This window comes from Carcharhinus amblyrhynchos, chromosome 35 (assembly GCF_965287045.1).
Source record: "Carcharhinus amblyrhynchos chromosome 35, sCarAmb.v2.hapA, whole genome shotgun sequence".
Lineage (NCBI taxonomy): Eukaryota > Metazoa > Chordata > Chondrichthyes > Carcharhiniformes > Carcharhinidae > Carcharhinus > Carcharhinus amblyrhynchos.
The window spans coordinates 5,648,662-5,767,141 of record NC_137358.1 but is presented as its reverse complement, the minus strand read 5'-3'; the positions used below and the strand labels follow the sequence as shown (position 1 = coordinate 5,767,141).

The 118,480-nt window shown below is 45.8% G+C and overlaps 5 protein-coding genes across 5 annotated transcripts in view; 1 reads left to right on the top strand and 4 right to left on the bottom strand.

The window, feature by feature from the left end:
* LOC145361521 (uncharacterized) overlaps positions 1-11,659 on the bottom strand; it is a 17,122-nt gene extending 5,463 nt beyond the window's left edge. The window contains exons 1-2 of the mRNA XM_080217335.1: positions 11,541-11,659; positions 6,027-6,565 (exon numbers count right to left, since the gene is read on the bottom strand). Of these exons, the coding sequence (XP_080073461.1) occupies positions 6,027-6,565; positions 11,541-11,659 (658 nt within the window). The remainder of the gene's footprint in view (positions 1-6,026; positions 6,566-11,540) is intronic.
* Positions 11,660-15,626: 3,967 nt separating this feature from the next.
* Positions 15,627-42,155, top strand: ruvbl2 (RuvB-like AAA ATPase 2). The gene is made up of 15 exons (XM_080217722.1): positions 15,627-15,676; positions 17,976-18,030; positions 18,534-18,589; positions 19,975-20,116; positions 22,015-22,144; positions 24,223-24,289; positions 25,630-25,736; positions 29,376-29,469; positions 30,425-30,548; positions 31,064-31,158; positions 31,320-31,438; positions 33,126-33,245; positions 38,198-38,327; positions 40,180-40,294; positions 41,988-42,155. The coding sequence occupies exons 1-15, from the start codon at positions 15,668-15,670 to the stop codon at positions 42,011-42,013; spliced, it is 1,389 nt and encodes a 462-aa protein (XP_080073848.1). The 5' UTR covers positions 15,627-15,667; the 3' UTR covers positions 42,014-42,155.
* A 731-nt stretch (positions 42,156-42,886) lies between these two features.
* LOC145361766 (lutropin subunit beta-like) lies at positions 42,887-51,310 on the bottom strand. The gene is made up of 3 exons (XM_080217724.1): positions 51,277-51,310; positions 45,564-45,726; positions 42,887-43,120 (listed from the first exon to the last, which is right to left on the bottom strand). The coding sequence occupies exons 2-3, from the start codon at positions 45,723-45,725 to the stop codon at positions 42,890-42,892; spliced, it is 393 nt and encodes a 130-aa protein (XP_080073850.1). The 5' UTR covers position 45,726; positions 51,277-51,310; the 3' UTR covers positions 42,887-42,889.
* Positions 51,311-56,672: 5,362 nt separating this feature from the next.
* saxo3 (stabilizer of axonemal microtubules 3) lies at positions 56,673-63,561 on the bottom strand. Its single transcript, XM_080217723.1, has 5 exons — positions 63,345-63,561; positions 62,457-62,657; positions 61,590-61,751; positions 60,217-60,344; positions 56,673-57,467 (listed from the first exon to the last, which is right to left on the bottom strand). The coding sequence occupies exons 1-5, from the start codon at positions 63,441-63,443 to the stop codon at positions 57,059-57,061; spliced, it is 999 nt and encodes a 332-aa protein (XP_080073849.1). The 5' UTR covers positions 63,444-63,561; the 3' UTR covers positions 56,673-57,058.
* Positions 63,562-70,220: 6,659 nt separating this feature from the next.
* Positions 70,221-98,244, bottom strand: snrnp70 (small nuclear ribonucleoprotein 70 (U1)). Its single transcript, XM_080217655.1, has 9 exons — positions 97,929-98,244; positions 93,861-93,923; positions 92,783-92,837; positions 92,125-92,189; positions 86,336-86,398; positions 85,276-85,357; positions 74,506-74,607; positions 72,786-72,873; positions 70,221-71,543 (listed from the first exon to the last, which is right to left on the bottom strand). The coding sequence occupies exons 1-9, from the start codon at positions 98,073-98,075 to the stop codon at positions 70,799-70,801; spliced, it is 1,410 nt and encodes a 469-aa protein (XP_080073781.1). The 5' UTR covers positions 98,076-98,244; the 3' UTR covers positions 70,221-70,798.
* Between the last annotated feature and the right edge of the window lie 20,236 nt (positions 98,245-118,480).

Here is a 118,480-nt window from a genome sequence, read left to right as displayed (position 1 = left end):
TGCCGCCTACATCTCTGGTCCAAAAACTTTAAATTTGCATCTCCCGGTCCTGATTCCGCCTAATTTTAGTTGCCCAAATCGCATTGTGGGTAGCACGGTGCCACAGTGGTTGGTGCTGCTGCCTCACAGGGGCCGGGGTCAATACTGGCCTAGGGTATCTGTGTGGAGTTTGCACGTTCTCCCCGTGTCTGTGTGGGTTTCCTCCGGGTGCTCCGGTTACCTCCCATTGTCTGAAACATGCGGGTTAGGTGGATTGGCCGTGCTAAATTGCCCCTTAGTGTCCAAAGATCTGCAGGTTAGGTGGATTGGCCAAGGTAAATTGCCTCTTAGTGTCCAAAGCCATTCTGGTTAGTATGGATTGACCATACTAAATTGCTCCTTAGTGTCCAAAGATATGCAGGTTAGGTGGATTGGCCATGCTAAATTGCCCCTTAGTGTCCAAAGATGAACAGGTTAGGTGGATTGGCCATGCTAAATTGCCCCTTAGTGTCCAAAGATGTGTGGGTTAGTTGGATTGACCATGCTAAATTGCCCCTTAGTGTCCAAAGATGTGCACGTTAGGTGGATTGGCCATGCTAAATTGCCCCTTAGTGTCCAAAGATGAACAGGTTAGGTGGATTGGCCATGCTAAATTGCCCCTTAGTGTCCAAAGATGTGCACGTTAGGTGGATTGGCCATGCTAAATTGCCCCTTAGTGTCCAAAGATGAACAGGTTAGTTGGATTGGCCATGCTAAATTGCCCCTTAGTGTCAGGGAGACCAATTAGGATAAATGCATGGGGTTATGGGGATACGACCTGGGTGGGATTTGTGGTCGGTGCCAACTCAATGGGCTGGATGGCCTCCTCCTGCACTGTAGGGATTCTATGATTCACTCCCTATGGCCACATTCCCACTCTCTGGCAAACAGAGTTTCTCCTGAATTCTGTAGGAACGTTGGCCTCTCATCCCTTCGATCCTGTTGCACGTACCACAGGATCGGGTTGGGGGTCTCAAATCCATCCTGCCACCTGCCACCACCCCCCTCGCCACCCAGCCTTGACCACCTTGTCTATTAAAAATCTATCCAAGTCTGCTTTGGGTAAATTCAATGACCCAACCTCCCCCTGCTCTTTGGGGAAGAGAGCTCCACAGAGCCTTTGAAAGAAAATAAATCCTCCTCACCTCTGTTTAACCATAGAATCCCAACAGTGCAGAAGGAGGCCCTTCGGCCCATCATGCCTGACCGACGAAATTCCCACCCAGGCCTTAACCTCATAACCTACATATTTATTCTAGTCAGTCCACCTGATGTGAAGGGCAATTTAGCACGGCCAATCCACCTAACCAGCACGTCTTTAGGGCTGCGGGAGGAAACCGGAGCACCCGGAGAAACCCCACGCAGACACGGGGAGAAGGTGCTGACTCTACTCAGACAGTGACCCGAAGCCGGGAATCGAACCCAGGCCCCTGGCGCTGTGAGACAGCAGCGCTAACCACTGTGCCACCGTGCGACCTTTGGTCGATAATTAATTTGAACTCCTCATTGAATTTACTAGTGACTTTCTTACATCGTTCTCACACTAACCAGCTGAAATCTCAACAGTGCCCGATTTACCTCTGTCCTGTGATATCTGGAGGCCTAAAGCCTGATCCCTTCACAGGCTTTCTGAATGTTACCCCTCACGATGAACCCAACTGACTCTCAACTGCCGCTCGCTCACTATGACGTGACAATGCTCCCCATTCCCCGCACACACCCCACCTCCGCATCACAGGAGTATCTTTGTGACGCAACAGGGCGACATCCTCCAATTTAACATCAGAGGCTCTACTTTCTCGGGAAGATAAGGAAATTCGGCATGTCCGCTACGACACTCATCAACTTTTAAAGATGCACCATAGAAAGCATCTCCCCTGAATGTATCACAGCTTGGTGTGGCTCCCGCTCTGAAACTCTATAAAGGGTTGTGAACGGAGCCCATTCCATCAAACAAACCAGCCTCGCATCCATTGTCTCCGTCTACACTTCCCACTGCCTCAGAAAAACAGCCAGCGTAATCAAGGACCTCACGCATCCTGAACGATCTCTCTTCCATCAAGAAAAAGATACCAAAGACTAAGGTCATGTACCAACTGACTCAAGAACAGCTTCTTCCCTGCTGCCATCAGATTTGAATGGACCTACCTCACATTAAGTTGATCTTTCTCTACACCCTAGCTATGACTGTAACATTATATCCTGCACTCTCTCCTTTCCTTCTCTATGAACGGCCTGCTTTGTCTGTATAGCGCGCAAGAAACAATACTTTTCACTGGATCCCAATACATGTGACAACAATAAATCAAGTCAAATTTTTTAATTCATTTGTGGGGTATGGGCATCGCTGGTTGGCCAGCATTTATTGCCCATCCCTAGTTGCCCCTTGGGAAGGTGGTGGTGAGCTGCCTTCTTGAATCGCTATAGGCTGCGTCCTGTGGGTTGACCCACAGTGCCGTTAGGGAGGGAATTCCAGGATTTTGACCCAGCGACTGCGAAGGAACGGCCGATATATTTCCAAGTCAAGGTGGTGAATGGCTTGGAGGCGATGGTGTTCCCATTTGTCTGCTGCCCTTGTTCTTCTAGATGGGAGTGGCCTGGAAGGTGCTGTCTAAGGACCTTTGGTGAGTTGTATCTTGTAGATAGTACACACTGCTGCTACTGAGCGTCGGTGGTGGACCGAATGGGTGTTTAGAGATGTGGTGCCAATCACATCAAAAATAGTCCAGGGTGATTGTGAGAATTTGGGAGGAAGCAGGGAAAGGGTGAACTGGGTTTAAAATCAACCAAAACTTATCTCATCGAGTCAAAGTATTATCAACCTTCTGGTGAGTGGCTGGCTTGTAATCCTGCTCAAACTCATCCTGGGATTTCCCAGGCTCAGCCTGTCCACACAGGCCATCCTGGAATTATGGGACAAAAGACATCCCCCTCATGGCGACAAGCAGTCAAAATAATGTGGAGATGCCGGTGTTGGACTGGGGTGGGCACAGTGAGAAATCTCACAACACCAGGTTAAGGTCTAACAGGTTTATTTGGTATCACGAGCTTGCGGAGTGCTGCTCCTTCATCACGTGGGTGAGCGCTCTGAAAGCTCGTAATTCCAAATAAACCTGTCAAACTAAGGGAGAATCATTAACCCAATGAGGCTCTGCTCCTGTATCTTATGGCGTTAATGGGTAACAGAACGTCTCGTCCTTTATTCTGTGGAATTCAAAGAACAAAGGGCAAAGAAAATTGCAGCACAGGAACAGGCCCTTCGGCCCACCAAGCCTGCACCGACCAAGCTGCCTGACTGAACTAAAACCTCCTTACCCTTCATGGGACAATATCCCCCCATTAAAGAGCTTCACAACCACAGAAAACAGTTAAGGCTAAAACATTGCGTGATTTTAGGAAGAAATTAGATCTAGCTCTTGGTGTTAAAAGGGTCAAAGATATGGTGGGGAGGGGGGAAATCGGGATATTGAATTTGATGATCAGACATGGCCATAATGAATGGTGGTGCAGGCTTGAAGGGCCAAATGGCCTCCTGTTTCTAATTTCTATGTTTCTAACTGCATGTATTTACCTCGTTATTCCTCCTAACCTGCACATCTTTGGACACTTAGGGTCTATTTAACACAGCCAATCCACCTAACCTGCTCAATTTTGGACACTAAGGAACAATTTAGCGTGGCCAATCCACCTAACCTCCACATCTTCGGTGGAGCAAGCTCGAAAGGCTGAATGGCCTACACCTGCTTCTACTTTCGATGTTTCTATGTCTCGAAAAGATTAACAGGTTTGGCAGCATCTGTGGAGAGAGAGAAAGAGGGAGAGAAACAGAGTTAACAGGTGAGATTCTCTGGCCTACAAGCCTTGTGTTTCTCAGGAGTGGGAAGCCCCTCACTAGCAACAGGATCTTCCGATCCCACCACTGTCGGTGGGAAAACCGTGATGGGGGTGCGCTGCGGCTGAATGAGAAAATCCTCCCCCCCAACCCCAGCCAGCATGAAGAGTCAGGAAATTTGGACCACGTTTTGAGTCAAAGATGATTCTTTTTCGGAACCTAAAGAGAAAGAAGAAACTTTGTTCTTCTCTCTCTCTCCCTCTCTGTCTCTTTCTCTCTCTCTCTTTCCCTCTCTCTCTCCACAGATGTTGCCCAGACCTGCGAGTTAACCCAACGTTTTCTGTTGTTATTTGTGAGAGAATGCCCCTCGCGTCTGGCTCAGTTCCTGTATCACACAGAATTTATACTCCAGTCCTGATGTCATAGTCCGTCTGGCTTTGTGGTAGCACTCTTAGTTCTGAGTTGGTCAAGATGCAGGTTCAATTCCTGCTCCAGAGACTTGGCCACAAACTCTCGGCCGACCTTCACTCTGTAGGGCCAGAAATGCTTTGAATGTGACATTAAATTGAGGCCCTATTTTCTCTCCCAGATGATTGTAAGAGTATTATCTGAAATAAGTCCTCCCCAGTGTCCTGGCTAATATTCATAGATTTTAGAATCATAGAATTCCTTCAGTGCAGAAGGAGGTTATTCAAGTCTGCACTGGTAACAATCCCACCCAGGCCCTATCCCTGTAACCCTATGTATTTACCCTGCTAATCCCCCTGACAGTAAGGGGCGATTTAGCAGGGCCAATCCACTAACTCGCACATCTTTGGAGTGTGGGAGGAAATCATAGCACTGGAGGAAACCCACAGACACGGGAGAATGGGCAACCTCCACACAGACAGTGACCCAAGGCTGAATTGAACCCAGGTCTCTGGCACTGTGCTAACCACTGTGTCGCCCCCAGTGTCTTGTCATAGAGGTTTACACATGGAAGCAGGCCCTTCGGCCTACCTTGTCCCAGTTTTTACCATTAAGCTAGTCCCAGTTACTCACATTGGCCCATACCTCTCTATACCCATCTTACCCAAATGCTTTTTAAAAGGCAAAATTGTACCTGTCTCTGCTACTACCTCTTGCAGCTCGTTCCAGACTCTCACCACCCTCTGCCCCTTTGGATCCTTTTGTATCTCTTCCCTTTCACCTTAAACCTATGCTCTCTAGCTTAAGACTCCCCTACCTTTGGGAAAAGATATTGACTATCCAACTGATCTATGTCCCTCATTACTTTATAGACCTCTCTAAGATCACCCCAAGCCTCCTACACTCCAGAGAAAAATGTCCCAGTCTACCCAACCTCTCCTTATAACTCAAACCATCAAGTCCCAACACTATCCTAGTAAATCTTTTCTGCACTCTATCTAGTTTAATAATATTTTTTCTATAACAGGGTGACCAGAACTCTACACAATTTTCCAAGTGTGGCCTTACTAATGTCTTGTACAACCTCAACAAGATGTCCCAATTCCTGTATTCAATGTTTTGATCAATGAAACCAAGCATGCTGAATGCCTTCTTCACCACTCTGTCCACCTGTGACTCCACTTTCAAGGAGCTATGAACCTGTACCCCTAGATCTCTTTGTTCTGTAACTCTCCCCAACGCCCTACCATTAACTGAGTAAGTCCTGCCCTGGTTCGATCAACCAAAATGCATCACCTCACATTTATCTAAATTAAACTCCATTCATCTGCCCACTAGTCCAATTGATCAAGATCCCGTTGCAATCCAAGATAACCTTCTTCACTGTCCACTATGCCACCAATCTTGGTGTCATCTGCAAACTTACTAACCATGCCTCCTATATTCTCATCCAAATCATTAATACAAACGACAAATGACAGTGGGCCCAGCACCGACCCCTGAGGCACATCGCTGGTCACGGGCCTCCAGTTTGAAAGCGTGCCAAATGCCGCCTTCAGTGCCCTGTCCGACTATGACTCCACTTTCAAGGAGCTACGAACCTTGTCTAAGATGTCTTGATATGTTGTGTTAACTATAAAAATTCCCCTGTTCTCTCTTCATGATGCTGAGAGTTTCCAGCATTTTCTGTTTCTGTGACTTGAAAAATTGCAATTTCTTTCAACTTAACTTGAAACAATGGCCGTCAAACCAAAATGGTTTCTTTTACCTGAGATGGCAGAGTTTTCGCAAGAAGCTTGGGTGGTACTTTCCAGCGTTTCTGTCACCGCAGGTGAGGGGACTCCAGGTTTCCGCGATGGGGCAGCGGATGATCGAGTGTGTTCAGGCCCATGAGGGGAAGTAGTAGGCCGCGGCTCTGCGGTTGGACTGGGCGACCGCGTGGAATTCTCCGTTCCGATCGCAGACGTTTGGGTTTGCCCCACCGAGGGGGTAGTGTAGACTCCGCCATCGAGTGTCGTCTCACTTTGAGCGTTCGAGGAGCCATTGAGAGGGACAGTGGCGTTGGTGGGGCCAGTCTCTGTGGGGCCTGGCGTCATGCTTTTGTTGGCCGGGGGTTTGATGGAGGCTCTCAAAGTGGAATGGACGGTGGTGGTGTTGATGGTGAAGAACATGGTTAGGGTGGAGTAATCAGCCGACTGGGCCATGGGTGCAGAGTGAAGATTACACAGCAATGTAACGGTGAGCAAATACCCCAGAGGACTCATTACGCTGCTGCTATTCTTCAGTGCCAGCCCTCTGAATCCTTGCCTTCAGAGATTAAGATAGAGAAAACAGAAAGTAATAATCTGCTTGATTATCTTGATAGAACACTCCACATTGCAATTTTTATCTTGAGTAGATTTGACTTATTGTTGTCACATATATTGGGATACACAGTATTGGGCGGCACAGTGAACATAAGAACATAAGAAATAGGAGCAGGAGTAGGCCATCTAGCCCCTCGAGCCTGCCCCGCCATTCAATAAGATCATGGCTGATCTGAAGTGGATCAGTTCCACTTTCCAGCTTTCTCCCCATAACCCTTAATTCCCCTGTCTATCAGAAATCTCTCTAGCCGTGACTTAAATATATTCAACAAGGTAGCCTCCACCACTTCAACGGGCAGAGATTTCCAGAGATTCACCACCCTTTGAGTGAAGAAGTTCCTCCTCAACTCCGATCTAAACTGCCTCCCCCCCCCCTTTATCTTGAGGCTGTGCCCCCTAGTCCTGCTGTCCTTTCTAAGCGGGAAGAATCTCTCTACCTCTACCCTATCCATCCCCTTCATTATCTTGTACGTCTCTATAAGATCCCCTTATGTTACCACCAGTGGTTAGCACTGCTGCCTCACAAATAGGGCCTAGGTGGGATTGTTATAGGTGCAGACTTGATGGGCCAAATGGCTTCCTTCTGCACTGTAAGAATTCTATGATTCTGTGACTCACAGCGCTAGGAAGCCAGGTTCGATTATGGCCTCAGGCCACTGTCTGTGTGGAGTTTGTACGTTCTCCCCGTGTCTGGGTGGATTTCCTCCAAGTGTTCCGGTTTCCTCCCACAGTCTCAAGTTATGCGGATTAGGTTGATTGGCCATGCTAAATTGCCCCTTCGCATCAGGGAGATTAGCAGGGTAAATGTGTAGAGTTACGGCTGTGGGGCTTAGGTGGGATTGTGGTCGGTACAGACTTGATGGACCGAATGGCCTCCTTTTGCACTGTGGCGGTTCTATGACTCTATGGTACAGTGAAAAGCACGGTGACACAGTGGTTAGCACTGCTGCCTCACAGAGACCCGGATTCAATTCACGGTTTGGGTCACTGTCTACACGTTCTCCCTGTGCCTGCGTGGGTTTCCTCTGGGTGCTCCAGTTTCCTCCTACAGTCCCAAAGATATACTGGTTAGGATGCATTGGCCATGCTAAATTCTCCCTCAGTGTATCCGAACAGGTGCCAGAGTGTGGCAACAGGGGGATTTTCACAGTAACTTCATTGTCATGTCAACCTACTTGTGACACAAATAAACTAAACTTAAATTTCTTGAGCACTATACAAACAAAACATACCAGTCATAGAGTACATAAACAAGTAGGAAAAGAGAGGGTGCAGAATGTACCTCGTATCTGAATAATTGATGAACAATGGCCCCGGGACACTGGCGAGAACTTGTTCCAAATGGATGAGGTTGGATCTTTGACATTGACCTTTCTGAACAGAGAGGTTACAGTCTCCCAGTGAGGCAAGGGGCGCTGCCATTTTGAAATCACTGGTCATCTCCACTTCCACCAATCTCATGGGCAGTGAGTTCGAGGTCAGTAACGCTCACTGAATAGAAGGCTCACATTGCCCACCCTACTGATCCCTCACCTCAACTACAACACTTGCTCCAAACCTTAAATCTGTGTCCCCCTCCCTTCCTTGTTGTGAATCACAGATTATCTACAGTCCATTTGGCCCATCGAGTCAGCACCGACTCTCTGACAGGGTGTCCTTGTTTTTATTCATTCATGGCACCTGGGCATCGCTCTCTGAGCCAGCATTTATTGCCCATCCCTAGTTGCCCTTGAGTTGAGTGGGAGAGGGCAGTTGAGAGTCAACCACATTGCTCTGGCTCTGGAGTCACATGTAGGCCAGACCGGGTAAGGATGGCAGATTTCCTTCCCTAAAGGGATATCAGTGGACCCGGATTTGTTAGTTTCCTGGTCATCATTACGGAGACTGGCTTTTTCCTTCCAGACCTATTCTTTTTACTTTATTCTTTTGTGGGACATGGGCGTCACTGGCTGGCCAGCATTTATCGCCCATTCCTCGTTGCCTGGGGGCAGTTGAGAGTCAGCCACATTGCTGTGGCTCTGGAGTCACATGTAAGCCAGATTGGGTAAGTGTAATGACTTACAATCAAGCCATTGAGTTTGGCCTATTGGAATATGAACTCCCTGATTAAGGAGTCAATTGATGGGCCAATTTCCTTTTCCTTATATTTAACCAGGAGTGTCAGTTCCTCTGCACTCCCGAAGATAGACTGCAATCAGCCAGCAGTCTGTGTACCGCTGTTGAAATTGTAAATAAAGAAATTCTGGTGAGGGGACTTCTGCCTCCAAAGACTTTATTACAGGTAAGGATGACAGATTTCCTTCCCTAAAGGGACATTAGTGAACCAGATGGGATTTTCTGACAACTGACAATGGTTTCATGGTAATTAATAGATTCGTAATTCCAAATTTTTTTTTTGAAATTCAAATTGCATCATCTGCTGTGATGGGATTCGAACCTGCATCCCCAGGATGTTGGCTGGGTTTCTGGGTTAATAGTCTAGCGATAATACCACTAGGCCAACACCTCCCCTGCCCTCTTCTGCCAGCCAATCCCCGTAGCTTAAACTAGAAGTGGAAGGAGGCCATTCAGCCCTTCAAGCTTGCTCTGCCATTCATTATGATCATGGCTGATCATCAAATTCAATATCCTGACACCCCCCCCATATCCTTTGAATTCTTTAGCCCCCAAGAGCTTTATAATTTCTTTTTTTTATTCATTCATGGGACATGGTCATGACTGGCTGGCCTGCATTTATGGCCTAACTCAGGAGGATGATTGAGAGTCAACCACATTGCTGTGGCTCTGGAGTCACATGTAGGCCAGACCGGGTAAGGATGGCAGATTCTCTTCCCTAAAGGACATTCGTGAACCAGATGGGTTTTTTCCGACAATGGTTTCACAGTCATCAGTAGATTCTTAATTCCAGATCATTTTTATTCAATTTAAATTCCACCATCTGCCGTGGTGGGATTTGAACCCCGGTCCCCAGAACATTTGTTGCGTTTCTGGATTAATAGTCTAGCAATAATACCACTAGGCCATTGGCTCCCCCCTTTGATAGAAGTACAGAAACTAGACTAACCCCAGTGGAACCAGCTTTTTTTTTTGTCAACCTGACTTAAACACAGTATCTTGTACACTTCTATTAAAAAGGAAATTTAACATATCAGCTGCGACTCTCTTCAACTTTTACATATGCACCATAGAAAGCATTCTCTCCGGTTGTATCACAGCTTGGTATGGGCTCCTGCTCTGCCCGAGACCGCAAGAAACTACAAAATGCTGTGAATGAAGCCCAATCCATCACACAAACCAGCCTCCCATCCATTGACTCCGTCTAACTTCCGTCTAACTCGGCAAAGCAGCCAGCATAATTAAGGACCCCACGCACCCCGGACATTCTCTCTTCCACCTTCTTCCGTCGGGAAAACGATACAAAAGTCTGAGGTCACGTACCAGTCGATTCAAGAGCAGCTTCTTCCCTGCTGCTGTCAGACTTTTGAATGGACCTACCCCGCATTAAGTCAATCTTTCTCTCCACCCTCGCTATGACTATAACACCACATTCTGCACTCTCTCCTTTCCTTCTCAATGAATGGTATGCTCTGTCTGTATAAAGCGCGCAAGAAACAATACTTCTCACTGTATGTTAATACATGTAACAATAATAAATCAAATCAAAACCCACTCAACTTTCTTTATGTTGAGGAGAATTTCCCAGTCTCCAACCAGACCTGTGTACCTGTGTCGATCCTACAATAAATGACCTTGATTCCTTAGACAAAGGTTTACTTACTCTGTGGGGTGTCGGAATCGCCCTCGCTGTGAAAGGCCAGGTATCGTTTGGCGGCAGGGCTGTGGGGGTCAGGGTGGGAGGGTGGAATTACACTCGGGCAGTGGACACTCTCCGCTTTTACAGGTAGGTGTAAGAGGCGCCTCCCTCGTATTCCGAGCAAACATGACATCACCTAAAAGCTGACATCTCCCTTGCTGGATGATAATGAGGTAGGGGAGGGAATGAAGGCGGGAACCAAGAACACAGACATGCAAAAACATGGAACAAACTCACCAGAGTGAGTGAATCAAGCATCGAGGGGCTTTCAGAGAGATTGATCACTCCTTAATCCCAACTTTCATTTGATTTATTATTGTATTAGCGTACAGTGAAAAGTATCGTTTCTTGAGCACTATACAGACAAAGCATACCATTCATAGAGAAGGAAATCATAGAACCCCTACAATGCAGAAGGAGGCCATTCAGCCCATCAAGTCTGCACCGACCACAAACCCGTCCAAGCCCTATCCCCATAAACTCATGCATTTACCCTGCTAATCCCCCTAACAGTAAGGGACAATTTAGCATGGCCAAACCTGCACATCTTTGGACTGTGTGAGGAAACCGGAGCACCCGGAGAAAGGCCACACAGACACGGGGAGAACATCAAACTCCACATAGGCAGTGACTCAAGCCAGGAATCGAACCCGGGCCCGAGGCACTGTGAGGCAGCAGTGCTAACCACTGTGCCAAAGTGCCACCCAATCTTGAGTTTAAGATTAAGTTGATCTTTCTCTACACCCAAAGTATGACTGTAACACTACATCCTGCACCCTCTTGTCTCCTTCTCTATGAACGGTATGTTTTGCCTGTATAGCGTGCAAGAAACGATACTTTTCACTGTATGCTAATACATGTGACAATAATAAATCTAACTCTTTGAAACATGTTGAGTAAGGAGTGGTCAAACTCTCTAAAAGCCCCCGATGCTCGATTCACTCACTCTGGTGGGGTTTTTTTCCATGTTTTTGCATGTCTCTGTTCTTGGTTCCCGCCTTCATTCCCTCCCCTATCTCAATATCATCCATCAAGGGAGATGTGAGCTTTTAGATGATGTCATGCTTGCTCAGAATATGAGGGAGGTGCCTCTTACACCTACCAGGTGTCCACTGTCTGAGTGTTATCCATCCCCCCACTGGAAACACAGAAGGTGGCAGAGAAGGGAGTAAGGACCACGAGAGACTTCCTGCTGATGTTGTTGACGTTGTACAAGCACATTTTACATTGAATCCCTTTGGACTAAAAGTGGTTTTCGCTTCATTAATTCCTGCTACAATTCGATCAAAGTCCCAGCGTTCCAAAGCTATGGCAGTATCAGATACCCTCTTGGCTCTTTGAGCCCATTCAATCTGCCAAACTTTTAACATCTCCATTTAAAATAGGATTTTAATTTATATCATGGAATCATAGAATCCCGGCAAAAGAGGCCATTCCGCCCATCAAGCCTACACCGACTCACCGACATCTTAGCCACACCCACACTCTATCCCCTTAACCCCCTTATTGGTCTGGGGATACGATTTCATTACATTCCAACAGCAATTTATATATGGGTGGCTCAGTGGTACAATGGTTAGCACTACTGCCTCACAACACCAGAGACCTGGGTTCAATTCCCACCTTGGGTGACTGTCAGCGTGGAGTTTGCACGTTCTCCCTGTGTCTGCGTGGGTTTCCTCTGGATGCACTGGTTTCCTCCCACAGTCCAAAGATGTGCATGTTAGGTGGATTGGCCATGCTAAATTGCCCCTTAGTGTCCAAAGATGTGTAGATGAGGTGGATTGGCCATGCTAAATTACACCTTAGTGTCCAGAGACATCCCAGTTAGATGGATTGGACATGCTAAGTTGCCCCTTACTATCCAAAGATGTGTACTTTAGGCAGATTAGCCATGCTAATTTGTCCCATAGTGTTTAAGATGTGCTGGTTAGGTGGATTGGCCATGCTAAGTTGCCCCTTAGTGTCCAAAGATGTGTAGATTAGGTGGATTGGCCTTGCTAAATTGCCCCTCAGTGTCCAGAGATGTGCAAGTTTGTTGGATTGGCCATGCTAAATTGCCCTTACTGTCCAGAGATGTGCAGGTTAGGTGAATTGGCCATGATTAATGGGTGGAGTTATGGAGATAGAGTAAGGGGAGTGAGCCTAGGTAGATTGCTCTTTTGGAGAGCCGGTGCAGACTTGATGGGCTGAATGGCCGTTTTCTGCACTGTCGGGATTTATACCTCTTTACTTCAACCCCATTGACTCATCGGAAAGACACTGGGAGGCACCAGTCTCTACCCGACGTGACCCCCTTCTTGATTGCTTGGTGAGAAAGGTAAGACTCCATTTGATGTCCACCAGCATCCCCATGACAACCCAGGGATTTCCACGAAAATACTAGAGGAAGACTACCAATCCGCAGGCGTGCCTTGCGGAGAAGCTGTAGGAGGCGACCGGAAGGGATCATTAACTGGCCTGCCGTTTCTTTATCCGTAACAAATTCCAACACCGAGGCACAACAGTCACCATGGCAACACTACCCTCCCCGGAGACGCCTGATGAAGACTTGTTTGTGCAGTTAGGCCATGTGACTAATCTGCTGTCTTGGCTTTTGGCTCCATTAACTATTTGAGACCTAGATTTGTCCCATTCACAGTTACTCCATGGCAGGAATTTATCAATCTCTTGTTTGAGATTAAAATTTTAATAGATTAAAGGCGTCCTGGCCTCAAGGGAATGTATATAATGACATTTCAAGTAATTGCTTATAGAACCTGGTGCAATGACAATAATCTCTCCCTCAGTGACAGTAAAACAAAGGAGATAGTCATCGACTTCAGGAAGCCGAGTGGAGGACATGCAAATATCCATCAACAGTGACGAATTGGAGATGGTCGAGAGCTTCAAGTTTCTAGGTGTCCAGATCACTAACAACCTGTCCTGGTCCCCCCATGCTGACACTTTAGTTAAGAAAGCTCACCAACACCTCTACTTTCTCAGGAGGCCAAGGAATTTTGGTATGTCCACTCCGACTCTCATCAATTTTTATAGCTGCACCATAGAAAGCATACTTTCCAGATGTATCACAGCTTGGTATGGCTCCTGTTCTGACCAAGGCTGCAAGAAACTATAAAGCGTTGTGAATGCAGCCCAATCCATCACACAAACCAGCCTCCCATCCATTGACTCTGTCTGCACTTCCCACTGCCTTGGCAAAGCAGCCAGCATAATTAAGGAACCCACGCATACTCTTTCACCTTCTTCCATTAGGAAAAGATACAAAAGTCTGAGGTCATGTACCAACCAACTCAAGAACAACTTCTTCCCTGCTGCCGTCAGACTTTTGAATGGGCCTACCTCATATTAAGCTGATCCTTCTCTTCACCCTAGCTATGACTGTAACACTACACTCTACATTCTCTCCTTTCTTTTTCCCCATGTACTCTATGAACAGTATGCTTTGTCTGTATAGTGCACAAGAAGCGACGCTTTTCACTGTATCTCAATACGTGACAATAATAAATCAATCAAATTAAATCGAACCTGAATATTGTTGAAAAGAAACACATGTTGCTGAAGCTTTTTTTGGTTTTGCACTCATCAGGACGAAGGGGGGAGGGGGTGGCCTGGTGGTATTGTCACTCAACTATTAATCCAGAAACTCAGCTAATGTTCTGGGGAGCCGGGTTCGAATCCCACCACAGCAGATGGTAGAATTTGAACTCAATAAAAAATATCTGGAAATAAGAATCTACTGACGACCATTGTCAATTGTCAGAAAAACCCATCTGGTTCACTAGTGACCCTTTAGGGAAGGAATTCTGCCGTCCTTACCCGCTCTAGCCGACATGTGACTCCAGAACCACAGCAACATGGTTGACTCTCATCTGCCCCCTGAAATGATCTAGCTAGACACTCAGTTCAAGATCAAATAGGGCTGGGTAATAAATGCTGGCCCTGCCAGCGACACCCATGTCCTACAAATAAATAAAAATAATGTGGATATATAATAGATATATATAAACAGATATGTATAACTATAGTCATACTTCATATATATACTTATATATGATAGATGTATAATTTATTGTACATTTAACACAATGAAACATCTTATGATATGTATGTATGACAATGTAGATGTGGATACTTAATTATCATACATTTCTACAGTTAAAAATGTGTATCATACACATATGTATTCATGGATATATATCATATATACATATATGTCATCATGGATACGTATATTATATAGGTATATCTATATAAATGTCTCACTAATATTTATTATACATTTGTAAAGTTATGCTAATATATTTGTATATCTAAAAACATATTTCTGCATGATATACATGTATAACCATATAAAAAGTATCAGAAATATTTATCCTCTATTTATATAGTTATACAGATATATTTATATATCTACAAACATATATGTGTATGATACACATGTATAACTATATAGATGTCTGATTAATATTTATTATACATTTGTATAGTTATACTCATATATTTATGGATAATATATTTATAGGTCTATAAATATATATGTGTATGTATAATACACAATATAGCTGGTGGAACTGGGGTACACGTTAGCACAATGGTTAGCACTGCTGCATCAGAGTTCCAGGGGTCTGGGTTCGATTCCTGGCTTGGGTCACTGTGTGTATGGAGTTTGCACATTCTCCCCATATCTGCATGGGTTTCCTCCAGGTGCTTCGGTTTCCTCCCACAATCCAAAGAAGTGCGGGTTAGGTTGATTGGCCATATTAACGTTGCCCCTTGGTGTCCAAAGATGCATAGGTTAGAGGGATTAGCGGGTAAATATGTAGGGATACAGGGATAGGGCCCGGGTGGGATTGTGGTTGGTGCAGACTCGATGGGCCGAATGGTCTCTTACTGCATTGTTGGTTTCTATGATTCTATGAACTATGTAAATGTATCATAAATATTTATCCATATATATTTATCTATCTAGGGGGATTTTTCACAGTAACTTCATTGCAGTGTTAATATAAGCCTTACTTGTGACACTAATAAATAAACTTTACTACTTTAATTATATATTTTGATCAAGTTGTTGTTGTTTTTGAGGGAAGAGTGGATGGGGCTGGGGGGAACTGACCGCGCCGGAACGTTTGTTCGAGGTGCCGGTTTCTGGTCGGAGCGGAGGGCGGATGCAACCGGAAGTTGTGTTAGTCGTTAGAGACCGGCGGCGGCAGCAGCAGCAGCAGCATGGCAACGGTGAGAGCGGCAGCGGCGGCGGGAGAGGGGGGTAGACAGCGAGCGAGCGGCGGGAGAGGGGGAGGTGGGGGAGTAGAGAGCGAGCGGCGGGCGGGGGAATAATCACATCAATCCATCAGCGTTCAGTCTGTGATAGGAATTGGGCGCGGGGCGGCAGAAGGTTCCAGATCCCGGGAGGATCCATTATCTCCCCCCCTCCTTCCCCAGGGGGAGCAATCCGCCCCCTCCCTTTCCCTCTATCTGCCCCTCTCCCCCTCTATCTGCCCCCCACCATTGCTGCATGTACAGCGTTGTTGCCGTTCCCTTGGTTCAATATCCGAATACCCTCCCCGCCTCCCCCTCGATCTTTGTTTTGACTCGTGCCTCTCCTCCCCAACCCCCCCCCCCCCACCCCGGGGGTGGTCAGAGGTGGGGGGGGGGGGAGAAGTCCGCTCCCTCGTCCCCCTCTACCTGCCCCGCCTCCCCCTTTGCTGCGAGTACAGGGTTTTTGCGGCCTCCGTGGTTGTACACACCTCCCCGCACCCCCACTGATCTTTGTTTGTCTCATGCCTATCCACCCTCCCCTTCCCCCACCACTTGCTGAGTGGCCGAGTGTCTTATTTCGCCACCCCTGTTGCGGTTCCTCAAGTTTAAAGTTCATTTATCTGTTAGTGTCACAAGTAAGCCTTACATTAACACTGCAGTGAAGTTGCTGTGAAATTCCCCTTGCCGCCACACTCTGCCACCTGTGAGGGTCGATGCTCCGTGACCAGCACGTCTTTCGGGCTGTGGAAGGAAACCGGAGCACCTGGAGGAAACCCACGCAGACGTGGGGAGAATGTGCAGGCTCCGCACAGACTGTGTCCCAAGTTGGGTATTGAACCCAGGTCCCTCGTGAGGCAGCAGCGCTAACCATTGTGCTATCACTGCTGTATCAGCACAGAATAAATGCTCAGATCAAGCTTGGACCATGTGTTTTCAGCTTCAGGATGAGAGAGAGCTCTTCCTCACACCAACACACTGCTTGTGTTTTCTCCTGAGCCACCTTGAGGGTGTTCACTTGCTTTAGTGATGTCTGTTAACTGTCTTGTCCGTGGTGCAGTCTGGGAGAAGCAGGGTTACAGGAATCAGCCACAGTGAAACAAAATAAACGGTCTTGCTTCAATCTGACAACGCCAACCAACACATTTCAAATCAATGAATTCAGTTTAAAATTTCACTTATTTAACAATGTCACGAGTAGGCTTACATTAACATTGCAGTGAAGTTATTGTGAAAGTCCCCTACCCACCACACTCTGGCGCCTGTTCGGGGACGCTGAGGAAGAATTTAGCATGCTAATGCACCTAACCAGCATGCCTATTGGACTGTGGGAGGAAACCGGAGCACCCGGAGGAAACCCACGCAGATACAGGGAGAACAGACAGTGACCCAAGCCTGGAATTCAACCCAGGTCCCTGGCGCTTTGAGGCAGCAGCACTAACCACTGCCCTTCATTTCTGCCTGAAAGAGCCCCCATATTCACCTTGGATGCAGCATGACAGAGAGTGTCAGTCCATTTTCATTGGGGAGTGGATGCAGTGACAAGGATGTCATTCCCATATTCACTGGGAGGGTGCAGTGTGGCAGGGAATGTCAGTCCCACTTAAACAATGTGGCCATGGCAGTTGCAAAGTAACAAATGAAGAACAATGTTGCTGCTACTACAGACACTGATATTGTATTAGGTGAAACAAGAGAAACTATAGCTGGTGCCCAGTTGTAGGAGACAGAGACTGTTGGTAAGATAATACTGAAATCTAAACTTCAAGGAATGTATGTTCATCAATAGAGTTGCTTTATATTTCAGTTTATTTCACAAAGCGCTTGTTGAAGTTAGAACACAACTGAAGTATATTTTGTGCAATAGTTAAAACTCATGGCTCTTTTTTAATGAAACCCATGCAGACATGGGGATAATGTGCACACTCCACACAGGTAGTGACCCAAGCTGGGATTTGAACCCGGATCTTACACGCTGTGAGGCAGTAGTGCTAACCATTGTGCCACCATGGCTTAGGTCGCTGGCTGTAGAGTTTGCATGTTCTGTTGGTGTCTTTGTGCGTTTGTTCCACAATCTAAAGATGTCGGTTAGGCGGATTGGCCATGCTAAATTGTTCACTTGTGTCAGGGGATTAGCAGGATAAATATGTGGGGTTATGGGAATAGAGACTGAGTGGATTGTTGTCAATGCAGTCTCGATGGGCCAAATGTCCTCTTTCTGCACTGTGGGATTCTATGATTGTCTGCATATATTACATGAACCTGTATTGTTTTTCAGACGACAGCAACGAAGGTTCCTGAAGTGAGGGATGTCACCCGGATAGAGAGAATTGGTAGGCTCTTTTTTTTCTTACCTCTGTAGCTGGGTTGCAGATGCCCGCCCTCCGCCCATTCCGCTAAAGTACTCACCTCAGTGGCTTTACTTTGCGTCTTGAACCTAGATAATGAATATCAGCAAGCTATGCATTCATCACACCTGACAGTAATCGATAGCTTTCTGGACAAAGGCCTCTGCCCAGTTTTTACCCTTGCTGAAATGTTGAGCCCAAATGTAACTCCTCCTCTCTGTCTCTCTCTCTTCCCCCCGACCCCCCCAACTGGAATCAGCATGAAATTCCAATCTGGGATCATCTTATCTCTGGTTCGCTATTATCAGGTAGCGCTTTTGCCCCGAGACACTCTTGATCTGTCTCCAGTCCATTTTGGAAGCATGTCTCCTGTGTGTCTTGTGATCAAGATCCCCTTTGAAAAGAAGTTTGTGAATATAAAGTTGCTGTCGGCACTAGGAGTTTAACACAATGATTTGAAGTAACTTGTATCCTTGCACTTTCCACAGGTGCTCATTCGCACATCCGTGGCTTGGGACTCGATGATGCCTTGGAACCCCGACAGGTACAGTACAGAGGCATTAAGTAGTGGAATTGGGACTGGAGGGAATTGCATTGTTTATTGCAGTCCTCAGACTAGAGCACCACTAGCATGTTTCCCCTGCAGGTTTCTTCCCTGATGGTTCAGGTAGTGTATTGTTCCATCAGTGATGGCGCTCTTTACTATTCCAAATGGCCGTTTGAACAGTGTGTATATTAAGCAGCCTGCTTAATTTGCAAGCTCCTCAAACCCTGATCTTGACTCAAGTTTACTTTCTGATAGAGATCACTGACTAGCCATCAAGAACAAGAGGTCATCTCTTATATTTGATTTGATTTATTATTGTCACATGTATTGGGATACAGTGAAAAGTATTGTCTCTTGCACTTTTCCAAACAAAACCTACCGTTCATAGAGTAAGAGAGGGTGCAGAATATACTGTTACAGTCATAACTAGGGTGCAGAGAAAGATCAGCTTAATGTATTTGATTTATTAGTGTCACGTGAATTGGGATGCAGTGAAAAGTATTGTTTCTTGAGCGTTATGCAGACAGCATACCGTTCATAGAGTACATGGGGGAGAAGGAGAGGAGAGGGTGCAGAATGTAGTGTCACAGTTAAAGATAAAGTGTAGAGAAAGATCAGCTTAATATGTGATGTGTCCATTCCAAAGTGATGGCAGCAGGGAAGAAGCTGAACTTGAGACAATTGGTATTGTTTTCAGACTTTTGTATCTTTTTCCTGACGGAAGAGCCATAGAATAGAACCATAGAATTCTACAGTGCTGGAGGAGGCCATTCAAAGTAAAGTTTATTTATTAGTCACAAGTAGGCTTACATTAACACTGCAATGAAGTTGCTGCAAAATTCCCCTAGTCGCCACACTTTGGCGCCTGTTCAGATCAATGCGCCTAACTGCACGTCTTTCAGACTGTAGGAAGAAACCGGGGCACACAGAGGAAACCCATGCAGATGCAGGGAGAACGTGTAGACTTCACACAGACAGTGACCCAAGCTGGGAATCGAACCCAGTTCTCTGACGCTGTGAAGCAACAGTGCTAACTACTGTGCCATCCATTGAATCTGCACCGACAGCAATCCCATCCAGGCCCTATCCCCGTAATCCCACATATTTACCCTCCTAATCCCCCTGACACTAATGGTCAATTTAGCATGGCCAATCAATCTAACCCACACATCTTTGGAGAAGGTGGAAGAGAGTATGTCCGGGGTGCGTGAGGTCATCAATTACGGCTGACTACTTTCCCAAGGCACCAGGAAGTGTAGACAGAGTCAGTGGCTGGGAGGCTGGTCTGCATAATGGACTGGGCAGTATTAATGGTGCTGCATCAGATTTGACTATTTTGTGAATGTCTCGTCATTGAAGTGTTGATTGTTCTCTCTCATCAGGTCTCCCAGGGGATGGTGGGACAGCTGAGTGCTCGTCGTGCTGCTGGGGTCATTCTCGAGATGATTAAGGAGGGAAAGATCGCGGGCAGAGCAGTCCTGATTGCTGGCCAGCCTGGAACAGGAAAGACTGCCATTGCGATGGGTATGAGATCTTTTTCTAACTATTCATGGAGTGCAGAAAGCAACTTTAATTTGTTTTTGCAGTGGCTCAGAGATGCTTGCATCAGATACAATCTCAGAAACATCTCAAAACACTTCATATATGATAAATCCCATTAAAATACAATACTCGATGTAACTACCTCTTGAATAATGCCTAAATTTTTACCCAGCAGATCACTTACCACGCTGTATGAAGAAGGTGTTCCTGATCCTTTGCTAGTTTTATGCTCGTATCCCACTGTTATGCTTAAATTAATGCTTAGGATTAATCATAAAATCCCGACATTGCAGAAGGAGACCATTCAGCCCATTGAATCTGCACCAAACACAATCCCACCCAGGCCCTATCCCCATAACCCCATGTATTTACCCTGTCAATACCCCTGACACTAAGGGACACTTTACAATGGGGAGGCAATGGCCTTGTGGTAATATCACTAAAATATTAATCCAGAAAGTCACCTAATGTTCTGGAGACCCAGATTCAGATCCCACCACAGTATATGGTGGCAATTGAATTCAATTAAAAAAAAACCTGAAATTAAGAATCTACTGCTGACCATGAAACCATTGTCAATTGTCAGAAAAATCCATCTGGTTCACTAATGTCCTTTAGTGAAGGAAATCTGCCGTCCTTACCTGGCCTGGCCTACATGTGACTCCAGAGCCACAACAATGTGGTTGACTCTCAACTGCCTGCTGAACAAGGGCAACTCGGGATGGGCAATAAATGCTGGTGATGCCTGTGTCCCAGGAATGAATTTTTTAAAAATCCACCTAAGCAGCATGTCTTTGGAACGTGGCAGGAAATTGGAGCATCCAAAGGAAAGCCCACGCAGGCCCTGGGAAAATGTGCAAACTCCACACAGTCACCCAAGGCCAGAATTGAACCAGGGTCCCTGGCGCTGTGAGGGAGCGGGTGCCAACCACCGTGTCGCCTCGTTTCTTTTCACTTTGTGTCTTGCATAACTCTGTAATATCCATCTGAAGAGTTAATGTTTATTTATTATTTGATTTGATTTATTATTGTCACACGTATTAGCATACAGTGAAAAGTATTGTTTCTTGTGCACTGTACAGCCAAAGCACACTGTTCATAGAGAAGGAAACAAGAGAGTGCAGAATGTAGTGTTACCGTCATAGCTAGGGTGTAGAGAAAGATCAACTTAATGTGAGGTAGGTCCATTCAAAAATCTGATGACAGCAGGAAAGAAGCTGTTCTTGAGTCAGTTGGTACGTGACCTCAGACTCTTGTATCTTTTCCCGTATAGAAGAAGGTGGAAGAGAGAATGTCCAATGTGCACGGGGTTCTTAATTATGCTGGCTGCTTTGCTGAGGCAGCGGGAAGTGTGGACAGAGTCAATGGATGGGAGGCTGGTTTGCATGATGGATTGGGCTACTTTCACAACCTTTTGTAGTTCCTTGTGGCTTTGGGCAGAGCAGAAGCCATACCAAGCTGTGATACAATGCTTTCAGTGGTGCATCTGTGAAAGTTGTTGAGAGTCGTAGCTGACATGCCAAATTTCCTTAGTCTTCTGAGAAAGTGACAAGTAAAGCTTATATTAACACTGCAATAAAATTATTGCAAAATTCCCCTAGCCACCACTGTCAGGTGCCTATTCAGGTCAATGTACTTAACCAGCACATAATTGGACTGTAGGAGGAAACTGGAGCAGCCGGAGGAAATCCATGCAGACACAGGGAGAACGTGCAAACGCCACACAGACAGTGACCCAAACCAGGAATCGAACCTGGCCCCTAGCACTATGAGGCAGCAGTGCTAACCTCTGTGCTACTGTGCCACCCCTAGCTGACCTGTGTGATCAGCCTGCAGTGTGTTTTCTGTTTATAATTGAAAACGTATTCTTGTTCCTGCAGGGATGGCTCAAGCTCTAGGGCAGGACACTCCATTCACAGCTATCGCCGGCAGTGAAATCTTCTCCCTGGAAATGAGCAAAACAGAAGCACTAACTCAGGCTTTCCGCCGATCCATTGGTGTCCGCATCAAGTAAGCATGGCCGAGTTTTTTTGTGTTTGTTTGATATAATATTATGCTAGCTTGTCTCCACTGCAGTGTTTATTATCTCACTATTTTAGCAATGGCACCCAGGTCTGAGTTAATCTGAACTTTCCTCATTTGCCACCGCTCCCCCCGGGTGGTAAATGTGGTGCCCTACGCTTTCCTCCTGTTCTCTGACCCCTTCGCAGTCTTAATACATTCAGGCGTGAATAGTGCTGGACGATTAAACAACTCGCTGGGGGACGAGGAGGTTCCACAAATACCCCATCTCCAACTCGCTAGAAGTGCCACGTCTGGTGACTCATCTCAGACCTCTCCCCAGCGTCACAGATCACAGAAACCCAATGTTTAGAAGGAGGCCATTTAACCCATTAAATCTGCACCAACAACAATCCCATTCCGGGCCCCACCCCTTTTCATTTACCCTGCTAATCCCTCTATCCTACTCATCTCAGGACTCTGAGGGGACATTTGGCATGACCAATCAACCTAACCTGCACACCTTTGGACTGTTGAAGGAAACCAGATAACCCGGAGGAAACCCATGCAGACATGGGGAGAACATGCAGACTCCACACAGACAGTGACCCAACTGGGAATCAAACCCGTGTGTCTGATGCCGTGAGGCAGCAGTGCTAACCGTGCTGCCCAGATGCCAATCTTCTACTGCATTCACCAATTTCCTGGAAAACCCCAAGCTTGGCATCATTCAGTAACCGCTCATCCTTTTAGTTTTGCCAACCTTGATCTGCGCTATGTTTCTCGAGAGAAAAGTTGATGTTTCAAGACTTCTCTGTGATATAACATTTCTCTACTTTGTAACATGTCTGCAGATGCATATCAATCAGCTGATTTGTTGGAGGGATAGTAGGAAGGGCAAAAGGCATATTGACATTCAGGAGTCTGACATTTGATCTTGTTAATATTCTTATCCATCTGGCTGTGAACTGGGACTAATGTTTAATCATTATATTCCCACGATAATGCTGAGGCTTAGTAAGTGGGAGCCTTTGTCACAAAATTTGGACAGTGCTGCAGTCCTCTCTTTGTGACAAGAACTTCTGCTCCACCAGTCTCAAACCTGGCATCAAAAGGAAAATTTGCCTTGTAATATCTTGGGAAAGTGGTGCATCTGTAAGACTGTTGTATTTTTATTTTTAAGCCCTCACCCATCCTTTAGAATGCACATTAATATAAGAGGAAGATAATTTGCTGCAGGAACAGATGTTTTTTAAGTCTAAAGTTTTATTTATTACCATCACAAGTAAGCTTGCATTAATACGGCAATGAAGTTACTGTGAAAATCCCCTAGTCGCCACACACTGGCACTTGTTCGGGTACACTGAGAGAGAATTTAGCACGGTCGATGCACCTAACCAGCAAGTCTTTCAGACTGTGGGAGGAAACAAGTATCTGGAGGAAATCCCACGCAGACACGGGGGAGAATGTGCAGACTCCGCACAGACGGTTACCCAAGCCGGGAATCGAACCCGGGTCACTGGCGTTGTGAGGCAGCAGTGCTAACCACTGTGCCGCCCTTTTGGAGTAAATAGATCAGGACTGGAATTTCTAAGCACGTTGATGATGCTGTAGACACATGGCACAGAGATCGGAAGCTTATAAACTTGTAGAAATGTGCAGCTTCAATAATCATAAAATCCCTACTACAGTGCAGAAGGAGGCCTTTTGGCCCATTGAGTCTGCACCGACCATAATCCCACCCAGGCCCTATTCCCATAACCCTACATAGTTACTCTGCTAATCCCCTGTCATTAGGATCAATTTGGCACGGCCAATCAACCTAACCCGCACATCTTTGGACTGTGGGAGGAAACCAGAGCACTCGGAGGAAACCCACGCAGACACAGGGAGAACATGCAGACTCAGCACAGACAGTGACCCAAGACTGGAATTGAACCCGGTCCCTGGTGCTGGTGACACAGTGATGCTGACCACTGTGCCACCCTGGTGGCAAGTGGCACAATCTGACAGGAGGCTTTAATCCAGGGAAAATCAATGTACTTATTTAAGATTTATTTAGTCAAAATGTTCTTTCCTTTAAACAGAGAGGAGACTGAAATAATCGAGGGAGAAGTTGTGGAAATTCAGATCGACAGACCAGCCACTGGCACGGTAAGTTCAGAGGAATGAATGAGAGTCAGAGAATCATCTTTGTAGTTTTGTTCTTGAACTGAAATTCTTTATTGAAAGCACATTTCTTATTTCCACCTCGATCTTAACTGGGGAAACAATACTCCCAAGGATGCAATTAGCCTTCATGTCTTGGAAGAAGAAAAGGCAAAATCGCTCGTGGTTCCCAGTCCCAATTGCCATCACAGTGACTGCTGGTGGAATGAATGGTGATGCCTCCTATGGTTCAATAGCTGGTGCTGTTCATACAGGATAATTATTTTGGGGAGACTCTGGAAAGTGGCTGGCAACACTCGTCCCCTGCCCAGCAAAGATTTTGCATCTTCGAGGAAGAAAGGATGCAAGTTATAACCATCACTGAATCCCCCACAGTCAATATCCAAGGGATGACCATTGACCAGAAACTGAACTGGGCTCGCTATGTATAAACTGTGGCTGTAAGAGCAGATCAGAGGCTAGGAATCCCGTGGCAAGTAACTCACCTCCTGACTCCCCAACATCTGCCCGCGATCTACAAGACTCAAGTCAGGAATGTGATAGAATACTCTCCACTTGCCTAGATGGGTGCAGCTCCAACAACACTCCAGAAGCTCAACACTATCCAGGGCAAAGCAGTCTACCTGATTGGCACCCCTTCCACAAACATTCACTCCCTCCACCACAGTGTGTTCCATCTACAAGATGAACTGCAACAACTCATCAAGGCTCCTTAGGCAGCACCTTAAAAATGTTTAAAGTTTATTTGTTAGCCACAAGTAAGATTTACATTAACACTACAATGAAGTTACTGTGAAATTCCTCTAGCCGCCACACTCCAGCGTCTGTTCAGGTCAATGCATCTAACCAGCACGTCTTTCAGATTAGGAGGAAACCGAAGCACCCGGAAGAAACACACGCAGTTCTAAGTGAATCTATAATACAATTTAGTACAGTGATTGTCACTTGTATTAACATACAGTGAAAAGTATTGTTTCTTGCATGCTTTATGGACAAAGCATCCGGTCATAGAGAAAGAAACAGAGTGCAAACTGTAATGTTACAGCCATGGCTAGGGTGTACAAGCTAGAGTGATCAATCGCATTCGTGACTCGGTGAGAAATGGAGGTCACACCAGTGAGTTGAGGGTACTGTCCTGCGTTGAGGCTAAGGCACGTAGTTGGGACAAGAGTATCCTATGTTTTCCAGTTGTCAAATCGTCTTAACTCTGACCTGAAAGTTTCTATTAATGCTATCCATCAGTGAAGAGTTTCCCATTCCCCAACACCATCATCATCCAGCTAGATCAGCAGTGAGCGTAATTATTTATATTTTCTTTTTCATAGGGCGCAAAGGTTGGAAAGCTGACCCTGAAAACGACAGAGATGGAAACAATCTATGATCTGGGGACGAAAATGATCGAGTGTTTGACGAAAGAGAAGGTGCAAGCTGGGTGGGTAGCTACCAGCGTTTAACTGTCAAGAGAATGAATGTGCGTATTAACCACATCCGCCTACTCAGTTACTCTCTTCTAGAATCCCTGCAGTGCAGAAGGAAGCCATTCAGCCTATCGAGTCTGCACCGACTCTCCGACACGGCATCTTACCCAGGCCCACCTCCCTGGCCTATCCCTGTAATCCCACACATTTACCCCACTAATTCCTCTAACCTACAAATCTTTGGACTCTAAGGGGCAATTTAACATGGCCAATCCACCTAACCCACGCGTCTTTTGGACTGTGGGAGGAAACCCACGCCAACACAGGGAGGATGTGCAAACTTCGCACAGTGACCCAGGCCTGGAATTGAACCGGGTTCCGTGGTCCTTTGAAACAGCAGTGCTAAGTGCTACCCGCTTTTAAACCAGATCCTATAGTCCACAATTTCTCCTCCAACTCCCAATCCAAGCAACAGCGGTACTTAAAATCGAAAATGGGCAACATTACCTTCGCAGTTACGATAATGATTTGATTTGAAATTCCTGCCTTTCTGAGCTACGTAAATGAGTTGCCGCATGTCAGTAAGAACATAAGAAATAGGAGCAGGAGTAGGCCATCTAGCCCCTCGAGCCTGCCCCGCCATTCAATAAGATCATGGCTGATCTGAAGTGGCTCAGTTCCACTTTCCTGCTTTCTCCCCATAACCCTCAGTAGGGAAGTTCATGAAGGTGGGACAGTGCAATTTTGTGCATTTCCCTAAGCCCCTTCTCAAGAATAGGCACCCTCTGGTTTCTGCTTGACGATTGCCCCAAGAGCTGTGTTTTAAGCACATTGAGCTCATTTTTAAGCCAAAGACCTCCGTTTTCAGGTTTTGCCAGCTTGTGCACAGTGAGGTTGGGTGTGCCCCTGCTGCAGGTATTATAAATATCAATTGACCTCTGAGGAGAAAGGGGAGCAAAATTCAACCCAGGCTTCCCGCCTGATCCCTTTCCTTTGAGGAGCCATTCACTGACTGGAGTGGCACAGTGGTTAGCAGTGCTCCCTCACAGCTCCAGGGACCCGGGTTCAATTCGCAGCATGGGTCACTGTTTGTGTGGAGTTTGCACATTCTCCCGGTGTCTGTATGGGTTTCCTCTGGTTTCCACCCAGTCCAAAGATGTGCAGGTTAGGTGGATTGGCCATCCTAAATTGTCCCCTTAGTGTCGAGGGACCAGCTCGGGTAAATGTATGGGGTTAAGGCCTGGGTGGGATTGTAGTCAGTACAGCCTCGATGTACTGAATGGCCGCCTTCTGCACTACAGGGATTTATGATTCCATGACCCCCTTTTCCCCCATTAAAAAGTTTTGTAGGTTTGCAATGAAGGTAGAGCTCAGCTTTACAGTCCTCCCAGGTTGCATACCTTGCCAACACACTAGTTAATGACCCCACTTTCCCTTCTCTGCATCACCCTCAAGTACCAGCACCACTTTTGGGTGTTGGTGAGTGGGCTCGGCTTGGCCACAATGCCCAGTGCAAACAGCTTGCTGATGTCCAATGACTGGACATGAAGTCAGCTCTGATGAATGGTCATTCAGACTCCAAACAATGGCTCTATTCTCTCTCCACAGATGCTGTCAGACCTGCTGAGATTTTCCAGCATTTTCTGTCTGAGATTGAAGACCCTAGTTGCAGAAGCGCCAACCTTCCCGATGCTGGGTCCCTTGATCAGACACTCAGTGCTTTTGCCCCACAAGTCCAGGGGTTTTCTTATCATGTAGCCCACATTAAACGCACACACACAGACACACACTCACGTACCAGAGCAGCAGGAGGGTGAGGTCCTTAGTGGACATTAATAAAACCATAAGATATAGGAGCAGAATTAGGCCATTTGGCCCATTGAGTCTGCTCTGCCAGTCCATCATGGCTGAAACATTTCTCAATCCTATTCCCCCGCCTTTTCCCCATAACCTTTGATCCCCTTACCAATCAAGAACCTATCTATCTCTGTTGTAAATATACTCAATGACCTGGCCTCCACAGCCCTCTGTGGCAATGAGTTCTACAGATTCACCACACTCTGGCTGAAGCAATTCCTCCTCATCTCTGTTCTAAAGGGTCGGATTTCTGTTCTGAGGCTTGTCCTCAGATCCTTGTCTCTCCTAATGATCGTAGAATCCTGACAGTGCAGAAGGAGGCCATTCAGCCCATCGAGCCTGCACTGACAACAATCCTACCCAGGTTCTATTCCCATAACCCCACATATTTACCCTCCTAGTCCCTCTGACACTAAGGGGCAATTTAGCATGGCTAATGCATCAAACTCGTACATCTTTGGAGTGCGGAAGGAAACCAGAGCATCCAGAGGAAACCCATGTAGACACAAGGAGAACATGCAGGCTCTGCACAGACAGTTACCCGAGGTGGGATTCGAAGCTGGCGCTATGAAGTGGCAGTGCTAACCACTGTGCCACCCATAATGGAAGCAAATTTTCTACAACTACTCTATCCAAGTTCTGTATCCTCTAAGTTTCAAATAGATCCTTCTAAACACCATTGAGTGTGGACCCAGAGTGTTCAAATGCTTAAATTACCCACTTAAGGGCCTCCCAGTTAGATCCTTCCCATCACAGATTTAAATTGGGATAGTGGCAGGGAGAGGTCAGGGTCCCATACCTCCCACCCTCCTGCCTGCTTCAGTGTTTTTTAGTTTTATTTATCAGTGTCACAAATAGGCTTATATTAACACTGCAATGAAGTTACTGTGAAAATCCCCTAGTCACCACACTCCAGCGCCTGTTTGGGCACACTGAGGGAGAAATTAGCATGGCCGATGCACCCTAACCAGCACATCTTTGGACTGTGGGAGGAAACCGGAGCACCCAGAGGAAACCCACGCAGACACAGGGACAGGGTGCAGACTCCTTACAGACAGTGACCTGAGGCTGGAATCGAACCTGAGTCCCTAGCGCAGTGAGCAGCAGTGCTAACCACCGTGCCTCCCTCCATTATATCACTCCGTTAGTATTTGCCAGAGCAGATAAAAATTTTTGGTTCCATCCAATACGGGAAGCTGTTTTATTCAAATTGAATAGAACATGATGCTGATCCACACATTGTTACAACCTGAATTAATCATTGTTTTCACCTTCTGTCTGGCCAATTACTTGTATTTTGATTGCACTAATGTGTCAAGTGGCAGATTTACCTGGGAATACTCAGTAACTTTGACATTTTAAGTGACAGTGATTTAATTGTGCTGCCCAAAACTGCACATAACTGGCACCAGTGGCCCTAAGTCCGTTTGCCTATGGCATTGGTGATCAGTAACACACACCACTCAGAATGCCCAGTCAATCAAATGTCAGTCACTGTCTGTGTGGAGTTTGCACGTTCTCCCTGTGTCTGCGTGGGTTTCCTCTGGGTGCTCCGGTTTCCTCCCACAGTCCAAAGATGTGCAGGTTAGGTGGATTGGCCATGCTAAGTTGCCCCTTAGTGCCCCAGGATGCCTAGGTTAGAGGATTAGTGGGATAAATATGTGGGGCTACGGGATAAGGCCTGGTCTGCATCATCAAGTCCAGTGCAGACTCAATGGCCGAAAGGCCTCCTTCTGCACTTTTGGGGAACCTATGATGATGATAATTTTGATTTCCTTGCTTTTCCTTTTTTGCAGAGATGTGATCACCATTGACAAGGCGACAGGGAAGATTAGCAAGCTTGGACGGTCCTTCACCCGAGCTCGTGATTACGATGCCATGGGGGCCCAGGTATGTCTTGTTCCGTGAGCGTTGATGTAATTTCTGGTTAGGATGTCTGCCACTTTAGCCGGCACAGAACTGAGAGGCTCCTGATTGAAAATAAAAGTGTGCAGCCTGCGAGTGTTAACTATTAGTTAAGGTTTTCAGCATGGAAAGGAGTTGGAATGGGGAAGGTGGGAGGTCACTGGTGCCCATTGTATACCATTTGTGATTTCGATCAAAGCACTTCAAGCTCTTCCCCTTGAAGAGCAGGAGGCTGAGTCGCCTCTATCTAAACTCTGTATTTTGGAAATACCAGCATTGGACTGGGGTGGGCGCAGTAAGAAGTCTCAGAACACCAGGTTAAAGTCCAACAGGTTTATTTGGAATCACGAGCTTTTGCAGCACTGTTCCTTCATCAGTTGAGTGTCATCGCCCACCTGATGAAGGAGCAGCGCCCCAAAACATCGTGATTCCAGATAAACCTGTTGGACTTTAACCTCGTGTTGAGACTACTTACCAGACCATGTGCGTGCGCATCACAAACTTTGAAGTTAGAGTTTTAAACTTTATTTATTAGTGTCACAAGTTAGCTCGTATTAACACTGCGATGAAATTACGGTGAAAACATTTGCCACACTCCGACACCTTTCGGGTCCACAGAGAGAATTTGGCATGGCCGATACACCTAACCAGCACGTCTTTCAGACTGTGGGAGGAAACCCACACAGAAATGGAGAGAATGGGCAAACTCTGCACAGACAGTGACCCAAGCAAGGAATTGAACCTGGATCCCTGATGCTGTGAGGCAACAGTGCTAACCAATTTTACTATGATACTGTCTATAGTTGATAATGTTCTTGCAATTGCTGTTTTAGGCTCACTTAGATAGCTGGTTCAAGTGAAACTGTGCCCCAGGAAATCAGGAGGGGGAAAAAGTAGTGGAATGAAAAGAGTAACCTTGTGTAAACATTCCTTGCTGCAGACAAAATTTGTGCAGTGCCCAGATGGAGAGCTTCAGAAACGAAAGGAGGTGGTTCACACGGTGACGTTGCATGAGATCGATGTGATCAACAGTCGGACTCAGGGATTCCTGGCTCTGTTCTCAGGTAAGATGGACAGGCCTTTTGGCCCAGTGAAGCCAAGAGTCACTGGCAGCAATCACAGATTATGAAAGGTTGGACTTTTTTTTAATATTCATTTGTGGGCATTGTTGGCTGGGCAGTATTTATTGCCCATCGAACCCAGCTCCACAGATCTTGCCTGGGGTGTCTGGATTACTAATCCAGTTACGATACGCTATACCACCACCTCTCTAATCTCTATACATTAAGGAGTTCCCCATCCCCTCCTCTTTGCCCCATCTCCCACCCCTCCATTTTCTCTTTTCTGTTTTTGACCCTCAATTTCTCCTTCAATCTTGTGGCCATTGCAAACTCTGAATGAGGACTCCAAGATCTGCTGGCATCGTTGACTTGAGATGTATCCAAATTGTTGGAGCACAGGTTTCAGCTTCGTACATGGCCATGCAGATTCGTGATTGGCAGCCCTGTCGGTCACTAAAGCACAAAGCCCAATCTACAAGAGTGAAACTTGCCTCAGTGTTCTTGTGTTGCCTTTGCAGGTGACACTGGGGAAATCAAATCCGAAGTTCGTGAGCAAATCAATGCTAAGGTGGCTGAATGGAGGGAAGAGGGAAAAGCTGAGATAATCCCTGGAGTAAGTATGCTGGGATTTAGTTGGGAGATCAAAACCACTCCTGTTGTTTTATTCCTACCAGTGTCCACTACAGTAAAGAAATGTTCCTCATGGAGCACATTGCGTATGAAATAATACTGGACGTAGAGTATGCTTACTTGTCTTGTGCTGAACCTTTCCAGGTGCTGTTTATAGATGAAGTCCACATGCTGGACATTGAGTGCTTCTCCTTCCTAAACCGGGGTTTAGAGAGCGACATGGCCCCAGTGCTGATCATGGCAACAAATCGTGGGATCACCAGGTATGGCTGGCTACTCTCTGCAAATGAGGACTGCCCAAATCATTTTGAGAGGTTCGCTAACGTCCCTTTAGGGAAGGAAATCTGCCATCCTTACCCGGTCTGGCCTACATGTGACTCCAGAGCCACAGTGGTTGACTCTCCACTGTTACATGGGTAAGATGGGTATAGAGGGATATGAGCCAAATGTGGGCAATTGGGACTAACTTAATGGTTAAAAAAAAAGGGCAGCATGGACAAGTTGGGCCAAAGGGCCAGTTCCACGCTGTAAACCTCTATGACACTCTGAAATGGCCCAACAAGGCATGGCACAGGCAGCATGGTGACACAGTTGTTAGCACTGCTGCTTCACAGCTCCAGGGACCTGGGTTCGATTCCCACCTTGGGTCATTCTGTGGAGTCTGTACATTCTCCTCGTGTTTCCTCTGGGTGCTCCGGTTTCCTCCCACAGTCCAAAGATGTGCAGGTTAGGTTGATTGGCCATGCTAAAATTTCCCCTTAGTGTCCTGAGATGCGTAGGTTAGAGGGATTAGTGGGTAAAATGTGTAGAGATATGGGGGTAGGGCCTGGGTGGGATTGGCCGGTGCAGATTTGATGGGCCGAATGGCCTCTTTCTGCACTGTAGGGTTCTATGATTCTACGAAGCCACTCAGTTGTATCAATCACTAGCCCATTGCCACCTCAAGGGCACCGAGGGATGGGGAATAAATGCTAGCCAGCCCGCATCCCATAAATGAATAAAATGGATCCTTGGGACCATCAGTAAAACTGGGTCAAGTTCCTATTAACCATAAGATTGTCACAGACCTTGGTGTTCCATTAAGGATTCCTGCACCTATTACCAATATTTATTTGAGTTGTCTTCACTCTGGAGGTGTTTTGTTGTGAAAGTCATGGTAGGCCATCCGACTTTGAAATCTGTGGCAACACGAGCACTTGGTGTTCATAAGGCCATAGTCCAGCATGTTTGGCACATACAGGAGAGGAGAGAGTGGTAGCAACACGCCAAGGCTCTTTCCAAACCTGCGACCTCGACCACCTGGAAGGACAATGGCAGCAGATACATGGGAACATTCACCACCTGCAAGTTCCCCTCTTGAGTCACTGACCTGGTAACATATAGGCTGTTCCTTCACTGTCGCTGAGGCAAAATCCTGGAGAGCACAGTGGCAAGAATCTGGGTTCGATCCCCAGCTTGGGTCACTGTCTGTGTGGAGTTTGCACGTTCTCACCGTGTCTGCATAGGTTTCCTCTGGGTACTCCAGCTTCCTCCCACAGTCTAAAGATGTGAGGCTTAGGTTGATTGGTCATGCTATATTGCCCCCTTGGTGTCAGAGAATTAGCAGGGTAAATATTTGGGGTTATGGGAATAGGGCCTGGGTGGGATTGTGGTTGGTGGAATGGGCTGAACGGCCTTCTTCTGCACTGTAGCAGTTCTATGGTTCTATGACTAATAAGTAAATTTTAACAGCATTGCGGATGTGCCTCAGTGACTGCAGCAGTTCAAGAAAGGCTCACCCACCACTTTCTCAAGGGCCAGTAAATGCTGGCTTAGCCAGTGGCACCCACATCCTGTTAAATAATAAAAAAGAAATGCCATGCTCAATGATTCTGAGCTGGGAGTCCTTAATGTAATGAAATGCAGAAAGAAGCAGCATGTGCGTTCCGCTTAATGTCTTCTGTTTTTCAGGATCCGTGGTACAAACTACAAAAGTCCTCATGGAATTCCAATTGACTTACTGGATCGATTGGTAATCATCTCAACCTCACCCTACAATGAGAAGGAGACAAAACAGATTCTAAAGATCAGGTGAGGCATTCAGTCTGTCAGTCTCCAAAAGAAACAGATGAGGGTCTCTTGGTACGAAGCAGCAGTGAACCGCCCAAGGGTGACCATTTCTGAAGAGGTGTGGGATTTATTATTGTCACAACTATTGGGATACAATGAAAACTATTGTTTCTTGCGCTGTAGAATCATAGAATCCCTACCGTGCTGAAGGAGGCCATTCGACCCATCGAGCCTACACCATCCACAATCCCACCCAGTCCCTATTCCTATAACCCCATGCCTTTACACAAGCTACTTCCCCTGTCACTAAGAGGCATTTTAGCATGGCCAATCCACCTGACCTGCACATCTTTGGACTGGGGATTTAAACGGAAGCACCCGGAGGAAACCCACGCAAACAGAGAATGTGCAAACTCCACACAAACAGTGAAGCAAGCTGGGAATCGAACCCAGGTGCCTGCCAGGCAGCAGTACTAACCACTGTGCCACTATGCTGCCCCTATACAGACAAAGCCTACCGCACATAGAGAAGGAAAGGAGAGGGTGCAAAATGTACTGTTTGATTTGCTTTGATTGTAATGTCACATGTATTAATGTACAGTGAAAAGCATTGTTGCTTGCGTGCTATACAGACAAAACATACTGTTCATCGAGAAGGAATGGAGAGTGCAGAATATCGTGTTACAGTCATAGCTAGCTTAATGCAAGGTAGGTCCATTCAAAAGTCTGATGAGGGAAGAAGTCTAAAAAGAGGGAGGGGAATTCAGTTGCTTAATTACTCTGCATTCCACGCTATGGCATCTCCTAGTAGCTCTGATCAAAAATGCTGCAACTGGCCTCTGTCCCTGGGTTAAGGAGAGGTAATTTGGGTCAGATACTGGGGAGTGTTGCACACACTGCTCAAACTGTACCTCTGCAAGAGACAATCAGGAGAGTGGAGGAAATCTGTTCCACAAGTCATTCATGTGGGAGTGGACTGGTTTGTTGGACAAGTGTAGAAAGAAAGAAAAGAAAGGGCTGTATTAAGGCTGTCAGGCTCCGCTAGATTCTTTTTTCTTTAAACTTAGATGTAGAATTTACTTTAAATCAATGGTGAGCAAGTTTTCAGTAGATGTAATTAGGTGTTTTAATACCTTGTAACAATTATTATTTGCTATACAGTAATTAGTGGTTAGCACTGATGCCTCACAGCGCCAGGGACACGGATTCGATTCCCGGCTTACTTCACTGTCTGTGCAGAGTTTGCACATTTTCCCTGTGTTTGCATGGGTTTCCTCCAGGTGTTCCTGTTCCCTCCCCCAGTCCAAAGACATGCTGGTTAAGTGAATTGACCATGCTAAATTCACCCTCGGTGTTCCCAAACAGGTGCCAGAGCGTGGCGACTAGGGGAATTTCACAGTAACTTCATTGCAGTGTTAATGGAAGCCTTACTTATGATTAATAAATAAACTTTACTTTTGCTTTATAATATGTAAACATGTGTTTCATTTATATTGGCAATTAACAAATTTATCAAAATGGCGTATAATCGGGGATTATCCCAAAGGCAAATTGATCTGACCACATTCCTTAGTGATTCACTTAACTTCACTACGAGGCCATAAAATACTAATGGCTCTAGTAGGCCCAGTTTAAGCAGTCGGATGTGAGACTGTTTTGATGAAGCTGCTTCGTGAGGCTGCTGTCAAAGTGAGAGACATCAGATAAAGATGTCTGACTAAGGGAAAGATTGAGGTAAAGGACTCAAAGACAATTCACAAGACTTAATGGTGATATATTGGTGTCCCATGAGGTACCGAGATCACACAGCACAGGGATGTTGAGTATTTCATTCTACTGGATCAGTAGGTAATGTGTAACCCTTTTGACTGGATTGTGTCCAGCTAACTATGAGCTACAGAATTGTATAAACCATGATGGTTTTCTTTGTCCGGTGGAGTAATGTTTCGACCGTTTGCCCCAAGCACTCTCCCCTTGCTGGCAGGTAAAAATAAAGGCAATCTGTCGGTTAAGTATCTTATGCGTTTGTGTTAAAAGTCAAATTCAGAAGTCGAGATTTCAACACAAGTCAATCATAGATGCTCTAGAGTGGCAGCTCGCTGTGAGGGTTGATGGAGTCGAGTTGACATTAACACTTCGGTGATATGATTGTTTGGCCTGATGCTACCCTTGTTTTCACATTGACTCGCTTTCTCTGAACGGGATTAGGCTTTCAGACGCGCCAGCTCCGTCCTGTACAGTGATTATAATTCCCTCCATCATAATTCGCAATATCAGTTGTCTGTTTGTATTACACTTTGTCCTTGACTGTTGCATAGCCCGTCTCCTCTCCGTGTAGCCTGGTAACCCAGTGAAGGTCAGTTACTTATCATTGCATGACGGCAGGTGCTGCAGTTTGTATGTATCCACAGTCCAAAGATGTGCTGGATGGGTGGATTAGAATACAGAAAAACTATAGCACTAACAGCCCTTCGGCCCACAAATTGCACCAAACATATCTCTACCTACTAGGCTTACCTATAACCCTCAATCTTACTAAGTCCCATGTATTTATCCAGAATTCTTTTAAAAGACCCTATCAAATCTGCCTCCACCACCGCCGGCATTCCACGCACCCACCACCCTCTGAGTGAAAAACTTACCCCTGACATCTCCTCCGTACCAATTCCCCAGCCTAAACCTGTGTCCTCTTGTGGCAGCCATTTCAGCCATGTGAAAAAGCCTCTGAGAATCCACCCAATCAATACCTCTCAACACCTTATACACCTCTATCAGGTCACCTCTCATCCTTCATCTCTCCAAGAAGAAAAGACTGAGCTCTCTCAATCTATCCTCATAAAGCATGCCACCCAATACAGGCAACATCCGTATAAATCTCCTCTTTCAATGGCTTCCACATCCTTCCTGTAATGAAGCAACCAGAACTGAGCACAGTACTCCAAGTGGGGTCTGACCAGGGTCTCATACAGCTGCAGCATTATCTCCCGACTCCTAAACTCAATTCCTCGATTGATGAAGTCCAGTACACCATATGCCTTCTTAACCACATCCTCTACCTGCGAAGCTGATTTGAGAGTCCTATGAACCCAGACCCCTAGATCCTTCTGATCTTCTACACTGCTAAGAGTCTTACCCTTAATATTATATTCGTTCATCCCATTTGACCTGCCAAAATGAACCACCACACACTTATCCGGGTTGAACTCCATCTGCCACTTCTTCGCCCAATCTTGCGTCCTAGCAATGTCTCGTTGCAACTTCTGACATCCCTCCACACTATCCACAACACCTCCAACCTTTATGTCATCGGCAAATTTACCAACCCATCCCTCCACTTCCGCATCCAGGTCATTTATAAAAATCACAAGGGTCCCAGAACAGATCCCTGGCGCACTCCACTGGTGATTGACCTCAATGCAGAAAAAGACCCATTTACAACCACTCTTTGCCTTCTGTGGGCAAGCCAGTTCTGGATCCACAAAGCAATGTCCCCTTGGATCCCATGCCCCCTCACATTCTCAATAAGCCTTACATGGGGGACCTTATCGAACGCATTGCTGAAGTCCAAATAAACCACATCTACCGCTCTTCCTTCGGCTAAACTGCCCGTTATTGTCCCAAGATGTGCTGGTTAGGTGGATTGGCCATACTAAATTTCCCCTTAGTGTCGGGGGATTAGCAGGGTAAATATGAGGGGTTACGGGAATAGGGCTTGGGTGAGATTGTGGTCAGTGCAGGTTCGCTGGGCCGAATGCTCTCCTTCTGCACTGTAGGGATTCTATGACCTATGATGTGTCTGCTTATTTGAGGTACGGTAAACTGACAGCTAAGGAAGTTTTTTTTTCTGAACAGAAACACATTTGATCTAATTCAGCCCATAAAGGAAATTGAATTGTCATAGAGTCATCATGTTTTACAGCACAAAAAAAACCCCTCAGCCCATTGTTTGCTGGCTATGAGACTGGAAGATACAGGAGTAGAAGTAGGCCATTCGGTCCATCACATCTGGTCTGCCATTCAATCATGGCTGATAAATTTCTCAACACCATTCTCCCACTTTTTCCCCATAACCCATGATCCCTTTACCAATAAAGAGCCTCTCTATCTGTCTTAAATACACTCAGTGACTCGGCCTCCACAGCCTTCTGCGGCAACGAATTCCATACTCTGGAACCACACTCTGGCTGAAGAAATTCCTTCTCATCTCGGTTCTAAATAGTCATCCCTTTACTCTGAGGCTGTACCCCCGGATCCTAATCTTTCCCACTAATGGAAATATCTTCCCCATGTCCACGCTATCCAATATTCTATAAGCTTCAGTGAGATCCCCCTTATCCACCTAAACTCCATCGAGTACAGACCCAGAGTCCTCAAACACTCCTCATATGTTAAAGTTTTCCTTCCCGGGATCATTCCCATGAATTTCCTAAATCCTCTCAATGCCAGGGACCCAAGTTCGATTCCTAGCTTGTGTCACTTTCTATGTGGAGTTTGCGTGTTCTCCCCATGTCTGCGTGGACTTCCCCTGGGTGCTCTGGTTTCCTCCCACAGTCCGAAGATGTGCAGGTTAGGTGGATTGGCTATGCAAAATTGCCCCTTAGTGTCAGGGGACTAGCTAGGGACTGGCACATCCTTCCTTAGATATGGGGCCCAAAATTACTTACAGTAATACTGTTTTCCACCAGTTGGTCTGTAACCTTGTATGCTGTGGTGTTTCAAGCGCTCGTCTAAGTGCTTCTTAAATGTTGTGAGGGGGCCCGCCTCTACCACCCTTTCAGGCAGCGAGTTTCAGATTCCCGCCACCCTCTGCGGAAAAGGCTTTTCCTCAAATCCCCTCTAAATCTCCTGCCCTTTACCTTAAATGAACCTTGGTTTTAAAACAAAAATAAAGTGGTAGATTGGGTTAAGTTTAGAAGTGGTAGCTTTTCATTAGTGCGATGGGACTGGTGTTAAGTTTTGCTCCCAATGGACAGGTGCGAAGAGGAGGATGTGGAAATGAGTGAGGATGCGTACACAGTCCTGACACGGATCGGCTTGGAAACATCACTCCGGTATTCCATCCAGCTGATCACCGCTGCTAACCTCGTCTGCAAGAAACGGAAGGTAAACAGTGAGCAGGCATGCTGTCTGAAAGCTCATTCTCCCCTCTTTTTAAAAAGAAAAATAATTATTTCTTTGTGTCCTCTTGTGTTCACTGAGATGAGAAGTGTTGGTGCTGGAGAATGAAGCGCTTTTCATGTTTTTGCCAGCTGGTATCAGTATCCAGTGTTCCTGGGTTGGGTAGCAATGATGAGATTACGGCAGCACGGTGGCCCAGTGGTTAACACTGCTGCCTCACAGCACCAAGGACCCGAGTTCAATTCCCAGCTTGGGTCACGGTGTGGAGTCTGCACGTTCTCCCCATGTCTGCATGGATTTCCCCTGGGTGCTCCAGTTTTCTCCCACAGTCGAAAGATGTGCAGTTAGATGGATTGGCCATGCTAAATCACCCCTTAGTGTCAGGGGGACTAGCTAGGATAATTGTATGGGGATAGGGCCTGGGTGGGATTGTGGCTGGTGCAGACTTGATGGGCCGAATGGCCACCCCCTGCGCTGTAGGGGTTCTATGACCCTAGATGCCGAGGAAAACAGCTCCCATTCTCCTGCCGATAACCTACCTAGGCCCCAAGAGCAGCAAGGAGAACTGCTATACTGTGACCATCCTTCCATATGATAAGAACATAAGAAAAAGGAGCAGGTGTAGGCCATCTAGCCTTTTGAGCCTGCCCCACCATTCAGTAAGATCATGGCTGATCTGAAGTGGATCAGTTCCACTTACCTGCTTGCTCCCCATAACCCTTAATTCCCTTATCAATCAGGAATCTATCTACCCATGACTTAAACATATTCAATGAGGTAGCCTCCACCACGTCAATGGGCGGAGAATTCCAGAGATTCCCCACCTTCAGAGAGATTTGGCACAATATTCTTTTTGACCTAAGATATGTAGGTTAGGGAGAGTAGTGGAGTTATGTAGATAGACCTGGCCTGGGTAAGGTGCTCTGTTGGAGAGTCAGTGCGGACTCAATGGGCCAAACGGCCTCCTTCATCTCTGAAAGGATTCTTTGTTGCCTTGCTGCCAAACCAGAGCCAAATTAGGTGCTGGAAGATTGCAAAATTCCCTCTCATGTAGGCTGTGTGGCCAACAGAGTGTAGACTTCAATCTCATCCATGTATCTAGACTCCATGAGAAGTCTCACAACACCAGGTTAAAGTCCAATAGGCTTATTTAGTAGTACGAGCTTTCGAAGCGTTGCTCCTTCTTCAAGTAAATGATGCCTTCACTCACCTGAAGAAGGAGCAGCACTCTGAAAGCTCATGCTACCAAAGAAGACTTTAACCTGGTGTTGTAAGATTTCTTATTGTGCCTACCCCAGTCCAACACCAGCATCTCCACATCATGTCTAGACTCTATGTCAGACATATAAAGGTCAGAGCTCTGTTTCTCTCCACAGATACTGTCAGACCTACTGAGATTTTCCAGCATTTTCTGTTTGTGGATCAATCTCTGTCTCACTTGCTGCGTGATATGAAATTGTAGAATCCCTCTCGTACAGAAAGAGGCCATTTGGCCCTTTGGGCCTGCACCGACAACAATCCCCTTCAGGCCCTATTTCCACAATCCACGTATCTACTCTGCTAATCCTCCTGATACTAAGGGGCAATTTACCATGGCCAATACCCCTAACCTGCACATCTTTGGACTGTGGGAGGAAACCGGAACTCCCAAAGGAAACCCACACAGACACAAGGAGGACGTACAAACTCCGCAGTCACCTGAGCCTGGGTCCCTGGCACCGTGAGGCAGCAACACTAACCACTGTACCACCACGTCTGTTCCTCCTTACACTCTTCACACTTTCCTCTCATTTTAATGCCAGTAGCGATTGATTTCCTCATTTTATCTTTGCACCAGGGGACAGAGGTACAAGTGGATGACATTAAGCGGGTTTACTCCCTCTTCCTGGACGAGTCGCGCTCTACACAGTACATGAAGGAGTATCAGGATGCCTTCATGTTCAACGAAATAAGTAAGTTCAGGCAAATTATTAATCGGTGAAAATCCTGGTTCCAGCAAGTTTGCCAGAGGCTGTGAGGACATTAGCAGTTTCCTCCACTGAAATCTGGATGTATGCAATATGATTTGATTTATTATTGCCACACGTATTAATATACAGTGATAAGTATTGTTTCTTTCGTGCTATACAGACAAAGCATACAGTTCATAGAGAAGGAAAGCAGAGAATGCAGAATGTACTGTTACAGTCATAGGTAGGGTGTAGAGACAGATCAACTTAATGCAAGGTAAGTCCAGTCAAAAGTCTGATGGTAGCAAGGAAGAAGCTGTTCTTGAGTCGGTTGGCACGTGACCTCAGATTTTTGTCTCTTTTTCCTGCGGAAGAAGGTGGGAAAGGGAATGTCCGGGGTGCGTGGGATCTTTAATTATGCCGGCTGCTTTGCTGAGGCAGCAGGAAGTATAGACAGAGTCAATATTTTTCCCATTAGGGAGGCTGGTTTGCATGATGAATTGGGGTACATTCATGATCTTTTGTAGTTCCTTGCAGTCTTGAGCAGAGCAGGAGCCATACCAAGCTGTGATACAACCAGAAAGAATGCTTTCTGTGGTGCATTTGTGAAGGTTGGAGAGAGTCGTAGCTGACATATCAAATTTCTTAGAATGAGAAAGTAGAGGCATTGGTGGGATTTCTTAACTATAGTGTTGGCATGGGGGGACCAGGACAGGTTATTGGTGATCTGGACACCTGTGATCTAGTACTGTACAGGTGTAATACAGTAGCAATAATGCCAAGCACAGCATTGACATGGACTTGTTTGCCCCTTGTCCAATCATCCTTAATTTGGTTAAGCGTTCTTCCTCTTGGCCCTGTGTTCGGAGAAGAATGCCAATTATAATTTATCTTAGAACTGTTTATTTAAAGTTTATTTATTAGTGTCACAAGCAGGCTTACAGGTTTGTAGTCTAGATGTGCTCTGCTCAGCTAGCTAGGCAGGAATGCTGGGAGTTGTAGTTCACAGCCCTTGAACCTTGATGGGTGTCTCAGCCCAATGTATTTTGGAAGGTTTAAGTTTATTTATTATTGTCACAAATAAGCTTACATTAACACTGCAATAAAGTTACAGTGAAAACCCTCTAGTCGCCACACTCCAGCGCCTGTTCGGATACACTGAGGGAGAATTTAGCACGGCCAATGCACCCTAACCAGCACGTCTTTCAGGCTGTAAGCAGAAACCATGTACTCTTGTGTTTGTTCCTGGCCGTGGGAATATTGGTGAAGGTGGCACATGATGCCCAAAGCACGGACTTCGGAGCAGGGCATGAAATCACACCCAAATCTGACACCCTCACGTGGAGATTCCCATGGACTCATAGAAAAGTTACGGCGCAGAAGCAGGCCGTTGGCCTATTTCATCCACAGCCAGCCTGGGACACTCAAGTGTCCTTGCTGCCCTCCTGCACCCAGCCCATAGACCTGCAGTTTACAGTACTTAAGGTTGCCAATCCAGGCACTTTGTAAAAGGGTTTAGGGTCTCTGCCACCAACACCGACTCGGGCAGTGAATTCCAGACGTCTGTCTGCCCATGTCCACCCGCCTGCTTGTTCTCACCCACACTTCCTGGCAGTGGTAACCGGACAGAGTACGGAACTAGTCATCGTTTTAGGCATTTACACTTAACTGCACTCTCCTTTTAATGTTTTTGCAGAAAGTGAATTGATGGAAACCAATTAAAGCCTTGATGACCTGAATGCTTCTGATTAAGAGTTACGCAGGTGTTTGTTACGATGGCGACCTGATCGTTCTGTTGGTTTGATGAATATTTTTCCCCATAGTGTTTTTTTGTACAATAAATTCTGGAAAATTTTGAGTTTTACTTTGAAGTTTGCTGTGGGGTTTGCTTGTGGTGGTCTGTGCAATGTTAATCACTGCATCCCTGTGAAGAGCCCTGCACCAAGGGACTGAAACATAACCCTGTTCTGGACACCCAAGTGCCTGATCTCAGTTACTCCTCCTCTCCATCTGACTCGCTGCCGTGCAGTTACATGAAACCAACAACCCTTAAGTTTATTTATTATTGTGTCACAAGTAGGCTTACATTAACACTGCAATGAAGTTACTGTGAAAATCCCCTAGTCGCCACACTCCGGCACCTGTTCGGGTACACTGAGGGAGAATTTAGCACCAATTAGCCAATCCACCAAACCAGCACGTTTTTGGGCTGTGGGAGGAAACGGGGGAAGCCCACACAGACAGTGACCCAAGCTGGGAATCAAACCCGTGTCCCTGCGCTGAGGCAGCAGTGCTAACGGCCACCATTCCAGCAAGAATCTGTGTCTATAAAACAATTTATTTGTAAACCGTTCAAGTGAAACATGTCTTTTTTTTAAAAGATTTTAATTGTCAAATGTGTAGTGCTTTACTGTTGGTTACAGCATGGTGCTCCTTCCGAGTACAGGGAGACAGAGAGGACCTTCTTCAGGATGTCGAGAGAAACCTGCTCTCGCACCGTAAAGAAAGCCCTCCATTAGCAAAGTGAAGAGGAGGCAGGACGAGGAGGTAGGAGTGGTGGGAAGAGAAAGGTGGCGGGCACCAGTGAGGAGGGGCTTCTCACAGTGACACTCTCCTGGCACTGCAGAAGTCGGGTTTGATGCTCTGCACTGTGCAGTCGGTGTAATCCATTTTGCAGAGGTTGCATTCACAGCTGACCGCCACAGGATAGGTGTAGGTGGAGTCCACGCCTAAGGGACAGCCTGGCAGCCTGATGGTCTCATATCGAATCTCCTTGTAAGTACACACATGCTGGTAAATTGACAAGAGAGGGCTCTTGTATACTGATTCCTGCGGTCAAAAGACAAGTTCTTAATTAATCATTACTATGTTACAACCTGGATTCCAAACATTGAATTGGATTCTCATTTGGATAGAAAGTTTAAGTATTTTGGTCATTGTGCCAAGATTGGGAACAAAATTATTTCTACTTGCAATTCACAATGATAGAGAAGGACAATACCTAATATTTTTCATAGAAAATGAATTAATTTTGAAATCTAATCCCTGGGAACAGGCAGCAAGTTCTCATGGACACCATCCAGGATAAAGCAGCCTGTTTGGTTGGCACCACATTCAATCCCTCCACCACTGATGCTCAGTAGCAGCAGTGTGTACCATCTACAAGATGCACTGCAGTAATTCACCAAAGATCCACAGATAGCACCGTCCAAACCCACGACCACTTCATCTAGAAGGACGAGGGTGACAGGCACGTGGGAATACCGCCACCTGCAAGTTCAATGGTTAGCGCTGCTGCCTCACAGAGCCAGGAACCCAGGTTCAATTCCTGGCTTGGGTCACTGTGGTGTTTGCACGTTCTTGTTGTGTCTGCGTGAGTTTCCTCAGTGTTCCAGTTTCCTGTCACAGTCTGAAAGATATGCTGGTTAAAGAACAAAGTTTATTTATTAGTCATAAGTGCGAGATGATTCATTTTGGTAGGACAAATTTGAATGCAGATTACAAGGGCAACAGCAGGGTTCTGAGGAATGTGGAGGAACAGAGAGATCTTGGGGTTCATATCTACAGATTTCTGAAAGTTGCCACTCAAGCTTATAGAGCTATGAAGAAGGCTTGTAGCGTGTTAGCATTTATTAACAGGGGGTTTGAGTTTAAGAACCGTGGGATTATGCTGCAACTATACTGGACGTTGGTGAGACCACATTTGGAATATTGTGTGCAATTCTGGTCACCTCACTATAAGAAGGACGTGGAAGCATTGGAGAGAATGCAGAGGAGATTTACCAGGATGCTGCCTGGTTTGGAGGGTAGGTCTTATGTGGAAAGGTTGAGGGAGCTGGGGCTTTTCCCTTTACAGCGGAGGAGGATGAGAGGTGACTTAATAGAGGTTTATAAGATGATGAGGGGATTGATAGAGTGGACGTGCAGAGACTATTTATTCGGGTAGATATAGCTGTTAATAGGGGGCATAACTATAAGGTTCATGGTGGGAGATATAGGAGGGATGTCCGAGGTAGATTTTTCGCTCAGAGAATGGTTGGGGTGTGGAATACACTGCCTGCTGTGATAGTGGAGTCGGATACCTTAGGAACTTTCAAGCGGTTATTGGATAGGCACGTGGAGCACACCAGAACAATAGGGAGAGGGATAGCTTGATCTTGGGTTCGGACATAGCTCGGCACAATATTGAGGGCCGAAGGGCCTGTACTGTTCTATGTTCTAAGATTTACATTAACACTGCAATAAAGTACTGTGAAATTCCTCCAATCGCTACACTCAAGCGCCTGTTCGAGTCAATGCAGCTAACCAGCATGTCTTTCAAACTGGAAGGAAACCCGAGCACCTGGAGGAAACCCATGCAGATATGGGGAGAATGTGCAGTCTCCCACAGACAGTGACGCAAGCCAGGAATTGAACCCGGGTCCCTTTAGCCTTGAAGGCAATTTTTTTTTAAATCCATTGGGCATCGCTGGCTGGCCAGCATTTATTCCCCGTCCCTAGTTGCCCCTTGAGAAGGTGGTGATGAGCTGCCTTCTTGAATCACTGCAGTCCATCTGCTGTGGGTTGACGCACAATGCCATTAGGGAGGGAATGTTAATATGTGCTCCAATTTCTTACAGTCTGTGAACTAATGTTTATTCATTAGTCACAAGTAGGCTTACATTCATACACTAACATTGCAATGAAGTTACTGTGAAATTCTCCTAGTCGCCACACTCTGACGCCTGTTTGGGTCAATGCATCTAACCACCAAGTCTTTCAGACCATGGGAGGAAACCCACGTAGACATGAGGAATGCATGGTATACTGAGTGAGAATTTAGCATGGCCAATTCATCTAAGTTGCACATTTTTGCTCTGTGGGAGGAAACTGGAGCCCCCCGAGGAAACCTGCACAGACGTGGGGAGAATGTGCAGACTCCACACAGACAGTGACCCAAGTCGGGAATCGAACCTAGATCTCTGGCGCTGTGAGGTGACAGTCTAACCGCTAAGCTTTGATAAAGGGTCATCTGGACTCCAAATGTAAGCTCTTTTCTCTCCTTACAGATGCTGCCAGACTTGCTGAGATTTTCCAGCATTTTTTCTTCAGGGTGCTAACCATTGTACCATTTGGCTGTGATTATCCTGTAACCTCCCCCCCCCACCCCACCCCCACCCCGTCGAGGCCAAAAGATCCCACCTGCACTTACTGGATAGGCTAGTATTGAGAATGGCTGGTTACGGGAAGTCTCCAGATGGTGGGGAGGTGGCGCGGAGAATGTGAGCATTACCTTTGTGGGACAGTAACCGCTGCATATGGAGGTAGAGAGGGTCACACAAATAGGGCACTCATCCTTCTCGGCGGAGATTGTTACGTTGGTCGGGTGGCAGAGGTATCGACTTTGGGCACAACAGAGGCACATTGCGAGGAGGAACAGCTGGGAGGAACGCATGCTGCCAAAAGAACAAAAGTTATTTTCCCCACACATTCGTCAGATTAAATTCTCAGGCTCTACACTATGTACTTGGAGAGGTGATGGCCTAGTGGTGTTATCACTAGACCATTAATCCAGAAACTCAGCTAATGTTCTGGGGACCTGGGTTCAAATCCCACCACGGCAGAGGGTGGAATGTGAATTCAATTAAAAAATCTGGAATTAAGAATCTGCTATGACCATGAAACCATTGTCAGAAAAACCCATCTGGTCACTAATGGCCTTCAATGAAGGAAATCTGCCATCCTTACCCGGTCTGGCCTGCATGTGACTCCAGAGCCACGGCAATGTAGTTGACTGTCAACTGCCCTCCAAGGGCAACTAGGGATGGGCAATAAATGCTGGCCCAGTCAGCAACACTCACGTCCCACGAACGAATATAAAAAAAATTATAGGCCCAGAGGAGTTTGCACATTCTCACCATATCTGCATGGGTTTCCTCCCACGGTCCAAAGATGTGTGGGTTAGGTGGATTGGCCATGCTAAATTGACCCTAGTGTCAGATGGATTAGCAGGGTAAATGTGGGGTTAAGGGAATAGGGCCTGGGTGGGATTGTGGTCAGTGCAGATTTGATGGGCTGAATGGCCTCCTTCAGCACTATAGAGATTCTATGATTCTCTGATTTCTAAGATGGGGTTAAGAAAAAATACATTGGACATGAAATGTTGGGCAACTTTTCTCGCGGGTCCTGTCGAGAGAATTGCGATGTCAGCCTTCTTCGTGGATTTGCACTTGCGCCTGGAATGCATGCGGGTTCCCCAGAACTGGAGAACAGTCGGAGACTAGACCTCGCTGGAAACCAACGGGAAGACAAGTAAGTCATTGAATCACTTTTTAATGTAGTTTAGATATGTTTCTTGAATAACTTTTTTGTTTCTGTCTTCACGGAGGAGGACGTGAATAATTTGCCGGGTGTCAGCGATGGAAAGGTGGTAGGAATGGAGGGTCTCGATGACATGCGCAAGGATATTTTGGCCTTGGAGGGAGTGCAGAGGAGGTTTACTAGGCTGATACCGGAGTTGAGGGGGTTGAGCTATGAGGAGAGGCTGAATAAACTAGGCTTGTACTCGTTAGAGTTTAGAAGAATGAGGGGAGATCTCATTGAGACGTATAAGATGATGAATGGGATGGATCGGATAGAGGTGGAAAGACTCTTCCCGCTCAAAAAAGACAGTAGGACTAGGGGGCACAGCCTCAAGATAAAGGGGGGGCAGTTCAGAACGGAGTTGAGGAGGAACTTCTTCACTCAAAGGGTGGTGAATCTCTGGAATTCTCTGCCCGTTGAAGTGGTGGAGGCTGCCTCGCTAAATATTTTTAAGAAGCGGGTTGATGGGTTTTTGATAAGAGAGGGGATTAAGGGTTATGGGGAGAGGGCGGGAAAGTGGAACTGAGCCACGACAGATCAGCCATGATCTTATTGAATGGCGGGGCAGGCTCGAAGGGCCAGATGGCCTACTCCTGCTCCTATTTCTTATGTTCTTATGTTCTTATTACTGTTACTAGAGAGGTGGTGCTCGACAGACTGGAGGGGCTGATTGTGGACAAGTCCCCAGGACCGGATGGAATGCATCCGAGGGTTCTGAAAGAAATGGCGGAGGTTATAGTGGATGCCTTGGTGGTTATTTTCCAGACGTCGCTGGATTCCGGGGAAGTGCCGGAAGATTGGAAAACGGCTAATGTTACGCCATTGTTTAAGAAGGGTGCCAGGCAAAAGGCGGGGAATTATAGGCCGGTTAGTTTAACGTCTGTTGTAGGTAAAATGTTAGAATCCGTCATTAAGGAGGAAATTGCGAGGCATCTTGAAGGGAATTGCTTGATAGGGCGGACGCAACACGGTTTCATTAAAGGGAACTCGTGTCTGACAAATTTACTGGAGTTCTATGAGGATGTGTCTAGGGCAGTGGATAGAGGAGAGCCGGTGGATGTGGTCTTTCTGGATTTTCAGAAGGCGTTTGACAAGGTACCTCACAAGAGGTTATTGCAGAAGGTCAGGGGACATGGAGTTGGGGGTAGGGTGTTAGCGTGGATAGAGGATTGGTTGTCAAATAGGAGGCAGAGAGTGGGGGTCAATGGGTGCTATTCGGATTGGCGGTTGGTGACTAGTGGGGTGCCCCAGGGGTCGGTGCTGGGGCCTCAGCTATTTACCATTTATATAGATGATCTGGAGGAGGGAACCGAGTGCAGGGTGTCGAAATTTGCTGATGACACCAAGATTGGGGGAAAGGCAAATTGTGCGGAGGGTGTGGAGAGTCTGCAGAAGGATCTAGATAGGCTGGGCGAATGGGCCAGGAAATGGCAAATGGAATTTAATGTTGGCAAGTGTGAGGTGGTCCACTTTGGTAGGAAGAATGGTAGGAAGGACTATTACTTACGTGGCGAAAAACTGCAGCAGGCGACGGTGCAGAGGGACCTCGGGGTCCTTGTGCATGAGTCGCAAAAACCCAGCTTGCAGGTGCAGCAGGTGGTCAGGAAGGCGAATGGGATGCTGGCCTTCATAGCGAGGGGGATTGAATATAAAAGTAGGGAGGTCTTGCTGCAGCTGTATAGGGCATTGGTGAGGCCGCAGCTGGAGTACTGTGTGCAGTTTTGGGCGCCGCACCTGCGCAAGGATATTTTGGCCCTGGAGGGAGTGCAGAGGAGGTTTACTAGGCTGATACCGGAGTTGAGGGGATTGAGCTATGAGGAGAGGCTGAATAAACTAGGCTTGTACTCGTTAGAGTTTAGAAGAATGAGGGGAGATCTCATTGAGACGTATAAGATGATGAATGGGATGGATAGGATAGAGGTGGAGAGACTCTTCCCGCTCAAAAAAGACAGTAGGACTAGGGGGCACAGCCTCAAGATAAAGGGGAGGCGATTTAGAACGGAGTTGAGGAGGAACTTCTTCACTCAAAGGGTGGTGAATCTCTGGAATTCTCTGCCCGTTGAAGTGGTGGAGGCTGCCTCGCTAAATATTTTTAAGAAGCGGGTTGATGGGTTCTTGATAAGAGAGGGGATTAAGGGTTATGGGGAGAGGGCGGGAAAGTGGAACTGAGCCACAACAGATCAGCCATGATCTTATTGAATGGCGGGGCAGGCTCGAAGGGCTAGATGGCCTACTCCTGCTCCTATTTCTTATGTTCTTATGTTCAATGTCATTATCGGGAACTTGCCGATCCCGATTGAATCTCCCAGGAGTACTTCATTCCGGCTGGGCTTAGACTAGCTCTCCACATTTGGACAACCTGCAGGACACCCCGCCTGAATGAAGGGGGGGTAATCACCCACCGGGCAGTGCCAAAGGATGAGGCCTATTGTGGGCAGGGCCTATTGTGGCATCCTGCTGCCACTCTACAGGCAGGATCGGTCAGGGCTGGGGAGAGGCCAGCAATCAGGGTGGGCTTGGGGGGGCGGGGTGGTCTGCTGGGGGGGCCTGCCTCTTGGGGAGGGGTGGAGGGGGTCTGCCAGAGTGAGGGGGTGGGGAGATCACCTCTGCTTGGGATGTGGGCTGTGCATCAGGGCAGTCCTGGACAGGGCGGGGGGGAGGGTGGTCTGGGAATTGGTGTGGGGGCTGCGATTGGGCCAAGATGGGGGTGCTGGAGGGGCAGTACTGCGGGGGTCCCGGGCTGGCCAGTAATTGAGCTGGCCAGCAAATGAGAAGACTGACAGATTGGGGTCACTGCGCACGCGCAGTGTTTCAGAACTGTTAGACTTCTGCGCGAAAAGCCCCCTGGGTTTTTAATGAGATTCATAATTGTGACCTCTGCATTGCACAGAATGTGGAGATTCGGGTGAGAAGTTGCACCGAAAAAACAGTGATGATCTAGAATAGTTTACCCACCAATTCAGCACGTTTGGGAGAATCGCCCTGTTTACTCTGTTTCTCTCCACAAGTACTGCCAGACCTGCTGAGTATTTTTTTCCCTTGCTTTTTCTGTTTTTATTTCAGAATTTTTCTTTTCCCCTTAGTAAAGGGGTCAATAACCAGGAGCTTAGATTTAAGGTGAGGGACATGACGATTAGAGGGGATTTGGGGAAGAATATTTTCACCCGGAGGGTGGTGGGAATCTGGAACTCGCTGCCTGAGAGGGAGGTAGTGGTGGGAACCCTCACAACATTTAGGAAGCATTGAGATAAACACTTGAAATGCCACAGTATACAAGGCTACGAACCAAGTGTTGGAATATGGGATTAGGATAGACAGCTGATCGAAGGCTGGTGCAGACATGGTGGGCCAAAGGGCCTCTTTCTGTGCTGTATAACTTTCGGATTCTCTGAATGGACCTTTGCCTCATGTTGCCTTAATTATCACACCAGGCCCAATACAACCCATTTATTTTGGGCTCGTAGCTTTCGGGACACAGCACTCATCACCAGTCCCCACCTCAACTCTCCCATTAAATATATTGACCAATGATGTAAAATCATTGAATCCCTACAGTGCAGAAGGAGGCCATTTGGCCCTTCAAGTCTGCACTTACCCACATTTTTATTTTACCCAGGCCTTATCCCTGTAACCCCACGTATTTACCCCACTATTCCCCGAATCTGCACATCTTTGGACACTAAGAGGCAATTTAGCATGGCCAATCCACCTAACCTGCACATTGTTGAATTAAGGGATATGCAATGAGGTGGATAACCTCAGCTAAACTGTAACTAACTGGCTATCCGAAATAAGGAAGATTGTGTGTGTCCTTTGCCCATTTTATACCATCGCTCTAGATTTTAAATACTGTCTACACTCTATCGACTTTTCCACCTCCTGATTTCCGCACCTGGAATATTGTGTACAGTTCTGGTCACCCAATTACAGAAAGGATATTATTCAACTAGAAAGAGTGCAGAAGAGATTTAGTAGGATGCTACTGGGTCTTGATGGTTTGAGTCATAAGGAGAGGTTGGATAGTCTGGGACTTTTTTCTCTGGAGCGTAGGAGACTTAGGCGTGATCTTATAGAGGTCTATAAAATAATGAGGGGCATAGAACAGCTAGATAGTCAATATCTTTTCCCAAAGGTAGAGGAGTCCAAAACTAGAGGACACAGGATTAGGGTGAAAGGGGAGCGAGACAAAAGGGTCCAGAGGGGCAATTTTTTCACACAAAGGGTGGTGAGTGTCTGGAACGAGCTGCCAGAGGTAGTAGTAGAGTTGGGTACAATTTTGACTTTTAAAAAACATTTAGACAGTTACATGGGTAAGATGGGGAGAGAGGGATATGGGTCAAACGAAGGCAATTGGGACTAGCCTAGTGGTTAACAAAAAAGGGTGGCGTGGACAAGTTGGGCTGAAGGGCCTGTTTCCATTCTATGCCTCTTTCCCCCAAATCTCAAAATTCCACTTTTGCTGGGGTTAAAGTTTCTCAGTTTAAGAAATAGAACCTGCCTGGGCCCCCGTCTGTCCCCACCCCTCCCCACCCCACCCCACCCCAACAGAGTGACACACCCCTCCCACAGCGGGGTACATATCCCCACCCGCAAAAATGAAACAATAACATCGTAGCAGTAATGTTTTCACCGCTGGTCCTCACCTGATTTCAGCTGGGGTGCCGGTGCGTTTTGTTACTGGAGCTCGTGGTAAGAGGAAGATGTAGCAGAAACCTTTTGTCCCCGTACCTTTTATAGCGGAGTGTTATTTCCTGTCATGATGACTATCTTCCATAGGATTAGCCAACAAGGTTATCGTGAACTAATTGGACATGCTGACCTCTTTTTTTTAATGATGCTGTTGCCTTTGCAAAATGTGAGCGTGGATTAAGGATTATGTACGTTCGCACAGCAGCCGCGCTGCGATAAAAAGTCTCTCTAGAAGGTGCACCCCATTTAACACTGGGCACCAGGCACACACATTCATGTTACAGAAGGTTATTCAAAACCTGGATACACTTTAGTTGTAAGAGGCCCGTCTGAGGGAGTTTCAGGGGCTGGGATCTCACACACAAGGAATGAGACCAGATCATATGATAGCGAGGGGCAACCCAGGCTAATGAGTGGGCCGCGAGAGGGTCCTCCTTCATCTAAGTGGGCCGGAAGATTGAAATTGGGCTTGTTCACTAACTGGGTACACGGTAAAGTTGCCACAGTCCCAGACAGCCATAGGCTCGAAGAGAGGAGCTGACCCGGCAGTGATTTCACAGAAGACCCTCAGTGCAGTGGTAGGCCGTTCTGCCTACTGGGGACAGCATGCTGGCACAGTGGGGTTCACACTGCTGCCTCACAGCTCCAAGGACCCACAGTCACTGCATGTGTGGTGTCTGCACGTTCTCCCTGTGTCTGCATGGGTTTCCTCCGGGTGCTCCGGTTTCCTCCCACACTCCAAAGATGTGCAGATTAGATGGATTGGCCAATCCATTGCTCCGTAGTGTCTGGGTCTAGTCAGGTAAACGCATGGGGTTATGGGAATAGGGCCTGGGTGGGACTGTGGTCAGTACAGACTCAATGGGAAAATGGACTCCTTCTGCACTGTAGGATTCTATGAGTCTGCACTGACTCTGACAGAGCATCTTTCCCTGTAACCCCACATATTTACCCCATTAATTCCTCTAATTACACAACTTAAGACACTCGGGGGGCAATTTAGCGTGGCCAACCCAAATAACCTGCAAATCTTGGCACACTAAGGGCCAATTTAGCATGGCCAGCCCACCTAACCTGCACATCTTTGCACACTAAGGAGCAATTTAGCATGGCCAATCCACCTAACCCACATATTTTTGGACACTAAGGGACAATTTACCTAACCTACACATCTTTGTGTATGGATGTGTTGTGTAGGTATGCGGTTCTGTCTGTGGTGTTGTGTTAATGTCTATGTTGCCACTCCAGCGGTTCATATGATCTGTTTAAGAGTTAATAGGAATCCAAATCGTCACCAAAGTTTATCTGATGGATGTTGGTAATGAAAAGACCATTGCAATGTTCAATTCTCAAAACTTTAATCCTCCCCCATTACTGTAATTAAACTGTCTCGATTCAATAATCTGTCGGATGTTATGCTTGCTACAAGGTTTCAGGCTAAAACCACCTGTTCACTGGTAGAATTAGTGTCAGGCAGCTGGGATCAGACAAATGTTGGGTTCTTCTGGAGCATCCTTGAGGCAGTCTATGAATAACTCTTGTGTCTCCAGTCATGAAGAATGGAAGAATTCAAAATGATAACTGACACACAGGACAAGATGTGCAAATTCAACCCCATTCTGTTGGAAAATGGAATGCGTTAACCAATTGTTCAAAAACAGACTGCTCAATTAACGAATCAATTCAGAAAAAGGCAGGAGAGTGCTAATTTGAGGATTGCACAAGGCAATATTGTTACGTTGAAAGGAGTTGGGTCTTATCAGAGATTTTATAGTAATGGATAAAATATAGAATAATGTTCCTTCAACACTATCCCTATCAAACACTCCCAGGACAGATACAGCACAGGGTTAGATACAGGGTGAAGCTCTCTCTACACTGTCCCCCATCAAACACTCCCAGGACAGGTACAGCCCAGGGTTAGATACAGAGTAAAGCTCCCTTTGCACTGTCCCCATCAAACATTCCCATGATAAGTATAGCATGGAGTTAGACACACAGTAAAGCTCAATCTACACTACAGTCCAGGAGTTTTAAGGATGGTGATCTGAGTCCCTGGGTGATCTTTTCAAGAAACAGCAGATAAAGAACAGTAGCTATATGGAGAGATTGGGGCTGTTTTCCTTGGAGAAAAGTTGGTTGAAGGAGACTTCATAGAATCCTACATGTAGGAGGTCATTCTGCCCATCAACTCTGCATCAACCACAATCCCACCCAGGCCCTATCCCCATAACCCCATGCAATTACCCTAGCTGACACTAAGGGACGATTCAGCAGGGCCAATCCAACCCAAGCTGCACATCTTCAGACTGTGGGAGGAAACCGGAATACCCGAAGTAAACCCACATAGAACGTGGGAAGAACATGCAGACTCCACACAGACAGTGACCCAAGCTGGGAATTGAACCCAGGTCAATGGCGCTGTGAGGCAGCAGTGCTAACCACTGTTCTATCCAGACCTGGTGGAGGTATTCAAGATCCTGAGGGGTATGACAGTGTGAATGTTGAGAAATTGTTCCTCTCAAGACTACCACTAAAAGGCACAGGATCAAAATAAAGGGCAAAAAAATAGCAGCGATTTGAAGAAAATTCATTTCACTCTGGAACAAACTGCCTGAAAGCATTGGGAAGGTAGTTTCGATCGAGGTTTTGATTTGATTTATTATTGTCACATTTATTGCGAGACAGTGAAAAGTATTGTTCCTTGCGTGCTATACAGACAAAACATACCATTCAGAGAAAAGGAAAGGAGGGTGAAGAATATAATGTTGAATCATAGCTAGGGTGTAGAGAAAGATCAACTTAATGCAAAGTAAGTCCGTTCAAGAGACTGCACCAGGGAAGAAGCTGTTTTTGAGTTAGCTGGTACATAGCCTCAGACTTTTGTATCTTTTCTCCTGGCAGAAGAAGGTGGAAGAGAGAATGTCCGGGGTGCGTGGGATCCTTAATTATGCTGGCTGCTTTGCTGAGGCAGCAGTAAGTGTAGACAGAGTCATTGGATGGGAGGCTGGTTTGCATGATGGACTGGGCTTCATTCATGACTTTTTGTAGCTCTTTACAGTCTTGGGCAGAGCAGGAGCCATACCAAGCTGTAATACAACCAGAAAGACTGCTTTCTATGGTGCATTTGTAAAAGTTGGTGAGAGTCAATAGCTGACGTGCCAAATTTCCTTAATCTAATGAGAAAGTAGAGGTATTGGGTAGACTTTAACTATAGTATCGTCATGGGGGAACAGGACTGGTTGGTGATCTGGATGCCTAAAAACCTGAAGCTCTCAAGCATTTCTACTTCATCCCTGTTGATGTAGACAGGGACATGTTCTCCACTACGCTTCCTGAAGTTGATGACTACCTCCTTCATTTTGTTGACATTGAGGGAGAAATTATTGCTGTTGCACCAGTTCTCTATCTCAATTCCTGTACTCCGTGTCACCATTGTTTGAGGTATGATGCACTACAGTTGTGTCATCAGCAAACTTGAAAATGGAGTTCAATTCAAAAGTAAATTGGCATTGCCATCTGGAAAGAGCATGCAAGGTTCTGTGGATAAAGCTGGGGAGTGGGACTGGGTAAAATACTCTTCCAGAGAGCCAGTGCAGACTCAATGGGCTGAATGGCCTGATTCTGCACTGTAAAGGTTGTATGATAGTCCATTAGTGGCCAACATGGCATCCCTTTCCTTTCATCCAACAATGGAATACAAGAGGGGAAAACACCAAGCAAGAAATAACATTGTGCATGATTGCTATGTGCAATATTCCTTGCATGTGTCATGGGAGCGGCACAGTGGTCATCACTGCTGCCTCACAGTATCAGGGATCCAGGTTTGATTCCCAGGTTGGGTCACTGTCTGCGGAGTCTGCATATTCGCCCCGTGTCTGCGTGGGTTTCCTCCCACATTCTGAAAGATGTGCTGGTAAAATGGATTGGCCATGCTAAATTCTCCCTCAGCATACCCGAACAGGCACTAGAGTGTGGCAACTAGGAGAGTTTCACAGAAACTTCATTGCAGTGTTAACGTAAGCTTACTTGTGATACTAATAAATAAATTTTAACTTTACCTTATCCAGCCTAATGACTCAGGACATCACCTGAGAGCCCTGATCAGTAAAGCTTGTGTCTCTTTTGAAAAGGATTGACATCAAGGTCCTATTGCTGCCCATGAACAACATCAGTGGTGCAGTGGTGTTATCAGCGGGCTAGTAACCCAGAGACCCTGGGCAATGCTCTGGGCACCGGATTCAAATCCCTTCATGGCAGATGGTGACATTTCAATAAAAATCTGGATTAAAAGTCTACTGATGACCATGAAACCATTGCCGGAAAGCACCCCCCCCCATCTGGTTCAGTAATATCCTTTAGGGAAGGAAATCTGCCATCCTTACCCAGTCTGGAGTACGTGTGACTCCAGAACCACAGCAATGTGGTTGACCCAAATTCAATTCCGGCCTTGGATCACTGTCCATGTGGGGTTTGCATGTTGTCCCTGTATCTGCGTGAGTTTCCTCTAGATGTTCCAGTTCCTTCTCACAGTCCAAAGATGTGCAGGTTAGGTGGATTGGCCATGCTAGATGTGTAAGGTTACAGGGATAGGTAGTGCCGAGTTGGCACAGACTAGATGGGCCAGATGCCCTCTTCTGCCCTGCAGGGATCCTATGATTCTTAAATTAGGGGTGGGTAACAAATGCTGGCCCAGCCAGCGATGCCCACGTGACACGAAAAGACTGCTGAACGTAACTGAGCAACATCTGACCACAGGAGTGTCGAGCCCTTTCTGGGACTAATGTAACCAATCTGCGTGTTCACCGTCGATGGGTCTGTCCTGTCATCATCGTCTAGGAGGACACCAATCGTCAGATCCAACCAGCAGGGCTGACAGTGTTTGCTTTGTGCGATAACAAAAACAGCAGCAGGACGGAGAGGATTTTTAACCCCAACTGCCCCCTTTCCAAGGTAATTCAGAAATTACTCAGGAGATTTTTCACAGTTTTAAACTTTAATGAATCATTTTGCAGTTGCTTTGCCTCCTCCCACGTGGATGGTTTGCAGATTCCTCCCCCCGCCACCTCGTTGATGGTCTTCACTTACAGCGAAAGGTATGGTTTAAAAAAAAAACTGGTTTTGTGCATTTCTGCACTTGAGTTATCAATCTCCCTGTGCTGGTTAAGTGGGGAAGTAGCTGGAGGGTTGATGCACCAAACGACACAGAGATCTTGTCCAAATCCCGGCGCCTGAGGGAGACATGACGGGGGAATTCCTTCGCGAAGTTCGAGTCAAGAAGGGGGGGTTTGACTGAGGAGAAACAGGAGGCACATTAACTTGGATGAAGGTGGGGCGGGGGGAGGGGGGAGGGGACATTTAACTGGCCAAAAAAGTCCAGGTGGGGTGGGGATAGAATGGAACGGGAGAGAACAAGTAGAAATTATCTGCCTCAGCGAGTTGCCGTGATCTGGAAGGAGGCCACGTGAATGGGCGGTGGAAATAAATTCAATAACTTTCAAAAGGGGAGGGGATAAATACTTTGAAAGGGGAACAGAAGAGAACCGTTGTAGGACTACGGGGAAAGGAATGGGATAAATTGGACAGCCATTTCAGAGAGGTAAAAATAGGGCCAAATGGCCTCCTCCTGGGCTGGATGACTCTGTACACGAGGATTCCAATATATTCTCTTTTGTAAAGGCAGAGCTAGCCACCTTAGACCTGGATTTTCTTAGGCAGGGAAAGGCACTTCTTGTCTCACACCAGGGCAGGGCGCTGGCCTCCATATGTCATGTATTCTGTCTTGTACATCTGAGGGACCGACAAGATCTCCGGAGTGGAGCCCTCCCGTGTCAACACCCAGGGCGGCTGCAGCTGGTAGTAGAGATCCTGTTTCCGTTTGACGTCGTTGGGCTGCTGGTACATTTCCTGATACTGTGTCTTCAGGCCCCGATTCGGAACGGGCGGCAGGCGCCTGGGCAAGGGAGGGATCTTTGTCGCCTTAGGGAAGACGCTGGGGTCAATCATTGGGCCAGGCCCACGGATGACCCTTTGGGCGTCTTTGGGCAGTGGGTTTTCTTTCAGACCATGGCCCCAGGTCTTCGGGTAGTCTTCCGTCTCCCAGTAGGTGGCAATGTCCTTCTTGGGGAAGCCCTCCAACTCTTCCCTGCAAATGAATGGGGGGGGAGGAGAAACAGGTCATTAACGTCCCACTTTCAAGGGTCAGAGTGCTTAGGAGGAGCCGTGAGCTGGGAAACGACCGAAAAATGTGCGGGGTGGATTGAAATCGCACCAATGTCACTGAGTGGGAGACAGGAACAGAGAAACGCAGAGTGGGAAGAGGTTTATTACAACTTGGCATAAAGCCTTTAGCATAGCAAAACGAACCAAGATGCCTCTCCATCCATCCCTCCCTCCTGTCCATCCCTCCCTCTATTCATCCTTCCATCCCCTCTTCCTTCTGTCCCTCCATCTTCCCCTCTCTCTCGCTCTCCAGCCATTTATCCATGCTTCCTTCCCTTTCTCCATTTGTATCTCTGTCCCTCCAAACCTTCCTTCCTCTGTTCGTCCATCTGTCCCTCCCTCCATTCATTCCTCCCTCCCTCCCTCCGTCCCTCCATCTCTCCCTCTCTCCGTCCCTCCATCTCTCTCTCTCTTTCCCCATCCATTTGTCACTCCCTCCATCTGTCCTTCCCTCTCTTCTTCCACCTGTCCCTCTATCTCTCCCTCCTGCCATCTGTCCCTCCCTACCTCCTCTCTCTCTCTCCATCTGTCCCTCCCTCCCTCTTTCTCTACCCCCATCCATCCCTCCCTCTATCCCTCTATCTGTCCCTCCCCTCTTCTTCCATCCGTTCCTGCATCCCTCCCTCCTGCCATCTGTCTGTCTGTCTGTCCCTCCCTCCCTCCTTCTCTCTCCATCTGTCCTTCCTTCCCTCCTCCTCTCTCTCTCCATCTGTCCATCCCCCCTCCTTCAGGTCACTGAGTGTCTTTAAGACAGAGATAAATAGGTTCTTGATTAATAAGAGGATCAGAGGTTATGGGGAAAAGGCAGGAGAATGGGGATGAGAAAAATATCGGCCATGATTGAATGGCAGAGCAGACTCAATGGGCCGAGTGGCCTAATTCTGCTCCTGTGTCTTATGGTCTTTCGAAGAGTTGGTACAGACTTGATGAGCCGAATGGCCTTCTACTGCACTGTAAGGATTCTGTGATTCACAAATCCCTGAAGGTAGTGGGATAGGCGGCCAGGAAGGCATTAACCATGGTATAGAATATAAGGGCAGGGAAACGATGCTGGGAATCTATAAAACATTAGTTAGGCTACAATTTGAGTACTGTGTGCGGTTCTGTCACCTCACCACAGAAAGGATGTAATTAGATTAAAGAGGGTACAGAGGAGATTCACAAGAATGTTGCCAGGGCTGGGAAATTGCAGCTACAAGGAAAGATTAGATGATGATTGTTCTTCTTGGAACAGAGGAGGCTAAGGGGAGATTTGATCGAGATGTGCAAAATTGCGAGGGTCCTGGACAGAGTGGGTGAGAAGGGCCTATTTACAATAGTGGAGAGGTAAGTGACTGAGGGGCAAAGATTTAAAAGGATTTGATTTGATTTATTATTGTCCCACGTATTGGGGTACAATGAAAAGTATTGCTTCTCTGCACACTATACAGACAAAACATGGAGCGGCACAGTGGTTAGCACTGCTGCTTCACAGCGCCAGGAATCCGGGTTCGATTTTCGGCTTGGGCCACTCTTTGTATGGAGTCTGCACATTCTCCCCATGTTTGCATGGGTTTCCTCCCTGTGCTCTGCTTTCCTCCCACAGTCTAAAAGGCGTGCTGGTTAGGTGCATTGACCTGAACAGGTGGCGGAGTGTGGCGACTGGGGGAATTTCACAGTAATTTCATTCCAGTGTTAATGTAAGCCTTAATTGTGACACTGATATATAAACTTTTGTTTCATACCATTCATAGACTACTTAGGGGAGAAGGAAAGAAGACAGTTAGAGTTGATTTATTAATGTCACAAGTCGGCTTACATTAACACTGCAATGAAGTTACCTTGAAAATCCCCCCGTTGCCACAGTCCGGCACCTGTTTGGGTACACTGAGGGAGAATTTAGCACGGCCAACGCACCTAATCTGCCTGTCTTTCAGATTGCGAGAGGAAACCAGAGCACCCAGAGAAAACCCACACAGACACAGAGAGAGTATGCAAACTCCGCACAGACAGTGACCAAGCTGGGAATCGATCCCGGTCCCTAGCGCTATGAAGCAGTCATGCTAACCACTATGCCACTGTGCCTCCCTGCAGAATGTAGTGCTACAGCCATAGCTACGGTGAAAAGAAAGATCAGCTTAATATGAGATAAGTCCATCGAAATGTCTAATGGCAGCAGGGAAGTCTGACAGCAGCAGGGAAGAAGCTGTTCTTGAGTCGGTGGGTACGTGACCTCGGATTTTTGTATCTTTTTTCCAATGGAAGAAGGTGGAGGAGAGAATGTCCAGGGTACGTGAGATTCTTAATTATGCTGGTTGCTTTGCCGAGGCAGCGGCAAGTGTAGACGGGAGGCTGGTTTGTGTGATGGATTGGGCTACATTCACAATCTTTTGTAGTTCTTTGTGGCCTTGGGCAGAGCAGGAGCCAAAACAAGTGGTAATATAACCAGATTCTCTACACCCTAGCTATGACTGTAACACTACATTCTGCACTCTCTCGTTTCCTTCTCTATGAATGGTATGCCTTGTCTGTGTAGCGTGCAAGAAATAATACTTTTCACTGGATGTTAATACATGTGACAATAATAAATAAAACTAAATCAGCTGTTTTTGATGTAGGATGGGGGCACAGTCACAGCTCCAAGTGGAAATGTGTGATCAGAAAGTCAAAGAACGCAGTAAAGGATAACCTACTTTTTAAAAGCCCTGAAATCCTTGTTGGTTGTGGATAAGTAAATGTCATTGAGACGCAGAACATCTTTATCTCGTATGTAATACTCCTGGCCAGCCAGAGCTGGATTCTCGGTACTGGCAACGATATTCTGAGAAACAAGAAAGGAGTTAAGGTCGCCACGTCATTCAGTGACTATAACTAGAAGTCTGTGAATGCTGGTCATCCACAGTTTCTGCACGTGTGTGATGGATCTCACAGGATTTATCGTCAGCACTGTGGCGTGTCTCGTACAACACAACCCCAACCTCAACCCAAAATATTCGGAGGGAGAGTTTAACAATCATTTCAGGTGTGTGTGTGTTTGTGTTTATGTGTATGTGAGTGTGACTGTCACTGTGTGTATGTGAGTGTGACTGTCACTGTGTGTGTGCGAGTTTGTGTGTTTGTGAATGTGTGTGTGAGTTTGTGTGTTTGTGAATGTGTGTGCGCGTGCGCGAGTGTCCGTGTGTGCGTGCGCCCGCGAGTGTGTGCATGTCTGCGCGCGCCCATGAGTGTGTGCATGCGTGTGTGAACGAGTGTGTGTGTGCGCCTGTATGAGTGTGAATGTGTGTGCGTGTTTGTGTGTATGCACGTACATGTGCATGTGAGTGTGCGTGTAAATGTGTGTGTGGGTGTATGTTTGTGAGTGTGTGTGTATGTGTGTCTTTGTCTCAGTGTCTCCATTTGCACAGAAGTCTGTCAATGGCACAGTGGTTAGCATTACTGGCTCACAGCACCAGGGACCCAAGTTCGATTCCCAGCTTTGGTCACTGTCTGTGTGGAGCCTGCACTTTCTCCCCATGTCTGCGTGGGTTTCCTCCGTCTGCTCTGATCTCCTCCCACATTCTAAAAGACATGCTGGTTAGGGTGCATTGACTCGAACAGGCGCCGGAATGTGGCGTCCAGGTGAATTTCACAGTAACTTCATTGCGGTGTTAATGTAAGCCTACTTGTGACTAATAAATAAACTTTACTTTTTAGATGCATTAGCCATGTTAAATTGCCCCTTATTGTCAGGAGGATTAGTTAGGGTAAATGCGTGCAGCTATGGGGATATGGCCTGGGTGGGATTAGGGTTGGTGCCAACTCGATGGGCCAAATGGCCTCGTTCTGCACTGTAGGATTCTATGTATGCCTGTGTGCGCTTCTGCATTTGTGCGCCTGTGCTCACATTGGTACATCCATGTTCCCTGTGTTTGTGTGTGTGTGTTGCTCATGCCATTGTTTGCTTGCTGTGCCTTGTGTACACACTGTGTCATGTTTAAACTATGAGATTACGTTTAAACTGTGAGATTACATTTAAACTATAAGCCAGCTGTCAGTGACAAGGCCACATGGCCTTTATGGGTCTTACTTTTGACGGACCATTGGCATGATGGTTGGCCAGGATGAATGGCTGTGGCCCAGCCTGAAATGCAGTGTCCATCGAGTGTGGGAGTCTCCCCGTGTATTTATCCTTCATCTCACTCGTCTGGTTCACCATCTTCAGAGGAGTCCTCCAGTCTCTTCGGCTTAGCTGCAAAATAAAGAATGAAAACTGGGATGTTGACAAAACTTTCCCTGGACAGTGTAGAGGGAGCTTTACTCTGTACCTAACCCCCTGCTGTACCTGTCCTGGGAGTGTTTGATGGGGACAGTGTAAAGGGAGTTTTACTCTGTATCTAACCCCGTGCTGTAGCTGTCCTGGGAGTGTTTGATGGAGACAGTGTAGAGGGAGTTTTGTATCTAACCTCGTGCTGTAGCTGTCTTGGGAGTGTTTGATGGGGATAGTGTAGAAGAAGCTTTACTTTGTATCTAACCCAGTGCTGTACCTATCCTGGGTGTGTTTGATGGCGTCAGTGTAGGGGAAGGTTTACTCTGTATCTATCCCCATGCTGTATCTGTCCTGGGAGTGTTGGATGGGCATGATGTAGAGATGCCAGCGTTGGACTGGGGTAAACACAGTAAGAAGTCTCACAACACCAGGTTAAAGTCCAACAGGTTTATTTGGTAGCATTTGATGGGGCCAGTGTAGGGGAAGGTTTACTGTGTATCTAACCCCATCCTGTGCAATGACAATTTTTCCCTGGTTTTAGGCCCACATTGTACCTGAGTGGCTAAAAACAAGTGCTACATGGTTAAATGCCAATATTGATCTTCACCCTGGTAAACACACCAGCCAACAAAAGACTCCAAGTGAAACGTTGAGGAGCCATTGAGACTTGCCTTTTGCTGTCCTCACCTTCTCTGATAAATCCTTCATATAGTGAACATTCCAGTGATGGGGAACTTTCATGAAGCGTGGGTGACCAAGGACACCTCCGATGGTCTTCAAATTGTGAGCTGAGCCGGTGGTAGTTTCGAAGCTGTTAAAGACTTCATCGTACGGATGGATGGTGTCCTTCTCTCTCAGCTTTGGAGGGAGAGGATCTGGCAGAAAAGTCTGAAACAAGAAGGGGATGTGGTTACTGACAGAGACCTTCTTCTCTACCTTACCTGGAATATAACGCCTCTCTTGACGAGGTCCCCGTTGGAGTACGACCGTGGTCCACAATGTCATCTGGTTAGTACCGCGGGAAGTCAGTCAGGGCAAACGCTCCGAACATTATTCTGTGACTTCCTGGTGCTTGCAACCAGGGTGGTTGTTCACGCGTTTGATGTCCTGAGAGCTGCGGGTTTATATTTGAACAATAGCAGGGATTCAGGCTTAACTTGGAAACTAGAAGCAGGAGTAGGCCATTCAGCCCTTTGAGCCTGCACCACTATTCATTTTGATCATGGCTGATCATCAAATTCAATATCCTGATTGCTGCCTCCAACCCCCCCCCCCCCCCCCCATCCCTCGATCATTTTAACCCCAAGAGCTATATTTAATTTCTCCCTGAAATCACACAAATGTTTTGGCCTCTTTCTCTATACCCTAGCTGTGACTGTACCAAGCACCGTCTCTTTTCCTTCTCAATGAACGGTATGCTTTGTATAGCGCAGGAAAGAATATTTTTCACTGTATCCCGATATATGGGTCAATAAGAAATCAGCTGAGTTTCCACCCCTTATTTTCAGGCTCAGATTAAATTAAGTTGAGAGGTATTTGATTGAATGATTGTAAGGAGGAGATTAATCCACTTACTTTCAAGTCAGAGGGTGGGAAGTAGCGGGCTGGGGTGTAATGTAGCCCAATGCCTGAGCTGGTTAAATGCAGGTCGTGTCTTCTCTCCGTTGCTGCCATCTTTTTATCTTAACGCTGCCTCTCCGCCGAGGCCATTCCGCCTCCTCCGGCCGCCTGTTTGTTTCGTTTCCCTGGAAACCGCCAGTTGGATACAATTAATATACAAGACACGTGACCGTGGCGATGGCGGGAATCCAGAGCTTTGGAGGGGGGGGGGGGCGGTGTACTGTCCCAATCCCACCCCAGGGGAGAAACTCCCCCCTCCCCAACCCCACAGGGGACAAACACCCCCTTCCTATTCCACAGGGACAAACTCCGCCTCCCCACCCATCCCAGAGGGGACTAACTCCCCCTCCTCACTGCACCCAACAGGGGACAAACTCCACCCCACCCCACCCCACAGGGACAAACTCCGCCTCCCCACCCATCCCAGAGGGGACAAACTCCCCCTCCTCACTGCACCCAACAGGGGACAAACTCCTCCCCACCCCACAAGGGACGAACTCTCCCTCCCCACCCCACAGGGGACTAACTCCCCTTCCCCACCCCACAGGGGATGAACTCCCCATCCCACAGAAGGAAATTGTTCCTCCCCATCCCGAAGGGGACAAACACCCGTCCCCATCCCAATGGGAGGGTTCTCTCCCTCCCCATAGGGGACAAATACCCCTCCCAACCCTGCAGGGGCAGAACTGTCTCCCCCCATGGGAGGAAACTCTACCCCCCTCCCAATAGGGGACAAACTACCCCACCCCACAGGGTGACACTGTCTCTCCCCCTCCCAGTAAAATGTCTCTCAATACCAGGTTAAAGTCCAACATGTTTATTTGGTAGCAAACACCACCAACTACCAAATTTTAACCTGGTGTTTTGAGACTTATTACTATGTTTACCCCAGGCTAACACCAGCAACTCCACATCATGTCTCCCCCTCCCCACAGGGGAGAACTGCCCTCTCCCCACCTTGCAGTGGGGGAAATTGTCTCTCCCTGGCCCACAGTGAGGGGATCTCCCATCTCCACCCCCACAAGGAGCATCAACAGAGCGCTGGAAGGAATGGTCTCAGGTGCGTGTTGAAGATGCCATAGCAGCAGTTCACCTTTGCCCTTCCTGGGTTGGGGAAATCTGCCAGCTGGTGATGGGCACAGATTTGTGAACAAATCCCACACAGGACAACAAGGCGTGAGTGCTAAATGCAATTGGGGGTGGAGTTGGGGGAGAGAATAAGGTGCATGTTTATTTATTAGTGTCACGTGGGTTCACATTAACATTGCAATGAAGTTACTGTGAAAATCCCCGAGTCCCAACACTTCGGTGCCTATTCGGGTACACTGAGGGAGGACATGGCATGGTCAATGCACCTAACCAGCATGTCTTTTGGACTGTGGGAGGAAACACACGCAGACATGAGAACATGCAGACTCCACGGACAGTGACTCAAGCTGGGCATTGAACTCAGGTCCCTGGCAGTGTGAGGTCGCAGTGCAAACCACTGTACCGCTGTGGTCTGGGAGGAGAATGGGGTGGTGTGTGAGAGATGGAATTGAATGTCAAAAATTGCATAGAGAAGCCAAAGCTGGGCTGTATATTTGATACATAATACTAATGTCTCCTTTCCAACAAAGTTAATTGTAGAGTACCTAAATGAATATTCCTCATCAGTATTTACTCAAGAAAAGCATGGCTGTTAGAGAACTTAGGAAAATAAATAGTGATGTTTTTAGGAGTGTACATGTCACAGAGGAGATGCTGGAGGTCTTAAAGCGCATCAAGGTAGATAAATCCCCAGGACCTGATGAAGTGTATCCCAAGACATTATGGGAGGCTAGGGAGGAAATTGCGGGTCCCCTAGCAGAGATATTTGAATCATCAATAGTCACAGGTGAGGTGCCTGAAGATTGAAGGGTGGCAAATGTGACCTTTTTTTTAGAAATGACTATGGAAAAGCCTGGGAACTACAAGCCAGTGAGCCTCACATCTGTGGTGGGTAAGTTGTTGGAAGGTATTTTCAGAGATAGGATTCACAGGTATTTAGAGACACAAGGACTGATTAGGGACAGTCAGCAGCATGACTTTGTGAGTGGAAAACGTCTCACAAATTTGTTTTTTGAAGGAGTAACCAAGAAGGTAGATGAGGGCAGTGCAGTTGATGTTGTCTATATGGACTTTAGCAAGGCCTTTGACAAGGTACCGCATGGTAGGTTGTTGCATATGGTTAAATCTCACGGGATCCAGGATGAGGTAGCTAAATGGATAAAAATTGGCATGATGACAGAAGCCAGAGGGTGATTGTTAGAGGGATGTTTTTCAAACTGGAGACCTGTGACCAGTGGTATGCCTTAGGGTTTGGTGCTGGGTCCACTGTTATTTGTCATTTATATTAACAATTTGGATGAGAATATAGGAGGCATGGTTAGTAAGTTTGCAGATGACACCAAGATTGGTGGCATAGTTGACAATGAAGAAAGTTATCTCGGATTGCAACGGGATCTTGATCAATTGGGGCACTGGGCTGACGAATGGCAGATGGAGTTTAATTTAGATAACTGCGAGATGATGCATTTTGGTAGACTGAAGCAGGGCAGGACTTATCCAGTTAATGGTAGGGCACTGGGGAGAGTTACAGAAGAGATCTAGCAATACAGATTCAGAGCTCCTTGAAAGTGGAGTCACAGGTGGACAGAGTGCATTAGCATGTTTAGTTTCATCAGTCAGAACATTGATTACAGGAGTTGGAACATCTTGTTAAAGTTGTACAAGACATTGGTAAGGCCACATCTGGAATACTGTGTAACATTCTGGTCACCCTATTATAGGAAGGCCTAGAAAGAGGGCAGAAGCAATTTACGAGGATGTTACCAGGACTTGATGGTTTGAATTATAAAAAGGCTAAATAGACTGGGACTTTTTTTCTCTGCAGCGTAGAAGGCTGAGAGGTGATCTTATGAAGATCTATAAAATAATGAGGGCCTGAGATCAGTTAGTCAATATCTTTCCCAAAGGTAGAGGAGTGTAAAACTAGAGGGCATAGGTTTAAGGTGAGAAGGGAAACAAAAGGGTCAATTTTTTCCACACAAGAGGGTGGCGAGTGTCTGGAACAAGCAGCCAGAGGTAGTAGTAGAGATGGGTACAATTCTGTCTTTTAAAAGGCTTTTATACAGTTACATGTGTAAGATGGGTATAAAGGGATATGGGCCAAATGCAAGCAATTGGGACTAACTTAGGAGTTTAAAAGAGCAGCGTGGACAAGTTGGGCCGAAAGGCCTGTTTCCATGCTGTAAACCTCTATGACTCTACCTAAGTGCAAAAGGAGGCCATTCAGCCTGCACCAATCTCCAACACGTCCCACCCAGACCCTATCCCTGTAACTCCATGTATTCACCCTGCTAATCATACAAACTCTACAGTACAGAAAGAGGCCATTCGGCCCATCAAGTCCATACCAACCACAATCCCACTCAGGCCCTACCCCCATATCTCTACATATTTTACCCACTAATCTCTCTAACCTATGCATCTCAGGGCACTAAGGGACAGTTTTAGCATGGCCAATCAACCTAACCCCCACATCTTTGGACTGAGAGAGAAAACCAGAGCATCCAGAGGAAATTTTCATTCACAGGTTTTAAGTCGGTCCGCCTCGTGTCCAACAAGGGGCATACACATGATGGGTTGTACTGGGGCTGCTCTTGGTTGTTCAAGATTGGTCTAGTGCTTCACGTCGTTAGTGTGCACCTAAACTGGACAAGATACTGGGCAAGACGACAGCTCAGTGACTATCGCTGATTGCTGTGCAGACACATGGATTTGGGCCGGTGTCTGTGGGAGTTTGCGCATTCTCCCCGTGCTTGTGTGGGTTTTCTCCAGGTGCTCCGGTTTCCTCCCACACCCCAAAGATGTGCTGTTAGGCTGATTGGCAGGAATAAATTGTCCCTAAATCAGTTTCCCTCAATCTGGATGGCCATAAAACATTAGACAGGGGTCGTGGGTAGAGAGGTGGACTGGTGGTGTTGGGGTGGTGGCGCGGGCTCGTTGGGCCGAAGGGCTTGTTTCCCGGGCTGACTTTGTTCTTTGTTTAAATCCACACAGACACGAGAATGTGCAGACTCCACACATACAGTGACCCAAGCTGGGAATTGAACCCAGGTCCCTGGAGCTGTCATGCAGTAGTGATAAGCACTGTGCTACTGTGCCACCCTATCCTCCTAACAAATCTCCCAACAAACACATCTTGGGACACTAAGGGACAATTTAACGTGGCCAATATACCTAACCAGCACATCTCTGGAGTGTGACAGGAACTCAGAGCACCTGGCGGAAACCTATGCAAACACAGTAAGAATGTGCAAGCTCCAGTCACCCAAGGCTGCAATTGAACCTGGGTTCCTGGCATTGTGAGGCAGCCACTCTAACCACTGTGCTACCCACAAATAGTTTACAATATTTAGTGATCTGTATGTACATGGATCTATAGAAGAGCAAATAAAGTATAGCAATGTATAGTGTTCTCTTAAAGTTGCATTTATGTAACTTTTAATGCAGTAAAGGTCCACTGCATTAAGAGACATCGTTTGACACCAAACCAGGCAGAGATGGGCCGCATGGTGATTAGCACTGCTGCCTCACAGAGCTGGGTTCAATTCCGGCCTTGGGTGATTGTGTGGAGTTAACACATTCTCTGTGTCTGTATGGAGTTCTTCTGGGTGCTCCTACACTCCAGTGATGTAGAGATTAGGTGGACTGGCCAGGCTAAATTGTCCCCTTAATGTCCAAAGATGTTCAGGTTGTGTGAATTGGCAATGCTATATTGCCCATGTCCAAAAGTGTGTCAGTTAGGTGGATTACAGCCACAGGACAGAGGGGAGAACCTCATTGTGATATCTCTGGAGAGTCAGTGCAGACCTGATGGGCCAGATGGCCTCTTTCTGTGCTGTAAGGAGTCTACAGAGATAATAAAACAGATGTTCATAAGCTTGGTCAGTGGTAGGTATTAAAGAGGGGATGTGAACAGATTGTAAGATTAGAATTGGACACTTGTAAGAGGCTACAGCCAGAGCAAAGATCTAAGGTTTATTAGAGATTACAGATGGGTGGGGAAAACTAAGGAAAGATTTTAAAATCTAGGTGTTTCTCAACCAGGAACCAACAAAGATTGGCAAGAAGAGTGATGGCAGGGGGTGGAGGGTGTATGGCTGGGGGTGGAGGGTGTATGGCTGTTTGATGGATAAACAGGACTAAAGCAAGTCAAGATGCAGCAAGAGCAGTGGATGAGCTTAGGTTCATAAATTGAAAATAGGAGTCCAGACAAGAAACTGGAACCTATACCAGAAACGATTAGTTACCTTGCCAACATTCCATTGAGTAGCAATTAATTCAATGTTGTAAGCTTAGTTTTGGACACTAAGGGTAATCCAGGGATTATGTGGATGGTGGAAGGGCTGAGAAAAGCTATAGCTGGATGTACATGTGGAACCTGACGTTTTTTCAAATTATGTCACTGAGCAGCAGTGCACAGAGAGGGCCAAGGGTTATGCCTAGGGGGAGCTGAGGTAAGTCAGAATTGGGGAAGCAGTGGCCTAGAGGTATTATTGCTGGATTGTTAATCCAGAACCTCAGCTAATGTTCTGGGGACCCAGGTTCAAATTCCATCACAACAGATGGCGGAATATGAATTCAATAAAAAAAATCCAGAATTAAGAATCCACTGATGACCATGAAACCATTATTGGAAAAACCCGTCTCGTTGGCTCATGTCCTTTAGGGAAGGAAATCTGCCATCCTTACTTGGTCAGGCCTACATGTGACTCCAGAGCCATAGCAATGTGGTTGACTCTCAACCGTCTCCCGAAACGACATAGCAAGCCACTCAGTTGTATCAATCAAGGCCAATAAATGCTGGCCTGCCAGTAACACCCATGTCACATGAATGAATGAATAAAAAAAGCATTACTTTTCTGATCATGGCCAGATATACAAAGATGGAATAAGCTCTTGGTTTCACACATTACAGTTTTCGAACCCTTATAAGATGGAAGATATCAAAAACATTCACAAAAACTATAAGACTCTTCTTTAAAAGATCAGTCATTACAAAAGACTGCAAAGCACTGGACTTGGTTTACTTTAGAATTTTGAAATGTACACTTCAGAATTGAGATTTTATTTGCTATGAAAATGCAGAAGGGACCAGACTGGCAAAGTTATTGGGCTATATGCCTCAGGATCCTTGGCTATCCTGAACTGGGGGTGGGAGGGAAAGAAATTAGAATGCACCTAAATTCATTCCTTAAGCCTAAATTGTTTATCACTGCTAAATGGTTGATGGTGGTTTGGAAAGACTTGGGAGTTTACATTGCATGTCTACTGCATTAAATCTATAGGACATGTTCAATGGGACAATTGTCCTGAATGTAAAATATACACACAAGTTAGGCTATTTATAATTGCAGAGTTCCAACATTGTGTTTGTTGAATAGTTTCAAATTATTTGTTTAAAATATCAAGTTATTAGCCAGAATTTAAAGTAACTGCAGTGTGAGTAATTTGAACCGAGGAAACAGACATGGGAAGCACAGAAAGTGCTAAACCGTCCTCATTTTGACTGATATTTTTGTTCCTATTTAAAATCGCTTAGAATGTTTCCAGCATGATAGAGTGGAACGGCAATTAGGAGCTAAGGTTAGCCTGCAATTGGTTCATCCCACCAGAATTCATTTGACTAGGAACAGTCAGGTTCTTCAGCCAAGCAAATACTGAAATGAGACAGCAGTAACCTTGATGTGCAACAGACGGCAGAAACACAAGGCCACAAAAGGAAAAAGACACGCCAAGCACCAGTGACACAATGAAAAGTTTATTGTTTTAAATTCCCAGGCTGCTTAATAAAGGCTGATGTAGACATCTTTCCACCAAAACTGCCAATTTTGCCCTCTGATCCATTACCTTTAAAAGACTGCAATGTAGATTTATTACAGCACATAGCAACAAGAGCCTCTTACTCCATTAGGGGTCTTATACTCACTAGAAGCAACTGAGTACCTGATGTAATCACAGGTGCACAATGCGGCAAATGTTCACCCAAGCCAACACCTCATAGATGGACACCTGTACATAAGAGTACACAGTTGAATTGGATGGCTTTAAAACAGGGTTTATTGTGTATTTATACCATAAAAACAGATTAATAACATTTACCAACCGAGTTTCACAAGGCTCATGAGGATTCCAAACCACCTGTTATGATACAGTCACTAAAACTTACCCATCTTAAGAAAAAGCACCGAATACCTCGTGCTGAAAACTTCCTTCACTACAGCTTAAAACCAACAAACAAAATAAGGTTGCGATTTCTGTCAAAACAGGGAAAATGAAAATATTGGTCCAATTGTAAAAGTCCACTTTGTACACAGGCCTTTTCAGTAACCCTCCGTGGGCGGCTCCATTTGATAACCATTTTCAGCCATCATGAATCCATCTCCAGACTGCATTGATTCCTGATCCATGTACATGTCCTGACTCGTTTCCTCAAGTTGCTCTGGAACCCCGTTATCCTGCAGCTTGTCAGATTCCTTATTCCTGTCTCTATCCCGATCCCTGTCCCTGTCTCGCTTGTGATCTCTATCACGGTCCCGTTCTCTCTCTCTCCTTCGATCCCTGTCTCTATCCTTGTCCCTGTCTCGGTGGCTTCGTCTACGGTCCCGATCCCTGTCTCTATCTCTATCTTTATCTCTATCTTTGTCTCGCTCCCGTTCTCTATCCCTATCTCCCCGTTCTCTATTCTTCTCCTCCGCCTCAGGTTTAGACTCAGTGGGTTCAATGGCTATGTCGACTGGCTGTGCATCGTTGTGAGGTCCGTCACCTGCCTCAGGTTGGTCTATATCTGTACGTTCTTCCTTCTTATCCTTATCCCTGTCACGGTCTCGCTCTCTCTTACGATCGCGACTGCGGCTACGCCGCTTGCGATCCCGGTCCTTGTCCTTATCCTTCTCCCTACTTCGCTCACGACTGCTACGTGCTTTCCTTTCTTCCTTATCTCGGCTACGTGATCGAGGGCGTCGTCGTTCTCTGGAACGGCTTCTGCGCCGCTCACGTTCCTTGTCCCTTTCACGACTGCGCTCACTGCATTCACGGCGATCCCTGTCTCGCTCGCGGTCCCGGTCCCTGGGAGAGAAAATTGAAATTAAGAAATAGGATTGCACTTTGCCATTCAATGACCATGGCCGATCTGCGTGTGACTTTAACTCCACTCTTCTATCTCATCCCAACCACAATACATCAGATTTAGAAATAACTCGAACAAAACTAACGTAGAAGATTTCTGTCACAAGTTCAGATTTTTGTTGTGCCACTGATATTTTCTTATATTGGTACAACTCAATAATTTATTGAGCCAAGAATAAGTTAAGCAGAATGAGTTGTCAACTACTTGTATAACACATTTATTGATAACTGGAGATGCTAAATGATCTGCTAAGTAGTTGTAAACTAGAGGGAAACGATAAGAAAAGCTAAAATATTAAGGCAGCTGTTTAACCTTTAGGATTCATTACTGCTTTCTTCAAACAGCAGACTTTTGAATTGCTCTGAATTACTGGCTGGGTAGTGTTGATATGGCTATTTTCTGGAGTATTTGCCACTATTACCACCTGTATAGTACTCCCACCATTCATTACTGCAACTTAATGCACTGAGAGACTATCTCTGCAATGGTGCCTCTCATGAATTGCAGTAAGAAGCATAAAAGTGTTATGCACTGGTCCAACTGGGATATCTGCGCATCACAAGCAAAAATGATGACAGTAGCGCTTAAGATTAAGAGTCATCACTGAAGCATTGGATTTCTGATATCATAAATGAGCTACTTGCCAGTTTTTTCTCTAACATCTAAATTCCCTAAGTTAGCACTCAGTTCTGGTAGCCATCAATGTGAAGATCCGGTCCTTTACGCAGCAAATTCCCAATTTAAACAACACAAAGACCAGATCTTTTGGCGCTAGTTTCAAAACAGCTGAAAATGCCTGAAAAATTCCTCACCTCGTGCACAGTGCCATTTATCCATCCCCACCCTCATGTCAAAATAAAGAAACAGCTTGCCCCAAGAGGAGTAAAATGTACCCAAGTCAAGAAGTATGTGCCTCTTTGCAGCAGCAAAACCAAATTCAGCTGCACCACGAGTCAAAAAGAACTGAATAAATATGATGCCTACTGGTCTCATATGAAATTTTCTAAAACATCACTAAACCATATACTATTTACAATGGGATCTCAAACTCACTGAATTGACTGTCACACTGGAGCTCTCTCACGTAATCCAGTGCAAAATCCATAGCTTGGCACATGAACAAGACTCGAGGCAGACCGTTCACTTTCTATGCCAGTCACTGCACCCTGTACACTTCTCACCTTTCATCATATCGTGGAGCATCATCACGACCTGAATGTTTGATATTAACATCTGCACCACCTCTGCGAGTGCCCCCAAGTCCACCACCTGCAAAAAACAAAAACAATGGGATCAAGTGCAATCTGATGTGGGACATCATTGCTACTTCCCATCAGCTTAAATCAAATCAAGAAGTGGCTCAGGTTCCACACTGTAAAGCTCAAATGCCCTCATTTTGACTTTTTAGATAGAGTGGAAGCGATGGAATGTTGCAAAATTACAATAGATCCTTTAAACAGCTGTCTTAAAAAAAACTGGATTATGCGGAAGCAGGGCCACACTATATTTGAAATGCATTTATACGCAAGACATTGTGCTCACGACTGGTGAATTGTCATCTACTCTATTGCTCTGTTCTTCAGCTGGAACCACGCAAGACTGGCTACCCATTGGCGAGAGCATTTTACGATAGATCCATCAAGACTTGTGCTAATCAATGAACATAGTGCCTCCAATCAAATGAAACCCTAATTTACTGATAATTTACTGTACTCGTAAATACTGAGACACAAAGCCTAATTGATTCCATGCAGCAAAAATACCTACAGCTTTGAATTCACCATTTAGATTGTGATCAAACAAATCCAAACAAGACAGAAAGAATCCATATATAGTGCTCATCCAGAACAGAAATGCTTTGAACACATTAAAAAAACTTATCATATCTGAAAAGAGATAACTAGGGAGCTTGCTCTACATAAAACAATCATTTCCCTACAAAATAATAACAGCTGCAAAATGGGTTTTGGTATTCAGAGGGATGTTTACTTACTTGACAAAAAATAGGTTCCATCTCATGTCATCTTCCAAAACTAAGCTGTGACTCAAACCTCACGTCAGGCAGAGATCATTGTATAAATGCACCTCTTCTGGTTAAGCAGTTTTACACTCGTACTTGTGGCCCTCGTACTTGTTATTTAGGCAGGTTCAGTACACGCCCACAGGAAAGCAATCTTTTGACAAAAGATCCCTAATGTTCCAGATAAATCAAAACTAAATAGATACCCATGCCGATTTTCAATTTCAAACTGAAATATTCCAGAAACCCCAAGACATACATGGAGGAAACTCTCTCCATGAAAATACCACGCAATGACTACTTCCAATAAGAGTAACTAACTACTACACGTTGGTATTCAACATTACCAATGCTAAATACCATTCCATTAACACTATGAGTGTCACGATTGACTAGAAATTTTATTAGATTAGCTACATGAATACTGTGGCTAAAGAGCGGACCAAAGGTTGAGTATTCGGTGGAGAGTAACTCACTTCCTGACTCCCCAAAGCCTTCCCAAAACCTACTGATTCCCTCCTCTGCTAACGGACCATGGCTACAATGTGTACCATCTTTGATATGTACAGTAGGAATCCACATAGACTTGATGACTCTCAAACCTGCAACCTTTACCACCTGGAAGAACAAGGGCAGCACGTACATAGGAACATCATCACCTGTAACTTTCTAACTGAATCATGCAACTTCCTGAATTGGAATTGTTCAGGATCCTGGAACATTCTACCTAACAGTACTGTGGGAGTAATTAGACCACAACGACTGTAGTGACTTAGAGCAGTAGCTCAATTCTATTGTCAGAAGAGTAGTTTAGGATGGGCAACAATTGTCAGCCTTCCTAGTGATGTCCATGCTTCTGAGTAAAAAGAAAACAATCTTACCGAGCCTCCTTGGGCGCCATCCTTTCACAGTGCGGCCTCTCTCCACGTCAACCAGAACTCTCCTTCCATCAATCTTCTTACCATCTGCGTGTTTGTATGCAGCTGCAATAGAGTGTGCCCAGAATAGCAACAAAAAGTCAGTGGGATTGAAAATGGCAAAGCCCCACCCAGCCCCTCCCCTTTTTAAAAGGAAAAATATACAATTAACTTGTCATGCAGAAACAAAACCTTTAGGGGAAAAAAAGTTCTGTTTACCCTCCCCCAAATCCCCCCTTCCTCCTCCAACATTTGGAAGCAGGCTGTTAAATGAAATGCAAGAACCAGGGCTAGCTCCTCATTTTCCCAATACAACATCACATTCTGGGAAAGTGCCCTTTTTGCTCTTCTAACTTTGGGACGATCTGCTTCTAGTGTGTGCAATCAAGAGCTTTAGAATAGTCATTTTGCAAGAATTTGTTTCATTGGAAAAGGGAAGAGCCAACCCCAGCAAGCGTACAACACTGAACCATTGAGATCTAATCCTGGAGAGGGAAAAAAAATCTATTAGAACAATCGTTAATTGAATCCATTCCTCAAACACTCATCACACACACTCACTTTTAATCAACCAAGTTCTGCTAGGTTCAGGGGGAATTTAGGCCCCAAAAAGTACCAGAATAAAAACTGTCACTGGTTGTCTTGCAACAGAAAATGGAAACCAAGCCAATTCTGAAAGCAACCGAAAATAGGGCGCGCCTATGGTTGAAAACCCTTGTACGGCACCCAACTGTAAGGTCATCAAACCACACGAGTGTCAGGGTAATCAACTAAAGAAATCACTAAGAAAGATAAAGTGCTTTTAATTCTTGACTGGTTGACCAAAGAATACATATTAAACAGAACTTGCTTACCCCAAATTAATAGTGTAAACTAAAGACCAGGCCAAGAGTTAAACGGGGGAAGTTTTAGTTCCAACAACATATTCAGAATTCTGGCCATTTGCAGCTGGACTATGCCCCAACATAGGGTTGCAGATACATCGTAGGGGCATTTTTGGTTTGAAACCGAAACTGACCACCATGGCAAGCAAACTGACTGAATAGGAAAGGAGGAATTCAACCTGATAAACATTTTCCACTTTCTAAAAGGGCAAGTATTTTTTTCTTTAAAAATAGGGGTGGGGAGTGTTGTGACAAGAGTATTCAATCACCTTGTTGAAATGGAAGATTGTTAAATGTTATTTATTTCCCGAACTCAACCTTGCCTAGAGCCATTATCATTGACTCAATCCCAAGATACTTGACAAGGAAAAACACCAGGCAACATCTTCAAACCAGCCTCTCTCACTCTTTTTAGTTGAGCTGGTTAAGTTTTGCTTTCAAACTAACCCGCTGTCTATTCTTCAGGGCTTTGTCATTGTTTAGTTATTGAATCCTGATTAAAAACTATGGTCCTTCTAAAAAAGGATACTTAATCTCCACCTTCTGCAGAATTAGTGCAAATTCAGGAAAGTGGTTAAAATACCAATTTTGTATTTTTGTGCCCTAAGTCAGCATTTTCATTCATTGCATCACTCATATCTAAAAAAAACAATGGGACTATGTTTCGGTCACGCTAAAACAGGGCCTTTTTGACCACGTTTACAAAGATCCTGCATTAAGTTTTTAAAAAAGTTTTCCATCCGCTATACACCACCAAGGAGAAAGAAAAATGGATTAAAAACAGGAACTGGAGGAGGAGGGATGAAGAGGAAAAATAAAATAAGTCGATATAAGCACTACACAGCACCACTAACAAAAGAAAAGAGATTTTACCTGTACGTTTACTTACAAAAACTGCACTTTAGCCCCCTGCACTCATGAAAATCGGAACGCGCTATCTTGTCAACAGATGGTACAATGTTCAGTGTTTCGACTTCCACTGTTTGTAACTTTCTGCTGCTGAGGATTTTACCCTTTACTTACTGCACCTTACCTGCTTTCAGCAGCGATTTGGTTTTTTAAGTATTTTCTACATCGGGCGTTTGATTACTTTAACAAGCATATTCAAAAGATAATATATTTACTTAGGTTTAAAAAAAACGGTATCAGAGAAAAATGTCTGACTTGTGGTTTTTTCCTCCTTTCAAATTTATTCTGTGAAATCACTGAAACTTGAATGTCCAAAGAACTCTAACTTCTACAGAGCTGAATCCACACGCAAGGAAAATTAAAAACAGAGTTCTGGCTTTCTCTTACCACAGAATCCTTTGTACAAGTCATTTAACCACTTTGCAATGCTAGTTTAATTTTTCCGCCATACACTTAGTAGATGTTTCGCTCTTCCAGCGCTAAACATTGGCGACTGGAAGAAACATGATTCAAGGTGTCAGTGGCACCAAAAAGGCCAAGTGCAATCCAGAACACACACCTTTCTGTGGAGCAACATGTCATAACTAAAACTGCACTCTCAAATGTGACCAACCTACTAACCAGGTGTAGATTACAAATATTAAATTGGAAGCAGCCATATTTCAGCATTAGTTGGATTTTCAAACTTTTACATCATCACTGCATCCACATGATACATGAAACAAGGACTCTGGACCTGCAGAGATACTACGTGGATAATACCCAAGGCTTGCACTTACAAGGAAACTTGGTTTAATTTTCAACTGAAGTGTAGAGCTGACAGACACCTGCTGAGGAAACAATGTGACTGATTGCAAGATGAGTAGTGATATGCGTAAAATGATGCTGGAAATATTTGCCCAGTCGTTCAACTCCAGGACCCTATCCTGTGACCTGATGAAACATTACAAGAGCACATAACCCTTACAGGCAATCAAACTTCTCAAAGTTCTAAAAACCATTGGAAACACAAGTGAAAGAAATTAAAGACATTTTTACATTATAATCAATTGGGACCTAGGAGATTGCTCTACAAACCACTTTACCATTTAATCTAGTCGGTACCATCACTTTTTCAGTACGTCCTTTCATTTTTAAAACGTGTGATTTTCAGACATTTTATGCGTGTCTGCACACTTGTGCAGATGGCGAGGACTGGCTGCACATCTTTGATGAATCCATCTGATCCAATAGTACAAGATTCACAAATATTCAGACTGCAATGCAGTCAGAACTCTGGAGATTGCTGTTTATGCCACACCTCCTGAAAGGAAATCAAACACCTGCCAGCAGTTGTACTCTCAAGATAAAAGTGCTCAGGTGAAAATTTAAGCTGACTAAGAATGGAAAGAAGTGGACAAACACACCACAATTTCTAGTAATCTAGTCTGACTGGAGATGGAAATGCAGATCGCACATAAAGGCTAGAAACGTTAGTGCAAAATAACGTTGCCAAAAGACATTGCTGCTCGGATAATAACACTTCTTTAAAGAGAGGATCTCACTATCAAAACCCCTTCTAGTCAAAGTATAACATGAGCATCCTTCGCCCACGTGTTTTATCATGCAAATGAGTTTTACTGACATAGATAACCAACTAGTTTGAGATGAAATTCAGGCGATTTCAGGAAGCCAAATGCCAATGGCAGGCAATCCAGAATTTGTGTGGCAACTCCACCTCGTTTGCTAATTCTCCTCTCCTGCAGCCAGCCATCAAACTTACTTTTAGCTATCTCAGCAATGGCACAATAAGACAAAGTTTACCCAGATGTTAAGTTTCCTCCCAAATCAAGGAGCAAGATGGTGAGAATCCCTCTTTAAAACCAGGTATTCTTTAAACATTCAAGTTCTTAAGTGTGAAAAATCCAACACAAGTCAGACAATCCCTTGTGTATTTTTTTTTAAATAAAAAAATACTTTTACCACGTTTTACCAATGTCATTAAAATACCCTGTTTTACCAATCCAGCATTGCTTCTCTGTTCTCGCAAGCTTCCATTTGCTTGGAGTATCAAAGGCTCCACGATGTAGACTGGGAATCCCTTCACATCAGCTTACCTGGCTCAAATTTATTCGATGAGCACATTTTTTTTTGAGCAGCTTTGGTTCTTAGAAAGGCTCTTTGCAGTTTAACATTTTGTTTTGGGAAGGGGAAATGTTTTAAGCATATACGAATAAGCAGTGAGCTGCAGAATTCCTTTTTTGAAAGTCTATAATGGTCTAGGGAGTACAGAACTTTGTTAAAAAAGACATTAAGGTGAAAGAATGAAAAAGGAGTTCAGGATTCAAGTTTTTTTTAAATTTCTACTGCAGTGCCAATAGCCACGTTACTCTTGACAGTGTGAACCAAAGCACACTTTGTTGACTGGTTTCCCAGAAATGCGGTCCAGTGTGGATTCTTCAAACACAGTTTTAACAGCAAACTGAGTGGCCGCACATGGGAGGGCAAAGACTGAAAAGCATTCTTAACCTAGATAGAAATCAAGATGGCACCCAGAGTACAAGAGTTAAAAAAAATGGGCCAGCCAATGATTCCAGCTCCAAAACGAGGTATGAAAATGCTTGGTTTTTGTTACATTTATAACTAAGCCAGCTGTGATTAAGTTTCAAGGCAGTTTTCACAGCACTAAAGATTGGTTATGTGTGAAGTGGATCAAATTGTTTGGGAGACTTCTATATGTATATGACGTTTATCCAATTTAACAATTCTGATAATCATGAATTCAATAGTGTTAACATACATGATTAGAGCTTCCAAATTGTGTTTATGATGCAGAGGTAAAAATATAAAAAATGCTTTAGTGACTTTAGCCACTATACAGAAATTTTTAAATCAGAGAATGTGATTTTAGCCTTAAGGGAGTAAAATTGGAAGTGTCATACTGCAGTTCAACTAGCTTCTGCACTTCAGCTATAAATTGTTTCATTTTGCTAAACTCCTAATATTTTCATATCTCTGTACTAATAATGTGCTGTGTACTATCTACAAGGTTGACCACAACTATCACTCTTCCAGCAAGCCCTTTTGGTTGAAAGCCCCTTTAAGTTCCTAAGGAAAGTGTAGAGTTCACTTGAGCTGAAATTGCCAGCCAAGTTTGCCTAACTAACTAGAACAGATGCAGACAGGTCAATTCCTGGCTAGGTAGCATTTAAATTAAACTCAAATCCAGCATTAATCCATACCATACCATTAATGCGTCATATTTCAGGAAATGCTCAGGGTCAAGAGAGGTACAGGTTAACAAATGTATTTATCTCCGGTATTTTAAATAAAAGAGGGAAAGGCATTAGTGTAGAAGGACAAAGGACACTGCAGCATAGATACTGGCCACCAGCCCCATCAAATCAGCTCCGACTCTGCCCTAAGCACCAACTTTTTTAATCACATTTTCCTAGTTTGAATCATGCATGATGCAGCAATTTAGTCTGTCACATATGGGCCAGTTATTGGGTTGGTGCATTCAGTAAGAGTTGCAAGCGACAAAAAAAGAGAAAGGGAAAAAGCAATTTTGCAAAATGGCGAACTCAGTCAGAATTGTTTCAGTGCGAGAACCAAATTGTTTTTTATAAAAACAAAAAATCCTAGACCAGCAAGGTAATAATACTTGTTTATAACCTCCCAGCACTAGAAAACTGTCATCTCTTCCTAGGCTGTGATTATACGCAAAACAGTCTGATCTACCTTGAAATCATGATCTTTTCCGTTTTACCATTAGCCTTACATGATGTGTCCACAAAGGAATGAAATTAAGGATTTAGAAAAGCGCATTTCTTATGATCTGTGCTTTTAGTTTATGCTGCTGGTTACGAACACAACAGAAATGTAACCCAAATCCAATTTCGTGCTATTCTTCATGTTGATTTAATAAACGTTTCATTTGTGGTTAGAATAATGTAGTGCATCCCTACAAGATTCTGCCGCATCCAATTCAATTTAGAATATGAAAGGTTCAATGTGATATTTGAAGGATGTTTTGAAGACACACTCGTAATTAATGCCGTAAATGGAAGGTGAAATGTGACAATTTATTTACGAAGCCAATAAAAATCACTGCATAACTGTAGTTAAAACTAACAAATTACTGCAGAAAACAAATCTGCAGTTACTGCTAGGATTACTATTTGATCTTTTATGTTCCACTCACATTGCAAAACCTCTAAACTTTCAGCTCAGGAAATTAGAGGGGCTCACTGAATCTTATAACCCTCTGGCACTTAAAATCTGGTGGATATCCACAATTTTTTAAAAATTTGATTTTCCTACTACTCTTTTCCCACCTTTCCAGCACCCAACGGCTGCGCCAATGTTGTAAGCCTTGTAATGTTTAAACAAAACGAGCAGGAAAAGCAGGAATCTGACGCAGTTAAGTAAGCACACGGTATTATGTGTGCGCACAGTTAAGGGCTTGACGATTCAAGTGGACTTTCTAACTGCAAGACATGAATGCAATTTTTAAAAAAACCTAGGTAGAGCAAACTTTTGCGCTTATCAACCCTACTTAGTCTAGTCCAATGTTAAACTATTCCCCTTTTTTGCACTGCAAGTGCCTTTCAGAAAAAAAACTGGTCTATATTAAGTAGACTATATTTTTGAAAGAAAACCTACTCTATTTCAGTCGTTCCAGGGGTGCAGAAGTACACAGTGACCTGATCATGACTGCCTCTAGGGTCTGCATATTTTGCTTTGCTCACTCAAGCAACCGAAATTTTCCATAAACTCACAAAAAGGCATCCTAAATTCCTCCTGGCAAATTAAACCCTAAACCTAAAGGCCAAACTCCCTCAGTGTACTCAAACAGATGCTGGAGTGTGGCGACTAGGGGATTTTCACTAACTTCATTGCATCGTTAATGCAAGTCTATTTGTAACACTAATAAAAATAAACTTTAAATCTGACTTCAAATATCTCAAACAGGATCTCTTCTCCTCACAGCATGAACCGCATTTGACAATGCAGACACTTATTTTTAATCTTCATTTAAATAGATTCCCATGTCCAATAAGGCAATCTCCAGGACTCCAATATTGTACACAGGAAAATAAAACAAATGCCAGGCACGTCAGTTCTAAATTTTCTGGATTAGTCTGAAGGTTAAAATATGTTAGTGTACCTGTTCAGTCATCATCATTACTGCTTAGAATTAGGGATGCACCCAAGAACTTAACTCTAGAAATAGACAGCACCAGCTAACAGCTATCTTTATAGTGCCTGACAATGTGTGTCTACATGTGCTAAATTAAAAGGAGCATTAATTTGTGTGCAGAATCCATTTTTTCCAGAAGTCTCCATACAAATGGTGTCCAACAATAAGCTACATTCTTTCCTGCAAGCTGCATAAACTACTCCACTCCACTTTTCACAAAGAAATGTGGTTTATCTCAATATGTTGACCAACAGGAACACCCCACTGAAAAGTCAACCTGCAAATTTCATTCCTTTTGCCACCAGATGCAAACCCTTCCTATTAGAAGCATCAAAATAGCAGCTATGCATCAACTCTCAAGCAATTCAAAACTGGCTACAGTGTAAAAAACTGTGAAAGGTTAGTGGATGCTTGGCTAGCCTTGTCTGTTAGGATAACAATGGGATTAAATCATATCTCTCCAGTGAGACATCTATTACATGGGAAGGAAAAAGTTGAAAATGTGATTTTTAAGCTGATTTACTCTGTCATTAGGCAAGTAGTCACCATACTTCAAATCCAAGTAACAGACTGATCAATTTGAACCAAGACCTCACAAAGTAGACTTCTCATTCTGCTGCGCTAATTTTTCACACACTAATGCAAAGCATCATTTTTTAAAAATGGACAAGTCTTTGTAGGTGCAGATCCCAAAGACAGGAATAAGAGACAAGGCCACTGAGTTTCTTTACCCCAGAATTCTAAGCCCTAACACAACCTTGTAGCAAAGGCCCTTCCTTCCTCCAAACATTAAGTTTGTTTTTTTTCTGTTGTGTTTTGTGTAGCCTCACCTTTCTCTTAACTGCACATAACAAATCCATTGGATCTACATTCTGTATTTTAATCACTCTCTCCTCTCACTGTGGTGATGTATTGTGAGTTCTTACCCATCATACAAACCCATATACCAACCATACAATGAGATGTAAGGGGAGCATTAGCATCAGCTGCAAGCCAGCAGTGGCATTTGCCATCAGAATGGTGGCTGCAGTGACAATAGAAATAACACAGAATTAATATACCCCAGCTTGCAAACGTAGTGCACAAATTACAAACAAACTATTTAAAAAAAACCACACAACACTGAGGCCCTTTTCACAAGATGGTTTCATCCTCCTTTAGAACCAAACAGGTCAAAATTTAATTGTTTTTTTAACTCCATATTGGAAAAGCTCTCCAGTGCAGTAAAACCTGTGCTATGCAGTCAACCCCATAGGAACCAAATTCCTGCACATTTAAAAAGCACAGGCAAACTCAACATATTTACAAGACAGAGAAAATATTACAGCCAGCACACAAGTTTGAACTGCCGACTATGTATTAAAAGGCTGTTATGGTCAATCCGAAAGGGAATGGTCTTAATCGCAACTTGAAAGAGCAGGTGGCTGCTTAACCCAAGTTATACTGAATGGAATCAAAAGAAGCTTTGGATCGTTTGAAAAAAATGGTATTTTAACCAAAGAAGATGGCCAATAATTCCCAGTGCAAGTGTTATCCATCGCAACCTTTTAAAGAATGCATAGATGGGTGAGGTTTCTTGAAACCTTTTCAGCCGTGAAAAGGGCCCAATGACGCAAAAAGTCTATTTTTTAAAATAAAAGACTCATGCCCCGCGCTGCAAAAAACTTGTCATAAGCATTAATTGGCAGTGTGGAAATGCCTCAGTCTTCGCTTTCCACTCAGATCAATTGTAACAGTGAAGTAAAGGTGGAGAAGACTCGAACACAAGTCATGAGGAAAAGTACATCCTCAATTAAATAAAAGGAAAATTAATTCCTTGATATTGCTGTTTCGCTCAAGAAGGGCAACAGGCTCAAATCCATTCCATCAGGGAAGGAAAGTAGCAACAGTGCAAGATGAGCACATAATAAAAGGGAGAACATTCTTACAAACTTCCCAATAAATGTCAACTCAATGCAATTTTACACTGCATTTCAAGGCAGCCAGAGACTAGATTTTCAGAATCACTTCTAAAATGGGAAACCGCAGGGTTAGAATATCTAGCCCAGTGCTGTAGTGACCCATGCCTTCAAGGTTTACGTTCAGCAGTCTGCACTAGCATCAAGCTGTGTCTGCACCCATCCTGAATATATGAAAAAAGATGTATTAATAAAAGTGAGGACTTGATTCCAACTGCTCAATATGAATACAAAAATTAAACTAACCTTGGCGATTAAGCAGGAACTCTGAAAGCAAGTCCTCACTAAGATAGTGATAGTAAAATATAAATCATTAATACACTACCCTTAGCACCTCCAAGATATTGGAAGCTGCAGTATACTTACCACACCAGACAACCATCATACAGTAATAACACTGAAATAGCCCCCCACAGACCATTAGAAATACCAGTTCTAAAGAAAAGTGCTTTTTGGAAGCACCTTGGAGTAAATACAGTTGAGACTTGATAAACAATAACGAGTCCAAGCATTACTGACAAGATTAATCATTATTTCCAATGCACGTTCTGAAGTAAATATAAATGGAGAATTTAGCCATAGGTCTTGACAAAATAATTCTGCCTATCAGGATTCAGCTGTATTCATCCACTATAGAACTGTCTTCCCAACGTTCTAAGGATGACCTTTCAATCTGTCAGCAGTGGGAAACAGGTTTGGCATCATGCGCATTGGGTGACTGAGTGGTTGTAAACTGCTTTCACAAAATGCGGTGACTAATTCAAATCTCTTCTAGGGATAAATTCCAGAGAAAAGGAATTTCTAATGTTCCCCCGGCCCTCGAGGCAGAGCTTCCAGTTCCAAGCGAGCCCCAGTGTTATAACTAATTTGGATATGGAAATCAAATGGTTTTGGCTTGAACATTCTACTGTTCCAAAACCTTTTTGGGTTACTAACCAGAAAAACCCACACAACATGACACAATATTCTCTGCTTCACCTAAGCTGCAGTTTTACTGGTCAGCTCTCGTGTCCTACACTAAGCAAAATGTTTTCTTTGGTTTAGTACGGGTTTTAATTGTCCCAGTAAACACAAAATAATTTTCACCACTAATATCTTGGTAAAAAGTGACTCACCATTTCAAGACATTGTTTTGGCAAGACTGATCTGATGGCTGATTCTGGCCAAAATTTTACTGGCCCACTTGCCATGGGAACTGTAGCTTGTGAGGGGCGGACCATGGAAAGGCCCGCTGACCTCGGATGGGATTTTCTGGTTTCGGGGCAAATGCAGTCAGAAAATCTCGCCCATTGTGTTTACTCATTAATTACTAATTGTTCACCCCAAAGTAGCTCATATAGAGGTTAGAGACTAAAAAGACTCCTAATCAAATTAGTAAAACCCTTCAATCAATGAGAAGTCAATGCTAATTTAATGTGGATAATTCTATTTATGATTAAGGCAGTCAAACTCCAATATGTAAATTGAGAATGCCAGGAATCCTTGTCACCCAAAAACACTCAGGCTGATTTACTCCCTCAGTCTGGTAGATTACACAATTACCCCAAGTTCAAGGGAAAGCTCACCCAATTTTAAAGTTCTCCTCTTGCTACCTCAAGAAAGGGTACCTGTCAGTTTTGCGCAATCCTGTCTGAAGACAGATGCATCAAACTAAGCTGACTTTAAAAAAAGTGTAAAGAAATTAGAGGCTTAATTCTGCACCCAGGAAGCTGTGCAATAGCATATACTACGTACAGGAGCTCTGGAATTGAAACTATAAGCCATTCAAAACCTCTCCACCCCACAAACACAAACCACTTACAATGCATGTCCCGTTCATGCTCATACTCGATGAAAGCGTAACCACGGGGCTTTCCAGTCCGTTTATTATACACCATGTAGATCTTAAGAGTAAAGGATACAAAAGAGCAAATCAAGGACTGAACAAAAGGTCACACAATACACAACAATTGATTACTTAAACACACTATGCTCCCAAACCTATAATTTTCTGCACTTCATGTTGAATTGAGAATCTTTCTGATTCCTGTTTGAACTGCTGCAGTCCACATGTAGGTACACCCACAATGCAGTTAGGAAGTCCTTGGATTTTGACCCAGTGACAGCAAAGGAATGATGATATAGTTCCAAGTCAGGCTTGGAGGGGATGTTGCAGGTGGCAGTGTTCCCATGTATCTGTTGCCCCGTCTTCTAGATGGTAATGACTACATGGTGCTATCCGAGGCACCTTGATGAGTTGTTTCAGTTCATCTTGTCAATGATACGTCAATGGTGGAGGGATAGAATATCTTAAGGTGGTGCTGGTGGATGGGGTGTCAATGACACAAGCTGCTGTGTCTGAGAATGATGTGGAGATGCCAGGGTTGGACTGGGATGGGCACGGTAAGTAGTCTCACAACACCAGGTTAAAGTCCAACAGATTTACTTGCCTGTTGGGACTTTAACCTGGTGTTGTGAGACTACTTACTGTGTCTGTGAATTGAAAGGTCACCCACCTGAAAAATTAGAGTTGTTTCTCTTGCCACAGATGCTACCTGGCCTGCTAAGCATTGGCAGAATATACTGGTTTTACATCTATTCTCTTTACGGTTATGGTTCCCACTTTTAGTGCAGAACCCTTTAATCTTCTGCTTACTAACTAGGAGTGAAGTGCTTTTAGACTTATTTGAAAGCCTGTTTTTTTTCCCCCAGCAAGAAGAATTTATTTACTTATTTGCTGTGCTTCTATCCTTTTCTGGGGTCTCGGCCCACTCTTGGCTGTCAGGGCATATGCAACATGTAGATTTAAAAACACCACAGGATTAGTGTTCTTTCAGCAGTACTACCACAATTTGAAACAAATTTTTATGTGTGATGCTTACCCTTTTGATGGGGCCATAGACCTCAAATTCACGCCTCAGCTTGGATTCTGTTGTATCGTAGTTCTACAGCAAAGAGGAAACCATAGTCGAGCATTTACACATTAAAAATAAACTCAAACTGATCAGAAATGGTTTGAAAAAATATGTTGTTTTCCATAACTGTGTTACTGATTATAGGTTCATGTCAAAGGAAAATCACTAGTCAGTCCACCAGGGTCATTGCACTTCTACACCTCCATATGTCTCAGTCTGGCAGCTTTCCCGTTACATGTTGCCCAACAATCCAAATTCAGAACCCAAGGTCAACTCTTAACTGTTCAATATGCAAGGCTACCCTAAAAACAGAGCAGCAACTAAGCCTTAAGAATATCATATCCAACGCTAGATAATTAGCCAAGATCTTAAAATTGTGCCCTTTAAAAGGATAAACTATTTAACCCAGAACTCTCATGCAACTGTCCTGGGGGCCAATAACTGGATAGTAAAAATGACAATAAATGTACTAACTTGACTCCATCAGTTAAACTACACAGATTTATTAAGGAGCAACAAGTATTCACAAGGTTTCAAAGCTTACAGACATGACTCTAGAATCTAACTGCTGGGAAAACCTTGACAAGTTGGAGTGAAGCTCCACCTCAGTCTTCAATTGGTTAGGTTGGGCCATGTGACCTTTTCAGAAGGTCATCCCTTAGAAGGCCCAAAACCCACCACACGGGATGACTCACATCCATGCAAATGGTCCACACGTTTCATTCATTTGTAGGGTATGGGCATCGCTGGCTGGCCAGCATTTATTGTCATTCCCTAATTGCCCTTGGAGGGCAGCTCAGAGTCAACCACACTGCTGTGGTTCTGGAGTTACATGTAGGCTAGACCAGGTAAGGGCGGCAGATTTCCTTACCTAAAGGACATTAATGAACCAGATGGGTTTTTCCTGTCAATCAACAACAGTTTCATGGTCACCTGTAGATTCCTAATTCCAAATAGTTTTTATTGAATTCAAATTTGGCCATCTGCCAAATTCGGGTCTTCAGAACATTAGCTGAGTTTCTGGGTTAACTGTCCAGCGATAAAACCATGAAGCCTTTGCCGTCCCTCAAAATCTTGTCCTGCACATAACTGTTCTGTCTTGGCCGCAACAATTCCTGGAACAGTTTATGCCACTTGTCATTTTTTTCACATAGACTGCATCTTCTATTTAGAATGATCTTTAACCAAATCATGTTTAATCTTTTTGTTGCACTGACTTGCCCCTACGCTCCACGCTACATTTCAGAAATCCAGGCATATGGGTGATGACCAATCAATAAATAGTTTTGCTGGAAATGTGGGATAGTCCTGTAAGCTAAAAAGACAGGAGTTATTTTTCTTTCCAAAGATGCAGTTGACTGTTACTTTAAGTCCGCCTTGAAGTCACACACAGCCAGACCACTGGATGAGGGATGGTATGGTACAGTCCTTATGTGCTTTATCCCATTAAAAAAGACATGAAATGTCAAAACTTGCTGCTTGTTAAAGCCGTTGCATATCTAAGGTAAGTCTTCAGGCACTCCCTGGGGCAAGAAGCACTGGTGAAGCTTCTTGACTGTGGTAACAGATCTCAAAATAACTCCATCCATTTGGAGTGGCTATCTACCAATAATAGAAACACAATGCCCAATAGAAATGATCTATGTTGACTCGCACTCATAACTGGCCTGGCATTCCCAAGGACACAAAGAGGCTGTAGTCGGCACTGATCACAGTACTACAACAATCCTAGTCATTGTGTTGGGCCACCAGTTTCAGGCAAGCATCTTCATTTTTGACATGCCTGGACGGGCACTATGCAAATCTGCAAGCAGCATTTCCCTCCCTGCGCAGAGATGATCAGTCGCTCACCATAGGATGATGCCTTCCTCACAACTAAGCTCACCGTTCTTACTGTGATATGGCTTCATGCCTTCGGAAAGCATTTTGTTCTGCCAACCTGCCAATATTTTTTGCATCTTACATTTAATAACAATTGAGTCTCTGCTGATCCAAAATTTTATTTGCTGTGCTGACACCGACAAAGTGTCTTGGAAATTCATCACCATCACTATTTCTTGTGGTACTGAGGGAGGAGAGCAGCGGAAGGTGATTGAGGACACAAGTGTTGGCTATTTATGTCCCTGGTTCGTGTTCAAATGTGTATTCATGGGCCGATCGGATTAGTGCCCAGCGCTGAATCCTGTCAATACAGCTGGCAGAAAATCTTTGTCCTCCTTGAACAGACCCAACGGTGACTTGTTTTTCTCACTCTGGTGTCAAAATTTGAAGGAAATGCCCGTAATAATTAAATGGAAAGTTGCCACAGTCCCAGATGACTACAGGCTGCTCTCCTCTTTGAGAAGGAAAACTAACTGGTGGTGATATAACCTGATGGTCACCACAAGGCAAGGGTAAAATTGGGAAGATGGGCCTTCATAAATAACCTCAACCGCTACAGGAATCGTTGGCGTCGCTCTGCATCAGCAATTGTTCAGCCAGCTGAGCTAAATCGACCCCCATCCCCAGAAACGATTTAAACCCCAAAAAGTGTTTCCTTTATTGTCCTTCCTTTTTGCTCTATTGGATGCAATTTCTGGGCAGTCACATGGTAGCTGAGTAAGCTAATTTACTGACTTGGAAAGTGCATTTTATTTTAGGCAAACTTCCACCTCCTGAAGTCTTCTCAGAACTACTTCTAGATAACCAAATATTTTTCTTCAGTTGCACAGTAACAATACTTCATCCGAATATGCAACGACATGCAGCAAGCCCTGTAATAGCTTTCTATGCCTCTTTGAACTATGGCACAAGCTGATGTGGCGCCGAAAAACAAGCACTTACCCTGATATAATCCTTTCTGGGTGTTAATAGTCACGTAGCTTCTGGAAGCAATATCCAACACCAACTGCTGATGTGTGTGACTCATTTCTAATTTTGTATACAACTGCCCTCCTGCTAGTCTTCCATATAAATTCTCTACTTTTGGGAAAAGGTATTTGTCCAGCTTTGCAACCTGATTTACTATGAATTTATCGTTCCCAAAGATGTGGACTCTAATTTGGTTTTACCACTGCCCATTCTGCAAATTGGACCAGCTGTAGAATATCCAGTTCTAGCTTTTTTAGTTTGGTTTCAACTTTCTCCAAGCATAGAGCACAAGTCTAGCCCTGAAACATCTTGGTGGCTTCTGAGTTACATGAATTTTTGCCTTCATGCTTTTAATCTTCCCAATTTCATCTTGAAAAACATCCTGGAAATTCCACATTAGAACATAAGAACATAAGAAATAGGAGCAGGAGTAGGCCATCTAGCCCTTCGAGCCTGCCCCGCCATTCAATAAGATCATGGCTGATCTGTCGCTGCTCAGTTCCACTTTCCCGCCCTCTCCCCATAACCCTTAATCCCCTCTCTCATCAAAAACCCATCAACCCGCGTCTTAAAAATATTTAGCGAGGTAGCCTCCACCACTTCAACGGGCAGAGAATTCCAGAGATTCACCACCCTTTGAGTGAAGAAGTTCCTCCTCAACTCCGTTCTAAACCGCCCCCCTTTTATCTTGAGGCTGTGCCCCCTAGTCCTACTGTCTTTTTTGAGCGGGAAGAGTCTTTCCACCTCTATCCTATCCATCCCATTCATCATCTTACACGTCTCAATGAGATCTCCCCTCATTCTTCTAAACTCTAACGAGTACAAGCCCAGTTTATTCAGCCTCTCCTCATAGCTCAACCCCCTCAACTCCGGTATCAGCCTAGTAAACCTCCTCTGCACTCCCTCCAAGGCCAAAATATCTATTACCTCCTCTAATTCTGAAAATTTCTAACTAGTTGAATTTAATTTCTTGTAGATCATTAGACTGGGTTCTTGCCCAGACACGACAATCAATGGAAGTTGGACAGATTGCTGCCAATAACTCACAGGGTTTTGGTTGCACTATAATCTTATTAATTTCCCACATGTAGGTTACCAGGAGTAACAGTACAGGAGGCCATATGGCCCACTGAGTCTGCACCAACAGTCCCACGCAGGCCTATTCCCTTAGCCCTACACATTTACCCTGCTAATTACCCTGACACAAGGGTCAATTTAGCATAGTCAATCAACCTAACCCACACATCTTTGGAGTGTGGGAGGAAACCCACGCAGACATGGGGAGAAAATGCAAACTCCAAACAGACAATGACCTGAAGCCAGAACTGAACCTGGGTCCCTGGTGCTGTGAGGCAGCAGTGCTAACCACTGTGTCGCCCCAAGGCCAGGCGTTCTTTATTTTTCAGAGGCTGGACCCCGTCTCACATCTCTCCAAGTTTGCTCCTCTGTTATGGTAGCAGAGACTCCCATGGCAACTTCCATTTTCAATGGTCTACCATGCCTGCTTTTACATTATTTAATGAGAGGACGTTACTCAGCCCCAGGAAAATCTTCCACGTTATGTACTGGTGCTGATCTGTTCACTCTACTGCTACTATGCATGCTTACTCTTGCATCTGTGCCTCCAACTGCCCTTCCTGCAGTTCACAAATCACTTGTGCCTCCTTGAATCTGCAAATCTAAGCGGTAATTTCCTTCACACCTTTCAATACTCTAATGATCTTAGGATGCTGATTAATTCTGAATCTTTTAACTCTACAGCTTCTGTATTTGTTGGTTTAAACTGGCATCTTCAGTGTTGGCGCCATTGCTGTCTGCAGCTTCCCACTCTAACTGGTGGACTGCGCCATTGCTAACATTATTTCCAGCACCTTTTTAAAATCTGTCTTTGCCAGCAAATTCTTTTACTCCCAGCCCATCAATCACACAGCATGTCATTTAGTGTTGCCCTGAAACCACAATGCTCCGTAATTTGCCTAAGCCTTGCTATGTAGGTTGCAATGCCCTGGGGCTCTCCCTAAAGAACTGAATTTAAATTATTGCGACATCATGAAGGGAAGGTGGTAGTATCCTTTTACCAAATTCATCTCTGCAAATCAGCTTGAATCATGCGTGCCTGGGGACATTAGACAACAGATCAACTTCTAAGTTTGGGTCTCATACATGCTTAATAACATTGCCGTCTTTATTCAGTCCTTTATTCCAATTGGTTTGAAGGAATATTCTATCGTTCAACATACTGTATCCACACTTCGGTGGAGGCATCAGAAGGATCCAGGCATCTCTGTTCTACTTTGCAAGCTTGATTTCCACTGGACCAGGTTCTATGCTGATGATCCTATAATTGCACTTGCTGCTTTTTACCTTGTTGTCAAATGTAGTACCTTGGCTCCACCAGTGAAGAACAATCAACAGACGTTTATTAATGAACTGTTCACAGACAGATTCAACGTTCCCAGATACGACTCTAGGATTGAATTGGCGGGACAAGTTGGAGTGAAGCCCCAGCTCGGTTCCCGATTGGTCAGCCTGGCTCATGTGACCCTGTCAGAAGACTTTCCCTTCAAAGTGACAGAACATCACAACAAAGAGAAGGATGTTTAATACCATCATCACATTGGCATAATTAAAATCGGAGACAACTGTTCCGCCCACACCCACCGCAATATTTCTCTTCTCTCTTTGGAGTCAGTAGCACTCAGCCCAGGGTATCGTGAACAAAAACTACACAATATCAGGGCGAATAGTACATGGTATGTGCTGCACAACATGGATTAATGAAATGATGGATCTGCCCTTAGGTACTGGTTAAAGGTCATCAGTGTTGGCAGTCCATTTAATTGGTGGTACCTGTAGTTAATGCATTTCATTTTCCTCACTGGGAAGCTAAAGGACTAAAAACTTACCACTCTGGCAACAAACAGTGTCTTGAAAGCGTCACCTTGTGCATTTGGATCATTGTGAGGATCCCCTGCCAACAAGAAAACAAAGGGAAATTCTCAAATGCTGCGGTGTCATAGTTCACAACTCACATTTGCTTCATAAGCTATGGAACTCCCCCCATAAAGCTCTGTCCTCTTGTATGACATTTCTGACTATGCTTTCAACCCCTCTGTCCAAATATCTTTTGTGGCTCAGTGGCAAAATTTGTTTCATAATATTCCAGGAAGTGTTCTGGGATCCCTTAACCATAAGAATGCAAGTTGTTGACCACGGCAATCAAGTTCAAGTAGTCATATATTACCATCCTTATTTTCTGGAATATAACTTCTGGAGGCATGCAAATCTTTAATATGCAACCTTTTGGTTTAGTTGGTCAAAAGCATCTGTAACCCATCAATAACTGCATAATCCTGTTTCACTTGGAAAGATCTGCAAATGAGAGGGTATTTCCAGGAGTGGAGGGACAACTCTGTCTCTAATTAAGCAACCCATTTCTAAAAATCTTTTATGGAGAGAACAGGTGTGGACAGGGTCAAGCTTGATATTGTCATCATATGCCTTGCCAGCATCAATTTTAATTAGGTGCCAGATTCAAGTCCACAGAAATTTTGGTGAACTTACACATCTTAAGCTCATTTTCAACTTCCTGCTGTCTTCTCTCGATCTTCTCACGTCTCTGTAAAAGGAAAAATCAGAACGTCTGTTACCACGCAGGAGAGAGTAGAATCACTCACTGGGTAATCTGTATGAATCCCAGAAGTAGAATATACATTTAAGGCCTTCAGTATTTTATATTCTGCAACTGGGCTTAATAACACTTAGAATAAACTGCGTCAATAGCTCTCCAGTAGTAACCACTGAGGTGACCACTCATATTTCACTCAGATACAATGGTAGATAAAACTGTTATTGTATGTTGACTTAACCGATTTGAGTCAAACAGCAGCTCGATGACTTCATTTAACAGGGGGAAGGGACGATAAACATCAACCCAGTGACCACCACTGAAAAGTTGATTTGTAAACAATGCTAGAGAAAAGCATCTGGTGAAGACCCTGTAACAAAATCAGATGCACTGAATGTTCTGATTGGCCATGCAGCACCCATGCAGCTGAAGAGCTTGGAGCTTCCTGGATCTGTATTCTTATAGAAAACGTGCAAATTTTTCAACAAAGGAAAATAGCAGCAGAGGCCCTGAAAAAATTGCAGCAGAGATATTTTCTGACATCAGCTTACCCTATGATGCTTAATCTTACGTCATACAGATGCAACACAGAAAGCATTCTTGCTTGTATCACAGGTTGGTATGGCTTCTGCTCTGCCCAAGACCACAAGAAACTACAAAAGATTGTAAATGTAGCCCAATCCACCTCACAATCCAACTTCCCATCAACTGACTGTCTACACTTCCTGCTGCCTCGGTAAAGCAGCCAGCATAATCAAGGATCCCCACACACCCTGGGGGTCTTCCATCAGGAAAAAGATACAAAAGTCTGAGGTCACATACAGCTTCTCCCCTGCTACCACATTAAGTTGATCTTTCTCCAGACCCTAGCTATGACTGTAATACTACATTCTGCATTCTCTCCTTTCCTTCTCTAAGAGTGGTGTGCTTTGTCTGTATAGTGTGCAAGAAACAATACTTTTCACTGTATGCTAATACACATGACAATAATAAATCAAATCAGAGATTGCTTACCTTTCTTTCCATACGCTCCTCCCGCGTCTCGGCTCTTGTCGGAGGGGGGGCATCTCTAGGGTCCTACATGGCAGAAAAAAGCTACAATTAAAAACTGAGGAGCCACTTGCAGGATTAAACTAAATTAAATCAATTAAATCCAGGAGGTCGATTGATCTGCACTCTTCTTGGATAGAAGCCAGTTCATTTAGAAACTGTTGCGTGAATGCACTGGATAATGTCTATTTAGCAGCGTGCTGCAGAATATAAGCAACACTATGACCAATCACACACCAGAATGATTCTTGTGAAAATGTACCCGTTGAGCACAGCACTAATACAAACACAGGTTAAACACCAACTAGGACACATTCACACCTACAAGAATTGTCAGATACACCAGACTTCAATGCACAAGCTCTTTCCCAAAAGTGAGGTGTGCAGTTGAGTTCTCCACACCCTGGCCAATGCTATTAACAGTTTAACTGATCATTTTTATCTTTTCAACGTATAGGCAGCTGTCCTATTTGCCTGGTTCCTATCTTTCTCAATGGACAATGTTTACTTTGGATGTCCATTGGTTTGAAAATTGTGCTCTATAATAAATTTATTCTCTGTAATAATATCAAAGCCACAAGAGATGAACCTAACCTACAGGTCTTTCATGACGTGCAACCTCCATTGGAATCAGTTATCAATATAAAGACATTATTAAAATATTGAACATATCAATGCAGAGTGAAGGAGTTTCAAAAAAGATTTTGTTTAGTTAAGAATATAGAACATAGAACACTACAGCACAAACAGGCCCTTCAGCTCACAAGCTGCGCTGATCATGTCCCTACCTAGCAGAATATGGGAGGAGGGGAATGGGAGACTGATATAGGGGAAGAGAATGAGGGATATAGCGAGGGGGAGAATGGGATGTAGGGCTGGGTGAAGGGTAGCTTGGGGGCATAGGGGAGAGGGTGTGCTAGAGCATAGTAAGGGTCTATAGAAAGGGTGGGATCGGTGGTATAGGGATGAGGGGTTGGGGAATGGCAGGGAATTGTGGGATGAGGTTTTGGTTTGTGAGGACCTGACTTGTGTCATTCTAGAAGTGCAGACAGAGTTGTAGACCGAGTGTGGGTTGTGTTGAAGGGGTACAGCTTGCTGGCACAGTGGGCTATGTGTGCTATGAGGGGAACAGAGAGTGTTGTGGTTTGAAAGACTGGGCACGAGTGAGGACAACCTCACTGTGCGGCAGGGGCGGTATGTTTGTTGGGGCGGCATATTTGTTGGGGCGGGAGGGGAGATTTCTTCATCTCTCAATTGTTTCGCAACAACTTTGTAACCACTTGGTCTTCCGAATTTTCTTTGTTCCTAGGTCTACTTATCCCTCTATCTGCTCTGCTGAAATCAAGACTCTGTTGTCTCCTGTTCCGTTTTAGATGTGCATATTCATTAATTCTGTTCTAAATGTTCCAACATTCTTTGTTACTTAGAAAGGAGTCATTGATATACCACCAATCCCACCCTTTCTACAGACCCTTACTACTCTCTAGCACACCCTCTCCCCTATGCCCCCAAGCTACCCTCACTCCCCCCTCCACACCACTCCCCCCCATCCAACCCTCCCTCCCCCCCATCCCATAGGGGGCATAGCCTCAAGATAAAGGGGGGGGGGGAGCGGTTTAGAACAGAGTTGAGGAGGAGCTTCTTCAAAGGGTGGTGAATCTCTGGAATTCTCTGCCTGTTGAAGTGGTGGAGGCTGCCTCTCTAAATATTTTTAAGACGCGGGTGGATGGGTTTTTGATGAGAGAGGGGATTAAGGGTTATGGGGAGAGGGCGGGAATGTGGAACTGAGCCACGACAGATCAGCCATGATCTTACTGAATGGCGGGGCAGGCTCGAAGGGCTAGTTGGCCTACTCCTGCTCCTATTTCTTATGTTCTTATGTTCCCCCCATCCACACCTCTCTTCCCCCACCCCCCCATCCACACCTCTCTTCCCCCACCCCCCCATCCACACCTCTCTTCCCCCACCCCCCCATCCACACCTCTCTCCCCCCCCCATTCCCTTCCCGGTCCCATCCCCCCCTCCCCGCCACCACCACCCCCGGTCCCTCCCCCCTCCCTGCCACCATTCCCACACCCTATCCCTGTTCCCCCCCACACACACACCGCTCCCCCGTTCCCCCCCCCACACACACCGCTCCCCCGTTCCCCCCCCCCACACACACACCGCTCCCCCGTTTCCCCCACATACACACATATCGCTCCCCCCTCTCCCCCCACACACACATATCGCTCCCCCCTCTCCCCCCCACACACACATATCGCTCCCCCCTCTCCCCCCCACACACACATATCGCTCCCCCCTCTCCCCCCCACACACACATATCGCTCCCCCCTCTCCCCCCCACACACACATATCGCTCCCCCCTCTCCCCCCCACACACACATATCGCTCCCCCCTCTCCCCCCCACACACACATATCGCTCCCCCCTCTCCCCCCCACACACACATATCGCTCCCCCCTCTCCCCCCCACACACACATATCGCTCCCCCCTCTCCCCCCCACACACACATATCGCTCCCCCCTCTCCCCCCCACACACACATATCGCTCCCCCCTCTCCCCCCCACACACACATATCGCTCCCCCCTCTCCCCCCCACACACACATATCGCTCCCCCCTCTCCCCCCCACACACACATATCGCTCCCCCCTCTCCCCCCCACACACACATATCGCTCCCCCCTCTCCCCCCCACACACACACATCGCTCCCCCCTCTCCCCCCCACACACACACATCGCTCCCCCCTCTCCCCCCCACACACACACATCGCTCCCCCCTCTCCCCCCCACACACACACATCGCTCCCCCCTCTCCCCCCCACACACACACATCGCTCCCCCCTCTCCCCCCCACACACACACATCGCTCCCCCCTCTCCCCCCCACACACACACATCGCTCCCCCCTCTCCCCCCCACACACACACATCGCTCCCCCCTCTCCCCCCCACACACACACATCGCTCCCCCCTCTCCCCCCCACACACACACATCGCTCCCCCCTCTCCCCCCCACACACACACATCGCTCCCCCCTCTCCCCCCCACACACACACATCGCTCCCCCCTCTCCCCCCCACACACACACATCGCTCCCCCCTCTCCCCCCCACACACACACATCGCTCCCCCCTCTCCCCCCCACACACACACATCGCTCCCCCCTCTCCCCCCCACACACACACATCGCTCCCCCCTCTCCCCCCCACACACACACATCGCTCCCCCCTCTCCCCCCCACACACACACATCGCTCCCCCCTCTCCCCCCCACACACACACATCGCTCCCCCCTCTCCCCCCCACACACACACATCGCTCCCCCCTCTCCCCCCCACACACACACATCGCTCCCCCCTCTCCCCCCCACACACACACATCGCTCCCCCCTCTCCCCCCCACACACACACATCGCTCCCCCCTCTCCCCCCCACACACACACATCGCTCCCCCCTCTCCCCCCCACACACACACATCGCTCCCCCCTCTCCCCCCCACACACACACATCGCTCCCCCCTCTCCCCCCCACACACACACATCGCTCCCCCCTCTCCCCCCCACACACACACATCGCTCCCCCCTCTCCCCCCCACACACACACATCGCTCCCCCCTCTCCCCCCCACACACACACATCGCTCCCCCCTCTCCCCCCCACACACACACATCGCTCCCCCCTCTCCCCCCCACACACACACATCGCTCCCCCCTCTCCCCCCCACACCACTCCCCCCTCTCCCCCCCACACCACTCCCCCCTCCCCCCTCACACACACATCACTCCCCCCTGTTCCCCCCCCACACACACACATCACTCCCCCCTCCCCCCCACACACACACATCACTCCCCCCTCCCCCCCACACACACACATCACTCCCCCCTCCCCCCCACACACACACACATCACTCCCCCCTCCCCCCCACACACACACACATCACTCCCCCCTCCCCCCCACACACACACATCACTCCCCCCTCCCCCCCGCAAATCTCTCTCCCCACCCCCCCAAATCTCTCTCCCCAGTCTCTCACCTCGAACTGAGGCACGAAGCCGGCGATACCGGAATACGGCTGCTTGTGATGCTTCTCGTGCGGCAGCTTCTCGAGCGGCGGCAGGTAGGGCACCGGGTCGCGCGGCGCGAACAGCGCCAGCAGGTTGGGTGGCAGGAACTGGGTCATGGCGGAGCCTGGGGGGATCCCACTCAGGAGAATATATATGTATATATATAAACCTCCCTTTCCCCCCCACCTGCCTGCCCCCCGGCCGGTGTAACCTCGCTAACTACCACTCTAACTAGTTTAACCAGCGCCGCCGGGGGCCCCTCACGCGCGCCCAAGGATCCAGAGAAAAAACAAAATGGCGGCCGCGCCTCTTCACACCGCCCTCCGTATCCACGCGCCGCCCCACCCTCCCTCCCCTCCCTCATAACCGGAAAGGCCACCAGCAATCGACAACCTCCCCGGGTCCTGTAAAATAATTGTCAATTCCGTGGATTTACATCTGAATCACTTCCCACGCACTCGGCCCCTGCCTTCGCTTCACATTTGGCCATTAATCTGTAGGAACTATTTTCCCCCTCTGCATGGCGGCGGGATACCCCCGTTATTTGAAAATAACGTTCGCGTTCGGAGCGGTGGGCCGGCCCGAGGCTACCGGATGTCCCGCCTCCCCAGCGTTTGATTGGTCGGCAGACTGCAAGGTCCCGCCCTCCCCACACTCTGATTAGATAAGGCACTGATTGATGCTCATCCTTCGCCCTTCGATTGGCTGACCGGCATATCAGTCACGGACAGATGCTGCTAATTGGTCTGTAGAACTGATTGACAGGTATTTGTTCCCGCCCCCTTGGTATTAAAAGGACAATGTTCCCTTCACCCTCAGTGTTGATCAATGGTCATCACTGCGTTTGTCCTCTGTTCACAAGTGACTTCCCTGAGTATTTCCAGCATTATCTGTTCATGAGGACAGTGCCCCATGGTGCTGCTGAATTAAAGGACTTATGTACTAACTTATGATTTGTTTTAATTTACTAGGGGTGGCACAGTGGTTAGCACTGCTGCTGCACAGCTCCAGGGACCTGGGTTTGAATCCCAGCTCAGGCTGCTGTCTGTATGGAGTCTGCACATTCTCCCTGTGTCTGCATGGATTTCTATGGACACCATGCACGGTGCTCCATTTTCTTCCCACAGTCCAAAGATGTGCGGGCTAGGTTGATTGGCTATTTGAAATTGCCCCTTAGTGTCCCAGGATGCATGGGTTAGAAGGGTTAGTGGGTAAAGTATGTAGGGATATGTGGATAGGGCCTGGGTGGGATTGTGATTGGTGCAGACTCAATGGGCCAAATGGCCTATTTCTGCACTGTAGGATTCTATGATTCTATAATGTATTCTATGAACAGTATAGAATTATAGTAAAGAACAAAGAGAATTACAGCGCAGAAACCAGCCCTTCAGCCCTCCAAACCTGTACCGACCATGCTGCCCAACTGAACTTTTAAAGTTTGTTTGTGTCACAAGTAAGGCTTAACGTTGACACTGCAATTAAGTTACTGTGAAATTCCCCTTGTCACCACACTCTGGCACCTGTTCGAGTCAATGCACCTAACCAGCATGTCTTTCAGACTGTGGAAGGAAACCAGAGCACCTGGATGAAACCCACACAGACACAGGGAGAATGTGTGAACTCCACATAGGCAGTGACCCAAGCCGGGAATTGAACCTGGGACCCTGGCACTGTGAGGTAGCAGTTCTCTCCACTCACCTGACAAAGGGGCAAACCCCAAAAGCTTGTGGGTTTACTAACAAATAAACTTGTTGGACTTTAACCTGGTGTTGTGAGACTACTTGCTGTGTTTACCCCAGTCCAACGCCAGCATCTCCACATCACTTCTTTAACTGAACCAGTTTTGTATCCACCTTGCCAGTCACCTCTGATCCTGTGTGACTTCATCTTCTGCACCAGTCTGCTATGAGGGACCTTGTCAAATGCCTTACTGAAGTCCATGTATTCTATATCCATTGCCCTACCCTTATCAATCATCTTCATCACTTCCTCGATAAACTGGATTAAGTTAGTGAGACATGACCACCCTTTCACAAAACCATGTTGCCTCTTGATAACGTGTCCACTTATTTCCAAAAGGGAGTAAATCCTGTCTCGAAGAATCCCCTCCAATAATTTCCCTAGCACTGACGTAAGGCTCACCGGCTTGTAATTACCTGGACTATTCTTGCTACCTTTCTTAAACAAAGGAACAACACTGGCTATTCTCCAATCCTCTGGGACCTCCCCTGTAGCCAGTGAGGATACGAAGATTTCTCTCAAGGCCCCAGCAATTTCCTCCCTTGCCTCTCTTTCCGTTTTGGGATATATTCTATCAGGCCCTGGGGACTTGTCTACCTTAATGTTTCTCAAGAACCCCAACACCTCCTCCTTTTTGATCTCAACATGATTCAAACTATCTACACACCCTTTCCCAGACTCATCATTTCACCAAGTCCTTCTCTTTGGCGAATACTGATGCAAAGTACTCATTTAATACCTCATCCATTTCCTCTGGCTCCATGCAGAGATTCCTTCCCCAGTCCTTGAGTGGACCAAACTTCTCCCTGGCTACCATCTTTCTCTTTACGTATGTATAAAAAGCCTTGGGATTTTCCTTAATCCTGCTGGCCAATGATTTTCCATGACCCCTTTTAGCCCTCCTTACTCCTTGCTTAAGTTCCTTTCTACTTTCCTTGTATTTCACACTTGCTTCATGTATTCCCAGCCTCCTAGCCTTGACAAATGCTTCCTAGTTCTTTTTCACTCGGCTCACAATATCTCTCGTTATCCAAGATTCCCAAAACTTGCCATACCTATCCTTCATCCTTTGGGGAATGTGCCGGTCCTGAATCCCTATCAACTTACACTTGAAAGTTTCCCATATGCCAGATGTTGATTTGCCCTCGAACATCTGCCCCCAATCTATATTCTTCAGTTTCTGCCTGATATTGTTGTAATTAGCCTTCCCCCAATTAAGCACCTTCACTTGAGAACTACACTTCTCTTTATCCATCAGTACCTTAAAGCTTACTGAATTGTGGTCACTGTTCCCAAACTGCTCCCCTACTGAAACATCGACCGCCTGGCCGGGCTCATTCCCCAGTACCAGGCCCGGTATGGCCCCTTCCCTAGTTGGACTACCTGCATACTGTTTCAAGAAGCCCTCCTGGATGCTCCTTACAAACTCTGCCCTATCTACACCCTGGCACTAAGTGACAGTAGGACTAGGGGGCACAGCCTCAAGATAAAGGGGGGGCGGTTTAGAACGGAGTTGAGGAGGAACTTCTTCACTCAAAGGGTGGTGAATCTCTGGAATTCTCTGCCCGTTGAAGTGGTGGAGGCTGCCTTGCTAAATATTTTTAAGACGCGGGTTGAAAGAGTCTCTCCACCTCTATCCTATCCATCCCATTCATCATCTTATACGTCTCAATGAGATCTCCCCTCATTCTTCTAAACTCTAACAAGTACAAGCCTAGTTTATTCAGCTCTCCTCATAGCTCAACCCCCTCAACTCTGGTATCAGCCTAGTAAACCTCCTCTGCACTCCCTCCAAGGCCAAAATATCCTTGCGTAAGTGCGGCGACCAAAACTGCACACAGTACTCCAGCTGCGGCCTCACCAATGCCCTATACAGCTGCAGCAAGACCTCCCTACTTTTATATTCAATCCCCTTGATAAGAGAGGGGATTAAGGGTTATGGGGAGAGGGCGGGAAAGTGGAACTGAGCCACGACAGATCAGCCATGATCTTATTGAATGGCGGGGCAGGCTCGAAGGGCTAGATGGCCTACTCCTGCTCCTATTTCTTATGTTCTTATGTTCTTAATATAGGGGAAATTAAAATCTTCCACCACAACAACCCTGTTACTTTTACACCAAGCCAAAATCTGCCTCCATATCTGTCCCCCTATCTCCTGCTGGCTGTTGGACAATCTATAGTAAACCCACAACGTACTACACCCTTCCCATTCCTGAGCTCTACTCATATTGTCTCCCTATATGAGTGCTCCGAGGTGTCCTCCCGCAGTACAGCTGTGAAAGTCTCCTTAACCAATAGTGTAACTCCCCCACCTCTTTTACATCCCCCTCTATCCTGCCTGAAACATCTGTATCCTGGAACGTTAAGCTGCCAATTCTGTCCTTCCCTTAACCAAGTCTCTGTAATAGCAACAACATCATAGTTCCAAGCACTAATCCAAGCTCTAAATCTGCCTTACCTGTTACACTTCTCACATTGAAACAGATGCACTTCAGTCCATCAGGATTACACCCTGCCTGCTCTTTCTCTGAGTATTACTGGGCTTACTCTCTGGTTCCCCTTCAGTTAATTCACCTTTGCTTTTGTTCCCACCTCCCCTGCCAAACTAGTTTAAATCCTGCCATGTGATATGAGCAAACCTTCCAGCCAGAATATTTATGTCCTTCCAGTTTAGATGCAACCCGTCTTTCTTGTACAGGTCCCATCTGCCCCGGAAGAGATCCCAATGGTCCAGATATCTGAAACCCTCCTTCCTACACCAGTTATTTAGCCACATGCTGAGCTGCACTATCTTCCTATTCCTAGCCTCACTGGCACCTGAGATTACAATCCTAGAGTTCCTGCTTTTTAACTTTCTACCTAACTCCCTAAACTGCTGCTGCAGGACCTCATCATTCTTCCAATCTATATCATCATTGGTACCGATATGTACCACGACCTCTGGCTGTTCACCCTCTCCCTTCAGAATGCTTTCTGCCTGTTCAGAGACATCCTGGACCCTGGCATCGGGGAGGCAACATATCATCCTGGAGTCTCTTTCACATCAATGGAAGTGCCCATCTGTGTCCCTCACTATAGAGTCCCCTATAACTGTTGTTCTAGTGCTCTTTGTCCCTCCTTGCTTAACAACAGAGCCAGTTTATTTAAAATTTATTTATCAAGTAGCCGTACATTGACACTGCAATGAAATTGCTCTGAAAATCCCCTAGTCGCCGCACTCCGGCACCTGTTTGGGTACACTAAGGAGTACTTTAGCAAAACCAATTCACCTAAAGTGCACACCTTTGGACTGTGTAGCGTGCAAGAAACAATAATTGTTTCTTGTGCATACTATTTATAGAGAAGGAAAGAAGACAGTGCAGAATGTAGTGTTACAGTCATTGTGAGGGAGTAACAGCATTAGAGAGTTTATAAGGTGGAGCATTGAAGCAGGTCAAGGATGGACACGTGGGCATAAGGGCAAATGCCAAGTTAAAACGGCAAGCACCACAAGTTCTATTATCTGCAGAGAAACAGTGGTTAACACTGTTGCCTCACATTAGCAAGGATCCGGATTCGATTCCCAGCTTGGATCACTCACTGTCTGTGTGGAGTCTACACATTTTCCTCGCGTTTGCGTGGGTTTCCTCTGGGTGCTCCGGTTTCCTCCCACAGTCCAATGATGTGCAGGTCAGGTGGATTGGCCATGCTAAATTGCCCCTTCATGTCCAATGATGTGCAGGTTAGGGGGATTGGCCATACTAAATTTCCTCTTAATGTCAAGGAGAATAACTTGGGCAAACGCACGGGGTCATGGCGGTAGGGCCTGGGTGGGATTGTGATCAGTGCAGACTCAATGGGCCGAATGGCCTTCTTCTGCACTGTAGGGATTCTATAATACAACTACCGCTGATGTGAAAATAAGCCTCTAATTAGGAGCAGGAGTAGGCTTTCTGTCCCCTCAAGCCTGCCCCGCCACTCAAAAAGACCATGATCTGATCTGATTCTGACCTCAGAATGGCGGTGGCCGAATGGTATTATCGCAAGACTATTAATCCAGAAACTCAACTAATGCTCTGGGAACCTGGGTTCGAAACCCGCCATTGGCAGTTAGTGGAATTTGAATTCAATAAGCAAAAAATCTGGAATTAAGGATCTAATGATGACCATGAAACCATTGTTGATTGTTGGAAAAACTCATCTGATTCACTAATGTCCTTTAAGGAAGGAAACCAGGCCTTACCTGGTCTGGCCTACATGTGACTCCAGAGCCACAGCAATGATGGATGGGCAACTAAGGATGGGCAATAAATGTCAGCTACGCCTCTCACCAACTTTTACAGATGCACCATAGAAAGCATTCTTTCTGGTTGTATCACAACTTGGTATGGCTCCTGCTCTGCCCAAAACAACAAGAAACTATAAAAGGTCATGAATGTAGCCCAATCTATCACACAAACAAGTCTCCCATCCACTGACTCTGTCTACACTTCCTGCTGCCTTGGCAAAGCAGCCAGCATAATTAAGGACCCCATATATCCCGGACATTCTCTCTTCTACCTTCTTCCTTTGGGAAAAAGGTACAAAGGTCTGAGGTCATGTGCCAACTGACTCAAGAACAGCTTCTTCCCTGCTGCCATCAGACTTTTGAATGGACCTATCTCGCATTAAGTTTCTCTACACCCTAGCTATGACTGTAACACCACATTCCGTACACTCTCCTTTCCTTCTCTATGAATGGCATGCTCTGTCTGTATAGCGTGCAAGCAACAATACTTTTCACTGTATGCTAATACTTGTGACAATAATTAATCAAATCAAAATCAAATCAAAATGATGGCCAGCCAGCGACGCCCACGTCCCACATATGAATAAAAGAATCTCTCTACCTTTGCCTCACTGATTTGTCTGCTATGGAAAACTGATCCTTCTCATCTATTCCAGCCAGGCCCCTCACAACTTTGTACATCTCTATTAAAATCTCCCCTTCAGCTGCTTCTGTTCCAAGGAAAGCAAACCCAGGCCACCCCATCTTCCCTCATAGCTGCAATTTTTCAAGTGCTGGCAACTTTCTCATGGATCTCCTCAGTACCTTCTCTAATGGAATTATATCCTTTCTGTAATGAAACATAGAATCATACTGCACAATAGAGGTCCATCAGTCCATTGAGTTCGCACCAACGCATTAGAAACACCTGAGCTCTCACCTATACCCATCCAATGCCAAAAATGCTATGATGCACCAAGTGCTCATCCAGATACATTTTAAATGATGTGGGGCAACCCACGTCCACCAGCCTCCCAGGCAGCACATTCCAGACCATCCCCCCTAAATCTCCTGCCCCTCACCTTGAACCTATGTCCCCTTGTGACTGACACTTCAACTAAAGGGAATAGTTGATTTGAATTGATTGATTTGATTTATTATTGTCACATGTATTAACATACAGTGAAAACTGTTGTTTCTTGTGCGCTCGTCAGACAAGGCATATTGTTCATATAGAAGGAAACGAGAAAGTGCAGAATGTAGTGTTACAGTCAAAGCTAGGGTGTAGAGAAAGATCAACTTAATGCGAGATATGTCCATTTAAAGGTCTGACAGCAGCAGGGAAGAAGCTGTTCTTGAAATCTGTTGGGACGTGACCTCAGATTTTTGTATCTTTTTCCTGCTGGAAGAAGGTGGAAGAGAGAATATCCGGGGTGCGTGGGGTCCTTAAACATGCTGGTTGCTTTGTCGAGGCAGCGGGAAGTGTAGACAGAGTCAATGGATGGGAGGCTGGTTTGTGTGATGGATTGGGTTACATTCACAACATTTAGTAGTTTCTTGCGGCCTTGGGCAGAGCAGGAGCCCATACCAAGTTATGATACAACTAGAAAGGATACTTTTTAATGGTACATCTGTAAAAGTTGGTGAGAGTCGTAGCTGACATGCCAACGTTTCTTAGTCTTCTGAGAAGGTAGTTGCTCCTTATTCAATCTGTCATTGTCTCTCATAATTTTGTACACCTCACTCAGGCCTTCTCTGCTCCAATGAAAACAACCCAAGCCTAGCCAACCTCTCTTCATGACTTAAACGTTCCACCACAGGCAACATCTTGGTGAATCTCCTCTGCACCCCCTCCAGTGCAATCACATCCTTCCGATAATGTGACCAGAACTGTTCACAGTATTCCAGCTGTGGCCTCACTAAAGTTCTATACAACTCCAATGTGACTTCCCTGCTCTTGTAATCTATGCATTGATTGATAAAGGTGAGTGTCCTATATGCCTATTTCATCACCCTATTAACATGCCCTTCCACTTTCAGAGATATGTGGACAAGCACGTCAAGGTCCCTTAGTTCCACATAACATCCTAGTATCCTACCGTTCATAGAGTCATAGCTATAGAGGTTGACAGCATTGAAACAGTCCCTTCGGCCCAACTTGTCCATGCCACCCACTTTTTACCATTAAGGACTAAGCTAGTCCCAATTGCCTACATTTGGCCTATATTCCTCTATACCTATCTTATCTATCTAAAGGCTTTTTAAAATTGTACCCATCTTTACTACGAGAGGAATACCTCCTTGTCAAATTACTCCTTCCAAAATGAAGTGATCAGAACAGCACAGAGTGCTCCAATTGTGCCTCAGTCGTGTTTTATATAGCTTCAACATAACCTCCCTGCTCTTAAATTCTATACTTCAGCTAATAAAATGCCATTTTATCCATCTTATTGACCTGTCCTGATATCCTCAGGAAATCTGTAGATCTGCGCTCCAAGGTCCCTCATTCCCTCTACATCTCTGTATCCTCCTATTTACTGGGTGTCCCTGCCTGGTCTGACCTGCCCAAATGCATCAGCTCACACTTATTAACCTGCACCACTACTTCCAGTGATTGTTTATTAGTAATCCCAAATCATTGTTCTTCCACTCCAATTGGGCATTTAACACTCAACCACTTTCATAGAATCCCAATAGTGTAGAGGCCACTTAGCCCATCGAGTCAGCATCAACTCTCCAAAAGAGCATCGCACTCATGTCCCCACCCCCACCACCCCCCCCACTCTATTTCCGTAACCCTGTGCATTATCATGGCTCATCCACCTAATCTTGACATCTTTGGATACTAAGGGGCAATTTAGAATGGCCAATCCATCTAACCTATACATCTTTACACACTAAGGGGAAATTTAGCATGACCAATCCATCTAACCTGCACTGTCAGCACTGCTGCCTCACAGCGCCAGGGACCTGGGTTCAATTCCTGGCTTGGGTAACTGTCTGTGTGGAGTTTGCACGTTCTCCCGTGTCTGCATGCGTTTCCTCTGAGTGCTCCGGCTTCCTCCCACAGTTCAAAGATATATGGGTTAGGTGCATTGGCTATGCTAAATTGCCCCTTAGTGTCAGGGCGACTAACTAGGGCAAATGCATAGGGTTAGGGGGATATGGCGCCTGTGGGATTGTGGTCGGTGCAGACTTGATGGGCCAAATGGTCTCCTTCTGCGTGTAGGGATTCTATGACTCACCTGGAAGAAACCCAGACATGGGGAGAACATGCAAACTTCACACAGACAGTGACCCAAGACCGGAATTGAAGCCAGAGCTAACCACTGTGCCACCCCTAAGTTTCCCACCAGCTGCCACAGTGGGATTTGAAGCCATGTTCCCAGGGCATTAACACGAGTCTCTAGATTACTGATTCAGCGACATTGCTATTACACCACCGTCTCCCTGAACATATCCGGATCGAAATTCAGATGTGCGTATTTTGGAATTTCAAATTTATTTATTAGTGTCACAAGTAGGCTTACATTAACACAGTAAGAAGTCCCACAACAGCAGGCTAAACTCCAACAGGTTTATTTGGAAATACGAGCTTTCAGAGTGCTGCTCCTTCATCATCCATATCGTGGCTCCTCCACATCATGGCTACATTAACACTGCAATGGAGTTACTGTGAAATTCCCCTCGTCGCCACACTTCAGTGCCTGTTTGGGTACACTGAGGGAGAACTTAGCATGGCCAGTGCACCTAACCAGCACGTCTTTCGGACTGTGGAAGAAAACCAGAGCACCCAGAGGAAACCCACGCAGACACGGGGAGAATGTGCAGATTCCACACAGACAGTGGCCCAAGTCCCGGAATTGAACCTGGGTCCCTGGCGCTGTGCGACACCCCTTTACAATGGAATAGGGTTTTTAAAAATAAGCATTTTGGTCAGTGTATAACCAGCACTTTTGCAGACTCTGGATTAACAAAGTTAGACCTTATGCAGTCTGTGAATTCACTGCTTAAATGGGAATAGAGTCGCCCCAGTCAACAAATCTCCAGCTTGGTAAGTAAATTGGAGCAACTGCATATTTCTGTAGGCTCTGTAACAGGTGAGATTGAACATACATCACCTATCTGCAATGTCAATGTCACAATGACCTTTCCATGGCTGTTCTGCAAATAGTTTCCACAGAATCCATTAATTATGGCTCATAGAAGACATGGAATAAAGAAAAATCAATGTTTTATTGAAATGTTACAATAAACACATTTTGTCTGATAAGCGTCACTTTGTTGCCACCATAGTGTCTTCATTTTTATTAAGTTACACATTTACAATGGAAACGTCTTATGTAAACTTGTCTCACTGTTTAAAGTTTATTTAGTCGCGTCACTAGTTGGCTTACATTAACACTGCAATGAAGTTACCATAAAAATTCCCGAGTTGCCACACTCCAGCGTCTGTTCGGGTACACCAAGGGAAAATTTAGCACCTAACCAGCACATCTTTTGGACTGTGGGAGGAAATCGGAACACTCGGAGGAAACCCATGCAGACACAGGGGAAAGATAACATGCAGATTCCGCACAGACAGCGACCCAAGCCGGGAATCGAACCCGGGTCCTTGCTGCCATGAGGCAGCAATGCTAACCGCTGTGCTACCCATTCCCCTTCTTTGGGCACTGTGCAAATTTACTTCTGCATCTCTGTACCACTCAGTTTGGTTGACTGAGAAATTCCTATTCTCCACCTAACACCATCTCCCAAATTGCTGTCCTGTTATGTATTTAATTATACATACAAAAGCAAAATGGTATATCAAAAAATAAGGACAGAGTTTACGTTTGTAAAACACAAGCTGAGTATCCAATTATTCTCTGTCCTCCAACTTACTGCTTAAGAATGTATTCTTGTATTCCAATCTCTCTTCTTGCCTCTCCAGCCTCCTTCAGCCCTACCACCCCTCGCTTCGCTAGGGGATGCACTTGGGTACCAAAAGAGAAAATGCTGGAAAAGCTTAGCAGGTCTGGCAACATCTGTAGGGAGAGAAAAGAGCTGACTTTTTGAGTTCAGATGACCCTTTGTCAAAGCTTCGACAAAAGGTCAGCTCTTCTCTCTCCTTACAGATGCTGCCAGACCTGATAAGCTTTTTCAGCGTTTTCTCTTTTGGTTTCAGATTCCAGCATCCGCAGTAATTTGCTTTTATCCGATGCACTTGACTAGATGGCGGTGCAGTGGTAATGTCGCTAGATGAGTGTTCCAGAGGCCCAGGCTCATGCTCTGGGAGCAAGCAAGATACAAAACAGATGTATGCCATTATAGGGCAACACGGTGGCGTCTGGTTCATTAACGTACCCTTGTGGGAAGGAAATCTGCCTTCCTTATCTGGTCTGGCCTCCAGTGACAGTGATGTGGATCTTTCCCTATGCCCCCAAAATGGCTGAGCGAGACACTCAGTTGTATAAAACTGCTAGAGTCTAAAAGGAAAAGGAATGAGGCTGGATGGACTAGCCACCATTTTGTCTTCCTAACAGCACTGTAGTTTTATCTGCACCTCATAGACTACAATGGTTCAGGATGGCAGCTCATCACCATCTGCTCAAGGGCTATTAAAGGCATGGACAATAAATGCTGGCCCAGCCAGCAATACCCATGTCCTGTGAACAAATAAAAAAAGTCTCCAATTCTCATCTCTTGCACATCCCCATTTTAATTCTTCATGATTGACACCATATCTTTAGCTCTCAAGCTCTAGAATTTGCTCCCTAAACTTTTCTACCACTCTACCCCTCTCCTCCCTTAGGACGCAGCTTAAAATTTCTCGTTGATCAAACTTTTGGTTACGCGTCCTAACATCAGTGGCACAGTGGTTAGCACTGGTGCCTCACATCACCAAGAACCCAGGTTCAATTCCAGCCTCAGGTGACTGCCTACATGGAGTTGGCACATTCTTCCCATGTCTGCATGAGTTTCCGCTGGGTGCTCCAGTTTCCTCCCACACTCCAAAGATGTGCAGGTTAGTGTTGCCAGTGCAGCTTCATGGGTCAAATGGCCTCCTTCTGCATTATTGGCATTCTGTGATCCTACCTCCCAGACGATTCAATGGCACGCTTTGCCTGACAACACCTCTGTCCAGACACAGCTCGCTTATGAAGGCACAGTATCAGTGCTGTTTAGCTGAAGTCCACATCTGTTCTCAACTGATCCTGTACATCAGCTGGCCATTTTTGAACTATTATAAGCCAAGAAGGTCAGGAAAAGCTAGAGGAGGGAGGAGCAAGAAGGAAAATACAGCCTGTAAGAATAAAGAATTGCTTCCCAGAGAAATGCGTTTTAAAAATCAGCCGACAGCTATTTTTAAACAGTACTTGCTGGACTTCCCACCTCCAAAACAACATGGTGACAAGGTGATTAGCACTGCTGCCTCACAGTGCCAAGGATCCAGGTTCGATTTGGAATTTGGGTGACTGCGTGGAGTTTGCACCTTCTCTCCATATCTGCATGGGTTTCTCCCAAAGTCGAAAGAAGTGCAGGTTAGGCTGACCATGCTAAATTGCCCCTTAGTGTCCCAAGATGCATAGTTTACGGGGATTAGCAGAGTAAGCGTACAGAGTTATGGGTAGCTCAGGGGCGATGGGTTTGGGTAAGATGCTCTGATTGACTCCCTATAGTGCAGAAGGAAGCCATTTGGCCCATCTGTACTGAGTCTGTGATTCTAAAGAAAGTTCACTTCTGCTCAACTCCATCTCCAGTAGGCTTTTTTCACCTGGGCAACAAGAACATAATTAGGAATTATTTGCTATAAACATATTAAGATGCAGAAAGCAATTTTTACAAAACCCAATGAAGATTTTAAAAAAGCATAAATAAAAATGATATCTAGTGATTAACAAAAACTGCTTATGTTTGAATCACAGCAAAATTTAGAATCTGCATTGCTTTGACAAACTCTACAATAAAGTTACATCTTTTGGCCGTTAGTAGGTATTTATAATTTTTTTTCAAGATATGGTGCCAATGGCTAACTGAAGGAATTATTAAATGATGATAGTAATACAAAAATCTATTCGGTTCCTACTCACTGTGGCAAAAGCACTGATGGCAAAATAACTCGAAGTCATAATGGCTGGCACAGTGGTTAGCACTGCTGCCTCATAGTAACCCAGGACCCAGGTTCAATTCTGGCCTTGGGTCACTGTGTGGAGTTTGCGCCTTCTCCTTGTGTCTGTGTGGGTTTCCTCTGGGTGCTCCAGTTTCCTCCCACAGTGTGAAAGACATGCTGGTTGGGTGGATTGGCCATGCTTAAGCCTCCCTCAGTGTAGCTGAACAGTGTGTGGTGACCAGGGGGCGGGGGGGGTGTGGTGTGGCAGCGCGGTTTCTTTTCATAGAATCCTTACAGTGCAGGAGGCCATTCAGCCCATCAAGTCTGCACCAACCACAATCCCACCCAGGCCTTATTGTCATATTCCCACTCGTTTACTCTAGCAAGTCCCCCTGACACTAAGGGTCAATTTAGCACAGCCAATCCACCTAGCCCACTCATCTTTGGACTGTGGGAGAAAACCAGAGCACCCGGAGGAAACTCACTCAGACATGGGGAGATCGTGCAAACTCCACAGAGACACCCAAGCTGGGTATCGAACCTGGCTCCCTGGCGCTCAGATAGCAGTCCTAACCACTGTGCCGTCCCCGCAGTAACTTCAATGCAGTACGAATGTAAGTCTAGTTGTGACACTAATAAATAAACTTTGAACTGAAATGTACACCCTGCATACACTCGGTACAGATTTAAAAAAGGCACAGCAGCAATTTCCAAATTTTAAAATGCAATTTACAGTTTAATAAACATCAAATGTTGCCTTTTTAATTACACATATATAAGTTATACAAGAAGGCATTAACAGTATGTTTTCTGTGCTTAAAGCAATGCAGCTTAGCTGCTGTAACAAATAAAGTACATTTTGTGTAAAGTCCCATGTATATTGCACATTGCAACAATGCATATTCATTTATTTAAAAAAAGATTCCATATACATATATTCAGATCACAACCTCATGGCACAGTTTTCAGACATCACACAACACCCATGGCTGATTTGAGTGTCCAGACAAAAACTAGTTCCAAATTAGGATTGAAGAAGAAACATCAAATCATTTTAATGACAAACTGAGCCACTGACACGTAATTAAGACTCGCATGCTGCCAGTCACTGTACAATTCACATTTCATATTGAAAAACTAAAAATAAAAAGAAATCGTAATGCGAGAACTTCAAAATTAGCCAAGTTGTGGCATAATGTCAAGGCACTCCTTCAAATCTGATGAAGCCATTGATTCCTTTTGTGGCATCAGGTCATCAACCAAAGCCATCATCATCTCTTCCCCACCCCCAACACAAGTCTTGGTCATTAGCTGAATTGGCAGTGGAACCACTCAACAGAAGTGTGGAGCAAAGTCAGATATGTTCCAAACCTCCATGCAGTCACCTCAAAACAGTTGTCATCACGAAAAAGTATTACCCTGAATATCCCCCCACATCCCCCCAAATCCACCCCACCAAGGCTCAGAGCAGGAAAGCCAAGACAAAGTAACCCGGAATGATTACAGATCAGCACAGTGATTAGCACTGCTATCTCACAGCACCAGGGTCCCAGGTTCAATTCCAGCCTTGGGTCACCACCTGTGTGGTGTTTGTTCATTCTCCCTGTTTCCATTGGGTGCTCCAGTTTCCTCCCACAGTCCAAAGATGAGCGGGTTAGGTGGATTGGCCACGCTAAATTGCCCCCTAGTGTCAGGGGGATTAGCAGGGTAAATGCGTGGGGTTACGGGAATAGGGCCTGGATGGGATAGAGACATACAGACTCAATGGGCCAAATGGCCTCCCTCTGTACTGTAGGGATTCTACGAGCAGCAGTCCCGGGGTCATCAAGAACGGCATTTTGCCATCAAGTTCGCTAACTTCCCCCCAACGGCCACAATACAAAATATAAAAATAAAAATAGCGCTGCAAGAGATTTTGCAAATCTTGACAGAGTCCCAAGTAGGATGCACGTTGCCATGTTAAATAACTGATGCGTCAGTACTACACACAGTCACATTTCCCTGGAAGCTTACTGCAATAATTCAGCGGGATTACAGCTTTAAAAAAAAAATCGACCCATGTTACTATATTTAAAATAAAATGTAAATATTCACAACACTTTCCAAAGCGTTTAGGCAACACCCCTCAAAACAGTCTCAATAGTAGCAATAATCTATGAACGGTCCCTGTGCCTTACAAGGATTATTAGCCGCATTCTGTGGTATTCCAAGGGATGGGGGGAAAATTCCAGTCTTGGGTGACTCTACCAGCTACCAAAGGGTATAAAAGTGTCAACTCATTCTGTGAACAGTGTGAGCCGGGGCACATGTTTTCTCCCCAGAACTCGACTTTGATTTAAATTTCCTTTGGGAGTTTTATGGTTGCCTCTGAGGGACCAGCCGCACACCGCCCTCCCTCCACCTCACTGAGATAAAACAAAATGGGGTCAAATTAACAGATCACACCAGAGTGTAAATGCCAACTCATGATGCTCAAAAAAAACTTCCTCACTAGATGGCGCACTGGGCCAGAGGCTGGCTATGGTGAAGCCATAGCTGGAGTACTGTGTGCAGTTCTGGTCACCACATTATAGGAAAGACGTGAATGCACTGGAGCGGGTGCAGCGGAGATTTGCTTGGATCACAGCTGTGTGCAGTCCGCACGTTCTCCTGTGTCTACGTGGGTTTCCTCTGGGTGCTCCAGTCTCCTCCCACACTCCAAAGAGGTGCAGGTTAGACGGATTGGCCATGCTAAATTGCCCCTCAGTGCCCAATGACGTGTTGGTTAGGGGGATTAGCAGGTAAATACTTGGGGTTATGGGGAACAGGTTTTGGAGGGATTGCCCCTTAATGTCAGGGGTTACAAGGTTGGAGCCTAGATGGGGTTGCTGTCAATGCAGAGTTGATGGACCGAATGGCCTCCTTCTGCACTGTAGGGATTCGGTTTAGAAATGTGAGACTGAGGGGCTACCTGACTGAGGTGAACAAGATTGAGGGGCATGGGCAGGATGGATAAGAACCAGCTGTTCCCCTTAGTTGAAGGCTCAAGGGGACACGAGTTAAAAGTGAGGGGTGGGAGGTTTCAGGAAAAAGGTTTTACCCAGAGGGTGGTGAGGGTCTGGAATGCGCTGCCTGGGAGGGTGGTGGGGGTGGGATGCCTCACATCCTTTAAAACAGTACCTGGATGAGCACTTGGAATGCCATAATATTCAAGGTTATGCCAAGTGCTAGCAAGTGGGATTAGGTGGGCAGGTCAGGGCATTTCATACGTAGGTGCAGACTCAATGGGCCAAAGGGCCTCTTCTGCACTGTAGTATTCTGTGATTCTGATTTTCATTTCTCCGTCTAGCAGGGAACTGTTTGCAGTCAGTGAAGGTAAGCATGCAGGCGCAAAAAGCAGTAAAGGCAGCAAATGGCATGTTGGCCGTCATTGCGAGAGGTTTCGAGTACAGGAGCAGGGATATGTTTTTGAAATTATACAGGGCCTTGGTGAGGGCACACCTAGAGCATTGTGTGCAGTTTTGGTCTCCTTTTCTGAGGAAGAACGTTCCTGCTCTTGAGGGAGTGCAGGGAAGGTTTACCAGGCTGATTCCTGGGATGGCGGGACTGATGTTCGAGGGGAAATTGACTAGGTTAGGATTGTTTTCACTGGAGTTCAGACAAATGATGGGGGATCTCAGAGACTTATAAAATTCTAACAGGACGAGACAGGCTTGATGCAGGAAGGATGTTCCTAATTGTTGGGGGGGGGGGGGGGGGGGGAGGGGTGTGTGTCCAGATTCAGGGGTTACGGTCTGAAGATTAAGGGTAAACCATTTAGGACAAAGATAAGGAGACATTTCTTCACCCAGAGAGTGGTGAGCCTGTGGAATTCATTACCACAGGAAGTAGTTGATGCCAAAACTTTGATCCCATTCACCTCAAGTGCTATATCCAGCCGCCACTTGAATACATTCAAAGGTTATGGGGAGAAAGTGGGATTAGTCTATTGAGTTGGACGATCAGCCATGATGATGAATGGCACAGCAGGCTCGAAGGGCCGAATGGCCTCCTCTTGCTCCTATCCTCTGTGTTTCTACAAGACTGTGGTGTCCTGAATGAAATCAATTTGGCAATTTCCATCTAGTTCTTAATGGGTACGGGCATGCAGCACTCAGACAAAATGGGAAAGAAATATCATAATAGTCAAAGCCAAAAGATATACCAAAGATACGCAGATCAGGTTGACTGGCCACACTGAATTGCCTCTTAGTCTCAGGGGGATCAGCAGGGTAAATATGTGAGGCTACAGGGATAGGGGCTGTGTGGGGAAAATGGTTGCTGAAGACTCGATGGACCGAATGGCCTCCTTCTGCACTGTAGGGATTCTATGATGTAAGTGGGTATGACCGTCTGAAGCCGTGACTGGGGGGGGGGGGTGTGGAGGGGAATGTGGGTGGTGAAAATCAGTTATGACAGGAGGGTGATTTGCACTGCACTATACCTGGCCTCACTGGGTAGGCCTCGATGCTAGGTGGCTGAAGTGTATTCATTTTCCAGCCCCAGCATCCCGCACCTCGACGAGCAAAAAGTCTACTCCAACATAAGATGCCATATTCCAAAAAAAAATCACATGTTGCAACCTGTAACATGGCGCTCTCAGCAGACAAGTTCCACCTGCTTACTGTTCGATGGTGTTAAGCACAGCAGGAACAATTTACAATGAAGTTAGCGAACAATGATTACGATTAAGAAAAAGGTCATGGAATGTCCACAATAATTGGAAATATAGTTGCAATAACATTCCTGGATGGAAAGTGGGTAACACCACGTCCGATTGTACTAAACCACAAAACTGGGAGGTCCCATGATCTGAGCTATAGCAGTGATTGTAGGCAGGTGGTAATGGTTGAGAAGATGGTGGTGAGGGGGGTGGGTGGGAAGCATAAAAGAGCCACAAATGAAAAACTGCACCATGCATACCCAATATTATCCACTGAGAGCCAGAGGGACAAATCAATCTGCTGAAAAGGCTCGAGTCGCTAGAGTTTGGGGCAAACGGGATCAAAGGTTATGGGGAGAAAGCAGAATTAGGCTATTGAGTTGGAATGATTAGCCACGATCGTGATGAATGGTGGAGCAGGCTCGAAGGGGCCAAATGGCCTCCTCCTGCTCCTATCTTCTATGTTTCTATGATTGAGATAAAGTAGACAAAGACAAACTGCTCTCATTAGCCAATTGCACAAGTGCTGGAAGGACATTGATGGCCGGCTTTAAGCTACACAGTGCAGGAGGGGATGAGAGGAAGAACGTGTTGGTACGTAACGAGTCGCAATGGCCTGGAACTCGCTGTCCAGGACGCTGTGTGGAGGCGAAGATTGTCGATGGTTTCCAAATGGAATTTTGAAGGGTCAGTCACAAGAGGACAGAGGTTCAAGGTGAGGGGCAGGAGGGCGATGTGAGGAAAATGTTTTTTACCCAGAGGGTGGTGAAGGTCTGGAATGCACTGCCTGGGAGGGCGTTTCTATGTTTAAAAAAAAAGAACACAATTGCAATAGTCTCAACTTGCAGGTCTGCCTCATTGGTTGTCCCCAAGTGATCAAGATCAAAACAGAAATGTTTAGAAAAACAAATACCTCACGAGGAAAAAAACTCTTTTCACATGCTTCCCCAAAAGGCACAAGATTTGCTCCAAGACAACCTCACCAAATATTTTTGGCAAGAATCAAGGATAGGGCCAGAAATGACAGAATCACACAGTGCAGGAGGCCATTTAACCCATCAAGACTGCACCAACCACAATCCCCACCTAAGCCATAACCCCATACATTTACCCTGCCAATCCTCCTAACGTTAAGGAGCAATTTAGCATGGCCAATCCACCTAACCTGCACATCTCTGGAGTGTGGGAGGAAACCGGAGCACCTGGAGGAAGCCCATGAAGACATGGAGAGAACGTGCAAATTCCACACAGACAGTGACCTAAGGCTGGAATCGAATCCCTGGCGCTGAGGCAGCAGTGCCACCCACAAAGGAGCAATGCTCCGTAAGCTTGTGATCTCAAATAAACTTGTTGGACCATAACCTGGTGTCCTGTGACCCTTCACCTTGTCCATCCCAGTCCAACACTGCCATCTCCACAGCTTGAAGGGAATGGGCAACACAGTGGTTAGCATTGCTGCCTCACAGCGCCAGAGACCCAGGTTCTAGACTGGCCTCGGGTGACCGTGTGTGGACTTTGCAAGTTCTCCCCATGTCTGGGTGGGTTTGCTCCGGGTGCTCCTGAAAGACGTGCTGGTTCAGGGGACTGACTATGCTAAATTGCCCTTAAGTGTCAGGGGGATTAGCAAGGTAAATATGTGCGGTTTTGGGAATAGGGCCTAGGTGGGATTGTTGTCAGTGCAAGTTCAATGGGCTGAATGGCCTCCTTCTACACTATAGGGATTCTATGAGTGCTGCACAAGTGTGACATGCATATCCACCTGGGGTTACTGAACACTTAACAAGAGCAGCAGATCTAGCACACGATGATCCTGATTAAATGGAGTTCCCTGTTGCAGCATTAATCAGCTCATCACAAACCTCAAAGATCTACGATGGTTCTGGACCCCTGAGCTCAATGCTACACCATTAAACTTGTCATGTCAATCAGGAAAGCGTTCCCTTCTTACACAAGATTTTTCTCTCCACTCCCCCTCTCCTCACAACACAATACTTTGTTTCTGACCTCTGCTTAGTTTCCCTTGTAGCACAGATCATGGACAGTAAGTTGGCTCCAAGTCTTTTGCCAGCTGTTCAGCCAGTATGTGGCACACAACAGCTGGCCCCCAAAATTTCCATCTCAACCTGGGAACACAGCTGCAAAAGCACACTGTACTGCTTTGTGGCAAAGCTCAAGTTAAGCATTTGAAAATATTTGACTCAGAGTAAGTTCGGTCTGTTTAAAAAAAACAATGTTATAGCAAAGAAGCAGTTAGTATCCTCTTGATTGTTGTTGTACTTGAACCTAGCTGCCTGTTGAAACAGGACAAATAAGGGCGGCACAGTGGTTAGCACAGTCGCCTCTCAACACCAGGGACCTCGGTTCCATTCTCAGCTTGGGTCACTGTGGAATTTCCACATTCTCCATATGTCTGCGTGGGTTTCGTCTGGGTGCTCTGGTTTCCTCCCACAGTCTAAACATGTGCAGGTTAGGTTGATTGGCCATGCTCAATTGCCCCTTAGTGTCAGGACGATCAGTAGGGTAAATGTGTGGGGTTATGGGATAGAGCTGGGTGGGATTGTTGTTGGTGCAGTCTTGATGGGCTGAATGGCCTTCTGTTACAATAGGTGCATTGGCGGCGCTAAATTGACCCTTGGTGTCAGGGGGGCTAGCTAGGGGTTACGCATGGGTAATGGGGGTAGGGCCTGGGAGGAAGTGTGGTTGGTGCAGACTCAATGGGCCGAATGGTCTCCTCCTGCACTGCTAGGACTCTATGATGCAC

Coding starts and splice junctions, on each gene's coding strand:
- ruvbl2 (XM_080217722.1), top strand. Junction 22,145..24,222: donor TCCATTGGTGTCCGCATCAA/GTAAGCATGGCC, acceptor TCCTTTAAACAG/AGAGGAGACTGAAATAATCG. Junction 29,470..30,424: donor ACGATGCCATGGGGGCCCAG/GTATGTCTTGTT, acceptor TCCTTGCTGCAG/ACAAAATTTGTGCAGTGCCC.
- LOC145361766 (XM_080217724.1), bottom strand. CDS start 45,725: ATGCGTTCCTCCCAGCTGTTCCTCCTCGCAATGTGCCTCTGTTGTGCC. Junction 43,121..45,563: donor GCGGTTACTGTCCCACAAAG/GTAATGCTCACA, acceptor TTTTGACCGCAG/GAATCAGTATACAAGAGCCC.
- saxo3 (XM_080217723.1), bottom strand. CDS start 63,443: ATGGCAGCAACGGAGAGAAGACACGACCTGCATTTAACCAGCTCAGGC. Junction 61,752..62,456: donor TGAAGGATTTATCAGAGAAG/GTGAGGACAGCA, acceptor TTTATTTTGCAG/CTAAGCCGAAGAGACTGGAG. Junction 57,468..60,216: donor GATTTCAGGGCTTTTAAAAA/GTAGGTTATCCT, acceptor ATTCATTTGCAG/GGAAGAGTTGGAGGGCTTCC.
- snrnp70 (XM_080217655.1), bottom strand. CDS start 98,075: ATGACCCAGTTCCTGCCACCCAACCTGCTGGCGCTGTTCGCGCCGCGC. Junction 92,838..93,860: donor AGGAGCGTATGGAAAGAAAG/GTAAGCAATCTC, acceptor TTCCTTTTACAG/AGACGTGAGAAGATCGAGAG. Junction 85,358..86,335: donor TCTATGGCCCCATCAAAAGG/GTAAGCATCACA, acceptor TTTACTCTTAAG/ATCTACATGGTGTATAATAA.